Here is a 140,742-nt window from a genome sequence, read left to right as displayed (position 1 = left end):
AGCGATGTTGCCTCAGTGCTGGGCTCTGTCAAGACGCCTGTTGAAAAGCCACGAGCAGCTTGACTTGGCGGTAATTCATGTTGCGGTGTCAGGGAATCAGCTCCCCTGGGTCCTCTCCAAGTTTTTGAGGCTGGAGACCTTCTGACGCTGCGTCTGCTCAGCTTTGGGGCATTTGAGGGGTGACCTGATGGCTGTGCTTTGGTACCTCTGTGTGGTGTAGAGATCTGGCGGGAGGCTGCTCAGGGTCTCCCATACTGCAAGAGAAAGACGCCGTGACATACAGCAGGTGGAATTTGAAGTTGAATTGGAGTGGGAAGCTGGGAGGGGGGTGTGATATATAACATATATCTGAGAAAACCAGTAAGCTTCGGAAGGCCTTCTCCCAAGTGACAAGTGATAGGACAAGAGGAAATGGCCACAAATTGCGTCAGGGGAGGTTTAGACTGGATATTAGGAAAAATTTCTTTCCTGAGAGAGTGGTGAAGCATTGGAAGAGGCTGCCCAGGGAGGTGGTGGCGTCACCATCCCTGGAGGTGTTCAAGGAACGTGTGGACGTGGTACTGCGGGACATGGTTGAGTGGGCATGGTGGGGTTGGGTCGATGGTTGGACTTGATGATCTTAAAGGTCTTTTCCAATCTAAATGATTCTGTGATTCTAAGGGGTTGAACTTGTTTCCAGCTGACATGTTTAAAATGTGATTAGCTGCCTTTTAAAGTGGGGTGCTGTAATCTGGTTTCCGTGGAAAAAATTGCGCGGTGCACGCGTCGAGACAAGGGTCAGGCTCGGCTCAGCAAGCATGTGTGTTGCTTTCGGGCTCGGTGTGTAAATCCCCTCGTTTATTCTGGCCTTTTGCAGAGCAGTGAGAGCGCAGGGAGCTTTCTTTCCTGCAGCGTTGCCCTCACCGTGCTTTTAACGTTCGAGGGTCCGGATGGAAATTGTCGTTGTCCTGCCCTCTCGTGTGCCAGCCCTCGGCCCGCTGGTGGGCAGAGGCTCGGTGGCAGCCAGAGCTTTTCCCTCCAGCACAGACTGGAGGGAACAGGAGGGAGACAGGGGGGTCTCTGCCCCCCGTTGGCAGTGGTGGACTGTTGTCAGCCCCCTGTGTGTTGAAGGAAACGGTTTTCCAAGTCATCTGCTGGGATTTTACAGGGATCTCTTCCCTTAGCGCTTTCCTGCCTTGGGCATGGATGCTGGCTGGATATCCACTGACCTCTGCGTGTGGCGTGTCAAAGCCGTTCAGTCCTTGGGGGATTAAGCAGTTATCTCCTGCAGGGTGCCGGATCCGGCGTGGGGGCAGCTGGATGGACAGAGAGGTCTGTCCCCAGAGTGACTGGGCAGGAGGGGCGATTGCCCCTCCAGCCCTTGGCTGGGAAACGCATCCCTGGTCTTTAGTTTGTGGCTCAGTGCTGCTAGTCCATATTCTGACTGCTGGAAGTGGCAGGCTTTGAAATGAAAAGATTGGGTTAGCCGGTATCCCGCTTGAGCTGACAGAACATGAATTTAGCTGCTCTTGTTTTATTTCGAGAAATTATATTAAGAAATGAGCAAAAGAGGCTGTGCACCAGGGGCTGCTCCCGCTGCAGACGTCTGCCTGTGAAGCTGTATTGCAGAGTGATTCCTTCTGGTGCTGCAAAGCCGGCGGGGAAAGCAGAGCCGTGGCACGGGCCAGGAGACCTCTGGGGAGGTGCAGCCGAAGAGCTGGCTTGATTGCTTTGGCAACTTGTCTTTTGAGCCAGGCGTGGGCATTGCTTCCGTGTGTTAGCAGTGGTCGCTTGCGTCCCGGTGAGTGCAATGAGCTGCTTTTTTTCCTGCAAGCCGAGGAGCCTGTGCTCTGCCCCAAGTCTGCGCAGGCGGGAGGTAGCACGCAGGTAACTGAAAGGTCCCCGGCATAAATGTCGCACGTGTGATGGCTCTTGTGTCCTGCCTAGCATCAGCTCTGTGGTTACAGCTAGTTGCAGCTGACTTTGAAAACTCTGCTCTGTAAAAATTGGCCTGAATTAATCCGTTGTGGTTTGTTTGGGTTTTTTTCTGTGAAACTAAGACAAGATGAATTTCTGCAGAGGTGAAACCTTGAGCTTTGTAATAAAGTCCATGATTTTCTTAAGGATGCTTAGGGATATTTCTGGGGTGTGCATGTGCTCTGCGTGGTAACGGTTATCAGGAAAACTGAGAACAGGGCAGTTGGAGATGCGTAGCTGGTTAATTGATTTTAATGCCATGGAAACTCACTTTGAGTAGCTTTGTGCTTTTTCTGGTGGGGGAAAAAAAGCTTCATTAAGAGGAGGAGCAGCTCTGGGTATTTCTGTGAAGGGTGTTTAAAGGAGCCTTGAATTTGAGCGTTTCAACTCTGCTCGTCTGTTCGTGTCAAGAGCTGGCGGAGTTGGTGGTTTGGGTGCGAGCACGGCAGCGATTGCAGGCAAGGCTTGCCCAGGGGCCCCGGGGCACTTTGTCAGGAGCCCTGTGACTAATGCTGCTTAAACTTAGAAAAACAAGAGAGGGTTAGCTCTGTCTCCTTCCCCTCTGTAAGGAGCTAGGGGTGGAGGAGCTCCGGCGGACTGCTGCCGAGATGTTTGGACGGTGGGGACGCCGGTGCATCAGCTCCCTCCACTCAGCCCACCGTCATGGCACGTACGTTTTTAGGTGGGGATTGCGCTCTTGCTGGCTTTGGAGGTGAGGTGGCTGGCCGGGCTGTGAAGGCTTGTGCCGGCAGCTCCTCTGGCACCCTGAGCTGCACCTGGGTCCATCGGGACCCCTCCATCCACCCCTGTGCCGGGGGAGAAGCGGGATGGAGGTGGAGGGGGCTCGGGCCACCCCATGCTGGGGACAAGCCAGCCTGTGGGGACCACGCGGGGCTGTGCCGCACTCTCCCTCCGTGCTCCCGGTGGTGTTGAAGGAGGTCACATCTCAGGATGAACGGCTGGCTTAGAGTTTGAGCCCGTACTTCTGTTTTTCCGTCCTTATTTTCCAGGGTTTCTCTGCAAGGAATTGGAAAATCCTTTCTATGGGCTGTCGTGACAGCCTTGGAAACGTCCAGATGGATTTGAACTTTAGAGCTGCAAAGGGCTTTGTGTATTTATTTTCAGCATCCTGCCGTCTGCTTTGCTGAAGAGCTTTTGCTAGATCCTTCGCATATGCTTGTCCTTGCTCCTCTTCTCCTGAAAACCATTTGAGAACATCCTTCAGCTATGGCAAAATACACCCCCCCACCAAAAAAAAAAAAAAAAAATCCCCAAACCTCTTGGAGAAGTTTTGTTTTACTGCTATTCCTTGGTCAGCTGCGAGGCTTGCGTAGCTTGTGGTGTGTTGCTGTTTGGGCGCATCAGCCTGGTTTGGAGACCTCGTGCAGCACTTCACCAGGCTGTTTTGGATGGGTCTTTAGAAAAGTGAGTGGCTGGGCACGGTCAGCAGTGAACGGAGCCGGTAAAGTGGTTTTTAAGTGACTTACCCCTGTGCAAAGACAAAGCTATGATGGGTTGAAGCACTGTAGCTTGAAAGCCTCATCTAGGTTTCCAGATGTACCACCGTGCCATCCTCCTGAGGTCGTGCTTCCCATCAGCTTTAGCTGATCTCAGGCTGTTCTCCTGCCAGAAATCCTTCCCCTTTATTTTCTTTTTTTCTGGGATGGCTTCCAGTTGGATCAAGCAAACGATGGCCGCTACCACAAGCGTGGAGATGACTGGGATGTGGAGAAGGGGGAGGAGGGAAAAGGCACGACCGTCTGTTTTGGCAGCAGAGGATAAGTTTTGGATCAGTTAAGCTGATGAGCATGTGGGAGTGGGCACGGCTTGCTGAAGGACAGCCGTGTAGCCCCAGGTAGAGCATGTCCTGCTTCTACCCCAGTTTCCCTCCCTGTAAAGGAGGGGTAAGGATTGCAAAGCGTGTTAATATTTTTGGGAGGCTACAGTGTTGGTAGAGTCCTTTGAGGTGCACTGCTGACTTGATGGCTTCATGTACGTGCTAAAAATGGTCAGCTTCCCTGTTAACCCAGGGGATGTATCCCTCCGGGAGGACTTTGACCACAGCTTTTAAATAAAATCTTCTGCTGAATATATCAAGGAGAATATTAGATTGAATATAAGGGAGAAATTTTCTACGATGAGGGTGGTGACGCACTGGAACAGGTTGCCCAGAGACGTTGTGGATGCCCCATCATTGGAAGCGTTCAGGGTCTGGTTGGACGGGGCTTTGGGCAACCTGAGGCAGCAGAGGAGCTTTGCTGGCATGAATGTGTCATCCATGCTCTGCATTGCCCACAGCACGGTCGTGTCTCCAGGGAGGAGCAGCCCTGGGGTGAGTGATGCCACTGGGCACTGCGAGAAGGGAGTTTGGGAATGGGGCGGGGTGGGGGCTGATTCCCTGGTACTTAGCTGTGTTTCCAGTATATCTGGCTGCTGCGGGATAAAATGCTTTGTCTGAGAGCTGTGGTTGCTTTGGGAAGGCAGGCCAGGCCACCTTCATATGGCTTTGATTAACTCCAGCAGCCAGTCGCACTTAGAGAACTACAAGCATCTCTGTTTGCCTCACTCAGCAGTACCAGGAGGCGAGGAGTTTGAACGAGGACTTGGAACTTTGCCGGTGATGTTTCTGCAATGTTGTCTAATTGTAGCAATCGCATTGAGAAAGTTGTTAGAGGAAAAAGGAGCCGGAGGAGGAAGGGAGAAAAGGTGGTCTGCACGGCAGCCGTGCTGCTCTCCCCCATGTGCTGAGCCCTGGTGCGGGAGTGGGTCGATGCCAATGCGGATGAAGTCCTACAAAGCTAATGCAGGCCCTTTAGACGTAAGCCACGTGAATCTGAGGTACGAATTTGCTTGCTGGGGAGGACAGTTGTCTTTCCGTACTTTTATAAGTAAGCTGCCACTGAAGATTATTGGCCAGGTTGGATTTGTCGTGTTATTTCTGTCTTTGTGGAGACTTCATGTTCCCCTGCAGAATGGTGTTCAGTTAATGACTTCAAAAGAAAAACAGAAGACCCTCCTGGAGGTGTGTAACACAAGTAAATAACTCTTGTGTTTTGGCTAGAATGGTAATGTAAAGCAACAGGGAGAGCAATTACACATGGTGATGGAAAAGCTGTGCTTGAGGCTGGAGTCCAAGGTCTGGGCTGTGGTCTTGTCATCTTCAGCATCGTTTTTGTCCTTAGAAATGCCTTCAGCCCTTCCGTAATGGGAAAGGGGGAATGGGGGGCTGAATAGATTCCGGGTTTTTCTCAGTTCTTTAAACACCGGCTGGCAATGGCTGATGTCTGTGAGTCACCCAGAGAGACTAGGGAAAACAAGCAAGTCTCCTTTTCTCGGTCCAAGGTAAACCAACGTGTTACATGAGTAAGTTTTCTCGCAGTTCATAACAAGGTCCAGTTGGCAGGAAATACGTGAGATGTTGTCGGGCTGATCCTGTACCTTCCCCTTGCCGGTTTGGTGCTTCAACTGGAGAAGTTGTCCCACCCTGTTTCCTTACCTCCCCCCGCTTCCAAATCCTCTCTCTGTGTTACAATGTGCTTGAGGATGGTTGCTCATCCACCGTGTTCGTTGCTGTCCCCGAACCACTGCATGAACAGAACAGGAAAAGTAAAACCATGTTAGATGCGGTGACCTTTGATTCAGTGGTATCATCAGAAAAAACGTCTCCTTACAGCTGCTTAGAACTGTTTCCAATAGAACATCTTTTTTTCTGATACCTCTTCTTTGGCATGCAGCGGGCACTTCGCATGCCTGCAGCGAGGTCTTGCTGCAGCCCGCGGAGACGACTTCTGTCACAGCTTTTGCTCGGTGCTGCTAGACATCTTTTGTGTGACGAATGTACAAAAGCTTTATAAAGCAATCAGTGGGAAATATAAAACCATTTATATTATGAAACCATAAGGATTAATCAATAATAACAATAATGAAAAAATGGAAGTAGCCTGGCTTTGACATCAGGTGGGATTCATCTGGGCTGGAAATGAGAAGAAATTGCACAACTGCTGTGGAGCAGGAGGTCTTCAGCAGCATCTCAGGGAGAGGAGTAGTGGGGTTATGCAGGTGACCCTTTCCGTCCCATTTATCAGCCTCTCTTCTGCCCCTCTGCTTACACATTAACTTCAGTGCATTGACTGTTGAGGAGGCTTTGCTGGATGAACAGCCTTGGTTTGGGACTCATCGTCTTGCCTTTCACCTTGGCTTCCTTCCGTGATCTCGGAGAAGTCCCCTGACAGCCTCGTGCCGGCTGCCTCCACTGTGGTGCAGGGCTGGGCAGGAGGGTGTTCAGGGCAGGGATCTAACACCACCCATCTCTCGTGAGGTTGCCTTGGCATCCTTCCCTTTCACCAGCCAGTTCTTATTAATGTCACTAATTACTATTCTCTCTAATGCTTACAGGATTTGCCAGTTCCTGTATGCCGATGGGGATCGCGTTCTGGCTCCTTGTCGGTGCCTTAAGAGAAGCTGATGCTCTGACCAGGTATGTTTGCCGTGCTTCTGGCGAGAGGGAGAGGGTCTCTATGTGTCCAAGAGTGAAACGTGTGCCAGGTTTGCCTCCTGGGTGCGGATTGACAGATACTGCGGGAGAGACTGCTCTGCAGTGAATAGGTCTTTTTTCCATCTAGATGCATTGTGAAAACACCCAGGCAGAAGGTAAGGTTTGCACTTAGCCTTGCTGACAGCCCTCTGAGGAAAGCATTGGAAAAGACAGCGTCACTGCAGACAGCGGCTCCTGGGAGGCCATGCCTCTTGCTAATGCAGGCGCAGCCTTTTCCTTCCCGTAGCTCCAGCTGGGGAATCCCGGTCAAGCTCGCCACTGCACATGCTGCTGCTGCGCCCTCCTGCTTTGCTGGCCTTGGGTAGCTCCTCCGTAGTGTGCGTCTGCCTGCCATCCCGAGTCGGGGGGACAGGAAGCTGTTTTCATGTTGGTATCCAACCGTGAACAAATCTGCTGCTGTTTTCTTAATGTACGGCAACGCGAACAGCCTGTAGCAGCTTATTCCTCCCTGGATAACTACTGCTCTGCCACTGATAGCTATGAGAAGCAATGGAGTAGTGCCTCTGCTGTGGTGCCTGGTGCACTCTTTTACCTGAGTTATTTGATGTATTTATTGCTTTAAGGCATCAGCACTCAAATGAAAAATCTCATCTGCGCTCTCTGCAACTGTTTGGCATTGTAAGTGGATTGCTCGAGTCGATTATAGTGAATGAGATGCCAAGCATGCTTTCAGTGATGCCCCTCGCTGTGCTACCAGCAGGTTCGCTTGCACCTCGATTTCAACTCCTGCGTTACTTTGAGGAGGAGAAAATACAGGGCTGGATTGCGGGCTACTTTTTTATTAACTGGAATGATGTTCCCAGCTGACCAGAGGTGTGTGTGCAACCGCTGGAACTGGAGTGGAATATTTTTGCCATTTGTGGTTGCTCAGGGGAGGTCTGAGAAGCGGGTAAATGGATGCCACTGTGGGAGCGTCAGTGAACAAGGAGGGCTTGGCCTGGCATGCCGAGCTCTGGTCTTCAGCTTGCCATAAGAGCTTACAGAGCAAAAGAATCTCCTGCAAATGTCCACCCCTGATGGATCTCATTCTAAAATGGCATTGCCTTGCATTTGGCCTGTCTGAATCATAGAATGGTTTGGGTTGGAAGGGACCTTAAAGATCATCTGGTTCCAACTCCCCGCTGCCACGGGCAGGGACACCTTCCACTAGAGCAGGTTGCTCAAAGCCCCGTCCAACCTGGCCTTGAACACTGCCAGGGTTGGGGCATCCACAGCTTCTCTGGGCAACCTCTTCCAGTGCCTCAGCACCCTCATGGTGAAGAATTTTTTCCTAATTTCTAATTTAAATCTCCCCTCTTTCAGTTTAAAGCCATTACCCCTTGGCCTATCGCCATATGCCCTTGTAAAAAGTCCCTCTCCAGCTTCCTTGGAGGCCCCTTCAGGTACTGGCAGGCTGCTAGAAGGTCTCCTGGAGCCTTCTCTTCTCCTGGCTGACCAACCCCAACTCGCAGGATAGGTCCGTTTGAATGGCCCATTTGATTGTAGGGAGGACATAACCGTAACTCGCTGCATGAAGCTTTCTTGATCCCTAAAAAAGTGAAGTGGATTCATTATGGAAAGCGATCTTTCTTGAAAACCTGGTTCATCCAGGACTGTCTGGGCGGTGCTGTGAACGCGCTGGAGGAGTAGGAGTCGGGGCGGAGCTGTTTCCACCTCGTTCCCCTGTATTTCCCGGGGTTTGTTGCACCGTGCAAGCAGACGTGCTCTCCACTTCGGAGCTTAAAGCAGAGCTGGTTTAGTAGAACACTGCCTGTGCTTCTCATGCTGGCCTTCTTGTTGTATTTAAATTTTCTAGCGTAAAAGGCCTCTTTTTAAAGGGAGAACTGTAATGAGAAGGGGAACAGGGAAGGTAGGAGTGCCTCTGTTTGCTAGGAAGCTCGCAGGTGTGTCTGAGTCGGAGGGAGCCAGCACTGAGTCAGTGCTCCAGACTCCTGGTGACTCAGGTGGCAAAAGCCCAAGTCGTTCTCTTGCATGCCTGAATTGCAGCAAATTTCCTGTAGTAGGGTTTCGCCTCCTGTAGTGGCCGTGTAGGGAGCGGTGTGTCATCCTCTTCCTCCCATATGGGTTATGAGCAGCTCGGCTCACAGGGGATGCAGGCAGGTGGTGGTGGTGGCACTTTTCTTCCTGCCAAAAGAGGTGGAAACTTGATTTCCCCTTTTTCTTCCTGCCAAAAGAGGTGGAAACTTGATTTCCCCTAGCACCCTCAACCCTACCTCTCTCCTTCCCCCCCCCCCCCCCCCCTTTTTTTTTAAGATGGGGCAAGTCACAGTAGTTGCAGCTGTCTATCTAGTGAGCTTGATGAGATTCTCATGCAAATCTGGAGGTTGTGTTCTCCTGGCAGGTCTGCTTGCATGCATTATCCACTACTTCAGCTTACTGGGAAGGGATCTATTTTCTGAAACGTGGTTTATTTTTAGTCCAGGCTTTCCCTGTCTAACTGGCAAAAGTTCAGCATTTGCAGCGCAATTTGCAGAAGTGATTTCACCAAATACTCGGGCTGGGGGAAGGGAGAGGAAATGTCGTATTAGCTAGTAAAAAAGCTAAATGCTGACTTGAAAAAAATAACTTGAGATGCTGTTGTGAGAGCGTAAGGGTGGGTAATGCAAGTTGAGAATGGCGTGTTTGCTGCGGTGGATAATTCAGTCTGGGTTGCTCTTGTTTTCCCTCGCGCCGGCTGCCACGGAGGTGAGCCGGCAGCAGATGGAAGGGAGCTGCTGTTCAGGGTCTGGAGGGCGAGGTAGCCAACCTTTTGGTCTGACCCTGAGCAGCGAGTTCACCAAATTGCCTTAACCGCAGCACCCGTGGGAAGAGTGCATCCATGTAGTGCATCGCGCTGTGCTCTTGCGCCCGCGCTTGGGGCCGCTCGAGGCTCTCGCCGAGGGTCGAGCTTTGTGATGGTGCAGGTGCTATCATCCCCGTGTTGGAGCACTCTTGTCGGGTGCCCTGAGACGAATAGGGTGGTGTGTGGGATGGGATGGGGTGCTGCAGCTGCCTCCTCCTCTCCTCCCCAGCTGCTGCTCCAGGGACAAACTCTTCATATGCCTCATTGCTTTCACCAACTGCTTCTAACCATTCTGGGTCTTAAACTGGCTTCTTCCATGAACAACTACCCGCCAGAGGGGCAGAGATCTCTTCTTCTTCTTCTTGCATCTCCCCTGACATTTCCACCGCTCCTTTTACAGAGGCATCGTTCTTACAGTTAGCTGTTAATGCTGCGAACACCAGACGTCTGAGGATGACACCAGGGAGGGAATGACTGTGGTCAAAGCCTTTGATACTTATCCTTCTGACAAATGAGGATTGGCTCCACACGTGGGCACAGAAATGATTTGTTTGCTGCTGCAGGTTAACTCCTGCAATTTGCTTTATCCTTCCTTTTTCCCCCCACCCCCGCCAATAGCAGTCAATTGCACAGCAGCTTTGTCGCAGTTCCATTAAGAAAACAAGGAGAAATTGTTGAGTTTCAATTTTTTTCTGAATGTTTGGAAACCAGAAGAAGGAGGGTAAGTAGCACTAGGATTTTAGATGTATTCTGCCTTCAGTCCGAGTGGGTATACGTTGCCTACAGGTAACAGAGCCATATCTTTGTGAAAGAATTGGGGATGAAACTTTTAAATGCTGTTTCGGTCACTGGGGTGGAAGCACTATGAGAATCAAGGTAAGAGCACCCATCAACTGTTTAGAGCAGTAAATCTTCCCAGCGGGAATTAATCTAATTTAAAGAATAAAAGAATTTATGCAGTGGGGGAAGTCTCTGCCGTTTCCTGCTGAGCTTCCTGAGAAGACTGGGAAAAATTAAGTGCCGAAACAACCCTCTTCTCTCCCGGGGCGGGAGGCTTTTGTTTTCCTAAGACCTGTTATTATCTTGCTGTTGAAAAACCATCTGTATCAGCTGGCAAATTAGGATTGTTTTAGTTATTCACTTTTCCCTGGTTCCTTGGGGACTTGCTCGTTGCGAACCTATTTGCAAATCCCCTGTCCATGTGGGATGCAGAACATCTTGCATGCGTCCCAGTGTTGCTGCAGCGATCGGCTCCGTGCTTGCCTTACCCCCCATGCCCTGTGGATATAGAGGTTTCATAAGTTTGAAGCTTTTCCTTAGGGAAAGTTTGTGGGTGGTTGTTGTCTGTTGTTTGGGTTTTTTTTTTCTTTCTTTTTTTTTTTCTTATATTGCTAATTATTTCAGGGGAACTCCTATCTTATTAGTGCTTTCTCTCCGAAAGGTATTTCTCATCCTCTCTGTCTCTTGCCCTCAGATAGATTAGAAAAGCCAGTCTCTACTTTAAATGGCCTTAAGCATGTGAATATTCAGCTCAATTTCCTTTTACAGTGGCTTGTTATGAAACGGGCAGGAATCTTGGGGCATCCCTGGGTCAGCTTTTCTTCTGACCCTCGGGTGAAAGCAAGGAGAGTTTCACTCCAGCGGGTGAGTGTTTGGAGGGGGAGGTGTCCACCTCGAGCTTTGAGTGCTCTGGTAGGAAAATATTTCTCCTATCAGTGAATTTTTGCTGATATTGTTGAACTATGCTTCAAGTATGTGGGCATATATTGTAATCTGTTGGCGAAGATGCTGTGAAAATCGCTGTCCTGGGTTGGACCGACAGTGCTTCTGAACTGCTTATGTCCAAAGCGATACCCTGTCTCCAGTGGCGGTAGCGGAGCCACTCTGGAAGGAGCTGGATGAAAGCCGGGCAGCCTAATTCAAGACTCCATCTGATTTTGTGGCTTGCAAATGTGCTGGGTTTTGAGCAGGCTGAGAGCTTCGCTCGGCTGGCAGCCTCCAGCCCCAGGTAGCCTGGCAGGCGAGGAGCAGCCACGTCTGTGGCGGAACGCTGAAATCGAGGTCTGCGAGCGTGGGTGCAGCGGTGGGAAGGCTGTCTCCGGGTCGCCTGGAGGGAAGGACGGAGCTGACTGTTGCGAGGTTTCAAAATCTTTGTTTTAGCTCGGATGAGGAGTTGTGGCATGCAGATCTGTTCCTTGGGCATTTCACACTTCATGCTTACCCGGCCCTCTAACCACGACCGCGCTGATTTAAGTGTCTTTCGATTTGCTTTCGCGTGCAGAGATGCCATATAGCCCTTGTGGAGGGTCAGCGTTCGGGGCTTGTCTAAATTGCTACTTATCCCCTGAGGATAAGTAGCTTTACTCTGTAAGTAGCTGCTTTACTCTGTAATTACTTGCCAGGCATTGCATGCCTCCCAGCAGCTTTCCCTGCAGTTTTTAAAAGGGAAGATAAGGAACAGACGGACATCTGGGAGGGCTGCTGGTAGTGGGGAGGGGAATGGTTTTAGCCTTGATACTTGTGCGAAGGATACTCTCCAGGCAGATCCCACAGAATCACAGAACCACTAAGGTTGGAAAAGACCTGTAAGATCATCAAGTCCAACCATCGACCCAACCCCACCATGCCCACTAAACCATGTCCCGCAGTGCCACGTCCACATGTTCCTTGAACACCCCCAGGGATGGTGACTCCACCACCTCCCTGGGCAGCCTCTTCCAGTGCTTCACCACTCTCTCAGGAAAGACATTTTTCCTAATATCCAGCCTGAACCTCCCCTGGTGCAACTTGAGGCCATTTTCTCTTGTCCTGTCACTTGTCCCTTGGGAGAAGAGACCAACACCCACCTCACCACAACCCCCTTTCAGGTAGTTGTAGAGAGCGATGAGGTCTCCCCTCAGCCTCCTCTTCTCCAGACTGAACAACCCCAGCTCCCTCAGCCGCTCCTCATCACACTTGTGCTCCAGACCCCTCACCAGCTTCGTCGCCCTTCTCTGGACACGCTCCAGCACCTCAATGTCCTTCTGGTAGTGAGGGGCCCAACACTGAACACAGCATTCGAGGTGCGGCCTCACCATCACCAAGTACAGGGGGACCATCACCTCCCTACTCCTGCTGCCACACTGTTTCTGATACAGGCCAGGATGCCATTGGCCTTCTTGGCCACCTGGGCACACTGCTGGCTCATCTTCAGCTGCCTGTCGACGAGCACCCCCAGGTCCTTTTCCGCCAGGCAGCTTTCCAGCCACTCGTCCCCAAGCCTGACTCTTGATGAAGTTTCCCTTTCCTTGGCCGACTCGTTGGAAAACCCTTTTCACTCCGAGTTTCGTTTGGAAAGAGAAACACCCACACAGATGGCTGCTCTTCAGTTGTCATTCACGTTGGGGGTTTTTATGTTCCTTTTTGCATTACCCTCAGGTGAAACCCAGGGTTGCTGCCAAAAAACATACCCCGGAATTACAAAGAAACTAAACGCTAAGGATATTCTGTTTTTTCTCTCTAAGCTAGAAATGCAACGGGCTATCTAATATTTTATCAGCTCACAAGGGATTGTGTTGCTTTTTCTTTTTGGCTGAGTTTCCATGTAGTTCAGTTGTTTGTTTTCCTCAGATAAAAGATACAGCTTTCACGAAGACTTGTTTCGGCTCTGTTTTGCTCCTCGCTTGAGACTGTCTGAGTGGTGCCACTTTTTCTAGACAAATGCCAGTGCTCTGCTTTGGAGTCCTGCTGGTCTCATCTGATAAGGGGTTGTTTTTTCATCCTAAGTAGCTCTCGGAAGAATTGCTGGATTCTTAAATAATCAGAAGTATTTTTAGATATTGTAACTTGAAGACAAGGGAAGGAGAGCAATAGCATTGTTGGAAGACTTGGGTTTGGTGCACTGGTGATTTATAAAACTGAAGTTACAGTCTCTTGCTTGGATCCCTTGTTGGGATCGGGGATGCTACGGATGGCACAGTCCAAGTGAACTCCAGCGTTCTGGCCATGCGGGATCTTTGGTCTTGCATTGCTCCCGGCTTTTTAGCCCGCAGAGGAGAAGCAGAGTTAAGTGACGGCTGGCCGGCGCATGGCTGTGGTTGGACTTTACTCCCGGAGTGCCCTTGAGAGGATGCTGGAGGGTCCCGCACCGGGCTGCCAGGCTGCAGGAAGATGAGGCTGAGGAAGAAGGTGGAAATGCCAACCTGAAAGCAAAGGCTCCTGGTGGGTTTCTAGAATTGTGCCTTCCTGTCCGCTTCTTTGTTTATGTTCTCTAACCCTGCAAAATTGCCGTGGCAGGGCCCGTGGTAGGCTTTGGTAGGCTGGAAAGATGCTGGCACAAGGAGGTGGCTGGTACTTCCAGGTGTATTAACTCATTTCTGAAATACCCGTTTTTAAAAAAAAAAAAAGTTTTTTCTAGGGTAGCTGTTTTTGAGGCCTTGCTGGCCATGCTTCGTGTAGAAATAGGACTGTCTCAAGGCTGCTTTAGGAGGACAGGGGCTGGTACGTGCCTGGTGTGCAATGATGCTGATAGTGCTGCCATCGGCCCCTGCGTTTCCGTACCTCCGTGTTGCACGGTGAGCACCACACCGAGGAGAAGTGCAGTCTCCCAGTGCTTTTAGCAGGTTGCATTTAAATACACCGAGATTTATTGCTGCAAGATCGGTGGTGGCGTGAAAGATGCCATTGCTCTGTCTCTCCTGCAGCGAGGATTTTTTTAACAGAGGGATCTGTGGAAGAAGGAGATGAAGCAGCAGGCATAAATTTACTTTAAGTAATGGGAGAGCAAGTGAGATGTTTGCTGCTGTTTCTGTCCGCAGCCCCGTATTTATTCCCCGTGTGTGTCGTCGCATCTTGGGAGGACCCTCACCCTTTATGTTAGGAGCTGTAGCTCGTCAGACGGCCAACGAGGCGCCTCCTTCCCTCCACAATCAAGCCTTCATTCCTTGTTTTCTGCCCCTGGCGTGGTGCTAAGCAGAGACAGCCTCGAGGCGCGGTGCCAGCAGCCCAGGCGTGGTGGTGGCTGGGCTGGTCCCACGCTTGGGTGGGAGCCGTGGGAGGAGCGGGGTGGGGAGGACCCGGGGCTGCATCCCTGCCTGGCGCGAGTGCTGGGAGCTGCCGAAACCCCCATGCTGGATTTCTGCTAAATGCACTTCTGGATTAAAGTGGGTAAAAACCAGGCTTGTGGGAGCTGGGATAAACGGCTCGACCACGGCGATTTTCCTTTTGGTCTTTATTCCTAGCGTGCGACCGCTGTAATTCTTCTGTGTTACGTTTATCATCCTCGATTTCTGAAAGTATGTTTTTCTTTTTCTTTCTTTCCTGAGGGTTTTGGGCAGTGTTTTCCAAAGCTATTGTGGTGGGCATTTCCCCTTCCCTCCCAGCAGCAGCTTTCATTTTTGAATGAATAGCTCAGCAGTGTTCACATTGTCTTCCAGTTTTATGGGCTTTCCCCCCCTGCTCCTTTTGACTTCGACTAAAGCATTCTCCTAAATGCTTCTGGAGTCCTTTGGGTCACTTTGCAGAAAATATTTTTTTCCTGTTACAGAAGGTCTTGTATTCAAAGCTCCAGGCAGGAAAACTGCTTTTGTAGCGCTCATATTTGAGTTTCTGAAAGCGTGATTCTTGCGGGCTTTTTGCTTGGTTTTTGGCCGGGTTTCAGTTAAGATCGCGCTAAATTCAGCTTTAAACAGGACTTCATAAGCTTGATGGAGCTGACTTTTGTTGAAACGTTTCTAACGACATAACAAACCCTGCTACTTCTGGTTTCTACATAGCATCCCACGTGTTAAATCTGTTCTACTCCTCCAGCCCGATGCCTATTTTTGTCCCCCCCCATTCCCTCCAGAAATAACAAGTTATTATTAGGATCTGTATGCATCTTTGTTTACCAGGCTTGCACCGAAGACGTTTATCTCCTCACCTATGTTGAACTCGGAAGCTGGACCCTGCGGTCAGCACGGCATACATCTGCAAACCTCCCTTGGTTTGGTCAGAGCGTGATCTTCTGGCTGTGCAAAGACTTAGGTTTGCTTCCCTAATTTAAAATGAGCTGCAATCATGAATTTCTCCACTCCCATTTTTTTGGAACTAAGTATCTTTTAAGTGAGAATTGGGCTTTATTTGCATTTTTGGGGTTTCCCCCTCCCCTTTGAGCACTGGATACCGGTGAAGGGCTTTGGGTTATATCAGCCTGGGTAGATGGTATTTGTGGCATAGCAGTGGTATCTCCTAAGATGTGTCCGACTTCTTCCCCGCTCTGCTAACCAACATTGGTCTTGTTGAGGGGGACAAGATCTACTCGCCCGTTGGGTACCGGGAGTTGGCTGATCTGGCAGTGGGAGGACTGCGATGAGCGAACAGCTCGGGGACGGGATGTGAGCCACCCACAGCAAGTCACTGAGATCTTCTCAACCGCCAGCTAATTACCATGACCTTGCAGTGTTTGCAGCTTGTGATCTGATGCTCGGGAGATAAGTTTCCTGAGTGTTAACTGTTTGAACAGTGCAACCCCAGTACTTGCCACAGCCAACCAGCCGAGTTGGATGAGCTCTAACGAAGAGCATGCTCCTCAGCTATTGTGCCCCTGAAGACAGGATAAACAGAATTAAAAAAAAGGGTGGAGGAGGAGAATGGGACACATATAGAGACTATAGTAACCTTTTCTCAAGTCACCATTCTCGTTTATCCTTTGAATTAGCTTTTTTCCAGCGTAACACCAGAATTTTGCAATAAAATCCACATGTGAGAAACCAGCGGTGCGTCTTCTAGTCAAAACAGCCTCCGTGCCATCTGACTACTTAAATGGTCATAGCAAGATGTTTGGATTAAGCAACTGGAGGCCGAATGCATGTTGAATGAATTAGTTTCTCCCCTTTATACTGTAATGACGACGCTGTTAGAGAAACCACATGAGAGGAACATTTGTCAGAGCATCTCTTCCGAGTTCATGTGTTTAAAACTGCAAACTCGAGTCCTTTGAATCGCAGTTAAAACCTTTTTGGGTTTTTTGGGGAGATGCTTTTCCTTGGTTAGGTTTTGTCACAGGGCAGCTGTAGTATGCGTGCTTGCTGCTGGTGATGGGTTGGTCTTGGAGCAGAGGAAGTTCTGTCCTCCTGGTTCAGCCCTTGACCTCTTTTCGAGTCCTGCCTTGCTGTGTCAGCCCCTCTGAGAAGCTTGGTGATAGGTGTGGAGGGATACAAATTATTTTTCTTCGAAATTAAGCACTGCTTGCTTCTATTGACCTGCAGTAATACTCTAGTTATTTCCATAGGAAAGTTGCACTTTCTTTCCTTTAACCTCGTTTCACTTAAAGTTGCTCTAAGCAGCTGTTTCTTTGGCTTTTTTCAGATACCAGCCAAAAATACTGGTGTTCAGCCTTCAGAAGGCTTTACGTGTAGGTTCAATGAATGAATAATTTAATGAAGGACCTAACCATGTCACTGCAGCATCCCTTAGGTAGGTGTACTCATGATTACCTAAAAATGCCGAAGGTACAAGGTAAGAAGTTGATTGTGCTCCTCTTTGAAAAACCTGGTTGGAATTAGATGTCAGTTTAAAAAAATGTAATTTTCAGAAGGGCTCGTAATTGACAGTTGCCTGAATCCAGACAGTTGTCTGAATATTATTTCTGAGTGAAAACACCATTTCCTTCTCTTTCTGTCACCAAAATTGGAGATGCCCCTCAGTCTTCCAGAACGAGACCAGTAGCAGTCATTTCTGTGCTGCAGTTGTTTCTCTCTTTGACTCTTTTTGCCTGCTGTATTAAAAACCCTCCACATAGGCTGGGTCTTGTTTAAATTAGCTGGTCCTCTCCCTCAATTAAGAAGCTCTCTTGGATAAATGTTTAGTGTTAGCATTGAGAGAGAACATTTCTGTAAGTTGCCTGATGCCAAGGCTATTGGTACGTTAATTGGGAAAAAAAAATTAAGAAGGAAAAGGAAAAAAAATTAAGAAGAAAAAGGGAAAAAAAGAAGAAAAAGGGAAAAAAATTAGGAAGAAAAAGGGGGGAAAAAAAATATCCATGGACTATAAAGCTTGCTTGAGCTTTCTAGCCTTAGAGGTTTGGCAGGCGTGTCGTGAAAGAGATTCCTTCTTTCCTGATGGAAAGCCTTTGGATTAAACTTTCTTTGAGTCAAGGGACTTTGTACGTCTGGTGTGGAAAAGCCTGCAAGCGTACCCAGCTCACAGCGTCTGTGGAAAAACCAGCTGCTGTGTCTGCTTGTGAGTGATTGTCCTGGGGATCTGCCCGAAAGGCTGTTTTTTCCATTGCTCGAGCACGGTATCAGGCTTGGCACACTTTGTCACGCGGAATAATACGGATAGGGTTTGCAGCTGGCACACCTTTTAAAGAGCCTGTTGTTATAACCTTGCCATAGCGCATTAATTATGCTGTTGAGGTAGTGATAGTCATATACTAGTGTAGCTAAAATGGCTCCTATACCACCAAGGATCGCTTTGGTTCTGTCCTTTTGAGTTGGCGTGCTACAGAGGTACGAGGCCATTCTGTTCTGTTGTACTTGCTCCCTCACCATGTTTGTATTGGTATCCGTGATAAAATAATCCCCTGCTATCCCTGATAAGGTTGCAAAAGCTGCAAGGATGAGGCGTGAGAAAACAGACTTGGTGTTAATAATTTAGAAGCTAGATGCCTAATGCGTTCTTAATAATTGCAGTTGCACATGTGGAAATATGATTTATGTATCGATATGATACGAACACCCTGCAAAACGCACACAATGTGAATTTTTACCTGCGTAAAACTGTACTTGTAGACATAACTTCATATTATACTTAACAGTTAATATATCTAACGAAGGATTTCCCTGGATATGGGAGTGAACTTGAAAAGTCACAGCGGTCGTGCTTACTGAGTACTTTATAAGCTGTATTGATCTGCAGATTGGGCAGTCCCCTCCTTTTTGACGGGAAACATGACCCTACCGAAGACAAGTCTTTGGATTAATTTCAGTGGCACGTTATTTTTCCGTCCAAATCTAAAATTACAATTTATGAAGGTAGCAGGGAGACGGATGCTTATTGGATGCTCTTGAGAGGATTTTTGGGATGCCCTCCGCAGCAAAGAGGCAAGGAGCTGTCAGCCTTCTCAGTTTGGTAAGCTTGTCCCCAGGTGTGCTCCGTCTACAGAGCAGATGCTGGAGGGCACCAACTCAGCACTTGTTTTGCAAGCTCTGCACTGAAGCACTCTGCTTGGTTTGAGATATATGAAATTGCTGCATCTTTTCCCTGGAGGCTGAGCTATTCGCCTGCCCTGGGATTGAAGAGAACAAACCCAGCCGTTATTAGCAGTTCACAAAGAGCAGTCCACCAGCCCGCCTAATGCACGGGTTACGCCACAGCCCGGAGCTGGGCCTTTTGTTAAGAGCAACTCAATTAAGAAAAGCAAGCAAACCTCCCAACAAAACAGAAACCAAAACCAACAAAGGAAGCATCTGCTATTGAGATGAACTGATATAGGTGAGGGAGGAAAAAACAAGTCATCACAGCCCTCCAAAGGCTTGCTACTCCGGCCAGAAACCTGCAGTTTGGAGATGGCAGGCATTTCATAGTCAGGTGATGGTGATGCAGGTGTTCCTATGGTGCAGTCCTAGACAAAAGCAGGTTGGGTGATGAAGAGTGGCAGAAGATGCTGAGCTAGGATGCAGGAAAGCCGTGTCTCAGGTCTTGCTCCGTTTAGACGAGTTGAGATGCACCTCTCCAGGGCAGCTCCCGTTCTCTTCTCCACCGTGGTTTCGATGTGATGAGAAGTACATTGGGGGAGAGGAAGGGAACCTGGTCCCAGCATTCGCCTCCATTTTCAGCTTGCCTGGTAAAGCAGAGCGCAGCGCCGGTGTGTGGCAGCTCCGAGGGACTTGCTTGGGTGCTCTGCACAAGCATCTCCCCATGGCGGTACGGTAGGAGCCCCGGTCTGCAGGATGCTTAGCCTTGTGCTGGGGTGGGTTGGTTTATTTGAAAGTCTGGCACAAGGCAGAGGTGCTTATTGTTTTTATTACTAGAGAATTTGTAATGCTGGGTTAAGGACGCATCCCTGCAAACACAGCAGCCGGAGGGCTATTTGTTCTGGTTACTCTCCTAGTTGCCGGAAGCCCGGCTGGTACGAGGTGGGAGAAGAAACGAGAGGAAGGGTTGTTTTAGCTGGATGCCGAATGTAAAGAGCAGGTATGATATGCCCGCGGGCTTCATTGTTGGCACATAAATCTAGTGAACAGGAGAGAGGACAGACTGCTTGTATCGGCACTGCTGTCAGCTCTCATTTTCTCACAGCTGGGGGACCATGAATGCACAGATCCCATTGATGGGATGTCCTGGTTTTAACCTTCTCAGTGAAGGGATTTGTCTGCCCTGAAGCATAACGCATTTCTGCATGTGCCTTTCCAATAGCAAAGGGTTTCACACCCCTTTGCTGAACGGTCCCTGCCAGCCCCGGAGGTGGCTAGTGCTGTGTCGCTTATCTTCACCTCTCTGTGGAGCGAGAGATGCCTGGCCCAGAGTTTTTAATTGTGATCATCACCCTCATTAGTACTGTCTGTAATGTCCATAGAGCTCAGAGTCTTTTATTTAACCAGCAACTGGTGAGAGCATCCTCATAAAATTTTAGTTGACCTATCATTTTAATATCTTGGCTCCTCCTGTTCAGAAGTGAGTAACCCGGTGTGAGAGTGCCTAGTTGTTCATAGTGTGCACGAACGCTTGAAGCAGCTGCCGAGAGTGGGAAGTACAGGAGGAGCGCCGAGAAACAGGAAGATTTGATCAGCCTGGTTGGAAAGTAGCTACAGCAACGAGCAAATGCTTCCTCTTAGGCGCACACGCAATTTCTGACATCGAGGCAGAAGGCTGACAAGGTGCCTGGGCTCGGAGGACATGTCGAATGATCTGTGTAAAGTCCTTACGGTACCCTCTCTCAAGGCAGAAGTGGCTAAAAACCTTCAGAAGAAGTGACATCCACCTCATTTTTGTTGCTGCTAATTTGTTATGGATGGTTGGTTGCTGCAGGGAGAAGGATCGTTGATCTCTCTGCTCTGCATTACTGGTGTGGCATCTGCTCCTGGTTCAAGGGAGATGGAGATGTCCTCTGCGTGAGCCGTTAACCTGTTTCCCGGACCTTGCTGCGTTCATGCATCTTCTGACAGAGCAACCCTAAAGTGGAGCTGATCAGCTCCATCCCTGCCATGAACGTTTCCGCTGTTAATGAGAGATATTTTTGTTTTGGAGGAAAAACACACCCGAAGCCGCCCTGGCAGGTTTGCTTGTGTCAGGGTTCGACTTGGACACTTGGTCAAACAGAGGAACAGCTTGGAAACAGTGCCGTGGTCCTTCAACTGCCAGAGGACAAGTCCAGGAATAAAGTGGCTTAAAACCCCCTCTATTCAGCAGTGTGACACGGCACCATCTTCTTATTCCTTGTGTGTATACTGGTTTTTACAGCCTTCCAGCGTCATCCACCAAGTAATGGTTTTGGTAAGTGTTTGCTGTGGAAAAGCTGTGGTGTAGAGGGTGATCCTGGCATGTCTTCCTGGAAGCTCGTCCTGTCTGGTGGCACAAGAGTTTTGTAAGCACCATCTGCTTGTTGCAGCATCTAAGATTGCAGTGGTTGATGTGGCAGGGATGTCCAGGCAGATGGAAATGCCTCTTGCCCTCAGATTCCCTCTGTAAAGCTTGTGGCGCATTAATCGTCAGAGCGTTTTGTAATGGGCTGATGGTTGTGGATGCTGGGTATATTTTGTGCAACTTCTTGGGGATCTCAGTCCCGGAGTCTGAGCTGCCTTTGGGTTGATGAAGGGTTGCTGCACTTGTTCTTGTCCATTTGAACACATGCAGTGGCTGTCTGAGTGACACACCGTAGAGAAGACGGGACATGCTGTGTCTCGCTGCTTGGGGCTCTGCACCAGAGAAAACAACGTTTCCCCTCTGAATCCTCTGCCTGAGGAAGATGAGGTGGTGGTGGCTCTCTGCAAGGACAGTTAGAAGTAGCTGCGATCCCTCCTTGATCTGCTCATATTGCAGAGCCCTGGCAGAGATGGTTTCTTAAGATGCCTGGACAGAGGGCTTAAATGCTAGAGCCCAAACCTCTCCCAGCTTTGCTGTAATGCCAATGGACAGTAGCTCAAGAGTGGAAGACCTGCCACGCTGGCTCCAGCCAAGGTCCAGCTCGGCCAGTATCCCCCTTCTAATGACAACCAGAGTGGATCCTCAGGGAAGGGGAATGAGTCGCTGGGTTTAACAGCTGCAGATGGTCTTGTTCTCCTGCAGTTTGCATGTTACTTTGCAGACACTTTCTGTAACTTGCTCTCAGTAGCAGAACATGCCACAGCCGAATTGTGGGTCACTTGGAAGAAGTATTTCCTTCTTCTGTTTGACTTTTGTAATCTGCTGTCTCTCAGTGTTTCACTGTGAACAGTTTTTCTTTGTTCCTAACATGGTTTGCATGACACCAGTGGCTCCTGCAGGTTGTTTTGTTTTTTGCCTCGGTACATAGATGCCTTTTTTTGTGATGCCCGCGGCTTAATATTTCATGACGATATACCGTCTGCCTTGACTGTGCTGCTCTGGAGTCAGCATTTAGGCAAACGCTTTGTGGATGCTTTGAAGAGGATTAGAACTGACCACCTAATTGGAGGGAGAACAGGGTAATTGCAGACTTAGTTGAAAAAGCATCGTGTGCTTCATTGCATTAACTTTCTCGCTGGAGGAGTTGTTGAACATACTGAAGAGAAGGAATTTGGAAACGTGCCCATGTGACCCCACATCTATCACTCAGCAGGCTTTTTTGTTGCACATCTTACATTTATTCTCTTGCTGAAACATCAAGCAATTTATCAGTCTTTCCATTCTGTAGCTGGACACCCCTTTGCGCTGTCTTTCCAGCTAAAAATGAAGCGAGAGCGGTGCTTGCTAACAGCATGATCTCAGCGGTTCATCTAGAGGAAGGCAGAAGTTGGCTGCTCTCTCCGTTTAACCACTCAGTTAAAAGTACCGAAAGCTGCGAATGAACTCATCTCAGTTTTCCGAATGCTGTGATAAGATAATAACCAGCCCTGTTTCCTCAAAATTGCCAGAGTTGATGTCCATACACATAAAAATCCAACACATCCAAAGCCCAACTCACAGGTTCCTATGCAAGAGCACTACTGCTTGAGATGGCTTGATGGAAATAATAATGCATCCAGGGAATTGATCGTCATGCTCCACAATAGATGTACTTAATTTACTTACAGCAGTTTAATTTACTGTGGTGCGTGGGGAGGATAGGTTGGCTGTGGGTTTTTCTGGTCTTCCCTCAGCAAAGGTTTTTCTTTGCATGTCTACGGATTTCTGCTTTATGCGTATAGAGGTATTACTTGGTATGGACTTTGGAGGCCAAGGGGAAGCTGTGCCAGTTACCATGAACGGTGAGGGCTCTTCCTCGAGGTGACTGATGAAGGGAGCAGGCTAGAAGTTAAGCCCGTGAATCTCTACTTCTCTGCCAAGCCTTGTGTCTTCTCCGTGCTGGTCCATGTTGAGAGGATTGGAGATGAATCAGCAGCAATAGAGTAGAAACTGGGTGGTGACTGGTTTTGGTGTAACTTTTCCTGTGTGTCTTGGTTTCTCTTTCCGATGGGATTTCCTAAAACTCTCCCCCTTCCCCATCTTCTGGTGGCTGGTGCTAGATCAGATTGAGAAGGGCCTTTCTCCTTGGCCAGGGCTCCCAGTCACAAAGATGACTAATTTAATTGATGGTGGGTCTGGGTAGAGGAAATAGCTGCCTGCCTGGCTGAGTGCTGATGGTTCGGTGGGACTTCTCCTCTCCTCTTGCTTTTTGGGTCGTCCCACAGTACCTGTCATGGTTTCTATGAGGCTTGTATTTGCTGTGCATGTGGGATTTGTTCTTCACCTGGGACCAGAACGTGACTGACGTTACTTTAGGAATAGCAGCAGCAAAACCAGGCTGCTGTCATCTGCTCTCCAAAAAGCATTTGTTTGCTGGTTTTCCCCTATGCCACAACAGAGCACTGCAGACTTCTCCATCTCTTGCTCCAAACACAAGTAGCTTTCTGTGGTCTTTCATGTTCCTGAAGAACCTTGTGGCAACACAACACCAAAATTCTGCTGTTCAGGTTGAGGTATGCCATGGATGTATCCTTCCCCTGAAGGGAGGAGGAGAGCGTGGACCAAAGATAACAGACGTTATGCATTAAACAAGGTGACTTGCCACAGCGTAGTTGGTATTAGTCTTCCGGGAGCTAAACTTCTGTGGGGCTTGGTGTGCCCATGTGTCCTTTCCACCATGAGATGGAACTTGGCTTTGCAAAGCAGAATCAGATGCTGTTGGAGAGCTTTCTCCTGACCTTCTGCCTTCCTGCTGGAGCAGAGCCTGCGAAGTGCCAGCCTTTGCCGATCTGAAGTCACGGGACTGGTGTCCCACGAGGTGCATGGCGCAGGGGATGGAGAAGCCTTGCAGCAGGTTGGGAGTGGTGAGCGTCTGCGGTTGTGCTGAGCGTGTTACGTACCCGCGTGCCGGAGAGTGTCTGTCAAGGCTTGGGTTTACAAACAGAGGAGCTCGTTAGTTAGGGCAGGCGGATAATGTGGCAGGGGGCCCACGTTTCAGTAAGCTTTTGGGCAGCTGCTTGAAGGAGGAGGCAATTGCTGAAACGTTCGTAAACTTGACTGTGAGCAGACTCTTCCCAGTTGCCTCATCCATGGTGGAGATGGGGGAGTGTAGCCAAGAGCTGCCGTACTCATCCCAGGGAAGATGTCAGGGAGCGGCCTCGGGAGCCTGCTGCTCCCCGACATGCTCCTCCGCCTTAATTCTCTTCATTAATTCCCATAATAAATTTCTGCCTTCAAAAGCCTCAATGAGCAGAGATCTGCCAGAGCCAAGAGTGGTAGCTTTTTCTATTTTTTTTTCTTTCCCCTTCTGTAAAGTGCATATGAAGGAGAGTGCTCTTGTAGTCTCAAGAAAAATAGCAACAAAATAATGCCAAATACTGGCTATAAAAAACCTACTTATTTGCTGCGTGCATGTTGCAGTGGTAATGGGGATTTCTTGTGCAAGCCCCTTGTTATTTTAGCTTTTTTTCTTCGCTGCTTACATGAGTTTAAGACTTTTTTTAGTATTATTCCCCTACGTTTAGAAATAAGGGCCAAATCATTCAGCCTCTGAACACCTTCGGTCTTTGCATGTCTCACACGACTGCTACAAGGCGTGCTGGTACCTGGTTTTACGGCTCCACGTCAAACACGAGCTAGGCTGACCCATCTGGTTGTGAGCATTTCCCCAAATTGTTGTTGTCTTGTTTCCCTTTATCAGCTTTCTCCTGTTTTCCTCCTGAAAAACGATACAGCGAATGGTGGCAGGAGCAGAGTCGGGGAATTTAAAGTTAACTGCTGAGCTTGTCCTTAATTCACCCCCTCGTGCCTCTCGCCACGGCAGCCTGCGTTAGCAGCGATGACGTTGTGTTAGCCGGAAGAAATAAATTTTCTGCTGCGTGAGGAATCGTCTCATTATTACGTGCCTCAGTTTCCCCATTTAAGAATATGTTCTTTAAATCTTTAAAACTGCCTGTCTTCTCCCAAGCATTCCCCTTTGTCTGGGCATGAATTTTGTTATAAAGTCCTCTGCAGCAGTGCTGCCGTGAATCCAATGCTGCTTCCTACAGACAGGCACAAAGTGTTTTTCTGGGCATCATTTGGGGAATAGCCTCCGTAACAGGGTAGGACTTGAAGTTTTCCTTTTTTTTTCTTTTTTTTTTTTTTTTTGGTGGGGTATTTTTGCAGATGTTGTGGTTAAAGGCTTCTATTTTTAAAACCTTAAATCTTGGAATGTGGCTCCCTAACAGTATGTAGTGGAATTTGGAAAAAAGTCTGCTAAAATTGTATATAAGGGATAGTGCAACAGTTAGGTCATATTAAAGTTGTTAGACTTTTTGCTGCTGCTGAATGTGATTTTAAAATTTTTCTTTAATGAAAAAAGCTACGAATGTTTTTCTTATTAAAAAAAAACAAATAATGGGCCTTCCATCTTAGACAAAAGTCCCTTTTTTACAACGGTGTTTTTTTCCCAGTTAATGGCTTTTTTAGTGGGAGCTGCCCTGTTCTTTCCATCTGATCTCTGTGCCTACACCTCTGAATGTTTCCATTTCGGAAAGGAGGAGGACGTCGTTGCCAGCAGACGAACTTCAAAAGCTGCCATGCAGGAAAGTGTCACAGTTCTGAGGCGTTAGGAATGAGTAAAGAAAAAAAAAAAAACCCACTAAAACCCCTTAAACTTTTACTGCCATGCAAAGATAACAGAAAAACTTGTTTCTTGGTTGACAGAATCATTAAGGTTGGAAAAGACCTGCAAGATCATCAAGTCCAACCATTAACCCAACCCCACCATGCCCACTCAACCATGTCCCGCAGTGCCACGTCCACACGTTCCTTGAACACCTCCAGGGATGGTGACTCCACCACCTCCCTGGGCAGCCTCTTCCAATGCTTCACCACTCTCTCAGGAAAGAAATTTTTCCTAATATCCAGCCTGAACCTCCCCTGGTGCAACTTGAGGCCATTTCCTCTTGTCCTGTCGCTTGTCACTTGGGAGAAGAGACCAACACCCACCTCACCACAACCCCCTTTCAGGTAGTTGTAGAGAGCGATGAGGTCTCCCCTCAGCCTCCTCTTCTCCAGACTGAACAACCCCAGCTCCCTCAGCCGCTCCTCATCAGACTTGTGCTCCAGACCCCTCACCAGCTTCGTCGCCCTTCTCTGGACACACTCCAGCACCTCAATGTCCTTCTTGGAGTGAGGGGCCTAAAACTGAACCCAGTTCCTCCGCTCCTTGTCATGCTAAAATACTGGAACTGAATAATCCTATCATCCCCTAAAAAGAATTGGAGAGATTTAGGAGCACTCAATAATTTTTAAAGAAAATACGATATTTTACCTATTGAATGCTGCAGTGTCACTGTCACGCTCGGTGACGTAAAATGGGACTTTTGGGTGCTGCCTAGCTGCAGGACACAGGTAAGGGCTCTCTTTCTCCATATGCCATCACGTTGCTGGTGTTTTTCACCCTGCAGACCCAAGTGGTACCCAGTAGTCGTGCTCACCCCCATCCCTAGTGCCCAACTCCAGCCATCCTGGTGGAGCTGAGTTTGAATTAGGTGATGCTTTTCTGTCCAAGCCTCCTAAGAGCCTATTGAGAGGGAAGTGGAATGGCTTTTTTTCCAAGAGCAGCTGAATGCAACGTCCTAGTTACCATGGTTTTTAAATGGCATACTTCAGAGGATGTACAAAAGCATCTTTAGCACTTGCAGTACAAGGAGAATGAAAGGACCTCGATTATGTCAGCACTGCAGCAGAGGCTTAAATGAGTGTCATTCATTTATTGTTGGGAGATGACCCAATTTGGATTGTATTTATGGAGTGGGAGGGGAGAATGGACCTGTTTCAGATGACTTTTGAGCTTTAAATGCACTTACAGGCTTTGTGTAGGGATTGCATTGGCTCCCGCTGGATAAACAGAGCCCTTTGGAGGGTGTTCCCCACGTACCAGCGCGGTGACGTGTCCTGCCCTTCCTGGCTAGACGTGTGCTGCCAAAATGGGTTGATTCATGCCGTGTCTCTCCGCGCGGCGTTGTATTGCGTGGGGAAAAAATGAGTTGTCAGACAGAACCTGCCCAGCTCATTTTTATTTCTTTTATTCCATTTTCTTGCAAAGCTTTTAAAGCCTCTGGTTACTATACAATTTGCAGACCTGTTCTAGCCAAGCAGATCCTTAACTTGAAGGCTGGCGACCCTGGAAAGGGCTGGCGATGCTGGCGGGGGCTGGTGAAGGCAGTAGGTCGTTAATTCTACACACAGTGGAATGCTTCTCTTTTTTCTTTTCCCCCCCCTTCCTGTAAAATGATGGGTCGTCTGTTTTAAGCGCTACCTGTGTCACGGTCAGCTGTCCCCTTCTTTTCTCCTGGCTGGGATGGCAATGAAGAACTTCCTTTTCATCTGAAAGGGCTTTGAAAGTTGGGCATTAGGGTCCGCTGCTGCTGTCTGCATCTCCTTCTGGAAGGCTCTTACCTGTCTTTTAAACAGTTTTGGTCCTGCTGGGAGGAATACACCATCTGCAGATCCTGTGAAGGACGTAATTTCTTGGATTTCATATATTTATTTTTTTTTTTCCCCTTGCAAGGGTTCCTGTAGTCATTACATCAAGCTCAACCCTGATGATGCAAACCGCTTTGAGAAGCATCCAGAGCAGAAGCTGCTGTGGGCTTAAACCCGTCTCCAGATTTGGGAGGGGGAAGGAAGAAGATAAGCAGGGAAACTCCTGAGGAAGCTCGGAGAAGCTCAGCCTTTCCAGCAAACACTCCTTTCTACTTCAGATGGGCCTTGTGTGAAGACTAGTGGAAATCTGAGTTTCGTTGTAAATTCATAAGCAGCATTCCCATTCATTTCAGCAGAGCCAGGGCTGTGTCCAGCTAACCAATGCTGTCAGCTCCTGCCTCTTCTTCTGGAGAGGCATGTCTGCCTCGCATCCTCCGCAGCCTGCTTTTAAAGGGAGCCCTTTCCCCAGGAAGAGGGGGAGAAAGGCATCCATCCCTTCCCACAGCCGTCCTGGCAAGCCACAGGCTGGTCTGCTCCGGAGGAGCTGCACCCCAGCTCCGGTGGGGTTCAGTGGGGTGGTCACGGGAGCACTCGCTAGAGGAGGAGAGGTGTGTGAGCGCTTGGAGAGACTGTCTGGATTTGGTCCTTCAGAGCAAGTTTTGCCTCTTTGTGTCAGCCGCAAAGCCTGGGTGCGTCCAAGCGCGGATGCGTCCAAGCCCAGGCTGCGCAGGCATCAGTTGACTTCTGCATTAAGGGAGGTTGTTGCTCTGTAGGAATCGGCAGCTGATGCTTTTAGGTTTGCAGAGAACCTGCTGGCTGGGAAAGCTTTCTTGTTCGGGGGCGGAAGTATCAAAATGATGTTAAATCACTCTGTAACAATTGGTGTTCCCCAGGGGTCAGTACGGGGTCCACTCCTGTTCAATACATCCATCAGTGACCTGGATGAAGGGGTAGAGCGTGCCCTCGGCAAGTTTTCTGCTGACACAAAACTGGGAGGAGTGGCGGACGCACCGGAAGGCTGCGCTGCCGTTCAGCGTGACCTGGACAGGCTGGATTGTTGGGCAGAGAGGAACCTTCTGAAATTCAACAAAGGCAAGTGCAGGGTACTGCACCTGGGGAGGAGTAACCCCATGGATCAGTAGAGGTGCGGGGCCGACCTGCTGGAGAGCAGCTCTGTGGAAAGGGACCTGGGAGTCCGGGGGACAACAGGATGGCCATGAGCCAGCAGTGTGCCCTTGGGGCCCAGAAGGCCGATGGCATCCTGGGGTGCATCAGGAAGAGTGTGGCGAGCAGGGCGAGGGAGGTTATCCTCCCCCTCTACTCTGCCCTGGTGAGGCGGCATCTGGAGTCCTGTGTCCAGTTCTGGGCTGCCCGGTTCAAGAAGGATGGGGAGCTGCTGGAGAGGGGACAGCAAAGGGCTACGAAGATGATGAGGGGACTGGGACATCTTTCTTAGGAGGAAAGGCTGAGGGACTTGGGTCTTTTCAGTCTGGAGAAGAGAAGACTGAGGGGGGGTCTTGTCAATGCGTATAAACACCAAAGGGGTGGGTGCCAGGAGGATGGGGCCAGTCTTTTTTCAGTGGTGCCCAGTGACAGGACGAGAGGTAACAGGCACAAACTTGGATGTAGGAAGTTCCACCTAAACCTGAGGAGGAACTTCTTTCCTTTGAGGGTGGCAGAGCACTGGAAGAAGCTCCCAGAGAGGCTGTGGAGTCTCCTTCTCTGGAGATATTCCAAACTCGCCTGGACGCGTTCCTGTGCAACCTGCTCTGGGTGACCCTGCTCTGGTGGGGGGTTGGACTGGATGATCTCCAGAGGTCCCTTCCAACCCCCGTCATTCTGTGACTCTGTGAAATGCAGGTGTACTGCCCAGCTGGAGCGAGGGCGGGTCGATGCTCCCGTGGGGCAGGGTCCCTGGGGTCTGCCAGCTCACCAAGGTCAGAGCGGCACCAAGTCACCTGCAGCAACTGCAGAGTTGAGCGTGTTGGGGCAAACTGGCATTTCCTCCTTTCCCTGGCTTTTCCGGGGGTAGGAATGGCAGGTTTTGATAACTAAAGGCTTCATACAGAGAGGCCTCTCTGGTGTGGGAGACGTGAACCTCAGTTCAGGCTTGGATGTGTCCCTTTTCTGTCCGTAGGAGCTTTAGGTTGGTTACTGTGTTCAGTTCATTTTTCTTCCTGATTTTTTTTTTTTAAATCAAATTTGATAATGCTGGCCCAAGTAAAGGATAATGAAAATTAAGGAACTTGTCCTACCTCTTACACAGCCACTGCTGTGTGTAGTTAGTAGTTTAATGAGAAATGAGTTAAGGCAGAGCTCGTTTTTCTTTCCTATGACCGAGCTGGCTCTGCAGGACTTAGGAGTAGGATGGGATGGTAATCGGGTGCGATGTTGTGGTCTTTAGGGCAAGACTACAGGAAATTCATTGTATTCCTTTGAACAGGATGGAGCCTTTCACGTGATGATTTGTTGGTTTTTTTTTTTTAAACTTTAATTCTGTAATCTTGATCCGTTATCTAATAGCAGGAAGACTCCCTAAACTTGGACACGTATGTCATCTGCTCGGGGAGCAAAAGACTCCGTCTTGGTCTGTCTGGGGAGCTCTGGCCGTCCACTGGTGTGGGGCATCTTGTTTAGCAGATGCTGTGTGTTGCTGTGCCGAGGGCAACGCGTTGAATCACCGTTTAACTTGCATCAGGGGCTGGAGGGTTTTTGGTTGCAGCAATCTGCTGCTGTTGAGAGATGATGTCTTTCTGGCTTGCCTCCAAGGTACGTTGTGGGCTGCGTAGCGCTTGCTGACGCGGACCTTCCCCAAACTTCCCCTCCGCTGTGCCTCCTGTACCTGAGAGCTTGCTCCAGAGCAGCTTTTCACTGCACCTTCCCACTCGGTGAAATCTGTCTGTAGGGGCGGTCTGTTGTTCATCTGTCCTGACTGGTAGGCTGACTCCTTCCGGAGCTCTCTGGGATTTCAGAAAGAATAAAAAAATACCTTTAATACCAGTGGCTTTGCATCAGGAGGATTGATTACTACTTTTTCCTTCATCCTGATAACTTTTCTCCTAGACTTCTTAGGCGTGTGCGGATGATAATTTAATTTCCTCTCAAATTTAAGACTAAAATCATCAGCTGGTTGGAGTTGTGATTGGGGAGGCAGAAACTTTCATGCCCTTCTCTTCTAGAGCAGATAATGCTTCAGGTGCAAAGGAGAGCAGAGAACTGTCCTGTGAAGCGATCCGCTGCACGTTTACGACCAGAGTCCTGTTTCAAGCCCTATGGGGTAATATTTTGGAATAGCCTTTGTGACCCCTCAGCTTTTAATGAGCACAGCTGTGTCTCCTTCATTACCTTGCCAAGTTTGAGTCGCACGTGCTGTGGTCCATGAGCCGGGAGAGTGGCTTTTCTGCCGCTACAGTTCTCGCTGATGCTTTTAACCTGGTTTCACTGCAACACCCCTGCCTGCTTTTCCCTAATAACCTCTTGCCCTGTTTCAGCTAAATTTTTAGGGGGTACAAACCCTATAGAATTAATTTTCTACTTGCTGGAGAGATGCAGTCCTAAGTTAACGGCTCACCCTGAGGGAAAACAGATGGGACTCTGGCAGCCCTTCTGGCTTCTCGCAGGCCAGCAGCCCATCAAGAATAGAAACAGTATTTCTGTATGATGGTGGCTCGTCACTGGAGGTGGTGAAGAGATTGTTAGTGTATTGCCACAGGGTGGTAAGACTCAGGTTATGCAGGGAATGACTCCGTAGAAAGTTGGGCTGCAGTAGTTAAGGTGTCTGCAGAATAGCTCTCACCTGCGCCCCGCTCTTAGGTCTGGTTCGGAGGTTGTGGGGCGGTGGAGACACCCAACGACCCACCGCGCAGAAGGGAGAGCCTGCGGATGACGTCCTTGAGCATCCCTGGCATGACCGGGCGAGGAATTCCGCGGAGCCTGGCCTGGGCTGGCTCGTCACCTGCGTGGGCTCCTCGCTGTTGTGTCCTGAAGCCCCAGGGGAGCGTGAGCTCTGTTCTCTGAGGCTCCTGCAAGGCAGAAGGCAAAGTGCTACAAACCACAACAGCTTCCACTCTAAAAACACCATAAAAGGCCGCGTCCTTAGAAGCTGGGCATGGGAGCAGTTCCCACCCACATTACTGCAGCATGAGTCACTAGGCGGTTGCAACTTCTCTCCATGTGGGTGCCCGGCTGAAGATGCAGCGAGGAGCAGAGGGAGGAAGGGGAACCACTCTGGAGCGCTGTGGAAGTGATGAAGAGTTACGAAGAAGAGGACGACACGCAGGCACACGTGAACTCGACCGAGCTGCTGGATGGTTTTGCTTTCGTTAGTGGTTTTTTTGTTTGAGAACTTCCAGCAAATGCTGCGTGCTGATGATTTGAGCTTATGGTGTTTGCAGCCAAGAGTCTTCTGAATATGCAGAAACCCCCAGTTTGCTTTTAGGAAGCACAGTAATTGCCACATGAATAATATCAAGCTGGAAAACCCCTCTGGCGTGGAAGTATGTTTGATTTACTCTCTTTAAGCAAAGTTTTTCTCTTCCTATCCTCCCTCCTCATCTTCATCCTTCTCTACCCTACCCTGATGCAGAAATAGGCTGCGCTTCCTTCTGACAGATGGTGTAAAAACACATCTCACTTATGTTACACACTGCTCTTACCTGTGCTTTTTATCCAACATGCAGGTATTAGGGAGTGAATTTGGGTTTGTTTTCATTTCTTTCCTGAGAGGCCACCCACCTGCCCTGGCCCCAGCGATGGGACGGTTACTCTTTTCCCTTTTCCTTCCCTTCTGCTTGACGAAGTCTTGGCTATCGGGGTTTACCGGATTAAGTTTGTCGGTGGGAAATTCTATAAAAAGCTTCCTTTATTTAGACGCCAACCCAGTAATGACATCATGTGGGCACGTCTTCCAAGTTCCTCCGGGCTGAGCGGACGGAGGGAGGCGGTGGCCGTGAAGCTGAGCCCTGCCTCTTTCCCAGTGCATCTCCGTGGTCCTGCTCAGCGGCTGTCCTTCAAAATAACCCCACTCCTCCTCCTCCCGGGAGGGCGCAGGGAGGTCCCCCAGCAGACTGGTGCATCTCCTTTAGCAAACTTTTTAAGTATGACATAGCTGTGGTTGTCTTCCTTCTCATCGCTTTCAGGTTAGTCCTTTGAAGTGCTTCTTGGCGGGTGTTCGCCCTGACTTCTCAGGGAAGCAGGAGGTTTGCACACTCAATATCTTCGACGCTACTAAATTTTGCATCGAGCCAGTTGGAAATAACTTTGACAGGGAAGCAGGGGGGGACTCAAGGTACGAATGCCTTCATGGACAGGCAGAGAGCAGGGGCAGCGGGCGTATGGGAGATGTGCTGCTTGTTTTGTGGTGGAGGGAAGGGGACAGCAGGGCAAGAGTTGGCCACCAAAATAACGAACTGACAGAATTATTTTTTGTGTGTGGTTTCTTAAAAAAGTACTGTTTTAAGCATTTCTGAATACGGGAAGGGTGTATATTTGTTAAGGGTTAGAAAGTAAAGAGCATGACCTGGATGAGGTTTCTGGACCTTCTGGACAAGTTATTCCTGGATTTCATTTACATCTCTGGAGGAAAAAGCATGCTGTGATGTGCTAACCTTCCCCTTGTATGTGCTCAGTTTCTTAAGATGTTAGCACAGACGTTCCCTTAACTGCCTGCAGTAATTCCTGGGTATTTTTCTATAGGATCGATAAACCAGAGCTTATTTAAGCCATGAAATGGTACAAAACTCTCTTCTGGGGGGCATGAGCTTTATTCTGCTCATCCTGCTGTTGAAGGAAGCCATCAGGTTGCCAGGCGTCACGGCTATTTTGCTGTCCACTAAACATCGATTACGCCCTTTAGAGCTGGGAGGATTTGGGGCAGCAGACTGAGTAACTAATTCAGTCTGTCCATAACGCAGATTTTCCCAGTCCTAACTAGGATTTGGGTCAGACAAGAGGCGGTTTCCAGCCCTGCGCCGCCGCTTGCTCTGCACTGCTGCTCGGCTTGTTGACGTTATCTCCTTCCCACGTTCTCCACCTCGATACTCTGAAGTATTAAAAAATAAAAATAAATCCCTATTGCACAAACATTCTGCAGCTCGGTATGGGCGGCCAAAATACTTTGTTCTCTTTAGGAAGTTATTTTGCAAAGTTAGGTTGTGCTAGAAGAAAATACAGGTTTGTGGGTGCCGGTTTCAGACAGTATCTTACCATCAGATGGCACGGAAAAGTGGGATCTTGGAGGCAGCAAACAAGGTCTTTTCCCAAGGTCTCTTGTTGTGTTCCCTGGCAAGAAAATCCAATGTTCAAAATACCACCTTAATTAAAAAACAAACAAACATGTTTTTACCATTGGGAAGTGACATCTGATAATGTTTTCTCTGAAGAAGGGGTGTGGAGATCGGGTATTTTTAGCTGCAGCTATTCTCAAGTTGTTGTTCTTTTATGACCTTTTCTTAATAATACATTTCTCTAACACTTTCTTTAAAGTTTTTGTAGTTCCAGAAGCTTTTTCAGCCAAAGGCCTGTTGCCAGGGAGAGGAGAAGAGGGAGGAGAGGCCCACAGGCAGGACAAGTATTGAAATCTGTTTTCTGGGGGATGTTGGTTCCTAAGAGGGTGCGATGTTAGAGTTGGGTGCATCTTGTGAGGGACCTTTCCCAGGTCAGAGGGGTGGCTTGTGCTTCGGCTTTTCCCCCAGCTGCAGCAACTGTAAGATTGGCACTGCCTACTTCTTAAAAGCAGCTGAGAATGGGATCAAAAAACTGAATTTGGGCAACAAGTTTAAAAGGTTGGAAGAGGAAAGCTTGGACAGAGGAATGACACACTGATGGAGGTGCTGTAGAGCAGGAATCCCGTGGGAGGGCAGGCGCAAGGAACGGCGGCTTAAATTTCAGGGTTTTTCATAGCGGTTTGGGCTGTGGCTGACTGTCTAGAGACACTTGGGACTTACCTGCAAATGTTGTTGTCTCTGAGATGATAAGAGAGCCAACAAATTCCTGTGTAAAACCTGAAGGTCATCTTCATCAGTCCACAAGCTGCTGGGCTTCTCCTCGCCGGATATCTTAGACTAGATATTAGGAAAAATGTCTTTCCTGAGACAGTGGTGAAGCATTGGAAGAGGCTGCCCAGGGAGGTGGTGGAGTCACCATCCCTGGAGGTGTTCAAGGAACGTGCGGACGTGGCACTGCGGGACATGGTTGAGTGGGCATGGTGGGGTTGGGTTGATGGTTGGACTTGATGATCTTACAGGTCTTTTCCAACCTTAATGATTCTGTGATTCTATGTCTGTGGACTGAAAAGCCAGCACAGAGCCTGGGGGTCAGATGAGCTGGTCCTGGGCTTCTGCGAACATCAAGGTGGCCATGAAAAAGCTTCTCAAAGAGCGGTGGTATAAAAATCAGAGGTGAAGCGTTCTCAGGTTGGGTTGCTGATGCTATCTGTCTCTTGGTAGTTATCAGCGGAGATGGTCGGGCTGTCCAAAGTGATCTGCGTAGTTAGGTGTTTCTCCGTGCTTGCCTCTGATGACATGGGGTGAGGAAAGCAATTAAGCTGAGCATAAATAATAAGCACACGCTGTGTGAATGCAGGCAGGTGGAAGGACAGGCAAGAGGTGTCTGTGCTGCATCCGAGGCGTGCCGCTGCATCGGCATCAGGGAAGTTGAACCCGGTGGTGGGGCTGGAGAGGTGTCTGGCTTAGGCTGAGCCTGGGGAAGGGACAAGGAAGGTGTTTAAGTGCTTGTTTACATGTTTATACATATATATATTATTTTTTTTTCTCAATACCCAAATCAGTGATGAGGAGTTTCTGCTCATTGGCAATAAATGAAATGAAGGAAACATTCCCTGCGCTGAGACTGTTTTGCTTGCCAAGTCCTTTCATGCCGTGGTGCCTTTTTAATGATGACAAGCACAGTCAGAAATGACAGCCCAGCCTACTGAAGGTGTCAACACTGCATGCGGTCACTGGTCCAGCCTTGAGTGAGAAAAAAAAAAAGGGTTGCTGCTCCCCAAAACACCAAGCCCACATCCTGCAGCTGCCGGCGGGGGAGAGTGGGGCTGTGGGGGTACGGGGAAGCTTGCAAGCCCCGCGCTGCTCCGGGGCTGGGCAGGACTTGCTGCAGTAAAGAACGTCTTGATTGGAAGAGATTATGGATCATTTAACATCAGAAACTTGCCAAAGTGGTCTTTTTTTTTTTTCTTGTGTTCTTGGACTGAGAATTTACTCATTATTTATTTTGAAGCTCATACGTTCAAAATCTGTTCAGTCTTTGGTAGACCCTGGTGCCAAAGCGATTGCCAGAGTTGAGACCTGACCTTTCCTCTTCTGGATGAGACCTCCTGGGAGCTTTCACCAGCAGGTAGTGCAGGGCTGGTGCTGAGCTCCTGCAGGAGCGTGTTGTCTGCAACTCCACATTTCCCCTTGCATCGGTTTTGGGATACGGAGTGGCTGTCTGGGTAATACTGGCGTTGCAGGGAACGGCACGTATGAAAGCTGGTTGGGCTTGGCAACAGCCGCCGTGGGCAGATTGCAGTTCGGAGTTTGCAAGGAGTCAGCTTGGGTTGCGGTAGTTGAGTATTTCATAGCTTGAATAATACTTGGACTTTTGGTGCCCTTCTTGGTTTTAGGACCTGACACTTGATACTCTCGTTGCTTAAAAAAAAAAATATTAAAAATAAAAAGTGACCGAGTGTGTGCATGCATTCAGTGCTTTTTTGGGAACTGTAAGCTTGGCGCTGTGTGTTCGTGGGGCACCTGTGTTTAATTCTGCATCACTCGCTGGCAGGAGCGCCATGGGCTTAGTGCCTGGTGCGAGAGCGTTTCCTTTGGTTGCTGAATAAAAGAGCAGCATCAGCAAGAGTGGAAGTTTCATCCGGGTGGTTTTGGGGGGAAGCGTGGTGATAAGGGATCTGGCAGGAAGGAAGCGCAGTGCGTGGTGAGAAGAGAGAAACAGCAGATACTCGAAGTATGATACTCAGAGTGGGCAGAGTATCTTCTGGAGGTGGTCTGCAGCTAGAAAACAGGGACAGGCACTTGGAGCCAGGTCAGTGGTGCAGAGCCGTTTCTTCAGGCCAGGCAGCTGGAGCATCGTCTCCTCCGCAGGAGCTGTAAGGTGATGGAAGAGGTGCTGCAGCCTGCGCTCCTGGCATGGGAAGGGCAGGACCGGGCTGCGCCAGCATCTGGCCTGGATTTGCCAGGTGGGTTCTGAAGGTCCTCTGTCCTGAATCAGCCCCTGCTGCCTTTTGTTGCGAGCGAGCCTGTTATTCTACTGAAAACCCTTCCGAAACGAGGAGGGGAGAAACAGTCTGGGAAAACAACTATTTTCTGATAACGGTGAGCAACAGTACAAGCTTTTGTTTTCTGTCAATGGAAGGAAGTGGGAGAAACACGTAACAGCTTTACCACAGCACAGGCTTTCTGCAAAAGAGATTTAGTGCTCGCCCTCCTGTAGCACGTCCTGGGAGAGGATCCGGTGGGGAGGTATCCATAAGGAGAGGATAGGCTGCTTTTGTTTTGCTGCAGCATGCATCTGTCTGAAGCAGGTGCCCAAAGGCCTTTTAGCGGAGCCCAAAGGGTTGTGGTGCATGGGGTTAAATCCAGTTGGCGGCCGGTCACAAGCGGTGTTCCCCAGGGCTCAGTACTGGGGCCAGTTCTCTTTAATATCTTTGTTAATGATCTGGACGAGGGGATCAAGTGCTCCCTCAGTAGGTTTGTAGGTGACACCAAGTTCTGTGGGAGTGTTGATCTGCTGGAGGGTAGGAAGGCTCTGCAGAGGGATCTGGACAGGCTGGATGGATGGGCCCAGGCCAACTGTGTGAGGTTCAACAAGGCCAAGTGCCGGGTCCTGCACTTGGGCCACAACAACCCCCTGCAACGCTACAGGCTTGGGGACGAGTGGCTGGAAAGTTGCTCGGCAGAAAAGGACCTGGGGGTGTTGGTCGACAGCCGGCTGAATATGAGCCAGCAGTGTGCCCAGGTGGCCAAGAAGGCCAACGGCATCCTGGCCTGTATCAGAAATGGTGTGGCAGCGGGAGTAGGGAGGTGATGGTGCCCCTGTACTCGGCGCTGGTGAGGCCGCACCTCGAATGCTGTGTTCAGTTTTGGGCCCCTCACTACAAGAAGGACGTTGAGGTGCTGGAGCGTGTCCAGAGAAGGGCGACGGAGCTGGTGAGGGGTCTGGAGCACAAGTCTGATGAGGAGCGGCTGAGGGAGCTGGGGTTGTTCAGTCTGGAGAAGAGGAGGCTGAGGGGAGACCTCATCGCTCTCTACAACTCCCTGAAAGGGGGTTGTGGGGAGGTGGGTGTTGGTCTCTTCTCCCAAGTGACAAGTGATAGAAGCAGAAGGAATGGCCTCAAGTTGCACCAGGGGAGGTTTTGGCTGGATATTAGGAAAAACTTCTTCACTGAAAGGGTTGTCAGACACTGGAAGAGGCTGCCCAGGGACGTGGTGGAGTCACCATCCCTGGAGGTATTTAAAAGACGTGTGGATGAGGCACTTAGGGACATGGTTTAGTGGTGGAGTTAGCAGAGTTAGAGTAATGGTTGGACTTGATGATCTTAAAGGTCTTTTCCAACCTAAACGATTCTGTGATTCTAAAGCAAGGTCTGTGACCAGTGAGCTGAGATGGGAATCCAGGTCCAGGCTTACACGGGAAGTGGGAACTGGGAAGACAAACTCCTTGGTTTGTACTCAGGCAGGACAAGACTGAAGCAACTGTGCTTTAAATTAAAGGGTGGGCTCACAGAGGCTCCTCTCTTCTCAACTAACAGTGATGATAGAGTGAACCAGCTCTGATCTCTGCTCTCTGGAAAAGTCCTTCCTGCTGAAGGACTTGATGTCTTGTAAAAAACAAAAGGCAAAAAAACTCCCGTGCAATTGCTATTCTATTTTGAAGTCTTATCTGGAGACCTGCAGGCATGTTCTAACTCGAGCACGGATCTTATTCTTCATGTTGGCCCCAGTCTTTAGGAAAAAAGAAATTATTTCTTTGTGCCTTTCCTATCAAAACACCCTTCACTGCCCTCAGATGCTTATTTATTGACAACTTCCCTTTTCCAAGCTTTCTTGCACAGTGCCGAGTCCATCTGCACTTTAGTAGGATGTATTCAGCTCTCCCAGGTTTTGATCTTGGAACAGGAAGATTCCCATTTCCCAAGGTGCCGAGGAAATCATCATGCTGCTTGCAAATGTCTTTTGTAGCAATTAACTGAAATTTTTATAAGTCAATTGTTTTAAGTGAACGTGTTTTTAAGAGAACCGTCTAGTTGTTGCTTTGTTGGGTGAATGTTGAAGCATTTTTAAGATAAACGCATGTTTCAAGTTCAGATTATCTTTTTTTTTTCTTTAGCTGAGCATGTCTTCAGCTTAGAAAGACTGCACCTTGAAACACAGGTGATACTTGTGTTGTGTTCATTTATTTCCTGGGGAGAATAACATCTGCTGCTCCTTTTACGGGCAGCCTTGCGTGGGTCTCCATCATATCAAATGCTTGGTTTTATATCACTGCCACAGGCTCTTGTCTACTTAAACTTCTCCCTCTGCTTTTTATCTCATCCAAGAAGGGGTTTTGTAATTTTTTTAGTTCTTCCATGTGTACTGTCAGCTCCAGCTTTCACTGGGAAAAACCCTTCTCAGACATTTTCATTAATAGACTTGAGCCTGCTGTTGTTGCCACCGACTTGCCTTTATCCCGCTTCCGTTGCTGTCCATTATTCACGTCAGAAATGCTGAGGACATGGAAAACAGTAATTGTAGGTAATAGATCCACTGCGGTTTTGAGCATTTGTTTTTCTGAAGTTCCTTGTGTTGCTTTCTCAAGCATGTTTGATCGAAAGTGCTGCCTGAATGCCTCTGAAATACTAGAAATGGAAAGATGACGTCTGGTTTGATGTCTGCCCATGTCACCTGGCTCACTCGGTTGTACGTCCCCGTGGGCACTGGTCTCCACAGTGGCACCTGCGGGTTCGGGTCCACACCAGACCTGCTTGGGGCTCCCCATGCACCCCATGGAGCTGGACTCCCAATGTGGGGCTGGTTTAGGCTGTTCATTGTTCCACCCTTCCACCTTTGAGTCCCTCATGGGGTAAAATGAGGGATGAGCCAGATGATGTGCTCGGGCATAGCGTTCTCCCCGCCGAAACCAAGCTGAATCCCTGCCTCCTCCCGATGTTGTGATCATCACAGGAGGTTTCCAAACCCAGGGGTGGGGAAGACGCTGAGTTGGCAAACCTGAATTTCTGGTTCACACTGGTTCGAGATGGCCTAGGGATGCTGGGGGCATATGTTATTACACAGTGGTACATGCCACAAAGTGTGGCAGTGCTCTGCCATCTCCCCGACAGAGGGGTGTGCGCCGGGGGCTTGACCTTGCTGCCGTGGGTCGGGGGAAAGCGCTGCCATTGTGGTAAAGCCCGTGAGATGGCAGCGTGGTGATGTGAGCAATCCTTGCTGAGCCCTTTGGAGGCCGGTGTTTAAGTCACCGTGCCTGGAGGTGTTCAAGGAACGTGTGGACGTGGCACTGCGGGACATGGTTGAGTGGGCATGGTGGGGTTGGGTTGATGGTTGGACTTGGTGATCTTACAGGTCTTTTCCAACCTTAGTGACTCTCTGATTCTGTAATTAGGAAGTACTCCAAGGGCTGAGGGTGTGTTTACAAGGAAGAAAAGTGTCGTTGGGGGCTTTGGGGTGAACGTGGGGCTGGTGGAGGAGGGGAGGTAGACTCATTTTATCCCCCAAGCACACGGGCAAAGGCGCCAGCTGTTTACACCCACTGCACCGGGGACTGGCGTGGCTTTCCTCTGGGACCGCGGACTCCCCGCTGCGGTGATGGGGAGATGTCCTCCATGTTTGCACGGGGTGGTGATTGGCGGTGCGGGCTTGGACCGCCGTTTCAGGAGCACTCTTTCGGCTGCTGTTGATGGCCGGGAGCTGATGCTGTTTGCCGCTGGTCGCTGCCCGCTGTGGCACCTCACCAGCTGCTCGGTACCAGCACTAGGGCTTTGCCAGTGCCCGGGAGATTCGCATCCTCTTCCGCACTCAGCTCTTACCAGCGTTCAGCACCGACCCACCCGGCTGCATTGCCACCGCTCCCCTGAGCATCATTTCATCGCACTTGTATCTAAAGTACAGAAATTGTTATTGCGGTAATATGGCTGATTCCAAAATACCAGTACCATTTCATTTTTCCCTGGCTGGAAAGTTGCGTGTCTGTCTTTCAACCCCAACAGTCTCAATGGATCCATTTTTAGTGTCAGGTTTATTTTTAAGTCCACCACAGTAAATTGGTAACAGCCAAATACATTGTGAATTGCAAGATGTATTTTGGAGCCCTTACCAAGTGACACAGATGTTGATTTCAACACTACTAAAAAAAAAAAAACCAACCCAAGAACTCTTGAGTTATTTTTATATTGACTTCTAAGCTGGCGAGCTGCTTTTAACAGGGTGTCCTACATGACTGTTGCTGTTCCGTAAGCTGAAGCATTACGTCTGCCTTAAGTCTTCGCCTCCGGTTGGATTTTATAAACATGTTTTCCATGAAGGGAAGAGGGGAGGACTTCTTGTGTGAACAATTTCCTCAAAGAGAGCACAACCATTAAATTTTTTTTGTTGATACAAAAATGTTGATTTGCACAAAAAAATAGGAAAAATCCCTGCGACTGTTCAGTTGGGGTAATTTTAGGAGTTATCAACAAGCAAAAAGGAAGGGAAAGGTTATGTTGTAATTAAAAAAAGATTGCATTCATACTCCTTAAAAATGTTGTGTATCCTAATTCTGTCCTGCGTATGGTTCAAGGCTGTAAAAGAGCTTTGAGAGACATTTTCTCAGTACTTTCCAGTGTCGGATCAAATACTTCTTTTTTCCCTGAAGTTTTCTATTACTGGCCATGCTTGCGTGGGGCTTTGGTAGGAGAGAAGAAGTTAACAGCTCGCCCGTTAGCATCCCAAGACACTGTTTGAAGGTAATGCAAGTCCAAGGGACTGCCAGCAAAATGGTCAGGGAGTGTCGTTGGCAGAGACTGCCAAACACAGAACCCCACGTGCTAATTTATTTGTATTTGGAGGCGGTGTGGGCTGATTAAACTCATTAAAACGGTTGAAGGAATGAGGGTGGTACTCGGAGAACCTCACTTGAAATACATATTTTCCTAGGGGATGGGCATTGGTCTGGGTCAGGGTCAGGCTGATGGCTCAAGCTGCCTCCCCTCCTAAAAATGGGGTGCAGCCAGGGGCTTTGGCGAGCGCTGCAAGACCCACACGGTCAGCGTAGGTCTCACTTTAACTCTCCTTATGTATCTAAGTTAGAAATCATTCACCTCGATGATTATTTTGGGCGAGTTTCCCACGGACAAGCTGCAGCTCGTTGTTAGTGGATTTTTAACTTCCTACCCATTGATTTCATCGGCTGTCCCAGTGACTTTATATAACGGTACGTTTCTTATTTCCTTATTTCTGTTTTAAAAAAGATGCCGCTGCTCTGTGCCCAGGAGAGCCCAGGCTGCTGGCAGCACGATAGGTGACACCTTGGGTATCAGCCAGGACGCGTGTCCTCGCCCCGCTGCTTCGGGCGCCCGTTAGGTATGGGTGGCCTTTAGCTGGCGGTGGCCGCCGAGCCGAAAAGCAAAAGTTTTAAATAGCAAAAGGAGATGCAATAAGAGCTTTTAACTTACCCAAAATTGCAGTGTATAGCTGGAGGCAAGAATGACCACGGGGATGGTAAAAGGGAAGAGTAGCGTGTCCTGTGGTGTTGCTACATGGACCGAAAAGAATAAAATACAATATTTTAAGAGGAATGCATGTCCAAGTGGAGAATGACCGTCGTTGTAGCTTACTTTAGTTTATGGTTAAAGAAATGTAAACTGCTCTTCCAGTCTTAAGCAAACAGAAGAAGCCGGTTCCTAAGCACCGTGTTTATATAGTTCCTTTCCAGGTCAGTGCATCACCCAAAAAAAGGGGAATTTTCCCCCCCGCCCCTGGCTTTTCTGGCCTTTTTATAGACACTGGAATGGAGGAAGGAGGGAATGCAGAGAGAAAATTAATCTTCAATTCCCAAAGCAGCACATGGACTTCTGCGTTCTTCAGTTTACTTCTCTTTTTTTAATGAGAAATCATTTAAATAGTGATGCTTTTAAAAAAAAAAAAAATTCATGCATCATGGGGTTTTTGTGCTGGTTTTTGTTTGGGTTTTTTGGTTTTTTTTTTGCTATTGTTGTCTGGAGGAGATGAATTCCTGTCAAAAAGAGCTTAAAAAAAAAAAATGTTTGGATGCTCTTTTATTCCCTGTGAGGTCTAAAAATAGAAGCTGACGAAGAATTGCTTGTAGACTCGTTGTTCTGCTCAGAGGGTTTAGCTTATGTCTAAAGCCGCGTCTTCTGATATTGCAACAGCTGAGCTTTGCAGGAGCATCAAGGCTGGGCTTAGCGAGCGTAAGGAGGGAGGAGAGCAAATCTCTTTATCAGCTTCTCTCCTCCTGTCTCCATCCTTGGGCAGAAGACCTTAACAGGAGCGCCGAGGCACAGCGCAAAAAACCGTCTGTGAAAATAAGAGCGAGACATAAGTGCTGGGAGCACAGGAAGGACAGTGGCGAGAGGGTTGAGGTTTTATTTACCGGCAGCGCTGCCGTGTGTGCTGGTAGTGTTGAGGGGGGTGGGTAGCATGTAAACGCAGCCTTATGTAGGTTTTTTTTAGTTATTTCTATAACTAAAAGACTTGGCCAATGTATTTGGGTCTCACGCTATCGCCATAGTCTAGTGGCAAAGTATTATCATCGTTGTGACCACAGCTTGCAGTTCTGCTTTAAAAGCTTGGTGCAAATTGGGAGAACAGAGGGAAATGTGTGTAATCTGCATTATAAGGTGCGTAAGCCACGTTATAAGCTACTCAGTGATCATGTATATATAATGTAATCTGTGTTATAGGTTACTTGATGATAAAGGTGGCCACCTCTGAAAGGGTGTGAAGTCTTCTACGCTTTGGGGTCTCTGAGTCATTGTGTCTGGGTGCTGGAGGGGTGACAGCGGGAAAATTCAGCACAGGACGGCCCAGGAACGTGGGGAAAAGTCTGTTCACAGGTGGTTGTGAGAGGGATCGGAGGAGAGATGGTGTTATTAAAGTGGCCGCTCATGACATAAGTGAGCTGTGCTTCCTCTCCCAGGCATCGGCGCGTGCTTCTTCCGCCCAGCGCTTGCTGGCTTCAAACAGAAGCATCACGCTTTGGGGTGATGTCTTGACTTCACGCTTCTGAAACCTGTGTGTTGCTTCTCTGGGTTGCTTAAGGTGAGAATTCAAAACTTGTTTTAAACAAATGATAGCTAGATGTTGGGCTCCGGTGTCCTTTGAAATGCGTTAGCTGTTTGGATGTATCAGGTAGGAATTGCAAGTGCTGGGAGGTAGCTCAGGTGGCGCTGCCGGTGCCAGCTCTGTGCGAGTCGGTGACGTTGTGTTACTACCTGACCAAAGTCCCATATGCTGCTTCTCCCTTTCCCCCTGGCTTGTTCCTGGAGGAATGACCTGGACCCCCCATTGCATCCCTTCTTGGTTGGCTGAAGTTGGGTGTAATACTGTGCCTTTGGCTTGGGCAGGGGACATATCCTGCCTGCTGAGTTGCCAGCAGCATGTGTCTGCTGGTACAAAGGTATGATGGATGCTGAGATCCGCATGGGAAGCCCCTCTGTCCCCCGGCACTCACCAGACCAGAAAATGGGCTAAACCACAGCCCCCCACCGCAAACCAGGTGCTGGGTTGTGTCTGAGTGAGCGTCCAGAAAAGAACGCCAGAAAAGATGACGTTGTGCAGTTGGAGGCACGCAGGCTGGTTTTCCAGTACCTGGCACGTATGGTCAGATAGTTGTAAAATTCCTGCCCAGCCCCAAACAAAATCCCTGCAGCGAGTCCTCTGTGTTATTGCAAGTCCATGCTGGGCTGATGCTGTGAGCTGGGTGGGGAGGAAACTCATCCTGAAAAACCCGTCGAAGCAACAAAATCTGAGCACGCCCCACACCAAGGGTTTTCTTGCAGTGCAGACGAGTGCAATTTACTTTCCGGCATTGAGTGCCCTCCCGTTACAGCCTGTTCCTTCCCCACCAGGCTGAGACGCTGCTTTGCTGCCCGCTCCAAGGGGACCTGCCTTTCCTCTGTGTGCAAAGACCCCCTGTGCTGGTAAAGGACGGTGCCTCCGCTGTGCCAGAACTGGAAAACTTACCAACTTCTTATTTCCTTTCCAGTGAGCGTGGGGGAAGAGAGAGCCCGCGTGTGGATTGCCTCCAGCCTTGCCTTTTCTCCCAGCTGCTCGCGGTGAGCTCTCACGTGCCAGAGGAGCAGAGGGGAGAGCCACCGCACTGAGCTGCGGTAGCACCAGCGTGGCCAAAGGGCATTTGAGCGGTGGGCTGCGGCGGCTGCGGGTCCTCGCCACCCCGCGGCGGAGACAACCAGCTCCTGCCAGGTAGATGCCCACTGGGGAGAGGACAACTACAGCTGAACTGATGCATCTCGGCACCTGGTACCAGGCTCAGGTAAGGGCACGTTGCTTGGAGCCAGGTTGCATTTCCACGCTCCCTTCTCCAAACTCACAAACCGGCTCTGGAGCAGGTGAGAATCGCCCTGAGAGCCGTTGCGTGCTGTGGGTGCTAATAAATCAGCAGGATCTCATCTGCGATGACGCTGGATGCTCTGGCTTGTTGGGAGTTTGCTGGTGGCGTCAAAGCCAGTTGCAGTGGAGGTTCTCACTTGGGTGTTCCCAGTGCCTTTGCTAAGGGAGGTGAGCGTGTTTTTATCCAGCGTGGTTTCAGATACAATCCGAGATTACTGAGACAGGAGCTTGTTTGAATGTTCTGTAGCACATCTGTGACTCACAGAATCACAAAATCATTAAGGTTGGAAAAGACCTGTGAGATCACCAAGTCCAACCATCAACCCAACCCCACCATGTCCACTCAACCATGTCCCGCAGTGCCACGTCTACATGTTCCTTGAACACCTCCAGGGATGGTGACTCCACCACCTCCCTGGGCAGCCTCTTCCAATGCTTCACCACTTGCTCCGTAAAGAAATTTTTCCTAATATCCAGCCTGAACCTCCCCTGGCGCAACTTGAGGCCATTTCCTCTTGTCCTGACACTTGTCACTTGGGAGAAGAGACCAGCACCCACCTCACCACAACCCCCTTTCAGGTAGTTGTAGAGAGCGATGAGGTCTCCCCTCAGCCTCCTCTTCTCCAGACTGAACAACCCCAGCTCCCTCAGCCGCTCCTCATCAGACTTGTGCTCCAGACCCCTCACCAGCTCCGTCGCCCTTCTCTGGACTCATATAAAGTGATCTATGGGCCGTCATTTTCAAAGACCCCGAGTCAGTTAAAACATAAACCTCTTTGCAATTCAGCTGGCTTAGTGCTCCTTACGCTCTTAAAAAAAAAAAAAAAAGCTTGCTTGTGTGCTCAGGAGTTTTTGTCGTAGTCAAGGAAATAAACATGCAAACAGGATCTCCTGTATCTTGGTTCATCCTGTTTGATAGTAATTTAATTCCTGAAGTCATAATTCACTTTGCAAGTGCAAGTCTGATTTCCTTTTCGGTAGCAGGGTTGTAAGCGCGTGCCGGATTTGGTCTAAGACTGGTGATGTGCAGTCTGGTGACGTGTTGTTTAGAAGCGGGTGCCTGGCCCCAGGGCGACTGCAGTCTGGGTTTGTTAATGAGAGAGGAGTTGCGGATGAGGATCAGAAGTCCTCGATGCAAGCGCACTGAGGGAGTTGTCCATTTTGGGATTGAAATTTGGGTTTCTAGTAAAAAACACCGCGGCAGCTGCGACGCTGGAAGTGGGGACACTGGCCGGTCTTGTAGCAAGACCTTGGGAGCAGCTTGACTTCCGCCTGGGGAACCCGGGTCTCGTGGAGCAGAAGTTCTGCCTGCAGCCGGCGGCGCGTGGCTGTCACTTCCTCCTGCGGCTCGTCACCTCCTGGGCACGCAGCCCTGCGTGCCGGTGCCCACCTGCAGCAGCCCGCAGCTCCTCCTGGATGTCTTGGGAGGCTTTGAGGTTTCCTAGGACCGTGGTGATGCAGTCGAAGCAGACCCAAAGCCGTGCTCATTTTGGCTGTGCTTGGTAGGTACGGGCAGCAGCGTGACCCCGCGGCTTGGCTTTTGAAAGGCTTTAAGCACATGGGAGAAGAGCCTCTCATGAAGCTCCCCTCGGCTCGCAGCTGCTGACTGTGCCCCCCAAATTATACCAGGCAACCAGGATGGGGAGTTCGCTGCGAGCCGATAGCCTGCATGCTTCAAAGCATGTCGAGGTGTCTGTTTCATGCACTTAAAAAAACCCCCGATAGGGTTTATCCAACTTGGCGCAGCTTGCTTTAGCTGCGTTTTAAGCAGACTCTTGCACCGCTTCGCGTGGCCGGGTTTATCCCAGGGCGTGGAAGCTTGCAAGTCACTGTTACAACGAGTAGTAGCTTTACAAGTAAGAGCAGTACTTTGCTGGGAAGCGGTGCAGGCTGCAGGCATGCCTCATGCAAGGGTCCCACCTCTTAGATGTTGTATAAGCATTTCTACTTGTATAGATGCATAAGCATTTCTTTTAAGCCTGTTCCCCTAAAGAAAAAATTACAGGCTTATACCATAGACAGCTAAAGATACAAAAAGCTGTGTTAAAGTGTGCTTTTAAAATAGAACATGAAACAGGAACGGCGACTTGTTGAGTTTCAGCAGTGGTGGATGTGGTTGTAGTAAGTACGTACCTTTTTGACTTTATTCCACAGCAGTAGTTTCAGTCTGATGCAGGCCAGCGTGGTGTTTAAGTACAGTGTGTCAAAATTTGCTATTTTTTTTTTCCCCTCCTAACAGCAATCTCTATTAGTAGTTAATTGGGCATATTCAAGACTCCAACACGCCTTCACCTAAACTCATTTCTCCTTTTTCAATGACCTTCTGCTTGCAATAGCATGCAGAAAAAAAAATCATATACGTTTCCATGGGTTTGGGTGCAGCTGGGCAGGAGAAATGTACGGTGCTGTGAGAGGTTACTAGGGCAAAAATGCAAATTTTACAAGTTTCGCCGTGGAGATGGAGCATGCTGAGGAGGGGTGCAGGCACTTGAGATGGCTCTGCTTGGGGGAGGTAACTGTTAAGATTTTGTAATTCAACTGTATTTGGCTGTACGCCTGCATCACGCTTGCTTCTAATTTGCTTTAGCTGGTGGATGCAGAGGGAACGGAGAAATAACGAAAACATATGATCTGTAATCTCCAGTGGCTTGAGTCGATACTTTTCTACAGCATAAAATATTCACAAGTTGGGTTCCAGAATATCCCCAAATCCAGCTCAAGGTTGAGAACATGATGCTATGCTGTACTTCCAAAAAAGAGATTTTACTGATATTTTCATTTTCAAAAGCCCTTCTGCCAATTGAAAGTGGATCTAGAGTTCACCTCGCAGCAAAATAGTGAAGTCGAGCAATACAGTCTGATGCTAGTGCAGCCTGACAGTATAAAACCTGTGTAAACGCAGTGTAAAAGCATGTAAAACTTTTGTACTTTCCTTGTAAGGAGGCAGAAAGGGATTGAAGAGACTGAAGATTCAGCAGCTTTGGCTCAGATGGGTTGCTTGGTGGCATCACCACAGCTACTCTGTTCAAAGGCTGGGAAATTGCTTGCTGGCCAAGGTCCCAACAGCAAAACCACTTTGCAAGGAGGGCTTGGAGGAGTCAGGTCTGGAATCACGGTTGCAGTGAATTTCTGGGAAGGCATCTCAAGACAGGCTGCCCAGGGAGGTGGTTGAGTCACCATCCCTGGAGGTATTTAAAAGATACGTGGATGAGTGGTTTCGGGACATGGTTTAGTGGTGGACTTGGTAGGATTATCTTTACAGTTGGACTTCATAGAATCACAGAATCATGAAGGTTGGAAAAGACCTTAGACTTGGGAAAGACTTTAGTAAGATCAAGTCCAACCATCAACCCAACCCCACCATGCCCACTCAACCATGTCCCGCAGTGCCACGTCTACACGTTCCTTGAACACCTCCAGGGATGGTGACTCCACCACCTCCCTGGGCAGCCTCTTCCAATGCTTTACCGCTCTCTCAGTGAAGAAATTTTTCCTAATATCCAGCCTAAACCTCCCCTGGCGCAACTTGAGGCCATTTCCTCTTGTCCTATCACTTGTCACTTGGGAGAAGAGACCAGCACCCACCTCACCACAACCCCCTTTCAGGTAGTTGCAGAGAGCGATAAGGTCTCCCCATTAGACTCGATGATCTTAAATGTCTTTTCCAACCTAAACGATTCTATGATTCTATGACATGTTGATGTGCCACCTGCAACCCTCCGCAGGGCCCATCAGCTGAGCCTTTGATGCCTCAGCTCCAGTCCTTAGACCACATCCATTTGCATTTTGCATGAATTCTATGTACAGGTCTTGCGTCCTGATGGAGTTTAATGGAAGTTTGTCCTCGTTTCGTATAAATTGAGCAGCAGGGAGAGGAGGACCTGGTGGTGAGCAGCAGGCCGCAGATGTGGCCTTGGCAAGTGACATCTGTGGCAAGAGGTGGCAGCGTCTGTGTCTTCTGCAGGTGCTGGTGCAGAGGGAGCAAACCGGGCTAATGGGTTTATAAGTGGGAGAGAGATGCTGCGTCGTGGCTAGGGGTGACAGGGGACATGTGTGTGTGTGTGTGTCCCTGGGCCGTGGGACGAGCGGCACTGCCACCGGGCCATGGGAAACGCTCAGTTCCTCTTCTCGGGCTTGCAACATGCAGGTTGGGTTACTGGTGGCCAGAGGTTCCCATGCTCCTGGCCAGGCTGGTCCCGGCGGGTGCCACCCCGCGTGGGGCAGCAGGAGCTCGGTGGATCTTACTGGGAAAATACGGGATTTTTTGGGGAAGCTTATAACAGTAAATCTGATTTATGGATAACAATTTTTGGATTTTTGATGCAGACACCTTCTTTCCGCTGCCAGATCCCAGCTGGTGAATTAATTTCAGGAAAGTTGTTCTCATCCAAAATTTGGATATTTTATTGCAAGTTTGCTCATGGCTAGGTAGCGTTCAGCGCGAGTAGGTGGTAACATGCGCTTTCATGAAGCATCTTTAGGCTCACTGTTGCTGGCATTAATTTCTACTTCCTTCAATTGTAAAGTGGAAGCTGCAAGTTTTAGTATGAGATGACAGATTGCAGCCTTTTTCAACTCATTCTTTGTAAAAGGAACTAGTCGGTAACTTTGTCTCCCAGTTGAATTTAAGTGTGTGTGGCTTGAAGCTTTCTGGTGCTTATATCCTAGTAAATTTATTTAATACCATCCTCGCATTGTTCACGTGTTCTTAACACTCCTGCTCATAGCTGCTTCACCTTGTGTGTTTGGCATGGAAAAAAAATGCCTTTTTGCTGGGAAAATACAGTACTCACAGGAGAAAATTGGGTGGCAGGCTTGAGAAAGTCATTTGAATGGTGTATTAAAAAAAAAAAAGAGTCTTCAGTCTTCTATAGGTATCTGGAGAAGCGTGGCAGGTACAGGCTGCGCCTGTTTATAGGTAGCCTATTTATATCAGGGCAGAATGATGTGTTTCATCAAACTTTCCAGAAAATAAATGTCTCGGTAGTTTTCGTATACGCAAGGTGCCATTTCCCTCAAGCAAATGCTGTAACTTCACGGTGTCAAACTACTCTGGAGTTGGAGTATGCGCAGAATTACGTAATAAAAATAGCCGTATTCACTATCAGTAGTCAACATAGGCTGTTACAGAGCTAAGCTATGTTCTGTTCCCTCTCCAGCGTACTTTGAAAACCACTTAGTCGAGCACAGCATCGCCTTTGTACTCCAAAAACCAGTATTGCGGTCAGACGCCGAGGCCGGCGCAGCCACTTGCCATCTCCGTCCCTCCCGCTGCCATCGATCATTTTCTCTGCTTTCAAGTTTTTTTCCTAAATTTGGACTTTTGTGCTCTTATAGTAGAAAGAGAAAACAAATGTGGACGTTCCGGGCATGAGATGCAAAACTGGCTCCTTTGCACCAGTCTGGCATTTCTGGCTGCAGAGAGGCTTTCGCAGAGGCGGATGCCGAAATGTATGTGGTCTTACTGCTGTCTTGTGCTGTCTTAACCTCCCCTGTTACCGAGTCGCTCTTCTTCTGGTTATTCTGTTACAGAGTGTGGTCAGAGATGTTCAGAATAACTTCCATTTCGTAAGTGTCTTGAAAAATTGCCCATTTAATTTTATGTACGGTTTATTTTTTCCCTCCAGTCTGCAGATATTTTTATTTCTAGCAGCACGTAAAGGACCTCGTTTGAATTCTTTGGCCTCGGAACAACCGAAAACCAATGTCAGAAGTGGGGGAGTGAATTTGCCTTTGAGTTAAACTTCGCAGAATAAAGATGTGAGAAGGAGAAGGTGCAGATATATGAGATGACATCATGAGACAGTTACTCAGACCTTGCTACTTTGAAAAATGAAGCTGCGGTTAACATGTATTGAGCAAAATTCATGGGAACATTTGAAGTAAAAGCTGCAGCTTGAAAAAATAAGAGAACAAAAGACACTTTAATGTTGCTATCCTTGCTCTGTTTTGATTGTGGAGTCAATAACGGGGAAAGATACACCTATTCCTGATGTGAATTTGAAGAGTCTGCTTTTTTCCGGTGTCTATAGATGAGCGTAAAGCGGTGAAACGCCTGTGCTCTTGGCTGATAACGTGTCGTGGCAGAGCTGCCCTGGTAGCCCTGGTTATTGCGTGTGGTTTAGTAGTTCTATCACACTGCTAGCAACCGGGAGCGATGGCTGCTTTAGAAATGAAGGGTTAAGGAAAGATGGATCTCCTGGCTGTCTCCATCCACACCTGAAAGACACGGTGGCAGCGAGCAGGTTGCATTAAGGATTTGTAAGATAAGTGAACTAATCGCTTACGGATGTTTGAAGGTGCAGAGAGGTGGGCTGAGCCTTGGAGAGCGGTGATGCTTTTGCTCTTCTTATCTCCCCGAGCTTTTTTTTTTTATTGCTCTTTTTCCCCCCCCCAAGGAAAAACCGCATTCTTGAGATTATCCCAAGTGCAACCCCTTTGGCTGCTCTGGCTTGTCTGGTGCCAAGCACCGCCGCAGACGGCCACGCAGTGGCTTGCCGAGGTGCAGCTTCATCCAGAAGCTGGGGTAGCGTGTCCGATGACAAGGACCCTTCAGACTCCTCCTGAACAGAGGTCAGGATGGCTCCTGGTGGCCGTTGGAGAGCTGCGATGGCAGCTTGGAGTCAACTGGTTCTTGAGCAGCTGTTGGACAGTGGTTTTATCCTCCTCTTCCCTGCAAGGAGGCGGTCACCAGCGCTTTGGGAAAGGACCAGAGCACAGCAACGCAGGATTTACTTTCCGGCTTTAGATGCAACACGGGAGTCAACCTGCTCTTTTTTATTTTCAAAAGGCTTTTCAAAATTTTGTAATTTCTTGTGGGAGGCTTTCAAGTCTGTTCTGCTAGGGGGATCCCAGATGTTCCAAGGAGCTCCCTTTCAAGCCCTACAAGAAACCTCTGGACTGTATTATTGAAGTTGTTTAGTTTCCGGATGTTCTGGGTAAATCACTGGAGCATTCGTGATGTGACAGCAGGGAAAATATTTTAAGGCTGTGGTGGCTTTTAACAGTTTTTTCCCAACCCTGCTGAATTCTTACAGTAGGCAAAATAGGCAAAACCTCCTTAGAGCAGGCAAAATGCAGTCTGCCTCTAGACAAGCTATTCTAAGAGGCTTTATACTCTTAAGTGTTCAAAAACTTCTCCAAACACTAAGCTGCTTGCAACTGGGGACTAAAATTATTTTACCTTGCTATTTGTGAAATGCATCACATCCGTCTGGGACCTGTGGCGAGTCAGCAGGACTCTGAATGATGGAGCCGTGTAGGTGATAACACAGCATGACTTCCCAGTGCTTATCCTGTCTTGAACCGAGTAGGCTTTATAATTCATAGAAGTGTGGGGAAAAAACGTAAAACTATTTAAAAAAGCTTTTTAAAAAAAAAGAAGCAACCAAGCACAGGGGAAGGGGAGCAAGGGGAAGGTACCAGGAAGGTGTATAGCTCTGGGGCTGGCTGGAGTTTGTCCATTTACAGAGCACTTGGGAATGCGGTCGGTGGGCTGGAGATGACGCCACCCCCGTCGGCTGCCCATCCCCACTGCCATCCTCCGTGCTTGGGAACTGCCAGGGCTGGGACTACGCCGCGGCAGCATCGCTCCCGTAGCCCGAAGGTTTGGGTAACGTGGCTTCCGGTAGCCTGGCTTTAGGTGGTGCCACAGCCGTTGCGTGGTCTGAGCTGGGCTGGGCACGGCTCCGTAGAGTTTCAGAGGAGGAGGACTTCGTAGACCTTCCCTCTGCCCTCTTCCTTGCAGCCACCCCTGGGGACTGTGGTTCCCCGGGGGTTTTGTCTGCCCGTGTTTTCTCCTCAGTGTGTTAGACCGACCTTTTCCTTTGGTGAACAACGAGAAACGAGCTATGGCTTGACAGGGAGGATGCTCCCTTGGGCTTGTACAGACAACACTCGAGTCAGGTCTGACGTGGGAAGTTATCTTACTCCTACGTATGTGTATGGGATGAAGCGGAGCAGTGGGCACAGACCTCAGAGAGCTAGACTGGGTCTTGTTTAGACCAAGGCTGGTCCATCTCAGAGTAGATGGGGACTCTGCGGTCATCTTGCTGCTGTGTTGTTTTTCTTTTGGGGCTGTGTATAGAAGGTCATCATCTAGAGGCCAATTTACTTGTGTGCACGCTTCAGTAGGCAAAAACTTCTCCTTTTAGTTTCTCCTTTGATGTAAAATCTGCTTTCAGATGCCCCTACAGAGCATCTTATGGCTTCACATGCATAGCTGAGGGGGAGAGCGTGGTGGTTTGCTGTCATCCGCAGGATTGCTATGCTGTGCAGCGCCCAGCTGGCACGCGACCTGTGCGATGTGAGGGCTCCGTGGCTTGTTTGCATGTCTCGATTTAAAAGCATGATGTCTTTCATACAGGCATGTGTGTGCCTAAGAACAAAGACACGGCGTCTTGTCTTCCGGCAGGCAAGACTCCCCCTTGCTCAAATTCAGTTGTGTCCCTGTGCAGAAAGCGGGGAGCTGGCAGTCCTGCTGCCTGCAGGCAAGCGCCGTGCGCGCTTTGTACAGGGGCTTTTCAACCTCAGCCTGAGTTTAGCTATGGAATATGGCTGGAAGCTAACGTTGTCAGCAAAGGTTTTTTCTATTAGCACTTTCCTAAAATATTTCCCATGCTGTGTACACATTTACTTATCTCCTTTTCCCCCCCTCTTCTTTTTTTTTTTTGCCTTACAGCTTCTGACATGAAGAAAGATATAGAGTCTTTAATAGCCCAAGAAAAAGCGGAGATCGTTGCCAAGTATGAGAAGGTACCAACCTCGTGTTTCTCCCCAACCTGCCGGCTAAGACTGAAGCTATTTAATTGATTAGGAATGCTTCGAATAAGAACTTTTGCCTCCCTGCAGGCATCGCCCCAGTGACCCTCATGCCGTAGGCTTCGTGCCAGCTCTCCCTGCCTGCTTCGGCCTGCACATCCCCTCTCACCACATCCCCAGAGTTTCTCACGGATCCCGTGTATGCTCAGCACAGATATCGAAAGGTCCTGGGCTTCTAGTACTTCAGTGCTCCCTTACCACCAGGATGGCTTATGCCCGACAGCACTGGTTTCTCTGATGCACAGCCTTTCCCAGCCCCTAGCAGAGGCATGCAAGGGACGCTGGATAGGCTGAACTTGCGCATTATTCTCTTGCCTGCATTGTATTTGTCTCTTTAGAGCAGGTTTTGGTCTCCTGGCCCTATGCCTTCTAGCGTGCGAGGAGGGAGGGATGCAGGCAGTGGGGCATTCCCAGTGCAGGGGTTGGCTCACGGGTGTCCTTTCTGCTTTCAGGGCAGGCAGGAAGGAGCTCAGATTGATCCGTGGGAAGATGCAGATTTCACGCTGTATAAAGTTACAGACCGGTTTGGATTCCTGCAGTAAGTCCTCCTGTCCTCCCTGACCCGCGAGTCTGTGCGGACAATCCGTCTGCACCGAGCGTGGCAGACCCAGCGTCTTTCCTATAAGTCGCCCTGTGGCTTGGCTTGATCAATCCCAAATGCGGGAGGAAAGACTAGATGTGCCTCCTCCCTCAACCACACGTGTTCAAACACCCTGATGCTTTGAATCCGCTGCAAGGCAAGGCTGAGAAATGGTTTCCCATTGCAAGCCTGATGTCAGAAGGTGCAGGCTGGTGCTCCCGTGCTTCCGTGGAGGCCTGCAATGTGTCGCAGAGGGAGAGGCTCTTGCGTTTGCACCTGATGATTCGGGGAGGTGTAGGAAGAGATGAGACAAGATAGCCCGATCGTTCTCGGTTCCCTTAGGAAATCCCTATCCTAAGCGAGGCACAGATGAATTAGATGCACACCCTGTGCCTGGGGAGAATGCTTAGAAGAATTATTTTTATTCCAAACGTGACCAAAAAGTTATAATAGTAGGTGTTTTGTGTGCAGGAGGAGGGTTCGAAGTAATTGCTGTCCAGAAATCTCCCCTTCCTCCTTTTAATTGCTGATCATGCGTGTATTGAGAGGAGCTTTACGCCCTGGATTTCCAGCGATGTCCAGTGCTTGATTACCCCCCAACAGCTCCTGTAGGGCGGTGGGGTTTTGGCTGGTGCTTCCTCTGCATCTTCCTCATCAGGGACAGCTGCAGGAAAGGCACGAAGCCCCTGAGCCATATCTCCTCGGGTGCCCAAGGTGGTCCCCAAGCTGCAGCACCCCGCGCTCCTCCATACCCTTTCTTGCTCGGAGAGTAACCGGTGACCCCTTACTTTTCCAGCGAGCAGGAGCTGCCGACCCGCACGGCCTTGGAGGAGAAGGTGAGAGCTGCCAGCTCTGTCATCATGGGCATCGGATCCTTATCACACTGGCTGGGGAGGGGACGGTTTTTGAGGACAGGAATGCGCAAGCGAGAGCAAAGCAGGCAGCCAGCGCCCGCTGGTCACTGCTGCTCACGCAGAGGTGGGAACTCTGCACGATGCCCGGCTGTTGGTGCTTTTATTTTGCTGGGTCAGGCATCTCCCCTCCTGCACTGAAATTGCAACTTTTAAGGCAATTTTGGGCTTTTCCTTCTGCTTTGGCACAGTGCTCAGCGGCTGTGGCTTGAAAAGGGGATTGCACGGGCAGGGGAAAGCGGTGGAGGTTGTAGGTAACCGTCGTCTCCATCGTCATGTTCCCTGAGCTGGGAGCATGTTCTCTGTTAGGATCCTGCTCACTGGGACTAAATAGCATCCCGTTTCTGCCCATCTGATACGATGATACGGTTTGAGGCTAGCTGAACCTGCAAAGATTTTTGTTGTCAAGGAATACTCCTCTTGGAAATGCTTTCTCTCTGTTAAGCCTGTGCGTCTCATTGCTTTTACCGATGCTGCTTTAATTACCGCGGGTTGAAATTACCAGTTCCTGCAATGTGGATTATTCCCATCCCTGATGCGAGGTCTTTGCATAGAAGCTTAGACCTAAAGAGAATGAAGTTTTTTGTTTTCAGGAGGTGTCTCCTGGGGCTTTTTTCCTTAAATTTGTCTTGTCTTCTTCCCCCTTGCACCAGCAAAAACAGCAGGAAATCGAACGTGTGGACAAGTGGCTAAAGATGCTGAAGAAATGGAGCAAATACAGAAACAGTGACAAGGTAAGAAGGAAAAGAAAGAGCACGTGTCCGGTGGGACGGGAATGGTGCATCCGTCCGATGAGTCAGGCTTTTGAAAAGTTGATAGAGAAACCAGAGATCACTGGAAAATATTGCCTAATTCTACCCGTTAGTCTTCAGTATTTTAAATCTTTCCTTGAAGTTGCTGGGTTACCAATCGAGGGAAAAGTCCTGTTCTGACTAGCATAGTTTTAAAAATGGTTTCCTAAATGCTGCTGGCGTGTTTGCAATTCTGCTTCCCTGTGCAAGTAGGAGCACAGCAGAGACGTTCGTGTGCCCAGCTGGGTCCCTGCCCTGAGAGCAGAGGGGTGTTGCACACCGCAGGTCACTTCTGTCTCCACCACCTGGGAATGGCATGGGAGATGTGGCTGTTACAGTCCAGCTGACATTCCTCCTAATTCTTCCTGGAGGAAGAATTATTTGTCTAGGACATCAGCTCGATTTTGTATTTTGCTCCTAGCGTGCCTGTGAGAAGCCCCTTAGGTGTTAGATTGTGTGCACCCGTCTGTGGAAATCAAGGATGGAGGCACCAACCTTATGTCTTGGCTTTGGTGTTCAAAATAAACTCTGCATCAAATGCCACTGCAAAACTGAATTGTTTTTAATAAATCATATTTGTAATATGTTCCTATTACAAACCTCTTGAAACAAAAACCCCTTGAACCTCATGACAGGACCCGTGCTGGGTAAGGAGAGGAGCATCACGCCTGACCTGCTCTGCTTACGGCACTCTGCGGAGGAGAGGGCTGGAGCCCAGCGTCACCTCATCGCTGTGGCCTCTGCAGCCTTCTTGTTTGTCAGGAGGAGTGGGGTGTTTGCCTGTATTGCTTCTAGCTCCTGCTGAGAGTCCTCAGGAGAAACTTGTGCTCGGTTAAAAGGTTGTGCAGAGGATCTCTGCGTAGCTGCAGGGTTGGCATGGAGCAGAGCATCCCCCTCGCCCGGCCATCCAGAGTGATGTCAGGTTCACCCAGCTGGAGACCAGCTGTAGTCTCATCCTTTTTAAAAAAAAAAAAAACCAACCCCAAATCTTATCTTCCTTACAGCAGGGATGGGCTGGAGATGGGCTTGGGGTTTTATAATCCTCCTGTTCGCTGCAGGGCCGTTCTAATTATTTTGTTCATCGGTGCTCCTCCATGGGCAAAAACAGAGGCTCTCCCGTGGCTTTGGTTTTTCTAATTAGAAGTTAGCACTAATTGCTTAGTGACCTTGTGGGTAAAACACCGAATTCCAGCAGAGTGCAGGGAATTCCTTCAGGTCCTGGAGGATGTTCGGGATGGGTAATGACGAGTGGTTTTAAGTACGTGTCGGCTTCCCTGGGTGGGGACAGACAGGATCCAGGCTGAGGGGTGTGTGGAGCGGTAGCGATCACCGTCTTTCGGATTCACCCTGATAATTAGCGGGTGCGTTAAGCATGCTGCAGTAGACGTTGCTCAGGTCTGCTGGATGGCGAGGGGCTAAACCGGCAAACGGGTCAGAAAATCACAGAGCTCTTGTAATGGAATAAATGATGTTATTTATAACAGCCTGTAAATGGTTGATGACTCTTGGGCACAGACGTGGCATTGTCCCCATGCTGGGGGACTGGAAATGGCCGTCGCCCCTCCCAGCAAACGGCGAAGCAGCGCTTGGCCCCGAGCAGGGAAGGAGCAGTCTGGTGACCCCGGGCAGTAGAAAGAAGCTTTGGTTTCAGTCCCGTCCAGCCCAACGCCCCGCTGCCTTGCGCCAGTGCATGCGCAGGCAGGAAGGTCTGTGCATGGGAGCAGCCATGCAGCGCCAAGTGCAAAGACCCTGAGAGGCACAAAAAAAAATGCTTTCAAAAAATGAATAAAATTAAGTTGCATCCTTCACCTGGATGTGCAACCCCATGCTCTTGGGTCGGGAGCGTGGAAGCTCCTCGGAGGTTCCTGCTGCCACGGCTGGATGCAGCTCAGACGTGGTGTTTCAAGGACCTTATGCTGGGATCACAGTCATGCCCTTCAGATGGTTATGGCTTTTTTCTAGCTAAAGTAAATGTGACAAGCCCTTGATGTGATTTTTCTAAAGCAGAGTGGGTTGGTTTTGTTCCGTCTCTGAGCACTCAGGCTGTCGCATCTGCATTGCACGTTTCCTTCAGGTTTGTTTTTGGCACTTCGCTGGCGTGAGTGTCACAAGATAGCAGCTCTGTGTTATTTTAATAAGGACTAGGATGTCGTCTTTGAAAAAAAACCCTTGCTGAAGACAGGAGCCTTCCCTTTGATGTTCATTTTGATAGACTGCGCTTTATTAGAGGGGGAAAAAGTCTTGGTGCAGGAACCCCAGGCAGTTTCACAGGGAAGCTGCCCTGACTTTGGCTCTGCTTGAGTGATTTAGAAACCCATCTTATTTTCCAGGCTGGGACTTTCTGGACTTCAGGGCCAACCTTTCGGGTCCCAGTTCATGTGCTGGAGCTGGCAGACAGCTGACCATATCAAATGCTTGAAGAGAGACTATTGGCTTATCAAGCAGGCTGGCGTGTTTTGCAACATCTTAGTACCTGATCAGAGCTGAGGTTGTGGTCTCAGCTTCTGTGTTGTGAAATATCAGCAGAAGGAGGGAGGTTGTGTACCCATCCAGGGCACAGGTCCCAAAGCAACCACCTGTCCACGGGTGAGAAAGCAGCTTTTTCAGCCCCCCAGCATAAGCCATCGCCAGAGAGCAGCCGGTTTTGCTTTCCGTTCCCCCATCTGCTGCCAGAGTGCATCCCTGCGCGCTGCTGGTTGCGGTCTGGGTGTTGTGGCTGTCACAGATTATAGGAAATAAGGCTGAAAAACCCCCTCAAGAGGAGGGTCTCTTACAGTCCCTAGCCCAGGATGGCCCGGCTATGCCTAAAATCATTCCTGGCATAACCTGTTTCAGGATGAGCAACAAATAGGATTATCTTAATTAAAGTGGTGCCCTGGGGTTCCCTGTGCTCATCACCGCATCGGATCTGTCTCAGTCTCTCTTCTAGACACATTTCATAGCGATCTGATTTAATTTCAGTAACAACATCAACAAAAAGTGATGCCAGCACAATTCCTCGCATGGATGGGCTTAGATGGTGCCTTTTCCTGGTTGTACTTCCACAAGGGAAAGGGTGCAAAAATAAAAAGAGTCCATGCAAGAAACACGTGGCTTTGCAGAGTTAAGGTACATCAAACCTGCAAAGAAATGCTAAATTGTGTAATTCAGGGTACAGCCCAGCGAGGCTCAGGTGGTCTGTGTCCTCTTCACTGCTGTTTTAAACCCGAGTTTAAATCCCAGCCTGACTCGGCTTGGGAAGGTTAGGAAATGGTTGGTGCCGTGTAAGAATATACACAGTTAAGGCAGCGTAGTTTTGCAGAGAAAAAAGGCTGTGCTGTGTGCGCTCCAATAGTGGGATAATTTATTCATCGCAGCCCTGAAATAAGTGGATTTCAGCCAGAAGTATCAGTCCTAGGAAGAGGATATGACTTCTGCATCATTTGCAAGCTGCTTCTTGCTGCGGGCCGTGTGGGATGGGACCTTTACAGAGGGATGTCTTTGGCCAGAGTTGTCTGGTTTTTAGGCAAAGCCTGTCTTTGTGCACAGGGGTAGCCTTGTCTCCGCTAAGGTCACGGGAGTGCAGGGCGCTTAATCCAGTGCATGCCAGCAAAGCGGTTTAGGATGAATTGGGCCTCTGTACGGACTGACACAGACCCCCAAGAGCAAATAATCTGCTAATGCTGGGGAGAGCCAGCAGACGTTTGTCATGGCGGGGTTGGCTGAAGTCAGGTCTCCTGCCCGCAAACGCCGTCAGAAAGAAAGGGGGTTGCACCTGGGAGCTGCAGGGTGACTTCTGCTGCTGGTTTTTGCCATTTTGGAAAGGCAGGTAGCATATTCCTCTCCCCCAAAGGTACCCCTGGTAATAAATGTGATTTATTACACACGACACATCAGCTTTAGGATTTAAATTTGCCTCTGCTTTGCTGCCGAGCCCCTGCAGACCTGCTGGCACCCCATCCAGCATAGCCAAGGTTCCAGCCGCAGGGACAACAGCTGAGCTGGGAGAAACCATTATCCATACGGAAAGAAAACCACGCTCAGAGAAGTCCAGGCTGCCAAGTGTCTTGCACGGCCACATCATCAATCAGCCGGCTTTGTGGTGCAAAAAAGTCCTCTTCTCCAGGGTGGTGGTGGTTGTGGTGGAGGCTTCACCCACCGCTCCAGGTGAAGTTTTTCACAGTTCAGCTCCTCCGGTGCGTCGCTGGTGGAGGAAGTGAAGGAGTCCTTCCTCTCCAGAAGGATCACTCAGTGAGCCCTAAAGAAACTGAGGAAAGGGGGCTGCCCCCCACTTCATGGTGTTGGAGACGTATGGTGGGTATCCGGAGCGGCTTGAAAGTGAAATTGCCATGCATACACAAAATTTGGGCATTACTCCTTCAGTCTTATCCTGGTGGGCCACGCACATGGCTGAGAAGCTAACAGAGACAGGCTCCAAAATGTGAAAGTGGGCTGAAGTGTGTATATTCTGCTTTAAAAAAAAAACCAACCCACCCCTCCCAAATCCTTTTTAACTTCAGTGTCTTAACTACTGCAAAAAGATGTCCTGTGTTTAAAGGCAGTGACTCCACCTCTTCAATTAAAGTCCTGGAGCACTTGGTTGAGTACTTCTCCGAGGAGATCTCTGATGCAGGAAGATGAAGCTCAGGTCCATACTTCCATAGTCTTCCCCATCCCGTCTACTGGAAGGAAAGTCCATGGGAAGGGGAGAGATGGGGATGGGGTGACGATGGCCTCTGTGCCGTGAGCTTTGCATGTTAAAGCCTAGAGAGGGAAGATGATCCTATGGCAAGTTTTAAACACTGTGGGTTCAGTCCTTGGCTCTGGCACGGCCTTTCTGCGCAGCACCTTGAGCCATCGCTTCAACCACCACCATCTCCATTTGTGAAACGGGATGGTGTCCGTTCTTCCTGCCACACGGTTGTCTGTCTGTCAGTCTGCACGGGGCATGGTCTAGATGCTCTCTTCCCGTCTGTAAGGGCTTGAGCGGCTTATAAGAGAGAGAAGATGGTGACCTGGAGGGTTGTTTTCTCTTCTTGCATGGAGCGGGGGTTGCCATCGCCTGCTGCCTTCCCTCCGTCAGTTCATCCCAGCGTAAATGCTGCTCTTAACGATAATTTCCCTGTTTTTCCTCCAAGTTTCACGACGAAGGAAAATTGCTCATTTTTCCTGCGCGTGACTCACAGCTCTGAGGTTTTATCACTTTCACGGCTGGAGGCGGTGGGAGGAGGAAAGCCCTTGGATAAATAACAGGGAGACAGTTCCATCTCAGCATGTTTTGTAACTCCCCTGTTCCTGCCACGCTCTCATGTGGAGAAAATCTTTAGAGACATTTACTATATGCCAGTGAGAGTTGCACTCATTAATGTACAACAATACCAGCTCTGGGAATTCAAAACAAAATTATTTTCTTCCCACGGAGCTGAGCATCATCTTCTACCTTGGCAGCTGTCAGTCGGTCTCTCCTAATGCGTCAGAAATAAATAATTTTTTCTGAATTGGTGATTTTATCTGAATTGGTACATACTCCAGTTTCCTGATCCTGTCTCCCGCTTTTGCTTCATGAAGTCAGGAGCGCTTGCAGGAGCCAGGTTTTTACGGGCGCCTTACCAGTACCACTTTGGGGATGTGGTTCGTCTAACCCCGTTGCTTTCTGTCTCCTGATGCATCGCACTTTCGTCCTGATTTAATGACTCTCGGGGAATGGGAATCTCTCGTTCATCTCCTTGGTCTTTCAGCCATGGGGATGAAGCTGTCCGTCATGGCGTGAAGGTTTGCTGTCCTCCAGAAACGCTTCCTCATGGGAGCTTGGACGAGCGGGAGTGGCTCCCCTGGGTGTGCAGACGGTGAATTAGTGATGTCCCGCTTAAAACGCGGGATGCTGTTGAATAGGGTGGTGGTCTTCCATGGGCACGTCTTGGTGGTGAGATGCTTTTTAGGAGACAGCTCTTATTTGGTGCGTATAGTGGGGAGGGCAGGATCTTGCAAAGGATTTCTGTAGGGTATGGTCCTGGCTATGCATTGGACCTTCAAAGCTGGTGCTAAGCAACACCTGGGGCAGAGCAAGCATTTGGCAGGCGCCGAGAATGGGGTTTTAAATGTTGAATGTCCGTTACGCTTACAGGATCAGGATACATTACACTGACACTTTCTGTGTCAGCAGAAATACTGAAATATTCACCATAATGTGGTGGAAAAGTGTTCTAACACACCTCTAGCTCTCCTAGTACTACATGGTGGTCTTGGCATTTATTACATAGCTATTTTATATGCTTGTTTTGACTGGGATAGTGGTGTTATCTCTTTGCTGTCCTCTAGCCTGTCTACGTGAACCCCACCTCCTGTCTTGTCTTGTACCAGCTCTTTGCAACGAGAGACATTGTTGCTGTGGTTTGCACTCGGTAGGCGCAGTGCTGCCACGCAGACAGTAACGAAATGAGGAGCATGGGTCTGTGCTCTCGGAGGCTGCGAGTCCAGGTGGGTTGACAACGCAGTGCCATGGCGGTGGTCTTTATAACCTTCTGCTTATGCCGGCGTTAAAAAGTCAAGCTAGAAGTGAAAAAGCTGATGATGCGAGATGGGTCCAAAAGGAAAGGTAACAGCAGCAGATGTTCAGCTTGGGCTAAGAGAGGCAAAGGCAACATGGCATGACCACATCCCGAAAACCTTCTGCTAGGATCTTGATGCTTCCCCATGAATTGCAGCCCTTCTCTTGCATCAGCCTGAAACGCGTGAAGCAGAACACTATGGAAAGGGAAGAGGGATTTTGAAGGAGGTCGGATGGATTTGTACCAGGCAACACCAGTAGCTCCACTTGATTGCCTGGTTGGGCATTGCCCTGCTCAGCCCCAAGCTCATTCCCATGACTGGGGATCCGGGACCTCTGTCCTCTCCCAAGGAATTGCCCCATCTCGAGAGATCACCATGTTGCAGCGTAAATCCCCTCCATGGCTGGAGGTTAGGCATGTGCAGCAGGTCCTTCAGCATACCCCAGGGTCCTCAGGAACCTGGAGGAGCGCGGCGGTTGGCTTTGTAGTGCAGCTGCAAGGCATTTCGCGGGTGGGACGAACGAAAGGGTGGAAAATATTCAGAAATGAGGCTTTTTCCTTTTTTATGAAACTTTTTCTTTTAATGGAAGAAGTCAGGGATGAAACAAAAGCTTTTTTTTCTGTTTTCCACTGAAATTTAATGGTCTCTTTAAAGAGAGAGAGGGCTTTATGACAAGCAAAAAAAGGGAAGAGGCACCTGTGAGATGAAGTGAACACGTGGAGGCAGGAGGAAGGACACATGCAGGTTTGTCCCCAGTCCCCCTCTTTGCTTGAGGAGAACCCTGCTCGTTCAGGGGAGAGCCCTTGGTGTAGCCCACAGTCTCCTTTGCTGCTTGTCAAGCTGTGAGAGTTGCTGTGGACATGTCCCTGTGGCTCTCATGGCAAGGGCTCTCCTCTCCAAGGGGAAATGTCTTTTTCTCCCAATCCCTGAGGATCCAGGAGAGAGCAGCCATGCCAGGTCAGATCAAAGGCTTCAAAGCCAAGGGTGCTGCATCGGGGCCTTGGAGAGGAGTCCAAGGGCAGGCTGGTGTGCACGGAATGTGACCGCTGTGAAGCACCTGAGATGTCTCCACGTGTAAAGGGGATGATCCATGTCCAGCTCTTCCAGTAAGGTTAAAAGCATGAGATGTGGCTTGATTTTGACTGAATAGGTGTCTTCGACGGATGCAGGTGCTCAGCTCATCCATCAGATTGGAGATGCCCTCTCTGTGCCAGCGTAGGCAGAGGAAGCGATCGGTTGGGGTGCCCGCTCAGATGGCTGGTGGTCTGCAGCAGCAAACCACGGAGCAAATCTGTTCTGCCACCAGCAGGACCAGCTAACCTTGCATGTGTTTCCCTGCCCGCAGATGTGCCGGCGAGTGTACAAAGGGATCCCGCTTCAGGTGCGAGGCCAGGTCTGGTCCCTTCTGCTGGACGTCGAGAAGATGAAGAAGGAGAACGAAGGAAAATATGAGGTATGGGCTCTTCCTGGCAAAGACAACGGGAGCAAGGTGATGGGGAGGCTGGTTTGGTGGGGCTTCACTGGCTGGGGCAAGTTGGAGCCGTGGCGGATGCAGGCGTCTCCATCTCCACCCGCATGGGCAGAAGGGAAATGGGGGTTCCTACAGGGATGTTTTGAGGGGCTGGGGGGGGACACCCAGCCCTTGCATCCTCCCTCGCAGGGCAGCGGCGTGCCGAGTGCCCTATGACGTGCGCTGGTGGTAGGGCCCAATCCCATCCATGAACTGCTGCGACCTCTTGAGAAGGAAAGGCTTAAAATTAGCGAGGACTGAAAATGCAAAGGGGATAAACTCTTTATCCGCATGTGTAAATTCGACTGGGGCTTTTTAGCGCGTTAGCCAGCTGCTTTCCCTAATATGCTGCTTCCATTTATTCTGCTGGAAGCCACGAGCAAAGGTGCTGTCAGTGTTACTGTATCCTTAGGGAAAGGTGCAGGGAAGAGGGAGGGGAAGCTTAGCAAAGGTACTGCTCGCAGTTCCCCGAGCTCCCTGGAGCGATGCGGGGTAGCCACGAGTACCCTGAAGCAGGTAGGTGCTGGCTGGGGGTACCCCAAACCTCTCCGTGTGCTTGAAAATTTCACTTGGGGCGTTCTGAAATGCACAGCGAGGTCAGAAGCCTTAAACCAGCTGACAGTGGGTCATTAGTCGAGAAGGCCAGTTAAGGGTGGGGTGAGGGCAGGTCTTGCAAGCTTGAGGGGGGCATTTCTGAGCACGGGGTTCTGGCTTACAACTTCGAGGTGCAGCTGGAAGTTGACTGGCAGCGTTGGAAGAGCTTGGATTGAAGTGGCTTCTTTTATAGCTGTCTTGACAGTTTCTGTTAAAAATCACCATTCAAAATCAAATAAAAATTATTTTTCTATTAAAAATCACTTATTTTCTCTGCAGATAGGAGAAAAGCCTGCCTTGCATTGCTTTCTACCAGAGCACTGCATGCTGCAGGCTTGGATTCCTTGGTATAAAATAAGCAATTTCTGTAGCATGCGTTGAACAAGAACCCGAGTGACAGGGCTTGCTGTATTTTGTTATTTTTTATTTCAGGCATCTCAGCTCTTAACGCTGCCTCTTTCCATAGGCAGCATGCAGAAGCCCTTGGTTGATAATTAACTTATTTTCCAAACTTGTGTTATGATTCAGCTTACATCACGTACCCGGACGAGGATCAGGGTGTCGTGGAGACAGTTATGTTTCAGAGGCAGGAGGTCAAGTGCTGCTTCCAGCACGTGCTTCTAAAAAATCCCTGCCTATTAAGCAGGAGGATGCTAATGCTCATTATAGTTAGTCAAGCGTAGATGTTAACAGCAAGGTGCCGCTGGGACGGAGTCACGTGCAGGGGCTTGGGGAAGGCGGGCTGGGCTCACGGCAATAAGCAGAGATAACTAAGCTCTCCTAGCCCCAAGATTCTTATCACGCTCCCTCCCTCGAAGCTGTGCTGCGCAGGCAGGGGAGCAATCCAAACAAATGAAAGTCGCAAGGAGTTTATCTGTGCTCCAGAGGGGTCTGCGATAAACAGGAGCTTCAGGGCTAATAGGCTTTGCTGGATGCAAACCCGCTACAAGCTCATCTTAATCCTCCTCTTCTTCAGTGCCACCTGCCGCCAGTAATTAGCTCTCCCCTAATTTCCTCCAGAAGAGGAACCCCTGGTTGAGGGGTTTTGCTTTCAAGAAGGGCCCAAGCCTTAGCCCCAGCCCTGTGTCCTGGAGGGGCTGCTCCCAAGGCCACCCCATTTCTCCCTGGGGCATGAACCACGGCACAAAAGCCTGGCTTTTGCACGTGCCTTGAGTTTTGAGCATGCCACCTGGCACGTGCCGGGTGACTTATGTTTTTTTTATACCCCCTGCTTCCTCTGTAGAGGTGTTTTCCCCTGCGCTCAGGCTGGTGGAGGAGCTACTTTTCCAGCCAAGTGGGTTACCTTGCTCCCCATGTCCATGTTGCCTCTGGAGTGATGCAATGAAAAAACCTTGTCCAGTTACTTCTGTAGTGCTTTATCTGATCCCAGCTGTCCTCCAAGTCCTCTCCGTGCAAGTCTCTGAGTCTTCCTTAAGGCCACGGCAGCTCAGTTGTCCCTGATGCTGCAGGAGCCCGGAGCTTACCATGGGACATGCCACATTCGCTTTCAAATATGGGTGTGATGCTCTGCCTCCTTGGGATTTTCTAGCCACAACCGAGAGGGCTTGAGGAGAGCTGAGAAGGTGGCAGGAGAAGCATGCTGGCCATGGGGCAGAGCAGAGGCATCCTGGCTTTTACCTGCTGCTTTGTAAAAGGTCTCTGGGACAGGACCTCCAGCTTCCCAGCCTCTGCTCTGCCACCGCCTTGCAGGACTCGCCGCGCTAATGAGCTTGGCAGAGCCTCTGTGGAGCCCCGAGGTTACTTAAACAAGGGAAAAAAGGAGAACAACCCGTCCTGGGCTTCTTGGTTATGGAAAAAAGGAGAACAACCCGTCCTGGGCTTCTTGGTTATGGAAAAAAGGAGAACAACCTGTCCTGGGCTTCTTGTTTACCATCTGCAGAATTCATAAAGCCTCCTGGGTGCATGGAGGTGACAAAGTGCTGTGCAACCTACCTGCTAGTCAGGTGCAGTGATTTAAAAAAAACCCAAAGTAGAGGTTTTTACAGTCTTTGGGAGATTTCTGTGTTGTTCTGGCGGGGAAAACAAGAGGACCTTTAGCAGGGAAATTTGAACTGAAGTGACCCAGTTGCATATGAATAGTCATCTTGCCGCAGGTAGTCTGCCTGCTTTATAGAGGGCAAGGAGCCATAGGATGAAGAGAGCGCAGGATTTACAGCACGGAAATGATGTTGTTCATCAGATCTTCATTCCATCGTCGCTTTTATCCTCCCTTGTCTTGTGCAGGCAATAATTCAAAATAGCCCCTGCACTGTTGCTCCTCCATACAGCTGCTTTCAAGGTTGGAGTTAATATTCCCAAGATGCTGTGACTGCCCTGAGCGGTGGTTGCACTGGACACATCTGGGTGCTAATGACCTTTTGATGTTCCCCAGAGCCGATGTGGCCACCTCGGGAGGTCAAGAGCAGCCTGGAGGCACCTTGTGTCAGGCTAACAAGCATTCGTAGGATGGCAGCTGCTGGAGCAGATGATTAAGTATCTGTGCAGACGTGCTATTTTCCGTCTCCTGTGTGAGCAAGGAGAGGTCCTGACCCTGGGCTCCAGGCAAGCTGAGCTTGCTGCTCATCTCCGCGGCCCGTAACCTGCCGGTGGGTCTCAGGCTGCCTGAAGACAGTCAAAAAACGTATTTTATTAATGCAATTAACCCTGGATATATTAAAGGAGGGCGGCTGCATGATCACCAGTGGTATCTGAAGGCTGTGAGATGAGATGCTTGCTGTAGCATAGTGGACCTTGCCTGCATGCATCGGGCTGAACAGTGGCTTATGAATGGGACTGCACTGGGATTCGTCCATGGAGCATCTTGAGCTGGGGACTCTGAGGGCGTGACTGGTTGAGGTGGGCTTAGCTTTGCTGTGTGATGCTGCCTTAAACGATTAGCCAGCATGGGGGGTACATGGGGATTCTTGGTTTTAAGTTTTAAGTTTAGCTTCTGTTCTGGACTCTGTCAGTTCTTTAAAATTTGCACCGGTCCAAGGGAATACCCCAGAACTCCTTAAACCTAAGATGATTCTCTTCTGCAGGGGAAGTAGTAGTTGGAGATCACTTCATAGAGTCTGTTGTAGCTGTTTGGACTTTATTATGACTGAGCCTGTGAAAAGCTCAGAGACTCAGCGCTTACGTCCCCATGTTGGTTATCAAAGTGTATCATTCCTTAAGCACCAACAGAGGTCTCGATGCTTTATGACAGCCAGGCCAGGTACCGCAAAGAAATCAAAAGAAAGCTGAGTGGAATTTAATTGTAAAGGTTTTAGATTCTGAAGACTCGGTATCTGCATTGGAAGATGGGCGAAGGCTGGGTTGGCAGCTGCCGCTGTCGTAGCGTGTGAGCGTGGGGTCATCCCCTTCTCCCTGGGCCAGCAGCACAGCCGAGGGGCCGGGGATTCACCTCCGGGCCGCAGATCGTTGCTTGCTGCAAGACAGCAGTGTCCCCACATCGCTCTGCGATAGCTCTGTGCAGCTCGCAGGCAGCATGCTGAGAGCTGTGGGCTGCGACGGTGTCTGACTCCTTCCCCTTGTCCGCCCCTCTCCCTTCCAGCAAATGAAAGAACAAGCAAAGAGCTTTTCATCGGAAATCAAGCAGATAGATTTGGACGTTAACCGCACCTTTCGAAACCACATCATGTTTCGGGATCGCTACGGAGTGAAGTGAGTACGGGAGGCTTCGCATGGCTGTACGGGTGTTGGTGCCGGTGGGTGTGCGTGGGGTGAGCTGGATGGGGTGGCCACCAGCCCCCTGGCTCGGAGCAGCTCACAGGAGAGCAAAGCCATCTCTGCCTGCTCCACAAACCATCAACACGTTGTACGACCCATAGATGGTGGGCTGTTGATTCTGTCTTCAGACAGGTCCACACTGGACCACGTTCAGCCCATCACGGTGCCTTGTCCCCCAAGGTGCTGGGGTTGCAGTTGCAGAGGGCTTGGTTTGGGATGGCTGGGATGATAGGGTGGGTCTGTCGGGAGCTGGGTGGGATGGGGCGTACGTGGCCTCCACAACAGACAGGGTTGGAGAGGTTTGACAAAGTGGCTTTGTCACTTGGACGAGTCACACCTGGCTGCCCTACACAGACGTACAGTCTGCGAGGAAGCCTGCGCTGCGTATCTGCACGGCGACAACTCCTCTAGCAAGGAGAGAAGGGAGAAAGGAACCTGATAATAAAATGGTGGCAGTCCTTCCCCCCAGGATGTATAACACTTGACGCCTGGGTGGTTGCAATTCTATCAAAAACCCACCACCACACCAAACCTGAAGAGCGAGTGTGTTGAACACAGTGCGGGTGGGTACGTGCATGTCTCTCCAGGAGACCTGATGGAGCAGGCTGGTTCAGCCCTGCTCCACGGGGCTGCTGGTGACTCCCCCCTGAAGGAAGAGGTCCCATCCCACGTGCCCATCAAGGTGCTTTCTGGTTCTGTGAGCCCCACTCCTTGCAAAAGGCATAAGTACCAGTTGGCCGGGTGTTTTCAGAGCCTTTGCTCTCTGTGCGTACGTGTTGGTGTGCGCACAAAGCTGGAGACCTCACGCTCAGGTGCTTTACTATCCTTTCTCCCCAGGCAACAGGCGCTCTTCCATGTCCTGTCAGCATACTCGGTTTATAACACCGTAAGTAGTAAGTTAGTCCAGTTAAAGTGAATAGTGTTGTGCTTTTTATATATATAGATATATATATGTAAAAAAAAAGATTTTAAAACAGCTTTATATATATTTATATATGTTTATACATGTATGTTTGTATATATCACCCCCCCACACATTTAGCCAGTGGTAATACCAATTTTAAGTCCCAATACTGGTTTGTACAGACAGCTGCAAGACTCACAGGCAGCGCAAGACTCCTTGCATAGTTGTTTCATTCCCTTGTTCATTTTGTCACCTGGTAAATGACATCTGGCAGATGTGGTTTGGGCGAGTATCAGCAGAGAACAAGGGATTGCCCTTTGGCTTTCCAGCAAGACTTGCCTCCCGGCTGAAGGGTCCCTCAAGTTTCTGACTTCTTGTCATACACTGAATGGCATCCTTGTTGAAAACACTGATTTATTACAGCAAACCAGTTATTTTTAGCTGAAGGGCACGGGCAGAATAAGCCAAAATTAGCAGCTGAACCTACTGCCTCCATCTCCAGGAGGGGACAATTACCCCAGAAGGCCCAGAAGATGCTCAGGGGGCTAGTCAAGGAAACAAAGACCCTGCCTTCCCTCATACCAGATAAATGCTCACCAGATTTATGTATCTATTCTTTAATTACTTCAGTGCTCACATGCCTGAAGGAATCCAAAACAGTATCGGAGCCACATGCTGTTTATCATCCCATCCCCTATTCCCTGAAGTAGCTGCAGGCACCTCCTTTGTTGGGGAGGTGGTTTTTTGTCCCTTGCTCTCCAGGCTTGAGCAGAGCTGGGGGGGAGCGGCATGGTGGGGGGCATTGCCTGCAAGACCCTCACCTCCCAGAGTGGGCCCAGAGGAGGGCCACGAAAATGGTCAGAGGGCCGGAACACCTCTCCCATGAAGAAAAGCTGAGATGGGGATGTTCAGCCTGGAGAAGAGAAGGCTCCAGGAGACCTTCTAGCAGCCTGCCAGTACCTGAAGGGGCCTCCAAGGAAGCTGGAGAGGGACTTTTTACAAGGGCATGTAGTGATAGGCCAAGGGGTAATGGCTTTAAACTGAAAGAGGGGAGATTTAAATTAGAAATTAGGAAGAAATTCTTCACCATGAGGGTGCTGAGGCACTGGAAGAGGTTGCCCAGAGAAGCTGTGGATGCCCCAACCCTGGCAGTGTTCAAGGCCGGGTTGGACGGGGCTTTGAGCATCCTGGTCTAGTGGAAGGTGTCCCTGCCCGTGGCAGCGGGGAGTTGGAACCAGATGATCTTCAAAGGTCCTTTCCAACCCAAACCCTCTGTGAGTCAGTGACATGGTGGATGCTGTAGACATAAGGGAGCTGTGAATTTAGGCATGAACGATAAAGACCTTGAAATGGGGCAGACCTTGAAAGAGGAGAGGAAAGCACAGGCAACCTGACCCGCTTCTGCAGCTTTAGCATCGTGGTGGGGTCTGACGGCGTGGCAGCACGTGTGCCCCTCTTGGCTCTTGCAGGAAGTGAGCTACTGCCAAGGGATGAGCCAGATCGCAGCCATCCTCCTGATGTACTTAAACGAAGAGGATGCATTTTGGGCACTGGCACAGCTGCTGACCAACCAGCGGCACGCCATGCACGGTAAGGCTGGGGCGGGATGCGGCTGGGGGCTCTCGCGACGGGAGGGAAGCCTGCTTAGGTTGGTCAGCAGAGCCTCTTTTCTTCTCACATACTTGTTTAAAGCGGGTAAGGCTTAATTATGCGCCGATGCAACCCACCTACGGAGCTGAACTTCACTCTTGGCGGCAGTCAGGTTCACCAGAGAAAAATGTGGTTTATTGGCACTGAGCTTTAGCGCTCAGTAATTAACGCTTTCACAGAGGTGCTATCTTCCCTCCAGAGTGCCTTGCCCTTGGCAATCAATTAACTCAAGGTTACGAGTTTTTAAGAAGTCTCACAGAAGTACATCCACAAGCATCATGTAACGCTCCGTTTTAAGCGTGCCATGAGTTACCTGCCCCTGTGTTTTTATGAAGATGTAATTCCACCAAAAGTGCTGTATTGTTTTACTTCAAACACATTAAAGATTGTTTCGTCTTAGTTGTGGTTAGCAGTAATCTATGTACAGCGGGTTATTTTATGAGCGGAGGGCTAAGCCTTATGGCTTGATAACTCTGGACAGTCTTAAACGTGTGTCCTGCTAGACTACGGGGCACTGGATGAGCTTGTGGTGTTCAGATGTCTTGAGCTTTTCTCTGAACCTTGGTAAGCACCGAGATGTGTTCAGAGAGGTCTTGGCCAAGCCAAGTCTCAGGCGGGCAGGCGGGGAGGTGAGCGGGTCTGCTCTGCGGGGCTGGGGAGAGGAGGACCGGCTGGGGTTGGTGCTGAGGGTGCTGTCGCCCATGTAGTCGGGGTGAAGGGTGGGCTCTGGGAGGGATGCCAAGGGAGGTAGCTGGGCATGCTGTGGTCCAGCTGACTTCAACAGGCAATGCAGGGGATGAGTTTCTAGAAAATCAGTCTGCCCCCATGACGGCTCCAGAGCTTTTCTGATTATTTTTTTATTTCTCTCGTCTTTTCTCATTAAGGTTTTTTCATTCCTGGGTTCCCGAAGCTGCAGAGATTTCAAGCTCACCACGAGCAGATTTTAAGCAAACTGTTTCCCAAACTGAAGAAGCACATGGTATCTCTTTGCTATCGGTCTCCCCGTACTAATATCGCAGTTTAATGCTAAAGCAATTAGTGTAATATTCTGCCGAATAGATGCACAACTGAATGTATTGCTAACCACGTAGGACTGCTTCAGGCACAAAGAGGCAAGCTTTTGTTAAATGGGGTGCCTGAATCTTGCTGAGGCGAGTGGTTATCATTTGCTTGCTGGTCATCATTAGCATAGGGACTGCTAGGGCTACGAAGATGATGAGGGGACTGGAACATCTTTCTTGTGATGAATGGCTGAGGGACTTTGGTTTTTTTAGTCTGGAGAAGAGAAGACTGAGGGGGGATCTTATTAATGCTTATAAACACCAAAGGGGTGGGTGCCAGGAGGATGGGGCATCTTTTTTCAGTGGTGCCCAATGACAGGACGAGAGGTAACGGGCACAAACTTGGTCGTAGGAAGTTCCACCTAAACCTGAGGAGGAACTTCTTTACTTTGAGGGTGGCAGAGCACTGGAAGAAGCTCCCAGAGAGGCTGTGGAGTCTCCTTCTCTGGAGATATTCCAAACTCGCCTGGACGCGTTCCTGTGCAACCTGCTCTGGGTGACCCTGCTCTGGCGGGGGGTTGGACTGGATGATCTCCAGAGGTCCCTTCCAACCCCCGTCATTCTGTGAAGATCTAAAGGCTTCCTTAGGAAAGCCAGGCAGGACGGCTCAGGGAGCCTGCAGCAAAAGGAGCTGTTGCGCAGAGCAGCGAGGCTGGGCTGTGTTCTTAACCAGCTGCAAAGCCCGAAGGGTGATGCTGGACTGTCTGGAGTCTTACTTCAATAATTATTAGCCCCAAGTGCTTGCATTTAACGGCTTTCCTGTTGTTTAAAGACAGGAGGTGCATAAGATTTGCTGTGTGTTTTGTTGCTTGGGCACATCCAGTTGTTTTTCTCTCTAGCAGATGGTACAAGCCCATTTGGTGGCTGGAGGAGCATCTGCAGGACACATCGACTGCAGTCTTAACGTCTAGGAGACTGTTTTGCAACACCTGCTCCCGTTTTTGTCCCCCCTTGCATTTGCTGTAGGCAGTTGGTATTCAGTGGCCAGACTCCTGAAGGTTTCTTATGCTTCCAAGGGGCTTGGTGGCCTGGCTCCAGGAAAAGCTGTTTATATTGCCATCATCTGCAGCAGCTCTTGCTTCGTCCTGCAAACGAGCCAGCCCTGGCCATATAAGTGAAACAGAGCCAGGACAGGTTTTCACTTCATTATAGCCACAGCCATGCGGAAACCTGGGCGGGGAGGATGGGAATAACTCTGAAAGCTGCTCGTGTCCCCTGGCTCCCAAAGGCTCCCCGGGCTTGCAGGTCCCCAGCAGCAGCCAAAAGCAAAGACCGAAGCCAGCCATTAATCCCATGGGCTTCTTTCTCTTCCCATCCCCACCGCTTTGCTGGCTTTGCAGCAGTGGTCACGTTGCCTTTGTGCACGTGCGGGGCGCTGTGCCTCCCAGCACCAGCCGTGCCACGCTGTCAGCCGCGCCAGAAAAAGCAAAGCTGTGTGCGAGCACTGTGTCGGGTGCCAGACAGGGATGGAAAAATGATAGATGGGGGTGATGTTGGTGAGGTTTTAAAGTTTTTCTTAGCCTGTCAGGCTGTCCTGCTCCTGCAGCAGCCATGCCATACAAATGAGGTAGTGCTAGCAAAGCTGGCTTGACTGCGCAGGTCTGGATTTACCTGCGGGATACTTGGGATTAATCATTTTTGTGGTGCTCCAAGAGGCTCACATGGGAATTGCTATGGAAACAAAAATGGTAGTCCGCAAGGAGTGCATGGTTTGGGTTCCTGGAAGGTTTTTGTAAATCCCTGGGCTAGATACTAGGCCGGTAGAGCTTCTCCTAGAAAGCCCTCTCCAAAGTTGTGGCTGAAGTCTGGCCACGACGAGAATCAGGTTCAATGACTATCTTGGGCAAAGGGCCAAAGCAAGGCTTCAACATTGGTATTTAAAGCAGGGGCTTTGTTGGGAGACAAACCGCAGCCAGATCCTGCACCCAGACCCCAGCATCAACCAACCAACCTCCCCAAAAGCCCTACGAGTTGCTTGAACCTCCAGCAGCCAGCCCGGTGAAACGCCTGTCTCTCTTTGCTGTCTCCTCCTAGGACAAGGAGCAGATGACTACGGGGATTTACACGACCAAGTGGTTCCTGCAGTGTTTCATTGACCGGGTGAGGATGCTCTGCGTGTTGTTTGCTGCTCTGCCGCTTGCATGCATGGTTAATCCTCCTGTTTTTTTGAAAGAGTATTATAATTTGAAGAAGGTGTTAATATTTTATAAGGTGGGATATTATGCACGCTCTCATAAGGTAAAAAAATTAATAAGGGAGAAGCTAAAAAGAAATGCACGTCACTGATGACAAGCCAGTTGCTGCTGCCTTATCGCAAGCGGTCGCTGGGAGATGGCGCAGCAGCAGCAGCAGTATAAGCTTCAAAGTCGGGAGGGATCTCTCTCTTGCCCACTGGCACTGCTGCAAAGGCATTTAACCTCACTTTGGCTCTGGAAACAACGTAGGGGGAAGAAGAGCTGGATGCACAGACCTGAACAAATAGCTCTGCAGCAGCTGCAGGCGGGCTGGGCACTGGAGACACATGAAAGCATGAGAAAATTACCCCGATTTGTCCAGAGCTAATTTGCCAGTCCCGAGCCAAGAGTACTTTATTTTTAGGGGCAGCGCTCTGCTTGCACACTTGAATGCAAGATCCAGACTTGCTAATGTTTAGGACACCTGTGTGTCCTCAGTCTCAATTTACTGCTGCCCTGTCTCCTATAAAACAGCGGGTGACCTCTTCCCCTTGAGAGGGAACTCCCTGCTTTGCAGTCTGTCACTAAAAGCTGTGTAAAATGCAAAATCCCTTAAATTGCAGTAATGTGGTAAAAGCTGCAACGGCCAGTCGTGCCAAACTCTGGAGAGTAAGCGCAGCATCCTAAACTTGAACTTAAATGTCACAGTAGGACTAGTATTAATGTCTGTGCTGGTGAGATGCCTTAAATCTTTGCTGAGAGATGATGGGCTGCTCCATCATTTTGGATATCAGTTCACTCCTGTTTGTCAGATTGGGTCCGGGTGCAAATGAAAACCTCTTGCAGAGGTTTTTCTAGCAGGCAGAAACAAGCCTGTGTATAAGGAAGATTTCTTCTCTAGACACCAAAGGAGTGGGGTTTTTAATGCTTAGTGAAGACCTATCCCATAAATAGCCCTTCATCTGTTTGGGCAATTTGGATGGATACAGGACTGACTTTGTGCGCTCGCCAGGCTGAAAGATGATGATGATGCTCCCCGCAGGGTAGGGGAATCCATGTGCTACTATGCCTGTGCGGAAAGTTTCTCCTTTTTCTGCATTTGCGGACGGGTTTTAAGTACTTTTCCGGCGGCCCAAGGGTGTTAGCTTTAAGGCAAAACCATGGACGATAAAATAGGTTTTTGTGTTGCAGATGAATCCTGGACATCCAATGCCTTGGCCTGTTCTGTGTTTTGGTGGGAGGGGCCGTAGCGATGCCACCAACCTCTGTATCATCCCATCAATCAGTGCTAACGAGTGTGGTGCTAACGAGCTGGTTTTTTGTTTGTGTGTTTGAAACAGACCCCTTTCACCCTCACCTTGCGGCTGTGGGATATCTACATCCTGGAAGGAGAGCGGGTGCTGACGGCCATGGCTTACACCATCCTCAAACTGCACAAAAGTAAGGTCCCACCAGAGCGTGTCTCATACGGCAGAGGTGGCACCGTGCTGGGCCACCGCGGTGCTTCCGACCCGGAAAGCCTTGCTGGCCACTACCAGCCTGCTCAGTGTCCTGTGCTGGCCCCAAAAGGCACAGTCCCGTGCCGATGCTCCGGGGAGAAAATGAGATGCCGCAAGGGTTGAAATCCCACGCTCAGCGCACAGCAAACCCCACCTGAAACGCTCCCAGCTGCCTCTTTCTGTGTGCTGCGCCGCACATCTTTTATCGACACGCTTTTAGGGGTAATACAGAGAGCAACCCATCTGTCTGCAAAGCTCTGTGTGGCCCTTCAGCTGAAGAAGCTGTGGAGGGAAAAATAAATCCATTAATATACTTCTAAAATGACCAAAACCTGGTTTTCTTACATAACATTAAGGCAGGGATGTTTTTTTCTCGAGATCTTTGGGACTTTGAACCTCTTCGCTCCCATAAGCTAGACGCCTTGCGTTGTCGCCCTGTTAGGTCTTTAATCTGGGACAGGAGCGATGCTGATAATGCTTGCTGGGAACCTTTGGGCCAGTGGGATTTATGGGACTGTATGTGTTTGCTTCTGCAAACAGCCAGCCTGCTCTTCCTTCAGTTGAATGAAGAACAGCCTATCCAGAAATGTATCTTCAAGTATCCCATTTGTTAGCAAAGACTGGGAAACTGGCAGGCAGGCAGAAGTTTTCAGCCTGGCTGTGAAATCATCTCTCCTCCCTGAGGAATGTGTGGTGCGGATCAGCATCCCTGCCTGCATCCCGTTCTTGCCTGCATCCCATCCCCGCCTGCGTCCCCGGCGTGGGTCCGTGTCCCCGCCTGCGTCCCCGGCGTGGGTCCGCGTCCCCGGCGTGGGTCTGCGTCCCTGCCTGCATCCCTGGCGTGGGTCCGCATCCCTGCCTGCATGCTTGCCTGCTGGCTGGTGCAGGTTGGCATCCCCGGTTGGCGGTGGTGGCTGTCAGCAGTGGCTGTTAAGTCTGATGCTCGGGGTCTATCTCATGGAGCTTTTACTCCTCCTAGAGGTATTGGTGAGAACTTCCAGAAATGGCCCAAAATGTGCATCCTGGTCAGCATAGGTCCGAGCCCCACTGTCACCCAGAGGTGGCACCGATATGTAAACGTATCAACAACCCTGAGCAATAGCGGGGAGGTGGGAGAGAGGCGAAAACATTCAGGCTGTCCCACCCTGGAGTGGGAACAACAGCAGAATCCCAGATAAAACCAAAGTGATGCAACCCATGCTCGTGCTACCCTGCAATTTGGCCGTGCCGCTGCCATTACTCTTTTCTACTCTCCCCCAGAGCGCTTGCTGAAGATGACGCTGGAAGATTTACGGGAATTTCTGCAGGAGAAAATTGCCGCTTCCCTGCAGTACGAGGACGATGCCGTCATCGAGCAACTGCAGGTGTCGATGACCGAACTGCGCAAGATGAAATTTGACCTCCCCCCGCCAGGTGGGTAGAGGGGAAGGTGGGCAGCCCTGCGGGAACGGCCGGTGGTACCCCTGTCCCCTGGGGACCAGAGCATCCCTCGGGCGTGGCTGGGAGCCGGGGCAGCCCAGAAGGGCTGGCAGCCGCTGCGTGCAGCATCTGCCTTCGCCATAGTCGGGGCATGCTGGATACGAGAATGAACTGATGCACAGTTGGGGTTTTATTTTGTTTTCTCTGCTTCCAATGCAGCAAAGCCTGAGGAGTTCCCACGGAAACCCCTGGGCCCGGAGCTCTCCCTCAACCCAGTAGCCGTGAAGGGCAACGTGGCGGCCAACAGCCAGAATGGCCGGGTGGGTGAGCACCCTCCGGACAGGGAGCCCCATCCCCACAGAGGTCCCGGGGTGCCGGGAGGAACAATGGCGGCAGAAGCGAGGACTCCCACCCTCCAGCGCAGTGAAGCAGCTGAAGCGAGGGACATCCACCTGCACCCTCCTGGCGAGGGGCCGCCGGGAGAGGAGGGTCAGGTGGAGCCCGCCGGGGACGGGCAGCCGCCGCCACCTCTTCTGAAGGCAAGCGAGACACAGACCCATCATCACCTCTTGCCCACAGCCCTGCCTCCGGAGCAGCCTCTTCTCACGCCCAGCTGTGCCACGGTGGACCAGAAGTTGGTCTCCCTCCCCACCCCAGACGAGCATGGCTCCTCGGACTCTTCTCTCCAAAATACACTGAGTCCTCCTGACTCGAGCGCAGCTGAGCTTTCTGCTACGGACCATGCAGTATGGCAGCCAAATCCTGCTGCCCTGCCGGCGGGAGAACAAGCATCTTCCCTCTGCGAAGAGAAAGCACTGGATGCAACCCCTCATCCTCTGCCGGGCAGCTGGCAGCGGCTCTCTGGCGCATCGCAGCACGCCGGCTCCCCCGAGAGTGGGCTCAGGGAGGAGACGGCCGAGAAGCGCTGCAGAGCAGCGCTGCCACCCAAAACGGACTTGAAGCGCTTGGCATCCAAAGCTGCATCCACGGGGGAGCTCGCCAGCCTGCAGCAGAACGGGCCAGGGAGCCCCACCGGCACCGCGTACTGGCCGGAGGGCTTGGGCGAGCTGCCCGCACACGGGCTGGCGGGCGGCAGCGTGCCCGTCTTATCCGGCAGCGAGTCAGAGGCAGCGGGGCCGAGCGAGGGCTGCCCCTTCCAGCAGGCACCGTCCCCCGCGGTGGAGGGGAACAGCCCCTACACCGTTATCAAAACCACCACCCCCCTCCACCTGGCCCATGCGACAGAGCAGGACTTCTCAAACAGAAAGCAGGTGGCACTGCCTCTGCCGGAGACTGGACGTCCCCTGCCTGCCACCTCCATGCCACCACCTCTTGCGCTGGACCCGGAGGAGGTAGATGCCCAAAAAAGCCTCCAAAAACCATTAAACACACTGAAAGCCCCACGACCCCCCCTGAGCCCCAAACCAAAATTATTGCCGCAGGTTGCCAAATCTCGCTCGGAGAACAGTTTCCTTTCAGGCTCTCCTCCCCTGGCAAAGCTGCCCAAATCGGTGACGTTTTAGTGGGGATGGGGGGAGGCAAGGGAGAGGAAGTGGGTGCTGGAGCAGCACCCTCGCCCCGTTTTCGGGACATCCCCCCCCCCTTCAGCAGGGCTGTGTCGGGGTGACAGCACAGCAGCCATCGCCTGTCAAGCTGTGCTTTGGTACGAGCGCCCGGTGAGGAGATGGAGCGGTGGCCGCCGGCGCCAGGAGGCACCAGCAAAGCGGGTTCGCATCTTTCCTATGGACAAATTGGAAAGCGCTTTCATTTTTTTGTTCCTCGAAGCTCCCCGAGCCTCGTTACATCTTGGGGGGGGAGAGGTGGGGCTGGTGAACGTGTTGCGTGTTTTCTTCTGCTCCTGCCTGCCGTGGGCACCCATGGCCGTGGAAGCGGGCGCAAGGCATAGGCATCCAAAATGCTTTCTTTAAAATGCCTGATCGCTGCAGCCATCAGCGTTGCTTTCAAAGGCCTTTGTAGCAATAGATCTTTCTTTCTTTTCCCAGACCCACAGTTGTAGGCAGCAGCGTTTTCAGGCAGGGCCATGGCATCCCGGCGGGGCGCCCGCAGCCCACTGCCTACTCTATGCAATTCCCCAGAGCAGCGCCCGGCCGTGCCCAGCTCCTGCCGCGGTGCTGGATGCTGTCCCAGCGGGGAGGTTTAACTGCTGCCGAGTCCCTGGGGCTTCTCCTGGGTGTGACCCCGGGGGAGGACCAGCCAGCGGGGTGGTTCTTTCCCAAGTTCTCATAGTGACAAGGACAGCGATGCAGGTTGAGCCCGGTCTCTCGGGCTGAGTGGCCTTTCTGCCGGCCTTTCCCTCGCAGGTCCCGGGCGGCGAGCGGGCTCGCTGCCTTGCCGTTGGCTGAACAGGAAAAGGGGCTTCTGCCCTGGGAAACCTCCTGCCTTCACTAGCAAACTGCTGGAGGTGTGGTGGTGTCTGATCACAGTGCCCAAACTGAAACGCGCTTTTATTTTGAGCAAGTTAAATGTTAGGAGCTGGGGAAGGGGAGCACATATTGCCCAGAACCTGATCTCAGCCCTTCTGCTTTAGTCCACCTAGAAATCAACAACCAAGGAAGGAAACCTGGGCACGGAGGTTTGGAAGACGATGCTGTAGAGCATCAACATCACCACAGCCCACTGCTGAAGAGGTAACGCAATGGGTGCCCACTTCATGCACCAAGTCCTGGTGGCCTTTCCCTCTCCTCCCCATCCCGGGGTGTCACTGCTGCACAGCCCAAACTGTTGGCTGGAGGTGTGGAGGCGTCCGGGGACACCTCACCCCACTGAAAGAGCTGGGCCCAACGCCTGTTCCCAGGATCTCCTTCACCCCTATAGCTGAAGGGGGCTTCATCAGGAAGGAAAATCAATGGAAGCAGCAGGAACGGAAGCTTCAGTAACATAACCTAAGCTGAAATCTGGAAGCCCAGCAGAAAACTTCCACTAAATTACTTTGTGGGGTTTATTAGGGGGTTTTTGGGTATTTTTTCTCGTGTGCAGGTAGTGGTTTGTTAGGAGCAGGGAGAGCGTCGACGGGAGCACCCCATCTTTCTTTGGATCTAGCCAGCCAGGCCACAGCACCCTCAGCTTCCGTTGCAACCCCTGCTCTGTCGGAGACCCCAACTTCTGCTGAGTCTCCAACCTTGCCCGTCCTCTCTCCCCGTGCAAAGCAGGGATAACCCTATTAGCTACCTCGCAGGGGTGTTGTGAGGAGTCAAGCGTTGCTCTTTGAGGAGAAGTGCTGTATAAATGTTCAGTATTTGTGTTTTGAGACACCACGGGTCCTTTCTAGGACAATGGTGCTTCAATTGGTTTTCACTTAGAGTATGTTTTTCAGTAACCGTGCAGTAGTTAAACCTATTTGTGTGTTAAAATACCTGGGCAGTATTTCAGGACAGTTATCGATTGCCTTTCGCTGGCAGCCCACCGGCATCTGGAGCTTGCCGGGAAGCAACGAGAAGCATCTGAGGGCTGGTGGTCACCTCTTCGCTTGGTTTCTGTAGCTTGGGGGGGGTCTGTCCTCTCCTTGAAGCACACATAGGGCTCCTGCTAACAACGTGTCTGAGCGTTTGGCTCACGTGTGCAAGAGCTGAGACTGCTTTCCCCTCGTTTTGACCTTCCCCCCCCTCATTTCGGGCACACAGCCTTTGCGCATCGTGTTGCACGTGGGCCCGGGCTCCTCACCCAGCGTGTGTCTGGGCTGTTTTGCGGTGTTCATGTTCTAAAAAGGTGCTTTGCTCTAATTTTGGAGAGCTGTGTACCCATTGCATAGCGTTCGGTGCATGATGTTCAACAAGAATTTGGGGGGGGGGCGGTCCTCCTCTCCAAGCCCTAACGGGAACGAGCAGCAAGGTCCTCGGTCACCACCAAGCCTGGGGGAAGCCACCAGCCGGTTTCGGTGACCTTTGGGCCAGGCAGACACAGGCTCCCCATTCCCACCAGCTTGCTTCTTGCTGGGAAGGTCTCCCAGCTCCTCACCGTGCCATCTAAGAAGCTCTTCTCCAAGCTGCAACCCTTGAAAGCGGGCAGGTTTGGGAGGAGTTCCTGGGGGCAAAGGAGCCCGAGGTGGCTGGGAGCGAGCACCGTGCAGTGCTTTCCTTGGAGCGATGCTCTCGCTTCGGCACATCAAAGCATGAGCTGTTAGGAGGTGACCCATCCTCTCTTCTCCTCTGCCTCTTGCTGCAGATGAAGGTGCGGCCACGGCGGGTCTGTGGCAGTGGGGATGGGCAGGACACGGCCCAGCCTCAGCTCTTTCGCTGGGCATAGGAAGGGAAGGAGAAGGGTGAGGGTGGCAGCTCAGGAGGACAAATAACCGCCCCAAGGCGCTTGCACCCCTGCCCCAGCCTCCCACCGCGGCCTCGGCCCCGTAGCAGAAGCCGCTCTCACCGCGAGCAAACTCAGGAACGCAGCTCCCCGTCCTTGCCCTCGCTGCCCTTCATGTAGTTTAAAAAAGAAAAAAAAAAACCCAGCGTTGCAGGTTTGGGGGTTCTTTTTTTGTAATTGAGCACTTTGAGTGGCTGCGGCGCCGGCGGGCAGCAGGAGCCACAGGGACCGGTGCTGGGGATCGGCTCCAGCGCGGGACGGTGGTTGAGGTCAGGGTCTCTCAGCCGCGCACTTTGAGAGCCCGGCTGCCATCTGCTTTTCTTTTTAATCGCTATTCTTGTTTACAGCGTGGAACGCTTCCTCCGTGACTCTTTCTAATGTATTATAATTATTACTTTAAAAAAAAAATATGTTTATGTCTGTGCTTTTTTTTTTCTTTTTTTTGTGGGTTTTTTGTAAGGAAGTTTTGGGGGGGAGGGGAAAAAAAAAAGAAGTCACAATCATTCCTTTTATGCTGATCCAAGCAGACTGTCCGGAGTATTTGATGCTGTGTTTTACATGGTTGTAATGATAATGGTTAAAGAAGTTTAGCATAAAATCAGACTCCATGAGGTTTCTTACATTGACAGATGCAAGACCGGTTGCCTTCTCCTGCTGGTTTTTAGCTTGGTTCACCGCGTGTGCTTCAGCTGCGGTGGGTCCAACCCTGTCCCTCTGCCTTCCCTGCTTTTCTGCCGCAGTTAAATCCAGGCATCCCCAGCAGCAGTCAAAAGAAACCCGCTCCTTTCTCCGTGCTGCTGTTCTCTCCCGGCTCGCTGACCCAAGGGCAGGATCCTGCTCCCAGCCCCTGCGCACCCCTTCCACCATGCGACCGGTGGCCAGCAGCCCCGCTGCAGCTTTCTTTTTTGGCCGAGATTTCGGGTTGGGAGTTTGTTTTCCTGCCCGCGGGCAGCGCTGGGAGAGCTGGATGGGACGGGGAGCGGGTGCCCGGCGGGTGGGTGGGTGCGACTCACCGTGACGTTAGGTGAGTCGGGACTGACTCATGCTTACGCCGGTCAATGGGAGCGTAAGGTGGTGCCGCTCACAGCTGAAAATGGATTTTAAAAAGCTGTGTGTGAGCAGCACCTCTGACACACCCCAAATTTTGCAGCCAGTGTGTCCTGCGCTTAGATGACCACGGTACTGTTGGCGTTGGGATGTTGAATTTGGGCAGTATTCTCATTTCCCCCAAGAGCAAGCTGCCATTTGGTACTTAAGCAACACGGTTACGGTAAATGTAGGGTCATCTGTCTCTACCAGGGCACAAGGACTGACAGCAAAATGGAGGGGCCAGGATTAGCTAAATGCCACCCTGGGACTTAAGGGCAGTGCAGGACATGTGGCATCCTCGTGCATCACCCAGTGGGTGCTGTGGGCTGGTATTCCTGCTTCTAGCAGTGCTCTGCCTCACCTCAACGAGGTCAAACAGGAACAAAAAGAAAAGCTCCTGCTTTGTTCTCCAGTGTCCTTAAGTTAGCTCGTTTATATTAACTGGTTAAATCCTGGTCTGCAACCCTGCGGGGGGAAAAAAAAAAAGCCAGCACCAGTAAGCACCACAGCGGAGCAGCGAGGATGCAGCTCTCGGCTCAGCTCCCACGTCATTTCACGCTGGACACGGGTCCAGGGATGCTCCACCGCGAGCAGGGGTGGAGTGAAGCAAACCTCGTCCCTCCCCTGTCTCCAGGTACCCACAAGCAGCCCCGCTGCACAAACTGCTTTGTGTCACCTCCCGGCCAACAGCCCCCGTGAAGCTGTTGGCTTTCAGGCGGCGCGGAGGAAGCAGCCGGTTGGCACCAGGTTTGAAGGGCTGCGGCGGTTCCCTACGTGACAGGCACCGCAGGGTTTAGGATATGGCATTGATCTGACCGCTGGGCCAGCTTCAGCTCCGTGCTGCCGGGGAGGGAGCAGAAGTGCCGGGAAGGGCTGGGTTTCCCCCAGGGAAGGGGAGCCGTGCTGGGTTTGAGGGCTGTGGCCGGCAGAGTCCTGTTCCTCTCTGAACTGGCCTCGGTTCACTTGGGCATTGAAAAAAAAAATGGAGTAAGATGTTGCTTATTGGCATCCTTGGTCCCCGCACCCCGTGCATGTGCCCGGTCGTGGCCTCATGGCTGTGGCAGGGTGCTCTCACCCTGCCCCTGTGGGGACCGGGGACAGGCAGGGCTCCACCGCATCCCCTGGCAGCATCCTTCCAGCTAATGCAGGAGCCACAGCGGTACCCAGCCTTGCATGGGTACTGAACGGGGGGGCCCAGGTAGGGTTTTGGGGCTCAGCTCGTGGAGGCCGTGCCAAGCACCCGCTGCAGAGAGCCCTCCCCAGGGGGAGGCCACCCCTGGGAGTTGCCCACCAGGTAAGCCTAGGACCTCCATCCCTTGAGAAAGACCTCGGATTGGGTCTTGGGGCGGACACAAGCCAAATGCCTGGCCTCCAGCTGGTGCCAGGAGCAGCAGGTCACCGGCACGCTCTCCCGCTGCGGGAAGGTCCCAGCACCATAGGAGCTGGTGTCCCCAAGGGGATGGGAGTGCAGACAGCCCCTGCACCAGTCGAGCAGCACCCCTACCTCCTCCTATGCCCCCCAGGGCCCGGGTGCTGCTCCCAGGGGACCAAGAGCAGGACAGCCGTGTCGTCCCAAGCCCAAGCTTACCGATACCCATTTGCTGTCCAGCGCTGGGACCAGTGACGAATGAACGCTGTAGATGGTATCGAGGCTGCTGCTTAAATCCTAATGGCCTTGTCAGCCGGGGACCGGCCTTCCCCCTGCCTCTCCCTCCGCGCTTGGCATTTGCCAGTATTCCCATTAAATCCTGCCTTTCCCTGGTGGAGCCGCTGCTCTCGGCACGGCTTTCAGACAATTCTTAACACCAGTTCTCCAGCTCCCAGGGCTGGTCCCTGCCCAGAAACCACTCCAACGCAGACCCGCAAGCTGCGCTTAGCTCTGCTGCCCTGGCAGCCCCTACGGCTCCGGCCCTTCCTGGCTCGTGAACAGCCAAACCAGCAGCGCCAGGAGCTGGGACAGGCGGGCACGTCTTGCCCCGTCACTCGCTGGCTCTCTGCCGAGCCACGGCTGCACTCCTCATCCTCCCTGCCCACCACCCACGACCGCTGAGAGCTCGGCAGCCCTGCTGCGTGCCTCCGCAATACACCAGCGAGTCAGCACTGAATAATTGATGCTAAGTGGAGCCTGGAGCAGAGCCACGCCGAGGGAGGGAGCAAAGGCTTTGGGCTGTTTTAGGCTCTGGTCCTGGGATGCAGCGAGGGAAAAGAGATGGGTGTGCTGTGTCTGGGAGCTTTGCGCCCCGGCATCTTTGGCAGAGGCAGTGCCGGAGTTTGGCTGCGCCTGGGAGTCTTCCTCCTCTTCAGCCTGCTGTGCTGCTCACCTGTACCGTGCTGCTCGCCTGATGCTCATGTGCTGCCGTGCTGCTCACGTGCTGCTGCGCTGCTCGCATGCTGCTGCTGTGCTAGCTGCGTGCTGCTGCGCTGCTCACGTGCTCCTCGCACGCTGCAAAGGGGCTGCGGCAGCGGTGGCCGGGAGTTGGGGAGCAGAGCGAGGGCACGCAGAGCGCAGGGCATGCAGCCCCCAGCTCCAGCAGCCTTGGCTGGGGCCGCTACCTTGGCTCTGCTAAACCACAGACCCTGTACTCGACCCAGAGAGTGAGCAAAGCTGACCTGCCCTAGGGGGAACCAAGCTGTGCATGGGGCCAGTCCCAGCGGCCTCTCCCAGTTCCCACCAGTTGCTGGTGGCCAGGATGTTTGCTGTCACACCATCCTCTGAGCAATGCCACCCCCTTCCTACAGCACATCATCGGGTATAAACCAGCACACGGAGAAAATAACAGCCCGGCAGCTGAAAGACGCAGGTCTGACCTCTTCCCAAACCATCTCCTACAACCTCCGCAGCCGAGGAAGCCCGCAGGGAATACACCAGCACCCTCCTGGCAGCGAGGCAGTCGCACTCGCCTAACAGGACGTGGGCACAACGACAGCGCAGGAGACAAAGCAAACCAGAGCTGAAACAACTCAGCCAACATCTCACTAGGAGACACAGCAGCCGGTCCCGTCCCACAAGTGTCCCTACTCACTGGCAGCAGTTACGAAAGAGCCCGAGATGGGGATGGAGATGGCTCTGACGGCACGCACAAAGGCAGGAGTCCGAGGGATTGGAGTCACTAAAGCCTGGCTTATTTAGCCCTATTCTTCCACACAGTAAAACGGGCTCTTCCTAAGACACAGAGAAAGGTTAACTGTGAGAAACTTCCATCCTTGCTCCAAAACTGGTACGATGACCCTAGAGGTACCTGCGGATAGATGAGGTGCAACACCACGAGCCCCTGCTTCCGCCCACCCCATTAAGAGCCTGGGCTGCTCCGGTGCCCCGGAGGCCACTCAGCCCGGCCCCACGCCAGAGCCCCACTCCGGGGCTATCTAAGCCCGCAGCTCACTCAGGCAGGCAAGTTGCTTGGGGAAGCTGGTTCTTGGGTGGCTTTGCTTACCTTTACGGCTCCTCGTGGAGCCAAGGGAAATGATACGAAGTACCGCTCGGGCTGGAAAGGTCTGCAGCAGTGGACTGGACTGTAGTCCAGAAGGGAAACCTGGTCTGCTCCTCCCTACCCAACCACGCTGCAAGTGAGGAGGATGAGGCCAGCATTTAGCCATAAACTCAGCCGTTCATTCAGCTACCCTCCCTCCTCGTCTCTCTCCAGCAATGAGTCAGTGCTGCCAGCTCCCGCAAACTCAACCCAGACGCTTGCCAAAGCTTTCAGCGCTCATCTGTTTTGGAGTCACCTTCTCTGCTGGCTTAGGAGAATACTTCCAGAAGCCCTCACAGACCAAAAGGCATGAGATCTGTTCCAGCCCTTAATCAGCATCTTTAAGGACTTGTAAGTAATTTTGCCCGTTGACTCAGCTGTGACGTCTCTGGAGCCCCAACCCCTCTGTAATAGGGTGTGGGGCACTTGAATGATGTGGGAGAGAAAAGCTTATACATCAGTCCTGAGACATCTGGACCTGACCAGACCAAACCAGACCAGACCTCCTCAGCTATTCCGTCGTCTAAGTACAGGTTCAAAGGTGGCACTCCTCCATCACAGGAGATGCAGCCTCAACAGATCATCAGTACGATGCTGCCTGAAGCCTTCTCAGAGGTGGTGTTCACACTTGCCCGAGATCCACGGCACAGCACCAAGTTTAGTCCAGCCTTGGCATGACCAGCTGAAGAGATCACGGCAGCCAAACATGAGCTGATGTGCCCAAATATAGCAAAAAGCTTACCTCTGTGGACTTCTGCAGCTTCCAGCTATGCAACTGGAGCAGCTCTTTGGAATAACTGCACGTTCTGCTCACCTAAGCTTGTGCCACAGAAGCAGAACTGAGATGCGCTACAAACTCCTCATCATAAGGGAAATGACTGCAGTATCTGAAAACCACATCTTCCAGTCCAAGGTACTTCTAGAACAGATGCGCTTTAAATAACTATGAGGAAAATCAACTAAATCGACTCCAAACCCAGCAATTCCTTCCCCAGACCTACATTCACTCTAATGAAACTGTAAGTTTTCTAATGAAATGTGACTTTCAGACTCAAGAGGTTCAGCTAGCAAGGAGCAAACACACCATGAACTCATGTACTAACATCCTGCTATCCTGCACCCAAATGACCAGCACCAAGTCACCAAGTGAAAACGCCAAGTCCAAAGTAACAGCTCCACCTGAGAGAAGCGTTATGATCTGGTTTATGCCTACCCCAAAGATCAGATCAGATCAGATGTATCTTACTGCGCACTGCAGATCTATCGTGATCCTCCTGAAGCCAACCTCCTAGACCAAAGATGCAGTACTACATTAATACACGATTAATACCTGATTTCAGGGGACGAGCTGTGGTGTCAAGCTTTTAGCACCTCCTTTTGCTCCCAACCTGCCTCCAACTTTCAGCATGGACTTGAACAATGACCTGCATTGGGGTTCCTTGTGATCTTTCTTCACCGAAAGAGTGGTCGAGCATTGGAACAGGCTGCCCAGGGAGGTGGTGGAGTCACCATCCCTGGAGGTGTTCAAGGAACGTGTGGACGTGGCACTGCGGGACATGGTTGAGTGGGCATGGTGGGGTTGGGTTGATGGTTGGACTTCATGATCTTACAGGTCTTTTCCAACCGTAGTGATTCTGTGATTCTAGTTACAGCAAAAAGCTAACCAATGATGCTTCCAGCTCCTGAGATGACCATGTTACTGACCAGCACTGTTCGACAAAGGGTCCTGGCTGCTTTGCTTCTGCTGGGTGCGATCCGCAAAAGGAATGAGATTGGTCTGCAACTGGCCAGACTCCAGCCAGGTCCTCCTAAGATGCTTGCAGTCTCCAGTTCCAGCTCCTACCTGCCTACTGGATTTCTGAAGCGCCGTCCTGTCGTAGCGCTCTCCTACCACCTGCACCGAGATGAAGGTGTACCCTGGCTCCTGAAGAACTTTTAAGTCCAGCTGCAGAACCCTAGTGACTCCTAGCACATCTATGTCTGCTTTAGCCATACACAAAGTATAACCAGCCACCCCAGAAAAGAGACTCTCAATATCTGGAACCACTTGAAGTGTACAACAGATCAAAGCTGCGAGGTTTCAACTAGACTCTTCCACTGGGAAGAAAAGCCTGTCTGGTGCCAGATGGTGTGCTGCTAAACACAGACACCGACTGCTGAACCGCTGATGAAACAGCTCATCTTCAGCACCCCTCGGTGCAACAGCCGGGAGGAGTGACCCAAGGAAGCAACGGTATTTTGCAACTAGAAGACATTCGAATGAGCTACCCTAACACATGTCACTTGACCAGACCCACAGAATCACAGAATCATTAAGGTTGGAAAAGACCTGTAAGATCATCAAGTCCAACCGTCAACCCAACCCCACCATGTCCACTCAACCATGTCCCGCAATACCACGTCCACACGTTCCTTGAACACCTCCAGGGATGGTGACTCCACCACCTCCCTGGGCAGCCTCTTTCAATGCTTCACCACTCTCTCAGTAGAGAAATTTTTCCTAATATCCAGCCTAAACCTCCCCTGGCGCAACTTGAGACCACTTCCTCTTGTCCTGGTGCTAGTCAATTGGGAGAAGAGACCGAGAGAGCTTTCTGAGCAAGCTGGAAAACCTCACCCTGAGGGGTGCAGAAACCTCTCTGAAAGTGAGATGCTCCTACTTCGGCTTCCCGCTCCTGACCAAACTGCTGAAGGATTTGGTGTTCTGGCCAGTGCTGCTCTAGCACACCCTCGCCAAGACGTGCCAGCCTCTTGCCACTGCAGCTGGTGCCTGCCCTGTGAAGACACCTCGCCCCTGGTGCTCCCCGGAGCTCCTCAGCTTGCTTGACCATGGCTCCTGGTCCCTGAGTGTGGCTTCTGGCTCCCAACCAGAAATGAGAGGATAACTCTCAGTGGTTAGAGCCATCCAGAGTCCAGTCCTTGAGAGAGCCCCAAACATTCAATGTTAGAGCCCCAAACGCAGCGTTACTTCTCATCTGAAGGCCTCCAGATAGAGCTGTCCCATCCTTCACCGAGGGCCTGGTGAGAGATGGGATAAGCTCTATTGCAGCAAAAGAGCACCAGGTTCCTAGTGCAGTACCACCACCAAGCAAGGGCCCCCACATCAACCCACCCACCAACTGTTAAGGCTTTTAGTCATCTTCTAGAAGGATGAAGTAGCCCTGCCCTCTGCCCTGCCTGCACTTGCGCACAAGCTGCCAACTTAGGAACAAAACCCGTACTTCCAGGCTTCACACTTGAAACAACTTAGGTTAGGAGGTTTTCTGGGAGCCTCCGGTCCAGCCCCACCACGTAACACCACACTCAGCATCTTCAGCGCTCCTCCGGCATGGGGACAGGCGCCGCTGCAAACAGCACGCCCAGCTAAAGGCAGGGCAGCGCTTCCCTTGGGTAACTTCTCCCACTCGAGCTGGGATCAGCCCTTCTCCTGCAGGAACTGGGTGCCAGGCAGCTGCAGCCAGGGAGGGGGCTGTGCCCCACAGCAGTTCGGAGCAGGCGGGTACAAAAACCAAGCCGTTCGCACAAGTCCTCTCTTGCCCAGGCCGAAAGCGAAGGCAACAACTCCAAGCAGCGCTGGAGTTTAATTCTGCTGCCGCCTGGCATGACGGAGGATGAGGAGCGGGACGGGAGGCTGCCCGCATGGATGCTGGGAACCCCCGGGTGGGCTGTGCCTTTGTGCCGGGGCTGACCGGGGTTTCTGTACCGGTTTTGCCGTGCGAGACGTGCGACTCAAGCGCTGCCCTCACCGCTCCCAACCCCTGCCTGCCTCAGCTGCCCAACCCGGCGCCTCTTCAGGCCCAGGCTAGCCTGTGCAGAACGGCTCCCCGCCACACTCGGCTGGATCACCGTCCCCCTTTGATGCTCTTAATTCTGCATGCCGGCTAAATTAGCCTGGGCAATAGCTTGGGAGAGGGGAAGGCAGCGAGCACCGAGCTGCCCGCTGCATCGAGTGCAATGCCTCGTCTTGGGTCTGCAAGTGAAAGGCACGTGGGAGAAGCAGGTCAGATCCCAGGTGAAAATCCCAAAGGAGCAGGGCTGAGCGAAGACGGGCTTCCCAACAGATCAGCCCTTATCCAAAAGACTCTTACCCACTCTAAACCCAAGGACTGGAAGTCTGAATCCTTCAGTTTTAGTTGTTGAGCAGCCAGGCAGCTGCCTGCAGTGCAGGAGAGCCCTTCTGCGACGTGCTCACCAGTAATTAAGCCGTGCACAGGGCAGACGAGGATTTGCATACCATTATACACTGCTGACAGACTGGAGCAGCCCAAGGCGTATCTGCCATGCAGGTGTTAGCGTTAGCTAGGTGCTGGAGGGGAGTAGAAAGGCCTAATTCTACCTCTGGAGCACATAAACATTTGGGAGGTGCTGTGCCAGAAAGAGGTGCCTGGAAAAAAATCAAGGAAGCAACAAACTGGCACCAGCTGAGGCGAACCCAGCTCTCGGATCTCCTCCCCGATGCTTCTTTCCTTCCGGGCATCGCATCTGAGGCCATAAAAAAACCCCACAAGGACTAGGTTGAAGGCAAAGCACCCAGGGGAGCGCCGAGGACAGGCCTGGACTGGTTGCGCTCTTCCACCCCAGCAAAACTTGGGGCCAGCAAAGAGTTTCAGGTGGGCCGGGGGGAACGGGGACGTGATGACGACTTGCTGGAGACAAAGACAGCTCTTTCCCTGAAGAATACCCCACCCCGATCGCCTTTACAATCTACAGCACAACCTCGGTCTGTGGAGAGCAAATCTCAGCGCCCTTCCCTCCCCGTCGTCCCACCAGCGATCCTCCCGGAGCACCAGCACCCTGTGGAAGGAGGACACAGCCATCAAGATGGTTCATCGAGACCATCAAATAATAATTTACTGTGATTCAATCTGTGGCTTTGTACAGTTGCCGGGGTGGGAGGAGGCCAAAGGAGGAAGGGATGGGGAAAGAAAAAAAAAAAAGAAAAGAAGTCGTTTGCCGCAGGCTTGGGTGAAATGCGAGATAGTCCTTGGAGGTGCTCATGCTCCCCCTGTCCTCTTCCTCCTCCTCCTCTTCCTCTCCCCCTCCCCCTATACTCCTCCCCTGAATCCGTTCGCTTCTTTCCTTCGCTTCACCTCTTTCCTTGCGCTCTGCACAGTGGGAACCTCTCCAAGACACGGTCCAGTCAGCTGAAAGCAGAAGAGGACACTTGTTAGCACCCATTTGCCATCAGAACCAGCGGGGGCTGTTTCCGTTCCCCACCCCTCACATTTTGGGATGACCCTGCTAGTGCCCACAGCGGGAAAGCGAAGGGCTACACGGGTCTCGGAGGTCTGAACCTGGCTCCGCAAAGCATCTGCACGCGTGTTGAAGGGAACAAGCAAATGGTCTGAGGAGCGATGGGTGAGCCTCAGGCATCTCACCAGATCTGCCTCCGCCCAGACCTCGTTGTGGGAAGGGGCACTGTTTGGTGAGATCTTTCTCTCTCCTCGAAGGGATGATGGGAACCACAAAGTGAGTCCAGGGCAAATGCAGCCGAATCTTTCTGGCCACACACCCACCCTTCTCCTCCCCAAAACCCAGCGTGTCCTTGCCTTGCTTCTCCTTTTGCGCCCTGATGTTCCTCCCTCTCTGCTCTTGGCCACTGCGGCTAGAATAAGCTGGGATGTCTGCTGTCTAGTTTCTGCCTGAGCAGAAAAAGATGTGGGTAACTCACAGGGCACGCTCTTAACAGAGGGGAGTGTTTCCAAAAGACTCCTTCCCACCCCTTCTCGCCCCTTTTTTTGACGACACTGCCCATGCCGGTGCTGGCCATGGGGCCGTGACGGGGACCGGGCTCCTGGCAGTCGGTGCAGGGGAGCAGCGGCATCCGCCGAGCCCATGCCGTCAGCTGTGAGCCAGAGCAGGAAATGAGCCCCGAGCTCACATCCCCATCCGGAGGAAACGCTCCTGAACATCTGGAGGACCCGAACATCTGGAAAACCTCCCTTAGCAGTGATAAGTGTGCTGGGCACAGCATTCGGCTCGGCCCCCAGGAGACCTCGCACGCCTCGGCTGGGAGCGGAGGGGTGGGGTGCTCGGGTGGTTTTTTGCTCATAGGAAGCAAACGCTGCCAGCGTTTCTTTTTCTTTTTTTTTTTTTTTTTTTCGGAAAGAGCTCTGCTGCGCTCACAGCCTTTGGCTCAAAAAGCGACAGAGGAAAACCAGCTGCCCACCTCCACCTTCGGTGAGACCCTCTTAGCACCATCCCTGGACAAGATGCAATTCTGTTTAGGACTCCAGCAGTTGTGTAAAGGGGTGAAGGGTCAGTCCGGGTGCTTGGGAGACTCCCCAAAAGACACTAAGGGCAATGTTCGTGCAGGCTTTTCTCCCACCCCCCAGTCCCAGATGTCCTTAGATGTACATCTCCCCGGTGCACTCATCCCCAACTGCCTCTCTCTCCATTTCTGCCATGGAAGGAGCTGCTTACGCAGCCAGATGTTCCCAGGTGTGTGGCTTAAGGCCACCCAGCTCACACAGGGACACCGACAGGAGCTCTCCCTCACTCCTACCCAGCCGGATTGCAATGATTTAAATAAACTCATCGTGGAAAAAAAAACAAAACCCAAGGAAAGAAAAAGAAGAAAAACAGGCAAGTGAACACGGACAATCTAAAAAGCACTGTTTCTGGCTCCAGCATGCACAATTTATAAAAGCAAAACAGCCCCCTTATGGCTAATTCTTAACATTGCATCAGTTCCAAATATCCCAGGGGATATATCTAATGGGGAAAACTCTTCTGAGGAACACAGGACTTTCACAGTGAGACAGGTCTGCGCTGAAGCTTTAGGATGAAGCAATTTACACGAGTGCATTAGGAGGCAATGCGCTCACCCAGCGCTTCACCGGAACTCTTCTAGGGCCAGCCTGGGGAATGCGCAGCGAGCCGCACACCTTCAACACCGGCTTAACTCCTCTTTCAGAGGGGCAGCATGGGAAGGAGCTTTCCCAGGGAAAGCAAAACAAAACACGTATTTTTTTTTAATTCAGTTCTGTAGAATTTTGTTCCACAAAATGACGGGGAAAAATAAATAACCCTTTCCTCCTACACACTTCCTCAGGAAAGTGGGAATTTTGACTTACCTATGTTTTGACAGAAAAATGCTATTTCAGTCAAAAAGGTGTTTCATTAAAAAATACCCACTGCTGAAATTGTTTCTGCTGCATTTGTTTGCAGACGAGTGCATCTGCAGTCACCTCCTGCCCTGCTTCCAATATAACCCCGCTGCACCCCATCTCCTGCTTCCAAAACTCACCGTAGTCACGATATCACACATTTACAGTTCATGCAGCCGGGGCCGCTCTCATCTGGGGGATTCAGCTTGCGCAGCTTATGCTGACGGATCTCCCGCACCAAGGTGTAGAAGGCATCTTCAACGCCCTGGAAGAAAAGCATCGCTTGAAGCAGCTACCCACTTCGAGAGGGGACAGCGGAGAGATGAGAGGGCTCTGCTCCCCGGCTAGGTGTCCCTTGCACCATCTTCCAGCAGTGCAGGTTGCAGAGTTAAAGGCACGAAACCAAGCTGGGAAGACTAACAGGGATCTTAGCGTGGCCCCTGAATAGAGAGCAAGACTGAAGGAGCAACTACGAGGCCAAGGAGCTCTTAAGTCCTTGGCATTCATCAGCTTCCAGCAGCCTGAATGAGGTCTACCACCCAAGAGAAAAGCCACCGCTAGACCACCGAAGGTATCAGCTGCTCTGTTTCCACCTTTGTGCTCTGGGAACCCCACATGGTCCCTCCAGCACCGGTATATTCTGCCTGTAGGTCTGCCAAAATAGACCATGGATGAGGTTAGCCAACTCCCCTGAGCTTAGCTGACCTGCAGTGACTACGGAGCTTATTCCAGAGCCTTGGAGAAAGCCCTCAGAAGGCATCTTCCCTTCAGCGCTGCCAGAGCATGAATTACGCACTTCTCCGGACTGAAGGCTCAAGCCCGGACAGAGGAGGCAATGTCCTGACGGAGCGTTTAGCCTTGAGGAAGCAACTATCCCCGGCCCTTGCACCCATCGGTCTGCAAGGGGATATTGGCCCGTTTCTGCCTCTCCAGGACAGCAGTGGAGAAAAGAGAAGAAAAAGAAGATTTTGCTTAAAACCCTCCTCCTACCTGTCTGGTTTTGGCAGACGTTTCTATGTAGGGGATCCCGTAACTCCGGGCCAGGTCCTGCGCTTGCCGGGTCTCCACTGTCCGGGCTGGTAGGTCACATTTATTTCCCACCAGCACCATGGGAACATCATCCGAGTCTTTCACCCTCTTGATCTGCTCCCTGCAAGAGAAAGAGATGCCAAAGTGAAGTGAGAAAAGGCATCGGGGGCAGCTCCAGGAATCTCCCCACCAGCTTCTTCATCAAGAATTAACAGCTACGCTTCGTTCCTGCCAAGTGCCTTGCGTTGGGCTTTCAGGAGAACGTAAATGACCACAGCACGTAAGTGAGTAAACAGCAAAATAGCTAGGGCGCTTTTGGAAATGAAAACTAAACACACTTCTGCTCTTTAAATGCAACTGTTTACAAAACACAACTTGAAATTATGACAATCTTTACTAAGACATGAGCTTAAGATAGTTCAAGCTAAATAAAAATGAATACTCAAGCAGTTACCTGTGTTATTTCCAACATTTTAGATCAAGTAATCCCCCTGAATAGGGATTTAAAAAAAAAAAAATCACCTGCAACCAGAATTTGCTGAGCTAATAAACCAGCTTTTGGCAGCCATAACTTTTTCTGCAGATGCACAGGCAGTATTTGCTTCCTTTCAGTTTAGTTCAGGTCACTCAAAGTTGAGAAACCAACTGGGAAGCCAAAAAGCTGTAACGCTCTCTTCTTCATTCCAAGCTCGGATTTAAAACTAGGTGGGCGAGGATGAGATCTACCACTTCTAAAAATCTTAAAGGCCATTATGACCACAAACAATCCATTCAATTCCCTCCTGATAGATAATAACTTCCTTTGCTTAATAAATCATTTAACTTCAGATGCAAAACAGCTTCTTTTTTTTCCTTGCTCATGCATCCAGAACATTTAACATGGTTTTATTTTACTAACAAAAGCATTATTTAAAATGCTGATTTCTGCATTTTAATTGAATTCAAATTTCCTTACAAAAGCAGCTGGACATGTATCACACGCACAAAAAAAAAATCAATCACCTTTTTTCCATGTAGTAGAACATAGAAATGAAGTCAGACTATATGCAGGATATGCCATAAAGCCACTTAAATGTTCCATGTAACATCCTGATCAGCAAACGCAAGTACTAAATTTAGTGCACGGGCTACACTTAGCTGAAAAGAGATACCTCCTAATGGTTACTAACCAGGGAGAGCCAGCGTTTCTCTGGGGAATATTCTTTTAAAAGTGCAAACACAAAGAGCACAGGCGAAACGAGATGAAAGCCGGTGATTTACATCATGATTAAACCCAGGGCTTGAAATCGAGCCATCCTGGGAGTGATTCACAGGCACCAGCCCCAGCACAAGGATGAATGCCGCTGAATCCCTCAGGTGCTTTAGGAAAATCCCATCCTTTGTCCTCCAGTTCAGCTAAAACAAGCCAAATTAGTCCAACCGTGTAGTTATTACACTGAACACGCCCGCTAGCCGAAGACTGAGACACCTCGACGGCTCGGAGCAGCACCTCTGACTATGGAACAAGGAAGGGCTGTGCCTGTGCTCGGAGCTACAGGATTATCTGGGACCTGGGTTTACGGGGTACACGGTCCCTTGGTGGGCAGCGGACAGAGCGGGGACAGGCAGAGCCACCTCCTGCATCCTCTGCAAGTGCCACCCATCACAGCCAAGCCTCAAAAAAAGGTATAAAGCAGAGAGATGCCTCCCTAAGCTAGCATCGGGGTAACCAGGGAAGACTCCCGCTGCATTTCTATCATCTCCTTGGCTCTCCAGCTCTGCAGGGGTGATGGCAGCAGGGGGGAGAAGTAGGATGGGTAACCTGGGTGCAGCCAAAGCAGGACCACGCCGGGACGGGGTCCCTGCTTTGCCACTGCCCCCCCCAGTACATCCTCTTGGGCAAGTCACCTCGCCGGGGCTCTGACTCTCCTCCTGCTCCGTCTCTGCACCGAGCGCCAAGGGGCAAGGACGGCCTCTCCCCGCATGCGTGCGGCCGGCAGACCGCAGCCTCGCCGCAAGGGCTGCCAGCGGGGGAAGCAGCCCTCTCCGTCCTTCCCAGCCTCCTCTCCCGGCTCCCGAGCCCAGCAGAAGTCGCTGAGATCGATTGCACTAACAAAGCAATTCCATTAATTAGGGAGGGAAGGGAGGGGGTCATAGAGGATCAGCTCTCTCTTTAGTCACCATAAACACTTAAACATTACATTACCGAGTCCCCAAAGGCCACAAGCAATCCCTTCGGATGGGTTTTATTGGAGTCACTGACATTAGCCGTCTGCTCCGTCTCTTCCCTGGGGAATGGCCACTTGAGCTAATTGTCTTTGCTGGCAGCCAGCGCTTCCACCGCGGGGCCTGATCTAAAAGGGAGGGCAGGAGGGTGCAGCGGCAAGGCCTCCCCTTTGCACAGGGCAAGAGGGAAGGGGCCCTTCCCGGGATACCGACCTGTACTGGTGAATATCTTCAAAGGACTTGGTGTTGTTGATGGCGAAGACGCAGAGGAATCCTTCCCCCGTTCTCATGTACTGGTCTCTCATGGCACTGTACTCCTCTTGCCCTGCGGTATCCAAGATGTCTAACAAGCAGGTCTCGCCATCGATGACGACTTGCTTTCTGTAGGAATCCTACAGGCCAGGAGAGGGAGAAAGGGAAGAGGATGCGTTAAGGGAGGGCTCGGGTCCGGCCAAGCGAAGGGAAAAGACGCCAGGTCACACTCTGCCTGGGTTTAGCTCCCATTAAACAGCCAACTCAATCTGTTTCAAAAATGGGAGGGAAAGGAAAAAGAAGAAAAAGAATTTTAAAAAAAAGGAAAAAGGGAGCAGCTGAGCAGGTTTCCCCTTCTCTGGCAGAGCCGCAGAGAAGACAGCCCCTGGCTTGCTTTCCCCATTCCCAGCCCTGCCTCTGGCAGACCAGGGGCAGCTTTGTCTCTACCACACCACATAGCCCTCGACAACTATTTTCCTAAGCTTTATTTAGTCCCGGCTAATCCCCTCTGCTGCCGCCCTGCCCAGGTGCTGGAAGGGGACACCCAGGAAAGGCGGCTCCGGCTGGCCAGGGCTTCCAGCCACCGTCTGCGATCTGCGGAGCTGGAAGGTGTTTAAGATCACCTGGAAATCCAGCACCTCCAACACACCTCAGATCAGGCTCCAGAGGCGATATGCCACCAGTAAGGCTGCAAACTGAGCTTGATGGTAAACCTCTTCTTCAAACATGAGAAAAAAAAAATATATCACGCTGTGCAGAGGGTGTTTCCCACAACCAGTCTGTGCCCAGAGGGCTCCAAGAGAGGTAAGGACTATCCAGGCAGGTCCTTTGAAGTTAGGGGTTTTCCCTGCAGCAGAGGCAATCGCAGCTTATCGCAGATGTAAGGAGGCCTGGAAATCACCCAGGGCACCCCTCAGAAGGTTTCATTTTCAAGGCAGGCTCCTCAAAGCACTGCTCCTCCCCACCATGCCTCTCCCCCGTACCCGGTCTCATCAGCGGGGATGCTGCTGGGGCAGCCCCTGCACGGAGGAACGGCCTCATGCCTCTCCGATAGCTGTGCCCCGGGTACGGCGCAGCATCCTTGACTCTCAGCAAGAGAAGGAAGCCAAAACCAAAAGGTACGAAAAAGGTGCGAGTCAGCAATATGACCACAACAGCGCTTTGCAGCCACTCGCAGAGGCTACGGCTGCACTTTAAAATTAATTCAAACATCTGCTGCTCTTCCAACGACCACAACAATGTTATCAGATGAGCTTTGCAGGTCTGCAGACAAACAGCCGACGCAGCAAAGGTCACCGACAGGACCAGCAGCGGCACGGAAACAGAATGGGGCCAACGCGGCCTCCACCCTTTGGTTCATTACTACAACAACGTCATCTGCTGGGGCTAATTAAAGTCTTTCCTCACCTTGCGGAGAGCGCCACGAAATCAGAGGAGGCAAGATTGGCTCTGCCATGACCTTCTTGGCCGTGCCTTCCCAAAAAGGGGACTGCTTACCCACCGGGAATAAGCGTGGAGTGATGGGCTGGCTTCCAGCCAACCGCTCTGAAGGCAACTGGCAGGCTGCCCTGCAGGGATGCACTCCCATTTCTAATCAATAATGTATCTGAACCCTCCTTGGAGCAAGGTAGAAGAGCACTGGTTCCATCTCCGGGCTGCCAGTGCCTGGCAGGGACCGGCAAAGGGGACCCCAGCGCCTGCTCTGCCCAACAGAGCATCCTCCCACCCCTGCGCCCTGGCTTGCGTCCAGAGGACCAGCCTCTCAGCACACGTGTTCGCAATTAATTGCCAAATCCCCAATTTACAGGAGGTCTCACCAGCAGACGGCATGCCTACGGAGAAGCGACCACACTCCTCGGCTCAGGTCATCAACAGGCTGCCCCTAAGACCAGCCAGCTCGCTAACGAAGCAAAGGCGTTAACAGTTTTGCAAAGGATGCTTTGCAACCCACTCCCCAAAGGACGGGGACAAGCTCTCCCCATCCCTGCTTTGTGTCCAGCTTCATCCGAACCCCCCCCAGGATGCTCGGGATGGCGGCCACCCACATGTCCAGCCCCCGGCACCCTGCAGCCTCAGCGCTCCTCCGCAGCGCCCCACCTCCCACCCCACATTCTCGCATGAAGGAAAGTGGCCGGACCCAGCTGTGAAGTGCCAGGCGGCAGAAACAACGTCCGCTCGGGGTTCAGACTCGGGATCCCAGACGGGTGCTGGGAGCACCCCAGGTGTGCTGAGGGGCCAGGCCAAGAGGTCCATTTGTTAAACGCTACGGTCAGGATACGACCAGAGGCTTGGGAAGCCTGTAACTAGCTGACTGCTACAAGCTGGAAGACGAACCAAAGAATTTCCCAACACAGTCTGACTCTTCACTCCATCCCCCCCATTCGCCGTGGGACACTGCCAGCGGCATACGTTCCCTTGGTGCCTTGGCCCTCCCGTTTGCAAAATAAAGGTTTTAAGGCTCCTCGGCAGCCCAAGAGCAGGCGTGCGAGTGCGTGCCGTAGCGGGTCGGCCAGCAATGAGTTACAAAGTCAGACGTTTGCACTAGTGAATTGGGAGGGCAGGAGGGGAGCAGGCACTCAGTTGGGGTCTCTGCCAGGGGACAAACTCACTTCTGCACCCCTCCTGCCCTGGGGAGCATCTTCTCAGTGCACCCCGACCCGCTCGCACCCCCCTTTGCAGCACAGCCGGCGCTCAATTCATTTAAGCGACGGGTAAAGCCTTTGCTCCGTGCACGTATACTCTTTTTTCCCCCCTTTTATCCTGCTCATTTCAGCATTGCTGTGCTGTTCGTTAGCCGGCTGAACAGTCAGAGTCAGCTCCTGGGGATGATCCAAAGCGGCTTAGTCACAGGAGGGTGGTTTATTGGTCACATTCAGATGGCTGGCAGGTAACTCTCTGTGCATCCTAAATCCCCATAAAATGAAGCATAATTAAAAGGAGTCACCCTGGAATGAGTGGGAAGATGGCCGGGGTCGGGGGGGGACGCAGGGCACGACTAAGGGAACTGCAAAGGCATCAGGGCTGGAGGGACCTGAAGGTGGAAAAGCACCAGGAGCGAGAGGGGTGAAGAGCAGCTCACGGCTGCTTTAGGAAGAGAAGAGGAGGAGAAGAGCAGAGTGGGGCGGCTGGGGGGAACAGGGGAGGAGAGCAGGCATCTCCCGGGGCACGGCAGGAGCGGGCAGGGTGAGGAGGGTGTGCTGGGAAATGCCATGCAAGGTTTACATTCCCTGCTGCCTGTTTACACGGAGAAAATTCCCTGCAGGGTACGTACAGGGGGCGGGCGGCTGGAGACAAAAAAACCAGAATGCTAAAACCCAACACATCACTGGGTCAGAGCTGCCTCTGCCCACCCTAAGGTCCAAGAGAGGACCCATCCATGCAGATGTCTCCCCAGGGAGGTTGCTCTCCATCAGCAGCTCTTTTACCGAAAACAACCTGGAACGGGTTTCTAAAAAGCATACGATGCTACTGGTGACAAGCACGAGAGGAGGGGAGAGGAGCTGGAGAAGAAGGCAACTGCATCCATAAGCAAGGTGCAGCACTGAGATTCAGGAGCCCTTAAATGAAATTCCAGTCTCTGCCGCGGACTTTCTAGGTGACCTTGGCCAAACGACGTAACACCACGTACTTTTAAGTGCTTTCTCACCTCCTCGTCTGTAGGACTGTAAGACTATTTCTGCCTTTCTACCAAGCCTTGTCTTGCTTGTTTATTTAAGTTGTAAGCTCTTCAGGGTGGGGACTACACATACAACACCTACCAGAATAGATTTCTGATCCCAGCCGGGGCCTTTTAGCCATTATGATAATAATAACTGCAACAACCACAGCTGCATTTATACACATCTGGTAGAGAATCCTTTAGGACTGCAGACAGGGAGGTTATTGTCCAAGAGGCATGACAGAGCTGTAATTTGCCTTCCAGGGGTGGACGTACTCCTCGTGCAGAGCAGCAGCTTGCTGCCCACATCTCCCCCGAACGAAGGTGTAAGTCACACAGGGGGTAATTAGCATCTCTCAGTCGGAGAATGCAGTATGTTTTTTAAAAGTAAAAAAAATATAAAATAAATAGGGTAATGGATATTGAAGACTGGACTCCCCCTCTCCACAGCCTGGAGGAGCACAGGGTCCCTGCCTCTTTCTCCAGACAGGGTGCTGAGCTAGACAGGCCAGTGCTACCATCCCCGCTGACTACGAGACCCATACATCAACCTTTAACTCCTGGCGATGGAGCAGAGGCAGCACTCTGGGAACCACAGTGGTTCAGCTGCTCGGCACGTCTCGCTCAAACCGCAGGATACCCATAATACGACCAAGCTCTGATAAAACCCATTTCATCAGTAAATCTCAAAACGTCCTGGACGAGAAGTCAATATATTTACTCTGATTTCACAGGAGGAGAAATGGAAGCACAGGCACAAAATGGCTCTTCAATTCCAAACCTTTAACCCCTCCCTATGCTTTCGTCTCAGAAAGGAGGACTTTTGTGCTGCCTCTCAGCGCCTGCCCGGCTCTACCCGCTTCTGCTGCCTCCTTCGCTGTCTCTCTTCAGCAGACACTGCTGTCCTTCTGCAGAAGGCACAAGTCGGTCACTGCGACCTCCGAACACACACGTAGAGACTCAGAATAGCTCTGTGAAACAGACGGACGTCCCTGCTCAAGTTCAGACTTGAGACCAAGCCAAGCATGCTCTGGGTTGGAGGCAAGGTGGAGAAGAGCAAGAGGAAAACGCACAGACAGACCGACCCCGCGCGGAGAGCCGCTTACCTCTATCGTGGGGTCATACTCATCAACGAAATGGTTCTGAATGAGCTGTATCGTCAAAGCGCTCTTCCCGACACCACCAGCTCCCACCACCACCAGCTTATATTCGGTCATCTTCCAGCCGACCCCAGCTCAGGACTTCCAGGAGCACCACCACCTGCAAGGAGAAACACGGCCGCCGCGTTAGGAGAGGGGGTCCCTGCCTGTCGCCGCCTGCTCTGCAGCGGGGCTGAGCGGTCAGCCCCCTTTTTCTGCCGGGAGAGGGAGAAATCTGCAAAGCACAGCCTCATTCCTCAGGTATTGAGCGTTCCTGCTCAGGAGGACCCAAATGCTGCGAGGTAGACACTGAGGTCTGGGATCCAGCCCATTGTAACATAGAGACACCTAACTGTGCAAGGCAGAGGTGGCGGGATGCGCCCCTCGAGGTTTTAACAGTCTTTTAAGTTGCTTGACTTCAGTAGGGATTGAGGATGGGACAAGGTAATCCCACTTCACGGCTATTCTGGATGGCAAAGAGCCACCCCTCGCTCCTTGGGGTGAAAACCAGCAAGCCACCGTCAGGGATGCAACGTGCTTTCGATGTAGCTTTATGAAATTGCCACCGCAGGGTATTCTACTCCAGGACCACCCTGGTCTCCCGTCTCAAGCTCGCAGATGTACCACCCCGGTGAGCCTGGCCTGGAAACGGGGAGACGGTGGGATGGCCCGTGTGCCCCAAGGGTCAAGGGCTTTCTTCTTCCCACCCAGCACACTGACTACCCTGGGAATCTGGCCAGAGAAAATTATACTTATTTCGGTCTGTCACCCCGTACTGTGCCTCCAGGATCCACTGCCTGTCTTTTGCTTTTATGGTCCGATGCTCTGGGGTCTCAAACACGAGAGAGCCTCACCTAAAACCACGAAACTTGGCCTAAAGTACAGCACAGAACTGCAGCATCCAGAGCTATTTAACCTAATACTCTCCGCTGGTAATGAAGGTTACTTTAAAATGGGCAAAATAATCCATCAAACTGAATACAAAACTATGTTTATTCTGTGATATGCCGCAATCCTTCAGCCTGACCGTCTGGATGCAAACTTCACACATTCCCCGAGCAAACCTCAAGAGGTAAGGGAGCGTTACTGATAAGAAAACAGAGGTACAGGCTGTGTAAATCAAAAGTAAACCCTAAAGTAGCCAATTTAAGAGGTCTGGTTTTCCAGAAGTGCTCAGCGCTGTCTCCGATTTGCCTTCTCTCACGCTGGCGATCCAAAATCATTAGATAGACTTGAAAGCCTTGGCCAACGCGGTTTGGGTGTCAATGCCCACCGGAGCGGGGAAGAAGTCCTGACCCCCCCCAAATACAGTGTTAGCTCCATGTCTTCACCCTCGAGGCTGCGTTAAACCTCAGACCACGGGGCAGGTTTGAGATGGTGGCACATCCACGCCCTCTGCCCGTCCTCCAGCTAAGGGTGCCTCCCGCTGTGCTGGCCATGGCAAGAGGGAGGGAGGACGGCGGAAGGGGCACCCCTGCTCCCACCAGATGAAGCTGGCGTGCCCCACAGGGGAGCAAGAGATGCCGTCGGGAAAGTTGCTAATTGGAAACGGTGATTAGGGTCAGGACGAGCAAACCACACTTCTGCAGCACCATGTACTTGCCACGGCCCTTCAGCAGGACAAAATTCACACACACACACCCCCCCCTCCTTTAAATTTCTGCTCCAACTCTGCTGAGAAAGAGGAACTTGAACTCAGGAAGATTACAAAACCCCAAAGGTTTAAATAAAAATCCACCCTCATTGGACTGCAACCCCTGCCCACTGAAAGTCACCCCAGGGTCCGATACTCGTCCGCAGCCGTCATCTGTGAGCTCTGGGGAAGCCACCCGAAACGCAGCGGGAAGACGAGCTCACGGCTCCCCGGGCCGGTCGCCATTTGACGCAGCCTACACCACCAGTGCACGGGGATTAGAAACCCCCCATCCCAGAGAGTTAAATCACTCCCCCCTCCTCCCCGGGCTCGCCAGCCCCGCTCCCGAAACCCTGGGAGCTGGTACAAACCGTGCCGGCAAAGGCCACTCTAGACCCGGTCTGCACCTGATGCATTTGCTAACGCAGCAAAGATCTCACGGAAAGGAGGCCAGGACTTTCTGCCTTCAATCCCGCCCCCCGACTGCAACCTCAAGCCGCTGAGGCAGTTCAATCACCCACTCGAGCTGGGAGCAGCCGGACACAACCGCCTCTTGCCAAAGGCCTTTTCTGAGCTGCTGTCTCGGTAGCAGGAAGGTAAACAAAGCTCACGCCCTTCTCAGCATCCAAGATCCTGAAGAAGGGCAAGGGAGGGGATGCCGAAGAGCGATCAGAGCGCAAACACGACGCCAAGCAGGACCTCCGGTCGCTCTGCCATTCTTCACTGCTGGAGAAGCTGAAGGTTGTTAAACACAGCGGAAGAGTGGTGACGGTGGGGGAAACGAGGTGCAAATAATGTGATGCTCTAGGTTCACACCCAACGTGCCACCGCTTCCCAATGTGCCTCTGTTCTGGCGGCCAAGGAAGAGATGCAGGTTGAAAGCAAGGCTACAGGAGACAATCTAAGCGATCACACTAATTGACCGTGCGCACGTTGCTCTGCTCCATTAACGCACGCCCTCACGTATACGAACTTCTCACATACGCTACTTCTCAGGGACAAGAGAGATCCCCACCCCAGGTTTCTCATCTCTCTTGGATGGGAAGAGACAACTACCGTGAGGGACGGTGACCGGCGGAAATGGGGACGGAGGAACAAACGCTGACTGGCTGTCTCCACCAACACTGCTGGCCAGGACGGGATCACTCCTGAAGCAGAACAGCTTCACAGCTGAACACAGAGGGGTCTTGAGGGGCTGAAGAAACTCTGCAACCAGCTCCCATAGAATCATACAGGGCAGGGAGATCTGCAGCCCCTAGCAGAACACAAGGCGGCTGCGTGCAAAGGCCTGCGGTGGCTACGACAGACCTTGCTCTGCATCTGGTGCTGATGATGGAGCAGCTGCCGCGATGGTGCTCAAGGGGAACTGCACAACCGCCCAGGTCTATGGGACTTGCTAAGGCAGTGAGAAAAGCCTAAACTCAATACGGGGAGGAGAAGACGTGAGTCCTCGAGGAGGGGGTCCTCCCTCGAGACCACCCCAGCGGAAGGCACTGCTAAACCTATCCCTTCGGAAGACCCCCAGCCCGCCCAGCCACACCAGCCTCCGGGTCCACGCTGCAGCAGGAGGTGGGGGCCGAGGCGGTCACCCACGGCAGCTTAAGGGTCTTCCCCTGCTCCGGACCCCAGCTGAGCTCCGCCGCGCAGCGGAGGGGCAACCACACACCAGCGAGCCCCGCACATCACCACCCCAGCCCTGAGCTTTGAGCTCTGGCTCCTCCAGAGAAACACAGACCAACACCTCCCTGCTCCGTACCCACCCAGGAGGCGGGGAAAACGCGGGGGGCGAAAAAGCTATTGCTCCCCACCACTCACGGCCAGCACACAGACAATTTACGTACAAGAACAACATTGGTGTTTGCTCACTCACACTGTACCTAGAAGGTGCCGGCGCCTCGGCTAACTCTTCGCCACTCTGCACGTCATCCTCGCCCCGGCAATGGCAGGAGAGATTCTGCAGCTCGCAGAGGACGGCGATTCCAGCCCACCCGACTGTTTCATACCGTCGCTGCAAAACGTGTCCTAATGTAAAGCGAGAGTGCAGGGAGCGATGAACAGCTCTGGGCGTGAGAGCTACCTGAATTAATGCATGCTAAAATCAATGTTCAGACAAGCTCGCTTCCTTTCCCAAAGGATCCACGATGCAAGCTCTTCACAGGGAGCGTGCAGACCCAACTGCTTATCAAAGCATGCACAAATGCCACAGGAGAGGGAGCCTGGCCAAAGGCTGCGGGGAAAGCGGGGATTTCCACACGGCCAAGCTGTTACAGAGTGGGGCAGCTGGTCTTACCCCTAAGCTGACCTTACCAACACCCTCTCACAGCTCCCTGTCACGCTCTTTGCTCCTGAACATGGGAAGAGCAATGCTGCTCATTGATGCACGCACAGGTTTCGACGCAGGGGTGGCTGTTCCTCAACGCCACGTGAACATCACCACCACTGTATGGGCTGGTTCAAGGAACAGCCACCCCAAAGACAGTGTTTCTGGCCCTCCTAAAAAAAAGAAGCAGGGAAGAGAGAGTGGGGCTCCTGATGGAGAGAATGGTAACAGACATCCCAAGTTTTCACGCTCAGTCTGGGGACACACCGGAAAGAGGTTTACAGCCTGTCGGTTGTTGCGAAAGCTTCTCCTGATGTGAGGATTTCCAGAGGAGGATGAACAAGAGTTGCTATTTCACAGCAGAGCCCAGGCAGAGCTGACCACAAAATAACAGAGGGAAACATGAAAGCGCAGCCTCCCAGTCCCACGCTGAGCAGGAACAGCGCTTCTTCCATCCTCTGCTCTTCAGGACCTGAAAGCCTCACCCGGGTCACCGTCTGGCGTTTTCCCTGCCTATCCAAATTTATCACCTCTGCGATGCTCAACTGTTGCGCCGCACAGGGCTGTTGAACAAATAGCTGAGCGAGACGGCGAGGAGGAGAGCCGTTCAGGAGCACTGTCTGGGAAGAGGAGGGCCGGGATCCGCGTGCCAAGCCAACAGCCCCAGCGTGGAGCCGGAGCTGCTGCTGCTGTTATTTCCTGACCTCGTGGATTTTCTCCTGTAGCGAGAGGGCTCCTGGCTCCCGTTCAAAGCTGTCTAGGAAAGCCTCGCCGAGTGCTTCCGCCTGGCAGCAGCAGCTGCTCCCAGCCCGGTAGCCGGAGCCACGCAGCTCCAGCAAACAAGAAACATCTGCCAGCCTTGCGCAGGAAGCCGGCAGAGCAAGCGCCCAGCCCCAGTGGGCACCAGCATCCTACCTTTGTCTTGCAGAGAGGACATGAAGGTGTAGGTGAGGGCAGAAGGCACATCTCCTTATCTTCTCCCCTGCCTGCGCACGCTGGGCAGCACGGAGGCTTTGCCCGTAGACGCGAGGACCGAGATGCTTGGTGCAAGCTTTCGCGGGACTAAGACTAAAGCAGGTTAGGCATCAAGGTTACAGGTGCTACCCAGAGACCCAGCTGTGTCCTGCGAAGAACAACCTGACGTTCTTCACGGTCCCTCTTCTCCAGCACAGAGCTTCCTCTGCAGGGGGAGAGGTGGTTTTGGGGACCTGACTGTGAAACCTCCAGAAACTCACTCAGCAGAAGCAGAGGTGAGGAACTCCAGGGGCTTGGCCCCATCAGTACGTCCCATCACACCACCACAGTTTCAAGAAAAGCTCAGGTGTCAAGCAAAAGGGATTTGCAGTGGGTTTCCAACGCATTCACCATGAGGGAGGCTCTGACACCCTTCCAACAGGATCACTGAAGGAGCTTCCTCTGCGTCCTCCCTTTCCTCCCATTGCCTTGTTTCTCCCCCAGGATGGACACCAAGCCAACTAAACAAGCCAAGAGACACATTTTTGCGCAGCGCTGCCGTACGGAGGCCAGCCACGACAGAAGTTTTACAACTGTTTGTTATTGAACATTTACCCTCTACCTGCCCATGGGGAGTCTCTGCATTTAAAGGCATCAGAAGTCAGTCTCACCTCTGCAAATCTCTTTGGACACGACTCAGATTGGGCACCCTTTCCTCCAAAAGCCCTGTCCACAGGAACCAAGGAGCCCTTAGAGCACAAATGCCGCAGTGTCTGATTTTATTTGCCTTCGGCAGAGATGCCCTGCAGACAGAAGTGGTCTGCAGTCCTCTAGGAGAACAACGCTCATCTCAGCCTTTCACCGGCAGTCCACCACACCAGCGAGTCAGGAATCCTACTCGGTGATTTCAGAACAAGGCGAACCTTGCTGGCTCACCCCGGTGACTGTCCAGGCTTCTCCATTTGCTCATGCACAAGATTGTCACCAATGTCACAAAATACAGCCTCTGGAGGGACTGAAGGAACCTCTCCAGCGGTGTGAAATGCCACCTTTCGTTTCCACTAAGGGTCAAAATGCTGATGTTCTCTGTGGCCTACCCAGCCTGAAAGAGATGAGGGAAACAAGGTTGGCAAGCTGATGCTCTGTTATGAATCACAGCCTATCCAATGCTTCATTTTAATTTACGTGATGTCTTTTAAATTAACAAGTGGGATGCAAATCTAACCCAGCGTGCTTGTTGTTGGCTTGCTGGCTGCGAACCCACAAACTCAGACAATGCAGCCCACAGATGAAAAAAGAGAGAGGGGTGCCAAAGATAGAATAAAAGCTGCAAATGGTGGCCCTGCTTTGGAGAAATGACGTGGAGATAATAAATGTCTTCTATTAGGGAGAAAAAGAAAAAAGCCCAGGAGAAACAGAATGGCTTCTTCCATCCTCTGCAAGCTCTTCAAGATCTGAAGGAAGAGGCAGCCTGTCCCAAGAGACTGAGCACAAAAATATTGCTCCAGAGGAAAAAAAGAAAAAGGGTAAGGAACGACATCACGTAGGAGGCTCAAAACACAGGCACACATTCAAGGAGAAACCTGGGAGGAAGAATAGCAGAAAGCTGCGGGCAGGTTCGAGGCACAGGCAGGTCTGGAGGAGAGGGATTGCCTCTCCACAGCAGCCATAAACATGTCCCAGCAGCAAGGTGCAAGCCATGGCTTTGCACAAGGTCTCGAACAGGCACAGACGGGTCCTTGCACCGAGCCCAGCCCTTGCCCGGTTTCCAGTTGAAGCACCTCTGGCAACACAACCCCTCTGCCAGAGACTACCCAACCACAAAGGGCTCGTGAAGTCCCTGCTCGTCTTCCCTCTCCAGAAGAGATGGAAGGACAAAGGAAAATGAGATAGTACCGTCCTCACCAAAGCCGCTGCCCGTTTTCTGTTCCCCGGTCCTGCTTCAGCTGGAGCAAAAGACAAAGCTGTGCAGTCACCAGCTGCTAGCAGGAAGTTCTTGCCTTCCCTCTCAAATAATAAATATGTGTAATAATTTATAATTTAAATAATAAAGTTCTTTGTTGCCAGCTTACTCTAAGAAAAACAACTGATAGGCAGCTATGCCTAAATCACCCAAACCAGCAAACAACCGACACAAGTCACTAACGCAATAAACCCAAAAAACAAACCAGCTACCCAAGAGCTTTCCCTCTGGATGAAGGAATTGCCCCCCCAGCCAATACAGGCTACCAAAATTACGATACTCCAACCAAAGAAAGATGAAGAGGCCCCTTATCTCAGGAGCTTATAAACCAGGACTGCTCATGCCCATGTCTCCAGCATCGTGAACGTGGCATGGGGAGCAGCATGCCATCAGGAAACTCCGGCAGGTGCTGGGACGTGCTTGCGAATCGCGGTGGGATCTCCACCTCCCACCATCACCACTCTACCCTTCTCCCTGGAAGCAAGGAGCTCATCCCACCGTAGCCTCTGCAGAAGAACAAACCTTCCAAGCTAACTTCCGCAGAGAGAAAGCACGCTGCCCTGCGGGTTACTTGCTGCCAGTCCATGGAAAGGTCTGAAGGGAACAGGCAAGCAAACGACACGTCCCACCCCACTGCTCAACGCAGACCCCTAAAAAAAATCACAAGCAGATGGGAGAGACCACTTGGGCTAGCACCCAAGTCACTAGCTGAAAACACCGGTTGCCTGCATCTGGCAGGGCCAGCGATTTGAAGAAATCCAAGACAGTTTTTAAATTACGCCCCTGATTTACGATCTAACACTTAAGTGCTGTTTGAGACTTTACATGAGCAAAAGTAGCCTGGGTAAGGAAAGAGGAGACTGGAGTTTTGTCTGAAAGCCTGGTAGATGCGGATGCACGAAGGCATGAACACACCACGAAGCGGGCTGGGACAACAGGGGACAATTAAATAAAAGCTGAGCTCTTATCTTGCAGTCAGGACTTAGGACCTAGTGTTGACTCTGCCAACGCACGTGGGAAAGCGGTGCGGGAGAGGAAAAGCTCTCGCTGCCGAGATGCAGAAGACTGCAAACCGCCGGGGCTCCTCCGCCGTCATCTCCTCTCCAGCCTCCCAGGGCCGAGCAGGTGGTTCAGAGGCAGATGCTTCCCCGCCTGGGCTGGCAGCTCTCCACCTCGCCCTGGGAAAGAGACTTCTCCCAGGCCTCCCGGCCTTTTTCAGAAAAACAAATGAAGAACATACTCTGTGCAACAGAGAGGCCAAGGCAGAGCTCCAGAGAAGAGCCAGCTTTTACCCTTCCTTTGCATTAAAATCCCATCTATAAACATAAATGGGATGGGTGAAAGCCAGCGTGATGTACCTTCAGTGTATGAAGAGATGGACATGTACCCAGGGAAGTTTAAAACAAGACCCACATTCTAGACAATAATAACTGCTAAAACGTGTGGTAGGCAACCACGAACCCAGGCTCTGAGCAATCTCTTGACTTGCTAGACTCGGTACCAAATTGTATTGATTTTCCCACAAGATATAAGGCGCAATGAAGTAGAAACTTGGACCAGACGAGTACGTAGCGCCAGCATAAGTGGATCTCTGTAATTACAGCTATTAACAGGGACAGAGAGCATCAGGCTTTGGGGCAAAAGCCGCCCAGTAACGGGGTGGGATTACAAGAGACGCTGTCTCCAGGCTGGTTTCCTAAGGTACCTGATGTCTTCTGCCTGGTCCTCCTGGTGACGAAAGGAGCAGCCGCAGACAAGCTGCCAGGAAAAAGCGCAGCCTCTCCCGGGACCCACCGGTCCTGCCATCACGCTGCGGTGGGACGCAGCTGCCTGGCTCTCTGCTGCAACAGCCTAAGAAGGGACAAACTCAGACCTCGCCACCGAGCTGCAAGGGATGGAGCACCCAGTGCCAGAGCTGGGGGTGGTGGCCATGCACGAACAGAAACACCATCCTCCTCGTTGTACGGACAGGCAAGGGGATGCAAACAAGCCAAGGGACTGGCCCAAAGGCATCCATGTGTGGTAACGCTGGGAACTAAATTCATGCAATGTGACTTCCCATCTGGGGTCTTCACGTGAGACAAAAAGCTCCCAGGAGAGGTTTTGGAGGGGAAAGCCGTTGGTCTCCTGCTGGGTCTTTGTGTTGGGCTGTCAGAGCTGGCAGCTGCCTCCCAGCCCAGCTTCCCTGGGCAGAGATGGCTGGGGAGGCAGCGTACATCAAGCGGGAAAGCCAAGTGCTGTAAGAGGCACCCTGCTCTCCAATTATCCTAATGAAATCACAACGGGGTCACGGGCACAGGCGGCCGCAGAGAGGTGGATGCTCTGATGCACAGATAAGCAACAGGAGATGCAGGTAGAGCTGGGAGCAGAGGGGCGGGCTGATTGCCGCTGCCGTTTTCCCCACTCGAAGCCCGGCTACAAAAAAGGCGGAAGCCACTGGCATAAGGTGGCCCCGTACATCACTTAAGAAAAGGGCCAGTCCCAACCTGAGCACCACCGATGGGTGTCGGGCCAAAAAGACTGCACCTCATAGTCAAGAAATGCATTCCCCCTATGAGATTTCCGTTCCTCCTCTCCCTCCCCATCCTTCCCTGTTCCTCCCAAACAACCGCTGACAGGGAAAAATTAGGAAGCTGGTTTCAGGAAACGCATCCAAGCCATTTTCACTGAGAAGAATTTGCAATGGAAATAGGTCTGGCTGTCAGCTTCCTGCTTGCTTTAAATCCCAACACATCTGTAGTTTTACAGCAAAGAAATGGATAAGGAAACAGGGTATCTGCAGCTGGGAAGTGTCAAGAATTGTTTTGATAATGCTTTTAGTTTTTTAAATTTCTTCCTTTAACGTTTCACGGATAAGAGACTTTTTAAAAGCCCAGGTTTTGGAGCAAAGTAATATTACAAGAGTATTGGTGAGCTCCGGTCTCCAGGAATGAAACGCTGCACGCAGCACGTCCTATCGCACTACAGCTCCTGCAGCACTGGGATCGGGCGGAAAGAGGTGGAAGCTGTTGGCCAGCAGCAGAAAAGCAGACAAACATGTATCCTGGGACAGCAGGAGCCCCGTCTGCTCCTGCCCACGCGGCACTCACCCTCTGGATGGCTAACCAGCCCCGCAGAGAAAAAGGGTCCTCTTGTCTGGGGATGGCTCAAGTCCCCCTGGAAGGAGAAGAAACAGAGGAGTGAGAGGGATCCCTCTCTGCAGGGACAGCCAGCTCTGCCTGGGTTGGACTCAGACAGGCGTATCTTGGGGTGCCCTTCGGTTAGTACCCAGCTTGGCTCCCCCAGCTTCCCTGGACAGCACCTAGGATCTCGTACTGGAAGGGGACGAGCAGAGTCAACCCCCGTCCGTCCTCTCTCACACGTGGTGTATCACAGGCCGCTAATCATATCCTCCCACGTTTTATCTTTTCCAGGGAAAGGTGGTACGGCATCTTTTTTCCCCCCCTCATTTTTCAAGACAGAGGGTAGAGCAGCACAGGTGCAATACCATCATCTCCGCAGGCTAGTTGTGGGTGAGGGACAGTCCATCTTGGGATGAGGGAAGACGACCGAGTTTCCTTCTTGCCTTTCCATTCCCAATGGAACACCGATAAAAAGCTGCTCATACAGTTCGTTCAAAAACAGAGCTCAAAGGAACAGCTTGAGCAACCACAAACAGCCAAAATCAGATACTTCCAGAGTGTCCCCTTTATTAGTAAGCCATTTAATTTACATGATCAAATATAATGATCATTCTTCTGCATTCATTTAGCCCTTACAGCGCCTTTGCGGGAACACACCCTTATTTATTAGCAGAGCAGGGACGAAGGGGAAGAAGGCACCACAGCAAAAAGCAAACCTGCAGGGCTCACTTTAGCAAGTCTAGGAGAAGGAACTGGGGAAAATGCCTTAGAAAAGGAAGCGATGGGGCATCTTCGGGAGCCAACGACAAGGGGGCAGCGGGAAGAGGAGGTAAAAGGAGGCGAGCAGGCACCTGCTGCTGGGACCCTGTCCCTGCTTCTCCTTCCCACCGGGACACGTTATTAGCAGGGTGACACAATGCTGTCGCAAGCATGAATATGCATCAGTCATTATGCAGCAGATATTCACGGGCGCGCTGCTGATTTACGGACCTGGCAGCTGCAGCACCAGCCAGCTGCAACCTAGAGGGATGGGGACACTGAACACAGCTGGCAGGGAGGTCTGGAGAAGACCTCCAAACCCAGCCCTTCTTCAACAGCCAAGGCGAATGAATTCGTCACGATCAGGTCTGAAGCCAGGCAGAGCCAACCAATGCACTGTGTGTGCAATACTCAGCAACCATCGGACAACACTGACAGAGAGATCCAAAGGTTAAGGCATGACATCTAAGTCGGGATCAGCAGACTTTGTTAAGCTCGGGTCCTGGATTACCCAAACCTTACTTCGCTGCTCATGGTAAATCTCAGCCACAATAGGCTTGTTAACGTGACGCTCATGTCCCCTCCCTCTGCAGCAGTCTGGATTTTAAAAAAATCCAAGCAATGTTGCTGTGGGTGGGTTATTTAAATGCATCGCTGTCACAGCACAGACCTGCTGCAAATAAGGCTGAAGATGTACAGATTACAGCCTCCACGCCGACAAGGGAGGAATCTCCCTCTTTTGGCTCTGGAGCGACAAAGGGACACTGCACAGGGACTCATCCTGCCTGTCCTGCAAGCATCACAGCATGGACGCAGAAGACATGCTCCTTCAACTCTGAGTAGCCTCCACGCAGGTTCATATATCCCACCCCCCGGGAAGAGACGGCGCAGCAGATCAAGGAAACAGTAACTCCACCCCGCAACGAGGAACCCACAGCAATTAAGTGACTCGCTGCCGGTCACACAGGAAACTTATGGTAAAGCTGGGGATTTCTGCTTCCCCACGTTCGAGCTTTTGCCACGAGACTGTGCTTCTCATCAATGGCTGCGGCTGATTATGCAGGGGACAGGAGCACAACGCCTACTCCATCGCCTCCGTCGCAGCCTCCAGCATCTGCTGGCAGACCTGCACAATCAGCAGAAGCAGGGGGGGTTTCCTTCCAGAGCTTCCTTGGGAGCCCACAGCAACGACGACATGCAGGATTTGGGTGGGCTCGCAGCCAGCATCCACAGGCACACTAGGGCTGAAAAGAAACCACAGAAAAGCGAGACACCAAGCCCGTGTGAGATGTGGCTTCACCTCAACACCGAAGCCTGACAAGCTGATGAACAAATAAGCAAGGCCTCCGAGAGCAGCAGAGCGGCTGAGGTCCCTCTGAAAACGCCTAAAGGTTAGGTGTACCTACGTCGTCTTGAAATCCCTCAACTGATCCCCAGTCCCTCAGGACGTCCCTGGTAGAGGCAATGCATAGACCCAGATCTGGCCTTGGCGCTGCACTTAACGTGGCCATCAAGCTGTGGAGACCCTGCCCTACCTCTTCGACTCAACTTAGGTGTTCCTCTACACAGATCAACAATTGACGGAGGAAACAGCAACGCAGGGCTCCGATCCTCACTTGGACCAGCACGACGGCAGCAGCAAGTGCTCCCTCCAGTCACATTAACCAATTTGTTTGAAAGAGGTACGGATAAGAAGCACGCTGTGCCCTGAGCTTCAGGGATGACAACTCGCTGTGGAAAAGAGAGTCAGAGTGGTCATGAAGTGAACGGACAAGAAGATGCAAGGGAGCTTGGACACGAGCTTCCAACTGCAAAGAGAAAGAAAACATTCAACTGTTTAGAGAGAGAATGTCTTTCGCAGGAGGAGAAGTCAGCCAGAGACCAGCACCGGCCCACAGTTGGTACCACCCCGGCAGGCACCTGGTGACCAGACAGAGCTGGTGCTTACAACACCCACAGACAGGATTGCACCCTGTTCTTCAGCACCTGGTTTCTCCTGAGAGTACACAAAGAAAGAGACCATGCAAAGCACAGCCCAAAACATTTGCGGCAGGAGATGGAAGAGTCACAGCTTGGGGAAAGTAAAACGGGGCAACATGAGCCCGCAGGTGCCCTTCTAGATGAAGCATCCTTTTGTCGGGCACGGCAATGCACCACCATCACAGATCAATCTCTGCACAGCAAACTCCCCAGGCAAACCCCAGGCAGCAGCGAGAAAAGGTCACGCATATTGAAAGGAGAAAAAAAAAAAAGGGACTTTTGAACTTTGGAGTGCGATGCACTATAATTACCGTAATGTAACTTCATTAGGGCAGTGTCAGTGATGGCCGGGCATGAAAGATGTTGTAGGGGCTTCTCACGTAGCCCAAAACCTTTTACTCTCTCCATTGGAAACCACCTTTGGTCCCAGAACAGGGTCTCATCCTGCTAGATCATCTGCAAACAAAAAAGTGGGCTCCTACACCAAAGTTTGCACTTTGGAGAATTTCTTTCATTAACTCTGGTTGTCCCTGCTGTCCATACAACACTCAAGTCTTTATCTTCTGAAGCCACTGACTCCCCTTGCAGCAATGAGGTCCCCAAGCTATAAACATCACTACTTTTTACTAGGCTTGTATATATGGCTTCCCATTTTCTTTCCCGGTGTCCAGCCATTTCCCACTAGCCTCTCAGACTTTCTGATCCTGCTGCCCATGCACAACTCCGTAATGCTGGGGAAGCGCACGTTGCAGAGACATTTAAAAAAGAAACACAGCAGCATTCATTGAATTTATTCTTGGACTTTACAAGGCTCTTGCAAACAGGTCTGTATTTGGCCTGAAAAATAACATAACCACAAAAGGCAAACTTAGAACTTCAAAGCTGACTTCTCCCGACAGCCCTAAGCCACCATGCGTGTGTGGCATGGACAAGGTGTAAGATTTTTTAGTTTCCCAACGGAAGGGAGAGGACAGCCCAAGCTGAGGAGCCAGAACCAAACACCCGAGTCCCAAAACTGAGATCTGACCTCAAAGGATTGTCTTAAGGAAAGGGTAAAAAGTAGCAACCCTGCAGTGAAGCCACTAAAACCAAGACAGTCAACACCGGTTGAGAACCTCACTCGGTCGATTTAATTTTCAACCTTAGCCCACTTGGAGCACTTATCCCTCTCAGCATCTTGAGACAGTAGACTGATATTTCCTGGGAAAGGAAGGGTTAAAAATACACCTTCGTTCAGCCAGGGAGGCCCAGAGAGTGCCCACAGAGCAGCTATAAAAGCCAGCAATCACAAAGCAGAAGAAGGAAGGAGGTGACCGAGTTGTTTCCTCCTCCCTGGAGACCTGGCTGCCATGAGGAATTGCACATGGTGCTGGTGGGCGCTGGCGCAGAGAACTTGCTCCTGGGGTCAGCAGCCGAGTGTCTCCCCAGGGCCCTCTGGAAAGAGGCACAAACCATCCCCTCCTTTCCCCTACCACCGGCTCCTAAGGACACGCAGAGCCTCCCTAAGGAGTTTCAATAAGGGGGTGACAAAAATAAGCCTGCACACGTTCTGTAGAAACCTCTGGGTTCATCCATCCCAGTGGAGGTGCAGGCGTCCGTCAGACAATACCTGGGGACCACAGCGGAGGAACCGCTGCAGCAAGGATCAAGCTGACTCATAGTTCTTTGGCTTCGGTTTAAAATATAATAAGTAAATAAAACAAAACAAAACCTGAACCTCCCTTCAGCCCACTGGGAAAAATCCAAGCATCTGCCTTCAATCCCCCAGCGTATAATAATACAACTTTATTAGTGTAAGTAAAATTTATTATATTTTCTCTATGCTATTAGATTGGAGGGGCTGGGAAGATCTGTTACATGACCTACATCACCCTGCAAATCACCACTCGCTGGGAGCATTTCATGCTATCACCCTTTGCCATCAGCACCCAGGAAACCAACCCCGACCTTTTGGTCTATTGGTTACCGCTGTGTTCAGCGTCTGCCTTCCCAAACACCAGCAAAGACCCAAGAACTGACGCTCTGATACTTAAGCCATGCTTTCTGGAAAGGGAGGTTGAAAACTGGATCTCAGGGCACCAAAAACCTCATACATCTATCTCTTAGGCTACAGCAAACACCACTAAAGGGGCTCCAGGCAGGGATGGTGGAACAGAGGTGGGATGTGCACCAAAAGACCACAGTCTATGTGCTTGCTCAGACTGGTGACTGCATCCCTTTTCACACTTCCAGGTTTTCTGGGGTCTGCTACTATAAATATGAGTTGTAACAGCTATGAAGTCACTGTTCAAGTGGTAGGAGCCTGGTCCTATGTGTGGTCTGGGGTTCTTCTCCAATTCTGCTCGCCTACACCCACAGAGTTTGTCCATGGTTTGCTGACCATTCAAGACTGCAAGAGTGTTTTGAGTAATGCTAAATGGCACAAGGCTGTTTCCTAATGCCCAGTGGTTAGGAAAAAGCAAGAAAAGGGACAGGTGACATGAACCGGCACTGTTAAAGATGATCCGGTCTAAGCAGATGATGCAAACTTCTTGGCTCTTGTCACGACACGATCTGTCTTGTGAGCGTCGAGTTGGACTCAGAAATTACTCATAAGATATGGAAATGAGCCCCCTGAGGAAATAGGCACTAGGAACAACTGCAGAAAGTCTTCACTTCTGAACAAGCAGCTCTTTCAGAGTTTTGGTGGTGCTTTGTTTTGGTTTTTTTTTCTTAAAGGGAGCAGAGAATCACCAAAGTATCTACAGTCAGGGGCTCTACTTTATGCGTCCCATTTCTCCTCAAATACTTGGTAGGACAAAATTCTCCTTCCTTAGAAGAATAAATTCAGAGATTAAGCTTGAACTCTGATTTTTTTACAGTCTTGCCAGTATTGTCGGATCTCAAACGTGACCATGTGCTTTCACAGGAGCCTGGAGGAGAGACAAGCCACCGGTGAGATTTTGGAAAGGGGTGATGTGCTGGTAAAGCCTCCCTACTCCATCTGACAGCAGCAGAGCTCACCAGTGCTGTTTCTCAGGGCTCCTAAGGCACGCACAGCAGTTTCTCACTCTTGGACATCATTCACACCTAACTGGAAACAAACTGCCTCTTGATTTCCCCCTTAAATCCTCTTATTTTCAGAAAGCAACTCCCCAAGGACCACGTGTGTCCCTACAATGAACCTTCAAGGCCACGGCGTGGTGTGGTGGGTATGGTTCCTACATAGCTCTCATTGTTCCCACACAGGAACTTCAACTGAAAAAATAAAACAAAGTAAAAAAAAAAATGTTTGCAAAAAGCTCTTTTAAAAACAGAAAAAGCCCATAGAAAACCAACAGCTCGCAAGCCAAACCAGCCAACTTCAACCTGAAATACTACTTAAGCACAAAGAGATGCTGCAGTGTTTCGTAAAGAGTGAGTATATTAACACAAGAGGAAAATTCACACTCCGACAGCAAGGAAAGCATTGAGCTCCGAAAGCTGGAGTTTGTCAACTTACCCTCACAATCCATCCTTAAAAACTTGGGGTAAAGGTTGTCTCATTCTAAATTAATTCCCTCCATCAGAAGCTGATTAGAGTCTAGGGTCTGGACTCAAACCCCCACTAAACACAAATATTTTATCACCTCATATAATGATTTTTGCCTTTCACCTGCACACCTAAGATAGGACAGAGAGGGTGTAAGACCTGCACTGAAGAAAAATGTATTTGAAGATAGTATTTCTTACCCAAATGGAGATCTACCATAAAGAAGCTGTTCCACAGGCTTCATCTGCCCTTACTCCCACATATTTTTGATCAAATTCAGGACAAACTACATCAACTTAACAGGAAATCTGACTTAAGCTAACAGTCAAAACCCTGATCAGATACAAAAATTCATGTAGTTGGCCTTTTCCCCGCCCCAAAAGACTTCCACATGGCTGTAAGTTCTGAAGAAGACACCGATGCGATCGGCCGAGATCCCTGTGAAACACCCAGCCGATGGCCCAGGTTGAGTTTTATAGGGTGATAACTCCTCCACGCCACTTGAAGCAAGTGATTCTTTTATTCTATAGCACCAAAGGAATCGCTGCTCTTGAAGAGCACAAAAAAAAAAAAAGCAAGTTCAGAGAGTACTCTAGAAAACACGATGAACCACAGACTTCATGAGGTTTACTCAAAGTTTTGCCGCTGTACCTAAAGATGAAGTGTGCCTTCCAGGTCTAAACTAGATACCTTTTTTTGAACCTGTACTAAAATAGAGGGAATTTACGCACTAAAGGAGCCAATTTTCATCCAGTAGCTCAGGAGAGAACGTGCATGAATATCTCCGTGAGCTGTGTCGGTGCCTGGCACAGCTGTGACAGGCACAGTTCATACAGCCCTCTTGAGATAACACTGCATTAGCTGAACGAGGCTCTCTACAATTACCTGAAAGGGGGTTGTGGTGAGGTGGGTGTTGGTCTCTTCTCCCAAGTGACAAGGGATAGGATGAGAGGAAATGGCCTCAAGTTGCAGCAGGGGAGGTTAAGGCTGGATGTTAGGAAAAATTTCTTCACGGAGAATGTGGTGAAGCATTGGAAGAGGCTGCCCAGGGAGGTGGTGGAGTCACCATCCCTGGAGGTGTTCAAGGAACGTGCGGACGAGGCACTGCGGGACATGGTTTAGTGGGCATGGTGGGGTTGGGGTGATGGTTGGACTTGATGATCTTAACAGGTCTTTTCCAACCTTAATGATTCTGTGAAAAGATATTTATTTGCAACGCACCAGGTTCGGATTCCTTTGCCAACATCCTGTGGCATGAATTTTGCTGCTCTTGCACAATCTGGGTGATGACCAAGGAGCGAGGCAGGTCTAGCATCTCCCGGCTGCTGCCAAGCAAATGTGGGAATGCACCAGGGAAGAAGGACCATGCCGCTCGCCTGGGCTGGCATCCACTTCGACCAGACCCAGCTCGCAGGCTGGGTACCCGCAGCGCTACGCATTGTCTGTACCTTGCCCGCAGCAGCCGCAACGCCAGCGGACAAAAGTTCTCACAACCTCTCCAAAGCTGAATTTGCAGTGACACGTTGCTTCTTAAGGAAAAAACCACAACATGCTCATTTCAAAGTAGCCAGCTGGTGAGGAACAACAACAGGGAGAGCAGAGAAAAAACCACCTAGCACCACTTCCCCTTCTTTCTCTCACACGGAGTTGAGAAGCTTATATTAATTGCAAGCTTATATTAATTGCAAAGCATGAGAATCTGAAGAAACACCCTCCTTGGGCAACCGGGGCCAGCCCCAGGAAAATATTTGCATCTATGGGATGTGCAAGTTGTGCAACCAGCAAAATATCAAGCCAGATAAGGCAGGGACCTTTCGCTAGGCTCTAGAGAGACACGCTCGCAACTCCACGATGCTGACTCAGGCTAAGACAAGTTGCTTTAATTTTCTCTCCCTCGCTCTAGCCTTCACAGGGGAAATAATACCAGCCGACTTCATATCCAGTTTGAAGCCACTAGACAGTATTTGCAGAGCTGAATCAGAAACCAAAGCAGCCTTTGGCGGAGTACGGGAGGGAACTGGGGTTCCCTGCGATGGGAGTCATCTTCCCACCCTAAAAGTAAAATCTTAAAGAAGTTCTGGGTGCAACAAGGTCAGCTCTGCCCTGGACACAATATGCAACTTTATCATATTACACAATTTCCCATGCTGAAAGCTTGATACAGCTTTGCCTGCATAGATTTAGTTACACATATACGTTATTAGGGAATTAGGGAAATTAGTTACGAAGGTCATATAGTTACAAAACCTTTGTGAAAGAGACTCATGGATGCTGGTTTCTCCCGCCGGCTTTCAAAGACCTGTACACATGCCCATTCAACCAGGAGAGCAAACAGCCAAGTGACACTGCACATCTCCCAGAGACCTATGAACCGCCTCCTATTGACAAGGCAGTGAGCATACTATCGGTGGCAAAAATTAACAAGTAAAAAGCACTGTTTCACCGGAGCACATCCAACCAGCAGCAAGTTGATCGCAGCAAAAAGCCGGTACTAGCACGATACGACTCCAGCAGACGGGGCACAGGGTTTTGCAAGGCACCGCAGGTTATCATTTAGCAAACCAAAACCCTGCGTTAACGTCCCTCCCTTTCTGAGTTGGTTTTGCCACGTGGAAGGAGTAACAGAAAGAATTACCTTGGGTGAGCAGGCAAAAGGGGCAGGCGCACGCTCGCTGTTTGGTGCCGCTGACGATGCACTTGTTGACCAGGCAAGAGGCTACGTGCAGCAGAAACGCCGAGAAGCTGCAAGGACCCCACGCTGTGCCAGATACCTCTCTGCTGGGACGCTCTTCAAACACGGACGCTATTTATTGTACCAAAGTTCAGAGAGGAAGGACAACAAGGGAAGCATCAGAGCAAAACGCATGCTGTGGGTCTTAACTACGAGGCCCTGATATACCTTCCTTCCTGTATCAAAAGCCTCCCAAAGGTTTTCATACGCTCTCGCTTGCCTTCTCTGTCCTCTAGAAGCATGAGTTGGAAAGTAGAAAAGCTTGTGGTGGACATGTGTAGCTGGGAAAGAGAGCAGGGAGAGATCAGATGCATTGTGAAGTGAGGAAAACATGCTACATAATGGAATATAAGGGGTTTTTTTGCCTTTTTCTGTAGCATGGTATGTGTGCTTCCCACCTAGGGTCAGCCAGAAATTTTTCCCCTAATAAATTCCCTGCTATTACAAAGTTTGAAGCGACTGTGGTGCACACAGACTTCCAGAGATGCTCCAGAGCTAACCACCATTTTACGGGTGTCTGAACTGATGGGAATTATAGCACGACCTTCAGTAACAAACAAAAAGCGGGGTACAAAACTGACTCTGGTTTTCTTCAGGGTCCTAGGATTTAACGCTGACTACACAGCCATGAGACGGAGGGTAAAGAGCCTGGCACGGCCCCCTCCGCTGCTGAGCAGGCTTGCAACCAGCTGCCAGCACGGGGACTCGAAGGCTGAGTTCAGGCTCTGCAGGCTTTTGCTGTGGACAGGTTTTTTTTTTGCTCACAAAACGCCTGGTGCATCGCATTTCTGCCACCGGGCTAATTCTTCCCCAGCAAAAGGCATGATGGAACAAGTGCTCCCAATCAAAGGGAAAATTCAGCCAGTCAAGAAAATCCTCCCCAGGCTACCAGGCTTTATTCCTTCCAGTCAGCTCAGCTTTGTTTTTCCAGTTCTTTCAAGAACAGCTCTGGGTCTCCTCCAACCTGCTCCCCGCGGATCATGCCAGGGTCTTCAGAGGAACCGTGAAGGTTCAGCTCCAGTAGGATACTACAGAAAATGGCTCCATCAGCCCCAAAGCCCCATTAGAGCATTTAATAGCGCTTCAGAGTTAGGAAGAAGGTTTTTTTCCCCTAACAGAAAGGGGTTTACCTACCAAGCCTGGAACACCCAGATCTGCAGCCCTTGTAGAGGCACCGCAGGGCTCCTGCTGCCATCATCTGTTAATCCACAATCTGAAGTCCCCGTGGCCAGGTCTCAGCTCCGAATTCAGAGGTTTCATGTCTTTCCCCACTGCAATACAACAGGGCTGCTGTTCGGGCACGCGCACGAGGTCAGGAGCTCCTGAGAAGTACCCAAGTAATCCCTGACCTACGCTAGCAGCTGCTTGGCCTCGATATGAAAGGATGAAACAGGGACAAAACCTCCCCATTCCTCCTACGCCTTCTGCCTTCACTTGGTTAAAACACCCCTTGGTCCAGAGCTGGGATAGGCTTGGAACTCTGTCCTAGCACCTTTGCTAGGAGCACCTCTGAGAGGTGTTCAACTCTGTCTTCCAGTTGCTCTCTGGGTGATGCCCCTCCAGCTCTTGGCCAGCAAGGAATCAAGACGAAGGGTAGCTTCTTGAGCAAAGGAAGAGGCATAGCTTTACCAAATGAGACAGCACGCAGCTAAGACAAGGACAGACTACGTTCAACACTGTCTTGCTCTCTCTGTGCTACCCCAACCTGCTCAGTGTAGCTAGTCAAGGTGGGATTCATCTCACCTACAACACAGACATCTCCATGACAGCCCATCATCCGGAGCCTCTTTATCATCAATGAGAAGAGACAGGCACAATCTGCCTGACCTCTTTCAGACATCTATTTGCATTAGGATGAGATGCAAGTGTTTGTTTCCTCTGCTGCCTATATAGGGGGCTGAGAGTAAGAGGCTGGGATGTTAGATGTCAACATCTGGATGGGTGAATTGCATCCTGACATTCCCCATCTTGCACTTGAAAAGCTTATAAGCTTTTCAGAGAGGGACTATCCCACACTGCACCTAACATGACGGCACTTCCAGTCCCCAAGGCCCGAAGGTAACGCTACACTTCAAGTGGTAGATGAGAGGCCCATGCCCTGAAGCATCTACCGCCAAGAAAACTTCACAATATTTTTCCCTGTAACAATATTCCAAGTGGATCCAAGTCATTTTGGGGGCTGGCTGAAGAGAAGGCAGAGCTGCAGGTCTCGACCTGCCTGTGTGTCAGCCGGAGAAGAAAGGGAAACGTCCCAGGCACCAAACGCTTTGCGCCGTGAGAACGGCACTGCCCGGAGAGCCTGCAAGGCTCACTTCATACCCATCAAGAGATGCACCAGGACAGGCAGGGAGGGATGCAGGCACACGGCAGGGCTGGGGCAAGGACATGGGAGAGGAAAGGACAGAGCACCCAAACTGCACATTTCTTCTAGCTGAGAGACTTGGGATTTACAGACCAACCTTGAGGATTCTTCTCTTCTTCGTGACTTCTGATATACGATCCTTTAGGGCAGGCAACACTGGAGCTTGATGCAGACAAATGCAGAATAATGAGTCTAGGGGCAGGAAGCAAAAGCAGACGGCGCACATTAAATGGAGCTGTCGTGCTGCTAGGCTGGCCAGGGGAGAGATTGAGGAGCTATTCTAAGCTTTGTGAAGCCATCAGCCCTCGTGCTACAGAAAATAAGAAAGTTAAGCTCAGACAGGGATTGCAAGCAGAATAACTTTCCTGACAACAGGATGAACGAGGAATAAGTTGTTACAAAGGGCCCTCAAATCAAATAGGGGGAAAAAAAAGCAAGCATGGAAGAGACTGCACAACATTTACCCACAGTGGGACTGAACTGAAGGGTTCAGAAGAAAACAAGAGGTTCAAATTAGCTCCCTGAAAGGGTGACTTACTGGGGGCAGAGCTTTTTCTTCCATCCCAGTGTGCAATTGCCACCGAGTTTGCAGGCTCCTGCCTCAGATTTTAAATGTTATCTCTTTGCAACCTAATCCCAACAGATACTTGCTCCCATTGCCCCCGCAGAACAAGCGACGCTGAGAAAGTGTGATGGTAGTTGTCCACCTCCACGCATCGGCTGCCAGTCACATCCCAGTTCCATAGCACGAGCTGTTTGATAATTTTGATCTGTTTTGGTGGAGTTTTGGTTTGGGTTTTTTTTTTTAATTTTTCTCCTCCGCTGGGATTTATTCCAAAGTTGCTCCAAGCTGTGAATTGAATAAACTCATTCCAGATGCGGACTTTGAAATAAAGGAGATGAAACCCTGAACTGACCTAAGAGATGCCGTACTGCCTGCCAGCCCATGGTCACTGCAGTCAACACAGTTCAACCAACTTCAGCAGAATTTGAACAAGACCTCGTAACCCTGTTGCAATGCAACTGCAGGGCTTGCCAAAAACCACGTACTTACTAGCATGCTCTGAAAAAGCCCAGCCCTCTGCTAGGCACTCAGCCTCCCACCTCTTCACAAGGAGCACACTTCAGACAACGCTCTTCTTGAGGACCCTAAACAGGGCTACAGAAGCAATTCCATAGCTCTTTCTTTTCAAATTGCACATCTCCCTCTAAAACTCAGGCAGGCTTTCCTTTGCCTTCTCGAGAGTGTCCTGCAATTGCCTTGTTTTCTCTTTAAAATGGCCAGCTTTATGCAGCTCAATTTACACCCATGGATTGGCGACTACAATATCCAGCGAGCTGCCCGGGGCCTTTAGAAGTCCCCAGCCAGGAACTAGAAGGTACAGGGAGCTGTACCTTACGTGCTGTAATCCTCCACCTTTTCTTCCGCACCCATTTTATCTCTAAAAGTGGCCAGTACCAGAGGGTCTTCCCTACCACCTGCCCTGGAGAATCACCACCAAAACCTCCCTTGCTGCCACCGCAAGGACACGGGCAAGGACTCAGCAACAACTGCCCTGTTCAGAAGATGGAAACGGGCAACAGCTCCCTTAGAGTCAAAGGAGGAAGAAGATGAACCTAAATTCCAGGAATTATACTTCTGCATGGGCATCTTCCATCGGCAGTTTCATCTGAGCAGCCTCCCTTTACTCACCTCCCCTCCTGAACAGCTTTATCACCCACTCCACGGTTGCTCTGAATTACCCCAAGGTGACTGTATTTCAGCCACAAATTAAACTGTCACAATAAATTCCTTTCCACACTGTTTTTTAAAATATGTGAGTTCTGGCTGCCAAAGAATTGTTTTGGAACGATTAGATTAGGTGCCTCGGAAACTGCTTTGAGAAACAGTAAAGTGTTTTTTGGCTTCTTGAAGAAATCTACCTTTTTTTTTTTTTTTCCCCCCTGGGAAGTTTTTTTATCCTCAAAGACTTGGTCAATTAACTGCATCTTGTTTTTTTAGATCTTTCCACAAAAACTGCCTCGGTGCAGGTGACCAAAAGGGAGATGGCTCATTTTGCAATCATCTGCTGCCAACACAAATCAAGACCCTAAAGCCCTCTGGTTTTTAAATCAATCCCCATCTGGAGGGCTACAACATCTCTTTTCAATTGCCCAAATTCTCTTACTGTTTTTCCAACCCACAACAAGCCAAGACACTCAGTTTTACCACAGGATATCTATCCATTTCTGCAGACACAAGCCCCACATACAGCCTGGAAGACTTACACGGGAAGGACTGCTATTCCAGCCCTCCACTTGCATCACTTTTAAGACCGGATACCTAAAATATTAAAACAACAGACAAGACAACCTTGCTTGAAATGATAAAAGGAAACAAAATCCCACTTCTCAGGCTTCATTGTGATGAAAAAGCATTTCACTCATCAGAAAATCAGATTAGCAACATGTCAACAGTTGGGTGCTGAATCTTTTGACGCTCATCAGTTACCAAAGGAAGGGGGAAGCTGATCTTGTAGTTAAAGCACCGGACTAGGACAACAATTTCTATTCTCTTCTCCAGGCTCCTCCTGTTAACATGGATTTCCATTCCTCAGCTCCCCAGCTGTAAAACAAGAGGTCGTAATAACGCCTCTCCTTTCCCCGCCCAGCGTCTGCCCTGGCTATAGGCACTGGTAGATACTTGCGGTAGGGACACATTACCCACAAGCGGTAAGAGTGATCGTATCTACCAGCAAAACACTGGGAAGGAGCAAGAAGGAAGAGAAACTCATGGATTAACTCACTTTCCACAGCCAGAACTTGGCACTTGGAGCGCAGTTTTTCACTTTCTAGCAGATATGAGGAGTAGCCAGGCCTGGACACTTCCCAGGTTGGAAGAGGGTGGCTGCTTGGGGCGTACCCCGCAGAAGAGGAGGAACAGCAAAGGTGTAAACTGACATGGAGGAAGTAGTCTCTCTCACGCGTACAGATTAATGCGTTCATCGTGGAAGGAGTGTGGAGCAGAGGACATCTCGTCCGGCCCCTGCTAATCAGGCGCAGCAGTTCTGGGGGTCAGATGACTAATTATTAAGCAATGTTATTCAGGGTCTGAAAGTCCTAGCCTTCCTCCTTGCAGGACAACTGCCCACATTCTTGCTGGGATGGCAGATAGGAAATGATTTCAGGAAGAAAACCATGACAGGAGTTGCTGCAATCAGACAAGAAAAGGCATTTTCCTCCTATTTGTATCCTCCTCGTGCCTGCTACAAAATAAATAGGGAGAGAAATGCTCTCACCCCACTGAGGCATCGCCTTGTTAGACCCACACTGAAGGGCTGCTGACATGGTCTACAGCCCCATGGCAGGAGGGCTGAGATGGGCTTATGATGACACTCCGCTGAGGATCAGTCCTAAGATCCCGTAACAAACCAATCTCTTGGAGGCTAAAGTTAAGCTGCAGTGGTATTCCCACAAAAAGCACCTTGCTCTAAATAACCACTGTCAGTAGTTTAAAAAAAAAAAATTGTGTGCTTCAAAGCAGCCTCCATCCTCAGCCACTTATCACAAGTCTCGGCAGGGAAACGGCAACGTTTCCAAGGCAGCCAGCTGGTGGGCCTCCCCGTCCAACGCCAACTGATTGTCTCTGTCGCCGCATCTGCTCAGCAGCCCCATGCAGATCATCACCTGCACGTCGAATCCAGGCCGCGCTCTACACAGCCCTACCTCCCTGCACAGTCTACACCTCTGCCTCCTTCCCTTCCTTGAGTCTTGGTCAACGTTACCAGAGTTTGTGGAATGACATTAGTCTCCGAATGAACAACTGAGATACATAAAGGGACAGTATTTTCAGCAGACAAATGCTTTTCACACTTGAAAACACCTCTAATTAGGTGCCTGACGTCTGTAGCCACTGATCCTTCGATACTGGGTGCATTGCAGGGATGGAAACACAGAACTGATATAGCACTGGACAACATGTCTGCGTCAACTTTGCCAGTCACTCTCACAAATACGTTCTGACGTTGCCTCTGCGGTGGCTTTTTGGGATGAATACTGTGACTTTCGTCCCTTCTGCACAAGGAACCGTGGTACCAACAGTACCAGCTGCATCTTGCACAGGGATCAGCCAAGAGATTTCCACCCTCATCCATCCACCTCCCTGCTCTGCCACAGACCCGGCGAGACCCTGCACGTGCCCCCGTGACTATGAGCCACACCAGAACAGGGCCTCCTTGCTTCTGTGGAAAAGCAGGAGCAGAAGCGCTTTTCCAGATCTAGGTCTGACTCTCTCGCGCCTGTTTCCCACCTTCACCACGGTCACGGTGGTCATTTCTTTCCAGCACATGTGTGTTTTGAGAATGAATACCTTGATGTTTGGGAATTCACGGGGGCCACCAGAAGAGCCACAGAGTTGTCAGCTGCAACTGAGTACAGCAGGATGGAGGACATACATCTGTACTCCTAGGAGTAGAGAGAGCAGATCTGAGCCTCATAGACACGAGTACGAGTCACAGCCACCGCGTCCCCCAGCAGAACAATGAGGCAGAAAGCAGAGCAGGGATTTGCCTGTAGGTCCTCATCCACCAGCAGCTACCCCTGACTGCCAGATGGGAGGCCGCACCGCCGACCGGCACCACAACGTCCTCCCCCTGCCCAGACCCCCAGCACTTATCTTCGTACTCCCTCCCGCATCAGCGGAGCAAGAAGCCAGCACACGCCTGTCGAAGCAGGTCAGGGAGCAGACCACTTGCCCAAGGCTGCCGGCGTGGAAAGTGGGACAAGCCCTCCAGAAAAAGCTGGCTGGCCTCGTACAATATCATGCAAATCAGGAAAAGGCCGGGGGAAACAAGATTGGGAGAAACCCTGCGCGACCAAGGTTATATTATAAGGTTGTATCTTCAGCCTCCGCACACAAGCCGGGGAGGTAAGGGGGGTGCACGCACACACAGGCAGGAGGTACCTCCTGCTTCCACCAGCGTTTGCTGGGTCTGCGTGCGACAGAGGAGAGAGTCCTGTTCGCAGCGGGACCCTAACACCATGGGACCCGAAATGAGCTGTTCCATCAACACAGATCCAAGGGGAGACAATGGAAAAGTTAGTTACAGGATTAGCACACATACAAGCCGGGGTCTGTCCCATATATACCTCCACAAAACAGTGGTGGTTTATTTACTTATACTGAGCCACTGTTTTATCTATTTATCATACCAACCAAAGCCTGGTTTCTCAAGCCCAGCCTTCTCCTTTTTCTAGAGGATGAATTCCAGTCCTTCACATAACACTAAGCTCCCCAGCACCTCATTCTTGCTCCAGCAAAGGCAGCTGCAGGGAGGGAGCAGGGATGCTGTGGTCACTATAGAAATACAGGAGCGAGTGCCGCACCAGGAGAACCGCTCCGGCTGCTGCAGCGGCTAGCTAGGGTACGACAAGGGACAAAATGCATCATTTGCAGACTCCAATTTCATACATTGAAGCTTATTCTGCACACATGGTTTGGAGCAGACTGAACAGAGCTGGATGCAAGCCACAGAACTGCTGAAGACAGCGTGGAGCGTCAGAGCAGACTCAACACTGGTACTGGAGCAAGCCTACATGACGGCAGCCTGTTACCCCAACAAAGCGCTGATGAACGGAGCTCACTTCTCAGCAAGCCTCTAAACAAGATCCTGACTTGCCCGGGGCACAAGCACTTGCTAGCCAGACTCTCCTTTGGAGATTTTTCACCCGTCTGCTTTTCTCAGGGAAGATGATCCCATGCACTCCCGCTGCCGGATGGCCATGCTCCGTTTCACCCTGGACCGGCAGGATAGCCGACGCTCCACCTTGCACAACGGCAGCCTCCACAATGCCTTCTTCCGCTGATCTCCTCCTCGCTTCTCTTCCTGCGGAGCCTTACCCAGTGAGAACAGGGCAGCCCAGAGCAGACCCCGCTGCGCACACCTGCATCCCTCATTTCCCACCCGCTCCCTGGCTTTTTAGATCCCGCTCCTCTCCTTCTCCCAGTAAGAGGACAACATCCTCGTCATTTCACAGGCCACAGCTTCTCCCTCACGTCTGCCGTTCTCTCAAAGATGCTAAACAAGCAGAAGACGTACGGGCATCTTCCCAGAGACGCTGCAGCAGTGTCTCTTTTTTTGTATTCATCGAGTTACTGCTCCCACACACGCACATCTAAACTCAGCTCCGCCAGCTCTTGAATTTAACTTCCATACGAGCAGTCTGATCTGTAACGTGCTTAGCTATGCAAAAGGAAAAAAATCCACTTATAGTTTGGCCCACAGCGCTGTATTATGCAAGTACCTGGGCTGCCTCGGCGTTATCAGAGTGACCCTCACCCAGGACACCCCCCCACCCAGGACACCCCCCTTCTAGCAGATAGGCTGGGTACCCGCCAGGTCGCTATCACTCCTGAAGAAGCGGCGAGCCCGGTGGGATAAGGCAACCGGCTCAGCCAAGACCAGAGAGGGGGTCAGGACTCCCAGGTTCACAGTCCTGCCCTTTAACCAAAGTCACCTTTCAGCACAGAGAGGAGCTGTTCCAAGAGCCCACGTTGCCATCAGACGGGCACCACGGGCGGGTCGTGCATTAAGACAGTGAGCACGGAAAGACTGTTCCCTCCGTAGGCGCTCAGACCATTTCGCATCGCACACAGCAAGCTATAAAACCATATTCCGGCAGTGAGAAGTTGATAACGAAGTTTTGCTTTTACTGAACCAGTCATTAAACAGTGCTGGTCTCACGTTACAGAGAGACCAAGAAATAGGTGGCAACACACAGAATAAAACGGATCACCTTGAAGCATTTTTCTCTGGGTATCTGTAATTATAAACCAAACATCATCAGCTTCCCTCTCTCCCTGCAGTAAATAATTAACTGCAAAAGAATATTCCTCTTGGCCCCATCCTCCCCAATCAATTTTGCTTCGCAACGCCGTGCCGCCTGGATCACTCGCTGCGTCAGTGCACCCCAGCATTATCCAAAACGTTTCACGAGACGTAGAGGAGCGGTGTAACTTAACTTCAGTACAGCAGAGACCTTTCCTTACGGGTACGAGAGGGCATCATCACGTAACTCCCAGTACTTAAAGTAGACAGCTATGACATACACGGCTTAGCTCATTCACTGCAGCAACATCACCACGACCATCAGCGGAGGCGAATCATGCGCTCCGAGCGCTCCCATCACACTCCTCTGGATTGCCTGAGCTTTACTGCCAAGGCATAGCAAATTTCCTCCCCTGAAATACAGAGTTTTCTATTCCTTTCATTGTTTTTGAGATTATCCCCCCATAGATTTCATCCAGAGGGAAAAAAAAACCAAACCAAATATATTGGGTTATATTATATACTTCTCTATAACAGCACTTTCGTTTTTAAGAGACTTTAATCTTTGAATACTAGATCTAAGTTGAATATTGTGACTGCTTGGTCACGCGCGATAACCTGCTCACCTCTTACTACTTACCCTCATCAACCCAACACTCATATAGACTCCAGAAGTAACAGGTAAGCCCAAAAACCTTCTGAGCACTCATTCCTTTTGCCCTGCTGAAAGATACCTCCTGGATGTAACCCCAGAGGGGAGGAAGGACGATGCCAGGACTGCCCAGCGCGGAGGTTGGCTTGGTCGGGCGGCGGACAGAAGCAGGTCGCATACAGATACACAACCAACGAACAAAGCGAGGTCTGCCATTTGATCCTAGTTTCCTTAGGATACAAAGTCAAATTCACTTTAAAACAAGGCAGAAGGAGAGCACAAGCAAAAGCAAGAGCTGGGAAAAACCTCCAGAATTGCAGGAACACCCTTCCCGCAACAGCCAGAAAACCCGGGGAGAGGCAGAGAAGCATTACCACCGAGCAAACGTCTTCATACTCACGTACAGTTTGGGTTCAGTTTTACATTTTTACGGGTTTAAACACATACCAGGTTCAGTTGAGCTGGCTATGAAGTGTTCAACAAAAATCTCCACCAGGAAGGTGGAGAGAAAGAGGAAAATTGGCTAATTTAGACGTAAAAAGCATAGAAAGAGAGGTTGAAGAAAGAGGTGGAAGAAAGAATGAAAGGAAAACCATGACACAAAAGAGAAAGAATAATGTAGGGAAAGGAAAAATTAAATAAGACAGATATTGAGGACAGTTCAGAAAAAGATAAACCATGAAAATGTGAAATGAAAACTGGAAGGGAAAGATAAGAGAAAGAGGAACGTGCCATGGCAGAGCAGTTGAACGGCAGTTGGCAAATAGATCATTTGTTCAATCTCATCTGTATTTGTCAAATAATTTATTTGATTAATGCTCTTTTGTGGTCTTCAATCAGCTATACAGCTGAAAATATAATTTCATAAATCTATTATTAGATTAATACAGGTAAAATTCAAATACGTTCAACGTTTTTACCTGCTGCTTAATAAGCTCTGGTTTATACTTCAAAAACATTAAATTAGAAAGATGATAATAAATTACAATTAGATAAAGAGCACTCGGAGCACAATTGTTTTGCTTGTCCTAGACCGACAAAAAGTACAGCAGCGTAACACAACGTGAAAGACTGGAGACGAGACATTTCTACCTCTTCCCTCCATCACCCTCTCTACAGGCGGGACTTTTTGTCTTGGGTTTTTCTTTTGTTCACTATTTCCCCCATATTCAACTTTTTTACTCCATCAAGCTTTTTTACCCCAAGAAAACCCGGGGAGCTCCAAGGGCAGCAGGAAGGTAAATAGGGGGTGCACCAGCAGCAGGAGGGGGGGCGGTGGGTGCCATCTCCAGCCTGGAAGCAAACCTTTACGTTTGTGAGCTGAGCTTTGCTCCCCTTAAAGGGAAGGGAAGTTAGGGGAAGGACGGCAATGTGGACAAGGATGCCTCAGGACCTGTACTCTCACAGGGAGAAGCTTCCCAAGGACCAGCAGCCTTTTGCAAACCTCCCTACAAGAATGAGGGGGGGAAAGAAGAAAAAAAAAAAAGTCAATCGGCAATTTTTCAGCCTGTTTTTTCCCCTCCCTGGCCCAACACAACAGCAAGGGAGTCCCCTCGAGAGTCCTCAGACCATGGGGTGAAAGCCACCAAGGCAGACCATCTCCACGCACGTGGCGGCAGGTCTCCCAGGGAGTCCCGAGAAGCGGCACCGGACGCGATGAGGCAACTGCGGCCATCGCTTTCCAGGTCGACGTCAGAGAAATCCAAGGTTATTCCCACCGCTGCGCTATCTTCCCCACTGACAGCAGCCAAGAACCAAACCCGCCACAGGAGAGGACCACACCAAGGGTAACTCCTTGGGGCAGAGAAAAGTGTCCCTCAGGTTGTAAGTCCTATTTAAATAGGACAGCGATATCCCAAACTGAGATAAAAGCGATCCTGCAATTAGCAAGAATTACGTAAACATGGAGGGTATTACCATGCATACTTCGTCTCTTTTTAATTAAAAGAAGAGCTTCACTAAGACAAAAAAAAAAAAAAAGACATGCTGACAGCTCCCACCCCAAAGCAGACTCTTCTGCAGCACCCGTCAGCCTCCAGACCCACTGAGGAGATTGAACAGGGAATTCAACCAGCATCGGCCTCCCCGGTGCTGAAACGAAGCGGTTGGCACGTTATTAATCATGCAGGGAAAACGCTTGACGAGGAGAAGGAAAGGACCAGATGCATGGAGGGGGGACACACACATGGATTTGAAGTCATGGCTGCGTTATAAACACTTGGGAAAATCACGCAAATCACCAGCTGCAAAATCAAAATACTTTGGAGCTCTGCAAGGATAAAGGCATTAGCAACTCTGACCAGGAGAAACCAACATCCACCAATGTACAACCCTCTAGCAACTCTTCAGTTGAACCTGCGCAGAGCTGCACGTGCTTTTCTCCATTCAAAACCAGTTCCTGCTCCAACCCACGCAACCTACCCGCGCCAACCAGAGCGGGGTACGTCGCGACAAAGCCTCACCGGGAGTTGGTGCCCCTTCTGCATCTCAAAGGCCTACCCAAGAGCAACTTTGGCAGGGCGCAGGCTAACGAGACGTGACTTAGGTCGCTGACCCCAGTCAAGCCATTCCCGCTGCACCGTCCTCCTGCTTCCAGCTGTCCTAAGCATTTCTCCAGCCGCTCCAGAGTTTGCCAGTCCTCTCTGATTTCTCATCGGCTCTTTTGTCTCCAGCCACGCTCCACTGCTCGAAGCAATTAAAACGCATCCCCAACCGGGACCCACATGGGCCCGGCCAGCCACCGGCTGCGCCTGCTCCCGCTCGGGGCGAAGGGCTCGGGCCCCCGGACCCCCTTGCAGGGCGGGCGGGACGCAGGCAGCCTCCGCACGCCGCAGAGCCCGGGCGGCGAGCGTCCCTGGGAGGAAGGGAGGTGCCGCCAGCTCCGCAGAGCCGCAGGCAGGCAGGATCGGGGGGACCTGGCTGGCTCCGCTCGCAGATGCACGTACCTGCGCCTCCGCCACCTGCGTGCCCCCGCCCCGGCGCCTCGCCCGCGGCCTGCTGATGCCTGGCGCTGCCACCGAGCTGGTCTCTCCCGGGGGGCGGCCGCTCTGAGGGGGGTGGCTGGAGCCCGGCGGGCACCTGCTTTGGCAAAGGGTGAGGGGGCCGGTGCTCCCCCTTGGGAGCATCGGGGGGTGCAGGGGGGGCTGAGGGAAAGGCGGGTGCAGGTGGGGCTGAGGGAAAGGCGGGTGCAGGGGGGGGCTGAGGGAAGAGGAGGGTGCAGGGGGGGGCTGAGGGAAGAGGAGGGTGCAGGGGGGGGGCTGAGGGAAGAGGAGGGTGCAGGGGGGGGGCTGAGGGAAGAGGAGGGTGCAGGGGGGGGGCTGAGGGAAGAGGAGGGTGCAGGGGGGGGGCTGAGGGAAGAGGAGGGTGCAGGGGGGGGGCTGAGGGAAGAGGAGGGTGCAGGGGGGGGGCTGAGGGAAGAGGAGGGTGCAGGGGGGGGGCTGAGGGAAGAGGAGGGTGCAGGGGGGGGGCTGAGGGAAGAGGAGGGTGCAGGGGGGGGGCTGAGGGAAGAGGAGGGAGAGGGCTGAGGGAAGAGGAGGGAGAGGGCTGAGGGAAGAGGAGGGAGAGGGCTGAGGGAAGAGGAGGGAGAGGGCTGAGGGAAGAGGAGGGAGAGGGCTGAGGGAAGAGGAGGGAGAGGGCTGAGGGAAGAGGAGGGAGAGGGCTGAGGGAAGAGGAGGGAGAGGGCTGAGGGAAGAGGAGGGAGAGGGCTGAGGGAAGAGGAGGGAGAGGGCTGAGGGAAGAGGAGGGAGAGGGCTGAGGGAAGAGGAGGGAGAGGGCTGAGGGAAGAGGAGGGAGAGGGCTGAGGGAAGAGGAGGGAGAGGGCTGAGGGAAGAGGAGGGAGAGGGCTGAGGGAAGAGGAGGGAGAGGGCTGAGGGAAGAGGAGGGAGAGGGCTGAGGGATGAGGAGGGAGAGGGCTGAGGGATGAGGAGGGAGAGGGCTGAGGGATGAGGAGGGAGAGGGCTGAGGGATGAGGAGGGAGAGGGCTGCAGCTTGGGGAGGGGGAGAGCCGGGGGGGGGGAAGGAAAGGGGGCGGCAGCTCGGGAGGGGGAGAAGGGCTGGAGGAGTGCAGAGCGGGGGGGAGGAGGGCAGGGGACGGAGGGCAAAGGGGGTGCGGAGGCTGCGGCTCGGGGGTTCCCCACTCCCCGCCCCTCGGCGGCCCGCCCGGGGCCGGGGTCGGCAGGCAGCGCCCAGGCAGCAGAGCCACGGCGCGGCCGGGGAGCAGGTGGGGCCGCGCCACCGCCCCCGGGCCCCGCCACCGCCCACCGGGCCGCGGCTCCCTCCCTCCCCGCCGCCTCCCCCGGGGCACGGCGGGGGTACAAACTTCCCGGGGGGTACAGCCGCCCCGCTAACAGGTGGCGGCGGCGCTGCCGGCCCGGCCCCGCCGAGCCGGTGGGTGCTGTGCCCCCCCCCCCCGCCCCGCGACGGCGCGTCCCACCCCCCCCAGCCCCGTCCCCGGCGGTCACTCACCGGCTCGTCCTCCCCGCCGGGCGGGATGCGCGTCCTGGGGAGCGGAGCGCGGAAGTTTAAAGCGGGATAATAATATTATTTGGGGTTTTTTTCTTCCAACGGAAGAAAACCAAAGGAGACGAGGCGCCCCCCAGGCGGGCGAACCCTCCCCGCCGCTCCTCCCCGCCCGGCCCGGCCCCGCCGGGGGCTTCAGCCGCGCGTCGGCCCGGCGGCGAGGTGAAGTTTCCACCGCGGTGGTGGAGGCGCCCCCGGTGTGCCGCGCCCGCCCCGCATTGGCACCGGGCGCCGGGGCGCTCTGCCGCCGCCGCCGCCCGGACAATGTGCGTGCGGGGGGAGCGGAGCGGCGCGGGAGCGCGCCCCGCCGGCGGCCGCGGCACACGCCCAGGCCCCGCGCCCCGCCCACCCGCCACTCAGCGGCCGCCCACCGCCCCTGATAGGCGGCCCCCGCCGCCACCGCCCTCCGGGTGGGCCGCGGCGCCTGTCAATCAGGCGTCACCGCCCGCCCGCCGCGGCCTGGCCGCGGGGCGGTCCCTGGGGCGGTGGCGGCGGGCGGCTGTGAGGGGGAGGCCGCAGGGCCGCCGCCTCGCTCCGGCGTGTGACCCCCCCTCCGCCGCCTCCGCGCCCCTTCCCCCGGGAGCCGCGGTGATCTCGTCGTGCCCCCTCGGGGCCGTGTCTCTGCTTCCCGCCCCGCGGCGGCCCCTCCTCAGGAGCTCCGCGCAGCCGGGCTGAGGGGAAGGCCCGGCGGCCGCTGCGCTGCAGGCGCCGGCCGCCGCCCGCTCTCTCCCCTCAGCCCGCCCTTCCCCGCGGCTGCAGGGCTGCTCTACCCGCGGGGGGGACCGAGGGGCGCCGCGGCTTTCCCGGTAGCCAGCGGGCTGGCGGCAGAAGCTGCCCCGGCACAGCGTGCGGGGTGGGATATCACCTCAACCCCCCGGTTGTCCCGGGGCCTGCGAGTCGCTGCTCGCCGGCCGCGGGAACGGGGCTGCTGCCGTCGAAAGGGCACGGCCCTCCAGGTAACGCGGCAGGGAGAGCCCTCGCCCTGCCCTCGCCCTCCAGGCAAGGCCCAACGCCGCAGCCGCGGGGGCTGCGCTGGGCTGAGCCGCCTTTCTCGGCTCCCCGGGGAGGCCCGGCGAACGGCGCATCTTGGGGAAGGAAAAGCAGCGACTGCTGAAACGTAGTGTTTATCGCCAGTCACCGTCCGTAGCTGATAACCCGTAGGCTAAGCCCAGCTCACAGGGTGCTTTTATCCGTCCCCTGGAAATGCCTAGAAAAATTGACAACTCCAAATTACCCGGGAGCGATTTAGACAGGCCACAAAAGACAAGACACCTGAATTGGCTCTGTATAAGACAGCTGGGGTCCAATTAGGCTTAGCAGCAGAGGTACACGCCGCACGAACAGAATTACTCCAATTGCAGGCAAAGGCCCGAGCGTGGCGAGAGGCTCTGTCTGAGCCAGTTTGGGTCCCACAAGGAGCACTGCTAAATCGGAGCTAGTAAACCTTGACGGACTCAAGCTTCGTTCCATGAATTCAGGTCGGTCAGCACAGAACTTCCCACCCTGTCGCAGTACGCCTGTGTTACCAGACATTTTCCACTGTTAGGCACCGTGATTCCCCTATTACTTTGGAAAAGGGATAGCGGATTGCATAGTCACCTTGTTATCCTGGAGCATGCAGAAGTGATCAAGCTTTGATGCAGAATATGACAACGAATAAGGTATTCATTCCTGGTACTGGAAAAGCTCTGTTCACTCTGACGTACGTTTCAAGCACACTGCCGCAATTTATTGTTTCCATTAGAAAAGTATCTAGCAATCTGAAAATGGATCTAGAAACCATTGTTCTAGATGCTACACTTGACACATAATAAAAAGAAAGCTCGTGCCCTGCAGAGCTTGTAGCGAGAGGAGATTAAGCGAGTTCTAAGGATACCCGTTGAGAGAGATGTGCAGGTTTTTCCAGGTCTCATAGACGTGTTGCACCAGCACAAACAAACCTGCCAGAGCAGTTTCTAAAAGCCAGCACGCAAACAGACAGGTCCAAACAAAAAGGCTGAAGCTTTAACCTACCTTGAAATTCTTTGCTTGCTTCTAACAAGCCCTCCTGATTCTGAACAACCTCTCGGTTCTCCACAGAAGCAAGGACCGCAGCTCGCAGAAACACGGCATCTCTGCCGAGCAAGCCAACAGCAGGAGCGGCAGCACACACAAAGGTGATGGGTTTCTTCACAGGCAGACACACGCACACACGGCGCACCGCCTCTCTGCGCTACCTGTCTCGTCTTGTTTTAGCTGTTTCTGGCGAGCAGGCAGGGTACTGGAGCGTGCAGAAATCTTGCTTTTTGAAGCACCCTGGAAGCGGGCTCACACCTTTCAGTACCTAGGTGGCCCAGAAGAACTTACCAGGGAGCAAGAAACAAATAGGTAGTGTAATAGACACGGCTATGGGTGACCCTCAGTTTCGTGCTTCTTGGGCTTCTCAGTGACCTACAAGAAGAAACACCAGAAGATGGGACCGAAACTGCCTCTTTCTTGTTCATTCTTCAGTGCCAGATCACATCAGGATATAAGAAACCTGAAGACTACTTCTTGTTTGCAGACTGCTGGAAGACAGAGGCATAATCACCTATTGGTGAGTCATAACCACACAATCGCATAGGGGTGATGACACAAACTTGCGAGGACACAGAGGGTGATATAGCTTAAAGATGTCTGTTCCCCCTTTCTGTGTTTGGAGAAAAAAAGCAAAATATCGGGACAAGATCCTCAGTTGTTGCAAAGCAGGGTAGCTCCATTGTGTTTGGTAAAGCCGAGCAGATTTACACTTGCTGAAGTTATAGCCCGTTCTGTTTGTAAAAAGTCATTCTACCTGGACAGATTCTTCCTGCCTTTCTCTAAACTTGAATTTAGTTCTAGGAAAATGTCTGGCCTGTCTGAGGCCTCTGGAAGACAGAACCCTCTTTTTTAAACATGGGACGTGCAACAGCTCTGCAAATGCCACCGCAAGAAGGTAGTTCAATCTACTAACTACTCTGCTAACTCATTCCATGGTGTCTCCAGCTGGACCGGCAACAAACTCCTCCAGCTACCCCCCAGGCATCAGTGCAGCTCCTGTGCTCTACAGCAAATCTCAAGGCAGGCAAGGAGAAAAGTGCAGCGCTCTAGAAATCCTGAAGTGCTACAAGCTATTGCAAGCCTTGCTTGACAGGAGAGGAAGGCTAGTCAAATACTGGGCCTGCTGGCATGTGGAGCAATAAAAAGGAAATGGAGAGAATCTCAGAAGATCCTTACTGCTGCAGTAATACTGCCAAAACAAAATCTGCAGTGGGATTGAAAAGCTGTTCCATCTTTCCCATGCCTTCATTTTTTCCTGATCGTCCTCACCAAACTGTATGTAGCTTGCAGATGGGAGGCCATAACTCATGGACATGCTTATCCCATCACAACTTTTTGTAACAGCACGCTAAATTCAGTATGGGAGGGTACGTCACTGATTTTTGTAGGTGCTGTGACCCAAAAAATGACGACTCGATATTGTCATTCCCTCTTTAACCTCTGCAAGAGGGGAGTCATAGACAAGGCATGAGCTCAGCTCTCCAGTGTGTGACATACAAACCTATGCCAAGAGCTTAGTTAGTAACTGAACCTTGCTCATCAGCTATAGATCAAGGCTATCCCTGACATTTTTGAAACGTTAATCTTTTTTAGAGTTATTTCTAGTAGAAACACCCAGGCAATGGCCAAGTTGAATTATTCTTTCTTTCCCCCTAAAAAAAACCCAAAAGAACATGAAAAGTTCTTCTTGTGATCATCAAAATCATCAGCAAAGTAAATAACAGTAATTTTTTAGCTTCACAAGATTACATACTTGAATACATCCAGACATGCATCATATATTTTTGGTATACTGAAGGGTGTATCAATTCTCAGCAGAGACAGAGGGTAGATTAGTGATGTCGGTTGCTTTTGTTGTTCTGCGTCTCCTGTTACTTTGCCATATCTACAAGTTCACCTGACTTTTAGTTACGCAGACTGCTTCCTGGTTCTTTGCATGGCTTTTGAGCTCTCCCTGCACTCAGCTAGTCCATTTTCCTGGATGCATACTTTTTCTGCGTAACTGAAACTTTCTTGAAGTGTTCGGAAGGAAGACTGCATGACTGTGCTCTCCTTAACATTGTCTCTGAGAGCGTACTGAGAAAAGCAGAGATCCCCGTGCGTTTTGCTTCCCCACAGCACCATATTCTTCATGATTTTTTAATTTATTCCTCCTGCAGATACACCACGCTCAAGACACCTGCGAATACTTTTCCCATACTGGGATGTTTTTCTTGCTTGTCTCTCCATGAGCTCAGAGGATGAGTAGTGTCGTGGCAGAAAGCAAACCGATATGCAATCGACTTTTAAAATTTTGAGTTTTCTAGAGAACACAAATAGTTTCCTTTTAGTATCTGACAATGCAACACAAGTAACTTGCCATGGCAACCAGCTTATGAAACAGAAAAAAAATTATCATCACAAGGTGCTTTGTTGCTATAGCAAGGAAAGAAGCTGAGACCTTATCCTTTTTGTTCACTGGCGGGCCATGCATCATCCAGGTAGCAGAACCTGTCAGTAGAAGTTTATGTTAGATTCGGTGCAAGTCAGCTGCCTCCTGGGCCTATCTGATACTTGGATCAAAACTGAAGTGCAGTCAGAAGGAAAGAAGGAAGTGTTCAGAAGAATTGAAACAAGACTGGGTTCTCAGAAATACAAGGCCAAATCCATTTCCGCAGCAAGCTGACGCAACTCTGCAGATGCCAGTAAGGGATGAACCAATTTCTCCTGAAATTAATTTGGCTTCCATTCTCTGACAGTCTCCATTCTTCCCCCCGCTCCTTTCTGTTCTTTTTGAAGTGAAATAAATCTCTGCAGATCTGGGAGCATTTTTGAGTTACCTGGGACAGAGGATGGAATAGGCTCGCAGAGTCTGTCTTCCAACCCATTGTCTTTACAGATGCTTCTGGGAAGGGCAGAGTCATTGCTCTGCAGCTTACTTGTGCTAGTGAGAGAATTTAGAAATGGCAAAGGGAATTGGCTAAGGGCAGAGAGGGGAAACCCTCATAATTATCGCTGTGGGAGGAAATCAAAACTGAGGTTTGTTAGCTCAGAGGAGGACAATTCTGAAAACAGTTACATGTGCAAGTAGTCACAGAAGCCAGTGGAACTACCCTGTGCTTAAGAGAGGCTCATTTGTAAATCTGGAGTGGGTCTAGGGTATGCACAAGATGTTTGTTTTACGCCCAAGCTTGAAAGGATGCCTTCTGCGGGATAGTCTTGAAAAAGTGAAGGAAAAACTGAAAGTTTCTTAATCCCTAGACTATTGATATGAGCTACAAGTAACACAGCTCCAACTGTGTGATGGAATGAAGTGTATGCTCCCCCTTTCTATTTTAAAAACACTCTCTTCCAGTTAAAGTTTAGGCGGTTGATATAGTAGTATTAGGCTTGAGAAAAAGTGGCCAGCCTTCTGAGCTGCCTGGGGGCTTAGCTGAATTTACAGGTAAAATTATTGTGACTCATGGACAATCCTCCTCTAACTTCCTGGTGAGGCTGTAGAGAAAACACTGCTAGATCACAAGCCCCAACAATACCACGACTTGGAAAGCAGCCTTTGAGAGAAGCTCTTAATGTATCAGATAAATCTATGTGGAGATGCAAGGGTAGCATTTACTCCTGACAATGAATTGTTGTATTGTGAGTGACTGACTATAAAAGACTGTGGGGGAAATCTGAGTCTTCTGCAGCACAGAGAAACCGTGAGATAAACGAAAGTCATCTCAAAGAAACCATGCTAAACTATTCAAAGCTATAATTTAACTCAGTCTCCTAGAGACTGGGAAAAGTCTGTGGGCTCATCCTTCCTGCAGATCACACCAAGAGAGATGTAGCCACAAGAGACATCACAACTGTGAAATTCTGCAAGCATGTACTATCATCCCCAGGGCCTGGGACCCTCAGAGATACCTGAGACTTGGAAGAAGTCTGACTGAGAGACCACGCAGAGGGAAAAAGAAGACCAGTCAGTCCTGGTTTCAAAGGATTTTTTAGACAGACACTGAACTGAGCTAGAGAGATC

General features: G+C 51.2%; 2 protein-coding genes across 3 annotated transcripts; one reads left to right on the top strand and one right to left on the bottom strand.

The window, feature by feature from the left end:
- Positions 1-44,609: 44,609 nt before the first annotated feature.
- Positions 44,610-78,651, top strand: LOC104254008 (USP6 N-terminal-like protein). The gene is made up of 14 exons (XM_059825732.1): positions 44,610-44,852; positions 53,610-53,683; positions 54,202-54,287; positions 55,126-55,165; positions 55,894-55,974; positions 63,905-64,012; positions 68,220-68,329; positions 69,233-69,281; positions 70,769-70,889; positions 71,834-71,928; positions 74,045-74,110; positions 75,525-75,624; positions 76,944-77,096; positions 77,322-78,651. Exons 2-14 carry the CDS (start codon positions 53,618-53,620, stop codon positions 78,623-78,625), a joined length of 2,379 nt encoding a protein of 792 aa, XP_059681715.1. The 5' UTR covers positions 44,610-44,852; positions 53,610-53,617; the 3' UTR covers positions 78,626-78,651.
- Positions 78,652-90,803: 12,152 nt separating this feature from the next.
- On the bottom strand, positions 90,804-134,786 carry HRAS (HRas proto-oncogene, GTPase). 2 transcript variants are annotated; one of them, XM_059826051.1, is made up of 7 exons: positions 134,631-134,786; positions 111,333-111,399; positions 101,341-101,494; positions 96,538-96,716; positions 94,081-94,240; positions 93,231-93,355; positions 90,804-91,125 (listed from the first exon to the last, which is right to left on the bottom strand). In XM_059826051.1, exons 3-6 carry the CDS (start codon positions 101,449-101,451, stop codon positions 93,236-93,238), a joined length of 570 nt encoding a protein of 189 aa, XP_059682034.1. In that variant the 5' UTR covers positions 101,452-101,494; positions 111,333-111,399; positions 134,631-134,786; the 3' UTR covers positions 90,804-91,125; positions 93,231-93,235. The 2 variants fall into 2 exon arrangements, with proteins under 2 accessions (XP_059682034.1, XP_059682035.1); XM_059826052.1 differs by lacking the exon at positions 111,333-111,399.
- Positions 134,787-140,742: the final 5,956 nt, after the last annotated feature.

This window comes from Gavia stellata, chromosome 17 (assembly GCF_030936135.1).
Source record: "Gavia stellata isolate bGavSte3 chromosome 17, bGavSte3.hap2, whole genome shotgun sequence".
Classification (NCBI taxonomy): Eukaryota; Metazoa; Chordata; class Aves; order Gaviiformes; family Gaviidae; genus Gavia; species Gavia stellata.
Note: the sequence above shows the minus strand (reverse complement) of the source record. Positions and strands in the feature narration are given on the sequence as shown.

Coding starts and splice junctions, on each gene's coding strand:
- LOC104254008 (XM_059825732.1), top strand. CDS start 53,618: ATGAAGAAAGATATAGAGTCTTTAATAGCCCAAGAAAAAGCGGAGATC. Junction 64,013..68,219: donor AGAACGAAGGAAAATATGAG/GTATGGGCTCTT, acceptor TCTCCCTTCCAG/CAAATGAAAGAACAAGCAAA. Junction 71,929..74,044: donor CCAAACTGAAGAAGCACATG/GTATCTCTTTGC, acceptor GTCTCCTCCTAG/GACAAGGAGCAGATGACTAC.
- HRAS (XM_059826051.1), bottom strand. CDS start 101,451: ATGACCGAATATAAGCTGGTGGTGGTGGGAGCTGGTGGTGTCGGGAAG. Junction 96,717..101,340: donor AGTATGACCCCACGATAGAG/GTAAGCGGCTCT, acceptor CCTGGCCTGTAG/GATTCCTACAGAAAGCAAGT. Junction 94,241..96,537: donor GAAGATATTCACCAGTACAG/GTCGGTATCCCG, acceptor TTTCTCTTGCAG/GGAGCAGATCAAGAGGGTGA.